We start from the raw sequence: 144,179 nt of genomic DNA on the forward strand, positions 1-144,179 counted from the left end.
CGGTCTGGGGAATAGTTCTGTCTCCAGAGGCGCTCAAGAGATTTGCAAGAGGACTTTTTCTGCCGAAGTTCGTCGGAATACCAGGGGGCTGATGGTACCGCCCTGTAAGTTTTAATGGATTTGATGGGGGCCAGGACATCTAAGGCCTGACCAATCCAGGTGTCCAGATAGTTAATGGCTAGATCAGGGTCGGACGACGAACGTGGTTGAGTATTATTGAGGTGTTTTTGGAGCGCATCCAGGGTGATGCGGCTCCAGTTTCTGCCTGAGGATTTAGGGTTGATGATAGGTCGGATTAAACAAGGGATATCAATCTCAAATGAGATAAAGAAGTGGTCCGACCAAGTTACCGGCACAGGGGTGCCGTTCGAATGGAGGGGAGGTTAGAACAGATTAGGTCAAGAATGTGACCCGCATTGTGCGTAGGTGAGGTTATGAGTTGTACTAGATTACAGGCCGCAAGCGTAGAAATGAAATGACTGCTATGCAGGCAGGATTCATTGTCAATATGGAGATTAAAATCTCCTAAGGCGGTAAAATTGGCGTACCGAGTGCTAAACTGAATAATATAGTCCATCAGGGCCGATAAATGTGACAAATTGGAGTGGGGGGGACGGTAAATGAGTATTCCTGAACAGGAGGAGGTTGGAGAAGTTTGGATGCAAAAAGGCAGGCCCTCTATACAGTCGATTCGGTCGAACGGGGGGAAGGTAACTGCCAAGGTAGATGTAAAGATTAAAGCAACACCCCCTCCTGTTTTTCCGAAGGGTCTGTTGGCGCAGCTGATACTATAGCCATCTGGCAAAGCGAGGGAAATGGCGGGGTTTGTGGTGTCATTCAGCCACGTTTCCGTTAGGAAGAGCAAATCCCAGTTGTTATCTCGGAGGGACTGCCAGATATCAAAGGCATGTTTGGGCAACGACCTGCAATTGATAAGCGCCGATCTGAGAGTTAAGGAGGGGTAAACAACCGGGATAGAGGTCGGAATGGGAAGACAAGATCGTCGAGTTGAGGGAGTTGGGGGTGAGAAGGAGAAGTGACACACTGTGCAAACATAATTACGAGCTTGGCTATCCATGGGAGAGCAAGGGAGGGTCGCGCAAGGGAGAGGTCTTAAAACCAGCAGGTCATTCCGTGTGTATGCTACGTTGTAGGTATTGATTTATTCACCAGCAGCATTTGGCAATCCTGTCGTGTTTCAGTCAACCTTTGACCTTTCTCGAAGGTAAGCCTTGGCAATAGTGCATCTGGGTAACACTCACTTTGATGATTGCACTTATGTGATGATTTTTTGCCCCCTGGTGGACACCGCAGTGGTTTTAGGGTACTGGTGCATGCTGGTACTTATGGTTGTTTCGCCGGTCACGGTTCAAGTCCCCCAGTGGGTGTTGCCAGTGTTTATGCTGCTGTCAAGTCGGGCTTTTCATTTTCCAAATGATTTAAAGCCTCTTGCCCGCAGCGTGGCTCCTTGAGCAGTCCTATTTTCGAGGCTGCTTGGGTCCAAACCGGAATGGTGTCCAGTGGCAGCCCATTTCCCTTAGTCGTTCTCACGAGGAACACAAGTCGGTTCAAAATCGGGAAATGACGGCGCTCTTGTAGGTGGTGCGTAGCTCTGCTGCAGAACCAAGGCACTGAACATGAAGTGATTTCTCGTCAGACGGAAAGAAGGAGGGAGTCGAACACGCCACGTTGTAGGTATTGATTTATTCACCAGGAGCATTTGGACATCCTGACGCGTTTCGTAAGGATTGCCAAATGCTATATATATATATATTACCTACTGGCGGTCGCCAGTAGGTAGTTATAGTTAGGACCTATTATCCGTAGGAAATCCGCAACATTCTATTCCCAATAACTTTGGGTTGGATTGAGGAATCTTTGCAAAATTTTCCAAACTTTTGGCCAGCTCTGGTTTGCTCCTATCCTGAAAGTTTCATGGTGATTTGTCAAGTGGGGGGCTGAGAAAAAAGGGGGTCCCAAAACATGTTTTCCCCATGCAATGTCACATAGGACTAAGCATGGGCGTAAAATCCGTTCCGCTCGTGGATTTTGCGGATTTTCGGTAAGTTCGCAATCCGCGAACTCTCGCGAACTTACCAAAAATCCGTAAATCCGTGCGAAGCGGATTTTTTTGCTTGGTCGCACTTGCCAACTAGAATACTATACAATTTCGCGGGAGTAAACACTTGCGAAAACGTAGCTGCGGCGGGCAGCGACAATCTCGCAATTGCGAGATTGCAAAATTTGCAATTTCGCACAAGAAATCCACCAGCAGGCAGCATAAACCTTGAAAATTATGATTTTTATCAGAATAACTCCTCAGGTTGACATTTGCCTGCACTTTCTTTTTGCAAGGAGTCCATTTTGGGGGGGGAGGAAGGAAGTGCCCCACATTCTCCAACTTCCTGTTCCTGTCCAGCAGGCTCCTCTCAGTGCTTTCTTCATGTGCTGGTCACTTTGATTTGGATCTTGACCTGGAAGCACTCAGCAGGTGCAATAGTTCAATCTTATCATTAGTAATCATTCCTTGTAGTGCCTGGAAGGATTACTTTTTGTGGATGCTGCTGGATATTTGGATTTTTGCAAAACTGAAAGCACTCAGCAGGTGCAAAAGTTCAATCTTATCATTAGTAACCATTCCCAGTAGTGCTTCCTGAGGGGCCCCTTCAGAGTTCAATTGCCTACTTGCAACTATTTTATGACCCTGCTCTGACCCTCACAGCAGGCTCAGAGAAAGCAATTACAGATAAGGAAGCAGGTTCCAGCCAGGAAGTTCAAATTCAGTAACACATTAATCAGCCCCTAATTCATTTATGTCAGTTGAGGCAGGGCAGGTGTGCTTTTCCACCCATAATCTAGAGTGATGAACTAGAGGGTGGCATGGGTGAGCCAGAGGGTGGAATGGGTGAGCCAGAGGGTGGCAGTGGTGAAACAGAGGGTGGCAATGGTGAAACAGAGGGTGCTGTGATGAACCAGATGTAGAAACAACATGTTCGCGACCGTTGCTACCCGAAAAGTAAGTTCGCGTTTGCGAACTGGTACAAAATCCTCGCGAACTGGCAGAAATCCTTGCGAACACAAAAAAAATCCGTAAATTCGCGAGAGTTCACGGATTTTGCGGATTGCGAATCCGTAAATACGCAATTTCGCGGATTGCCAATTCGCAAAATCCGCCCATGCTTACATAGGACCTTTAGCCACAGCTACAGCTTGAACTGCTGAATGGAATGACACCAAATTTAGCAAAGAGGTAGCCCTCAGTTCAGACTTGCGCCTTTTGCTTAAATGGTGTCAATCTGTTCAGTAGTTCCTGAGAAAATTATAGTTAACATCATTTATATATCTATTGGCCCGGTGGATCTGCGGATTCTGCGCGCATTGTCATCGTACCATAACAGCACCCTTCTGATCATGCACTGAATGCTAATTGGCTTTCAAGTGGTTGTCACCATTCGAAAGCAGGAACTGTTGGCAGCCATTTTGTGCCTCAGTAGAAGTGAGGCTGAGGAAGTCAGTGGAATATGTGTGCAAAACGTAGAAAGAGGGCAGGATATCAATAATTTTACCATCTAGACCTGCTTAGGGGGTCACAGAAGGACCACCAGGGCCCACATTTTTTTTTTAAAAGACCCGGCAGTTGCGTGTAGGGTGCAGGGACTCTGCCGTAAAATAAATAACACAAAACAGAGCTTTTTTTATAATCAGCCCCTGGGGGTCTTTCAGTACCATGTAGTAATTCTTTCACTAAAGTAAAAGTTAGGCAATTAAGAATTCACCCAGTGAATTTACTTACATTAATATAATCATTCAGTCAGTAAGCATGTAGTCATGCAGTGAGCCAGGCTTTTGGGAATGGAGTGATTCAAAGTGCTATGTATTATGCATGTAGTGGTGTAATAACCTTCACATTTGTGCTTCAGGACTAAAATTCCCCACTCACTATACATACCATGGGTCTCCAACCAGTAGCTATGGAGCTACTGGTAGCTCACCAGCACCCTGAAAGTAGCCGGTGACCTACACTCAGTAGCCAAACCAAGCCAATCTCAGAGATTCTATGTATATTAAAGAAGGTAGCACTGCTCATTTCACTACCCTTAAGAGTTACAGACAGCCAAACCAATGGCAGGGCCTGTTTATAACACTCAAACACACACTGTGGTGGCGTATAAATAAATAAATTAGGGATGTATAGAGCACACTACTCGCCTGTGAGGGTTTCCAGGCGCTGGGGGAGTATGTGGGAGGGATTTGTGCAGCTTTGGTCATTCAAAAAGCCAGGTCTTATGGCTCTTCCAGAATGCTTTCAGTGTGGGGCTTCATTTGATTCTGAGATGCAGTTCATTCCAGGTCTTGGCCATGAAGTAGGAGAAGGGTGTGCCTCCTGTCTGGTTCTGTGGATACAGAGTATTTCAGCCAAGGTCTGGTCAGCAGAGTGGAGTTTTCTTTTGGGGTTGTAGAACGAGATTGAGGTATTGGAGTCCGTTGTTGTGGAGGGCTTTATAGGTATGTGTGAGCAGCTTGAAGGTCACTCTTTTTTTGACGGGGAGCAACTGGAGTGCTTGTTTATGCTGAGTAATGTGGTCTTTTTGTGGGATGCTGAGGATGAGCCTGGCTACAGTGTTCTGGACAGTCTGAAGTTTGTGGAGTAGGGATTTGTTGATTCCGGCATAGAGGGCGTTGCCGTAGTCCAGCCTGCTGGTGATGAGTGCATGGGTGACAGTCTTCCTTGATTCGGGAGTGGGTCCATTTGAAGGTCTTGTTGAGTATGTAGAGGTTGTTGAAGCAAGTGGAAGCTGCAGCGTTGGCCGATGGGTCTGTCACATGAAAAATGTGTATCCACTTTAAATTTAAGTTGGGGAGACTTACTGCTGTGGTAATATCATTTGTGGCACACTACATGTGATGCTTTGAATAATACTTGATTAGAAACATTTAATATTGATAAACGTTTTCCTAGCATTCTGCTGATAACTTCATCTGGAATGTTTTGGTGGTTACTACTGATAATTGTGCTTAGGGTGGTCATATTGTAATGTTGACACATACCCCCAGGACAACCCCCACACTTTACAAACACCACTACACTACCCGAACCCCTAAAACACTACCCCCAGCATGAACCTCTACACTACATAAATACCACTGCACTACCCTAAACTCTAAAACAGTACCCCCTACAGTAGACAAACACCACTACACTATCCTAAACCCTAAGACACTACCCCCAGCACGACCCCCTATACTACATAAACACCACTGTACTACCCTAAACCCTAAATCTACCACCAACACGACCCCCTACTCTACACAAAGACCAATGCACTACCTTAAACCCTAAATCTATACCCAGCACAACCCGTTCATTACACAAACACCACTACAGTACCCTAAACCCTAACACACTACCCCCACCACTTATACAAACAGTAGATGTACTCATATAAATAGTAACTCATAGTTAGTGTTATAAAATTACTATTACAAGTATACAGTTATCCATACAGTTACCCACGCAATCACTGAGTCATATGTATACTTCTTTATATACAACAAATGTCACATACACTGCCTTCTATTTTTGTACTTTGTTGCACATGTACCATTGAGAGCTATATTTGCTCATCACCACACCCATAAAGTTATTAAAGCACCCAAACAATTGTTATAACATGTAGTGTAAACGTAATATACTTACTGAATCAACTATTCACACATGTTTCGGCAGTCAGACACCCCCCACCGAACCACAAACACATTCACTCTCCTATTCAAATACTCAGTTAACTAATGAATGAGTAATATAGACTTTCACGTAGCTAGTAACCAACTGGTGCAGCAGATATTCATACAGTTTAGTCACCATCCAATATATTTAGTGAAACACTATAAATTACTCGAATAAACAATAAATCACACTGCTACTAAATCCTTTATCCAGATTTCTTTATATCCACTCATTCTTCAATGCAGATTGCTATATATAATACATATTTAAATAACAAACCAAACTACATTCACTGGATAATGTCATCAGTGATGTCATTTAAGATGTCATCAGTGATGTCACTGACCATGTCATGAACGATGTAATATGTGACATCATCACCAGTGGATTGCGGGCGCGAGAGTTACAGTTAGTACAACTAACTATAACAGAGAAATTTCAATGGTTTTGTATGAGTGAAATGTCCAGCTAACTATAACACCTCTGAAACCTATGTTTTTTCTGTGAATTTCTAAGGTTTCTTAAATGCTAATTCCTAACTATAACCTGCTTCAAACCTATGTTTTTTTAGTGAAAAAAATACATATTACCTACTGGCGGTCGCCAGTAGGTATATATAGTTAGGATTTTTTCCCTATGGGATTTTTGAAAATTCTATGTCTAATAACTTTGGCGTTTGTGGACCGAATTGGCTGAAATTTTCAGGAAAATGGAACATTTTGTTTCTGAGCAGCCCCTGAAAATTTGGGGGGGTTCGTCAAGGGGGGGCCGAGAAAAAAGGGGGGTCCCAAAACGTGTTTTTCCAATGTTAATTTCCATAGGGCGGTTGGCCTCACTTTTAGCCCGAACGTCTGAATGGATTTGCACGAAACTTGGCAAAATTGTAGGGACTGTTAGCCCGATGTGCCTTTGCTAGGTCTCAATATATGTGCTCCAGTGGATTTTGAGAAATTAACGTTCAAAAAAAGATATATATCTGTAAGCGCGCTCTGGGCAGCGCTCCGGTTCGCGTACTTGACGCGTAACGGAACTTCGCGAAGCGAAGCTGATTGGCTCTCCGGTGTCTGTCAACATTCTAAACAGTCCGGAGCGGCCGCCATCTTGTCTCTCGGTAGGATCGAGAGACAAGAGGAGGCCAAAACAAAGGGGGATAGATCCTCCCTGACCCCCTAGGTTTGATGTGGAGGCTTTAAAAGGGCCCCGCAGGGCAAAAAAAAAAAAAACTTTTTTTTTTTGCGTGGGGAGCGCCCGGTTCGCGAACCGGGAAGCGTTCTGGGGAGCGTACTATAAGGAAAAAAGAATGATAGACTTTTCAAATACTGTATGTTAATTGATTGTTGGTTTTGTTGATTATTTTTTAATTTCTTTATTTTTTAAGCAATTATTTATTATTGTGATTGTGTTTCAAAATGTAATAAACTTTCTAACATTTCACTGTCTGAAATGTCATTATTTTCATTGAACATAGTTTGTAATCTCTGAGGGTGTAAAATGTCCTCATTTTGAAGGAGGTCATCTACTGCTTGCACACATTGCAGTAGTTCTTGGTCCCAAGTTTCATCCATAAATTCTATATAATTGGGATCAATTATTTCTTGGCTGCTCTCTTGCAGGACAATTTGAAATGAAACTTTGTGTTCGCCTTCCATTTTGCCTGAAATTTGGATAAAAAAAATATATATTAGTAGAGATAGGGCACTGTTGGGATTAATTTTAGATAGGCAGTTTTTATCAGTGAATTTATCTTTGGGCAGTGTATAGTATCAGAGTGGAAGTAGGAATATAAAAAAGTGTATGTGATTTAACGTAAGTAATTTCATAATTATACAAGAGAAACCTAACTCCATCCATAACTATAACAGAGAAGTCTATCTAAATCTATAACTACTACAGAGGGATAGTATATAACTATCAGAAAAAGTTTACCATATTAACTTATAGTGCACAATATACTTCAGTTTTAAAAATAACAACTTACCTTTACAAAGAAGTTGAAGTGATTAGTGAAAATCCAATTGAAATGTACAACAAGAAGTAGTAGTCAAAATGGCTGTGTTTCCTTCTCTTCCTTTATATATATTCAGGTATATAACCAATCAAATGTCAGGTAATAAAAGTAGAAAATGAAAGTAACATTTTCATTGGTTGTCAATTCCAACACTTCAGATGTGTTTTGAGAAGTAATTTACCTCACGGTATTTAGAGAGGTCTACAGGCTAAATGGCTAAATGGAATTTCAATCAAATTTGTGAAAATGATAGGGATTGGTATGTAGTATGAGCTAATCTATATTTAGTGAGAGTGTCTCCAGTCGTTTTTCTGTAAATTACTTTCCCACCTTTTTTGATGGTGCGCTTCCCAGAGAGCGACCCGGTACGCGAACTGGCGAGCGCCCCGGTACGCGAACCTGAAGCGTTACGGGAGTCCACCATTTTGTGTTTCGGTTGACTTAAGATACAAGATGGAGGGCAAATAATGTTCAGAATGGGTAGAAGGGGGCATGGTAGACTTATCTTGACCCCCTAGGTTTTCTGAGGGTGGCTGAGGAGGCTTATATGTGCGAAAAAAAACATTTTTTTTTAAAAGTTCGTGAGGTTAGCTTCCGGTTCGCGTACCGGGTAGCGCCCCGGGGAGCGTACTTTGTTGAAAATTAGTGAAAAAAGTTAGAGAAAAATAATAATTGTGAGTGATCAGACGTAGGGTAGCTCTGAGAAGAGCTTTTGGGTTTATGGTACATTTAGGTACTTATAAGTAGGTACCAATGCACAGTCTTAAATTCAGAATGAAAATTCTGTTGCCCTCATCTGAGAAGTGAACTCCATCTCCTCTGTAGATATCTTGCATGTAGTAACGCAAGTTATTGTTGTACATGGAGCCCATTCCATGGTCTCTCATGTAAGCTGAAACAGATTTGTTTACATGCTTCCTCGACTTCTCAATTTGTGGACAAAATTGGTTTGACCACCTCCATTTCTGTCTTTGGCATATATTTGAATATACCAAGGCAGTTTGAGGAAAAAGTGCCATCAATTGCTCAAAGGTGTCCTTTAAAAGCATTTCCAGACCTACCCCAGTCAAAGTACCCAAATCATTACCTCCACAGTGCACAATTAACAGATCGGGTTTTGGCAAATGCATAAAGGTTTTCACCAATGGTATCAATTGGTGACATTTTAATCCTCTGTGGCCAAACCACTTAATTTCCACATCTTGTAAATTGAGGTTAGGTAAATTTCTGTTCTCAGCATACCTCTGAGCCCAATAGATGTAACTATGTCCAACAATCCAGACAGAAAACATGGTGAGAGAAGGTTCTGCTGCAGTCAGATGAAGTGTGGCAATGAAATGGCAGTTGAAAAAATAAGAGTTTAAAATGAAAAAAACTGTGGAGTTTCTGTGTTAATGAAGCAGTAACAGTGATTGGTGGATTTTGATTGCTGAAAACAGAAAGTTAGGGTGCATGGATGAGTTATTTGAAAGATGTATTTTGAGTGGTCAAGAAAAAATCATTAAATGAAAGATTGCACTGGATATGCAGGTGCACTGAGAGTTCAGAGTTCAATTGAAACATTGTTGTGTGAACTTGCAAACACCAGAGGTCTTCCAAGAGGTGGTTGCTATGCAAAAAAGGCCGAGAGGGCAGAGGGGGGAAGGGTTTTGATTTGAAAAAAGTGAGGGAAGAGTTTTGATTGGGTGACATGAGAGATATGTGTGAAGAATTACAGCATTTCTGTGCTTTTGATAGCTGCAGACTCTGGAGTGCATACCTTTTGCTCTGCTGAAGACAAATTGGTGTGTTTCTGAGACTGTTTTGAAACTCATAAAGTATTTGCTAAGGTGAGAAAAGATTTATTTAATTTAGATAGAGAATAGTGTGCTTTAAGGAGAAAATTATGAAGAAAGTTGTGTTTTTCAAATGTTGCTTTGTCTCAAGTGTTTTACAAATAGATTTTGTTTCTTTGAGAAATTGTAATTGGAGAAAATGTGAAGTATTAGTACTGACAGGGTGTTTTTTTGCATAGGAGCTGTGGAGTGTTTTCAAATTATGACTTGAAAATCGTTTTTGAGGAAAAGGAATGGTTTTAAAATTTATGACAAGGACATAATGGTGTATGCTTCTTTATAAGGCATTTGAGTGTCGCTGATGTTATTTTTCCCATTTTAATGTAAGACCTTTCCCTGTGGAGCAAATTGCTTGTAAATATGCTCCCACCTGTGCATGGCAAATTTAGATTTTGAATGTTTGCGTTACATAGCCATGTTAAAAGTGACCCAAACATGCTGCAAAGGCAATCAAAAAACGCTTTCATGTGTCTTAAGGACATTTTAAGTCATTTCCCCATGTGCAGTGTTTTCAAATTATGACTTGAAAATCGTTTTTGGGGAAAAGGAATGGTTTTAAAATTTATGACAAGGACATAATGGTGTATGCTTCTTTATAAGGCATTTCAGTGTCTCTGATGTTATTTTTCCCATATTAAATTAAAAGACTTTTCCCCGTGGAGCAAATTCCTTGTAAATATGCTCCCACCTGTGCATGGTAAATTTAGATTTTGATTGTTTGAGTTACATAGCCATGTTAAAAGTGACCCAAAAAAGTTGCAAAGGCTTTAAAAAAACACTTTCATGTGTCTTAAGGACATTTTAAGTCATTTCCCCGTGGGCAGTGTTTTCAAATTATGACTTGAAAATCGTTTTTGAGGTAAAGGAATGTTTTTAAAATTTATGTGCGCCATATGCCCCCAAATTTCTTTTTCAGGGGTGCAGCAGGGTGTTCTTGAGACACCCCTGCACCCTTGGAAAAATTCCTAATTTGCGATGAGCTAATTGCTAATCGCAAATTGCACCTTCATTCCTATGGGCCTCCTGGCCCATGGAAATGAATGGGTAATTTGCAATTAGCAATTTGCTCATCGCAAATTAGGAATGGTAAAGAATCGCTATTTATTCCTTAAAATTCGCTATTTAGGAAATGCAAAATAGTTTGATGATACATATGGCGGTTCATCTCTAACAAGATAAGAAGCTTAGGGATAGATTTATGATGACTGGCGCAATGAGGTGGACATCACTTACTTCATTGGTAGGCCTTTACATGTATTATCTCCTCTGTATTCTTCAACAAGCGTAACTTTGATCTGCAACCCTGAGTAGGCCTCACCTTAAACAAACCTCTGGATAGGCCACACCTTATCATCATCCTGAATTAATCATTTAAAATGCTAGGGACAGATTTATGATAGGTGTATGCCGCTTTTGCGCCACTGTGCGTCACTTTTGTGATGCAGCGGCGGTGCAAAAGATTTGCTATGAGGCGACAAAATTACAAATTGATGCATTTAGGCAGATGTGTCATGCTGTAAAAAAAACGTGCCACATGAAACCGATGCAGCAGTGATGCAAAAGATGCACCATGTTGCAAGACAGGCCTCACTTGGGGCCATATGTATCAAGCTAATTAGCATTCGCAAAGGCCGAAATTCTGCGAATTTCGGCCTTTGCGAATGCTAATTAGACAAATGGTATGTATCAAACAAGTTTGATGCAAAATAAGGAATAGCAAAATTTGCTATTCCTTATTTTGCGATTGCACTTAAGGATTTGCAAATTTTGCGATTCCTTAAATGCAATGTATCAAACAAAAAATATGCAAAAAATGCCATTAAGGATTTGCAAATTACCACCAACTTCTAGTTGGTGGTAATTTGCAAATTCTTTTCAAAAAGCTTTTTTTCCAAAAAACAAAAGGTGCCATATGACGCCCATACATGCCCTTAGGGCATGTATGTGCGCCATATGCCCCCAAATTTCTTTTTCAGGGGTGCAGCAGGGTGTTCTTGAGACACCCCTGCACCCTTGGAAAAATTCCTAATTTGCGATGAGCTAATTGCTAATCGCAAATTGCACCTTCATTCCTATGGGCCTCCTGGCCCATGGAAATGAATGGGTAATTTGCAATTAGCAATTTGCTCATCGCAAATTAGGAATGGTAAAGAATCGCTATTTATTCCTTAAAATTCGCTATTTAGGAAATGCAAAATAGTTTGATGATACATATGGCGGTTCATCTCTAACAAGATAAGAAGCTTAGGGATAGATTTATGATGACTGGCGCAATGAAGTGGACATCACTTACTTCATTGGTAGGCCTTTACATGTATTATCTCCTCTGTATTCTTCAACAAGCGTAACTTTGATCTGCAACCCTGAGTAGGCCTCACCTTAAACAAACCTCTGGATAGGCCACACCTTATCGTCATCCTGAATTAATCATTTAAAATGCTAGGGACAGATTTATGATAGGTGTATGCCTCTTTTGCGCCACTGTGCGTCACTTTTGTGATGCAGCAGCGGTGCAAAAGATTTGCTATGAGGCGACAAAATTACAAATTGATGCATTTAGGCAGATGTGTCATGCTGTAAATAAACCGTGCCACATGAAACCGATGCAGCAGTGATGCAAAAGATGCACCATGTTGCAAGACAGGCCTCATTTGGGGCAATATGTATCAAGCTAATTAGCATTCGCAAAGGCAGAAATTCTGCGAATTTCAGCCTTTGCGAATGCTAATTAGACAAATGGTATGTATCAAACAAGTTTGATGCAAAATAAGGAATAGCAAAATCTGCTATTCCTTATTTTGCGATTGCACTTAAGGATTTGCAAATTTTGCGATTCCTTAAATGCAATGTATCAAACAAAAAATATGCAAAAAATGCCATTAAGGATTTGCAAATTACCACCAACTTCTAGTTGGTGGTAATTTGCAAATTCTTTTCAAAAAGCTTTTTTTCCAAAAAACAAAAGGTGCCATATGACGCCCATACATGCCCTTAGGGCATGTATGTGCGCCATATGCCCCCAAATATCTTTTTCAGGAGTGCAGCAGGGTGTTCTTGAGACACCCCTGCACCCTTGGAAAAATTCCTAATTTGCGATGAGCTAATTGCTAATCGCAAATTGCACCTTCATTCCTATGGGCCTCCTGGCCCATGGAAATGAATGGGTAATTTGCAATTAGCAATTTGCTCATCGCAAATTAGGAATGGTAAAGAATCGCTATTTATTCCTTAAAATTCGCTATTTAGGAAATGCAAAATAGTTTGATGATACATATGGCGGTTCATCTCTAACAAGATAAGAAGCTTAGGGATAGATTTATGATGACTGGCGCATCACCAGGGATGTGCCAGTCATCCTGCGCCGCTGTTCCGCCACCCATGGTGTGCTGCATTTACAATGCGGCGCACCATGGGGCAAAAACGGCACAGATGCGTGACGCATCTGTGCCGTAAAGGTGGCGCATTGCTGGAGTTGTATCGCAAGTGCGATGCAGCTCCAGCAAGGCTCAGGGGTGCCCCATCTCCACAATGCTGCGTCAAGACCTATGCCTGCTTCAAGCAGGCGCAGGGTTTTGACGCAGCTTTGTCCTATCTGATTGTAAATGCGGCACACCATGGGTGGCAGAGCAGCGGTGCACGTTAACTGGTGCATCCCTGGGGATGTGCGTAGTTAACATAAATCTGCCCCTTTACATTTAAGTATGTGCAGGGGACACAGAGTCGGTGAGGCTTATCCAAGGTTAAGAAGAGATGAGTCCTGTTCACTGAAAAATTGGACATAGGCTTCACCTCCTCAGCATCGCTGGACATGGCTAAATAATAGCTGCAAAATGTTACTCTTGTTAAACAATTTTACTATTATAATCTCTGAGATTTGTCTCTTACTCTGCAACATCTCATTGTTGTTATCTTTCTTTAAAGATAAAGACAACATCAACATGAGCGACAATCAGCAATCAGTTGATTTCGACCTCATCATTGAACTCGTAATTGAAACATCAGTGGATGTTGATCCCTTGGATGATTTAAATCCTGAGGATGAAGAAGAACGTGATGAGGATGCAGATTTGTCAGAATTGTATGACATAGGATGGGAAGCTGACGTGCTTGAGCCTATGGAACTATAAACATTTATTTTAAAAATTTATAATAAATGAAAAGTAAAAATGTAAACCGTTTCATTTAAAAATAAAGACACCTTCAAAAACAGGTTATGTGTAGTGTCTTCAATAAAATATTAAAATATGCTCATAAAATTAGATCAGATTCACATATAAAACAGCACAGGTAAAATGAATATAAATTCCATTTCTTTTCTGCTATTTCTGTATTCTAAATTTGCCAAGCACTAAAAAATCTTCTATGTAAAAATGTCAAGTAGTGTGTTAAGTTTTTGATGACTGTTATTGATTTACTGTTGGGTAATAGTGGTTAATAACATTTTTTATTATATTTTACCACAGATTCAACTGCAGATCATTTCAAGATTTCAGCATGCCAACCAAAGAAAGACTGAGAAAGGCTGCAAAACGTCAAAGACAGCAGGTCAATGAAAAAAAGCAGCAGTCCTCTAACAAAAAGATTTGTCAAGTCACCAAGAAAGCACCGGGTAAGAGTACAAAAACATTCATAAGAAATATCTGTAGTAAAAAAAATATTACTACAGAAAATGTTTCAGTCCAGAAAAAGAGAAGCAATTCAAACGGAAAGGAAAGGCCAATGAAAAATGTTACTGCTAGAGCAAGAGTTTAGGGACATTCGTAAACGAATGTTCCGCAACAGGATAATTGGCAATTTGTTAAAAAATATTAAGAAAGGTCAACAGAAAGTGGTTTTTTATAAGAGAAAAAAAATAGTTGAGAAAGTTATTGATCAGGCATTTGAAATTAAACGTAAGTTATTTATTTTGATAATCAATAGAATTAGGAAGCTAAACAAGGCAATTTATGATTTCAAAAGAAATAGTAGATGGAAGAGAATAGTTAATCGTAGTAATTTTTGTGAAGTTTTTTCTGGAGAATGGATGCATAGTTCAAGCTGTGAGGCATTTTTTAATGAGGAGAGTTATTTCCAGGATAATGATTTGGTGCATGCAGTTGACACCAGTGGTCGAGCTTATGAAGTGAAAGATGGTTGTCCAGTTGAAAAAGAAAAACTTGTGACAACAGAGATAGAAGAGGTGTTAGGTAATGAGGTTTTAGGAAGACGTCCTAAGGGTCCTGTGTACACCTGGAAGTGTAGTAGTATTTGCAGTGTGCGACAGGATTCCATCAATTTGCTTTGTGATTTTGTACGGTCATTTAATAAGAAAAGTTTGAAGCAGAAAATGAAGTTGTTGCAAGAATTAGATCCTTGCAGAGTGAGAGAAGTGACAGGTTTGCATGGTCATTCACTGGCTTGTCTTTCCAGGAGAGTATGCCAGAGTGTTTTTCATCATTTCAGGATGCTAGCAGTGCATCATAATAAAGTGAGGAAATTAGTTAGAATGTTGTATTATGCTAAGAGTCCAGCAATTATGCTTAAACAATTATGCGCTGCTCTTTTGCATGGTTCTGAAATAGATGTGAAGAATATATGTGAAGAAATTGAGTTTTGTTACTTTGGAAGTAAAGAGGAGAATGTTGAAATTGACCAAGAAGAAGAGGGTAATGTGGAAGATAGTGTACAGGTTTCCAGTACAGATAATTTCCAGAGGGAAATTGCGACGTTTGAGGTGAAATCAAGTGAGAGGCCAAATTTCACTTGTGTGTGTTGTCGACGCACTTATTATAAGAATCAGACTAAGTTAGTGGATTTATATGCAAAAAGTGAAAGGGAAAATATTAGTGAATGGAAGGATTTCACAACATACTTGATGGTAGAAAATTGTTTTGATTTGGGATTGGATCAACGTGTGTGTACTTATTGTTGTAACAAATTAAATCAAAACCAGATGCCTGCTAGAGCAGTTCATAATAATCTGGAATTGGTTGAGATTCCTTCTGAATTGAAGGATTTAAATACTTATGAATCTATTTTGATTCAAAGTATCCATCCCTTTCAGGCTATTGTAAGAATGGAGCCAAAGACAGGGAAATTGCCTCCATCAGATTTACAGAGAGAATTAAAGGGAAGAGTTGTTTATTTGCCTCTAGATTTGAAGAAAAACATTAACACAATTGGAGTAGAAAAAGTGGAAGAGGAACCTCTGGTTATCTTAGTTAATGGGGTTCCGACAAAGAATAAGAAAATATGGCAAGATTTAGTGGATGTTAGGAAAGTTAAAAAGGCAACATTGTATTTGAAAAAAAATAATAAATACTATAAGAATGTATATGTTGCAGAAGAGGAAGTAAGTGAGGAAGAGGATAGCGATTTGTGTGCTGGTCAAATTGAGAAAGTAGAACACTGTACTAGTGAAGAAATATATGAACATTATAGTGTTCATCCTTTGCATTCCAAGGAAGTCATGGGGAATGCTATTGAGTTGTTTCAAATGAAACAAGCCAAAGGGAGTCCCATTAGTGTTTGGGAGGAAAGTTTGGAAGCTCGGTGTTTCCCACAGCTTTTTCCAACAGGTCAGGGAGGAAGATATGATGAGCGACCTCATCAAATTCCTGCTTCTGAATACCGGACTTTGCGATTGTATGCAGGAGATGCTAGGTTTCGACAATGCATTCCCTATTTGTTTCATCTCCTGTTTGAAAGCGATCTGTCTGGACTGTCATATGCAGTGAACCACATCTTGAAAAGTGGTATACACATGCAAAACATCTCGGCAAGTGACTTTATGGATAAAGTCAATGTCCAAGACAGTATTTTGGATTCTCACCTGATTAATCTCATGGCGTGTCAGCGTGGTACTAATGAGTACTGGTACCGTCGTCATGGTGATTTAAAATGTATGCTGAGGAACTTAGGAACTCCCACATGGTTCCTCACTCTGAGCTGTGCCGAGTATGGCTGGGAAGACTTACTTGAATTTCTACGAGAGGCAAATGGAAACATCGAAAACATCGAATTCAAGACACCCGGAGAACTGTGCTCTTTGGATCCAGTCAATGTATGCAGGTACTTCAATCATAGATTTGAAGCTATGATGTCTTTCATCATGAATAAGAAGAATCCACCTCTTGGAGAGGTGTTGGATTTCTTCTGGAGAAAGGAGTACCAAGCAAGAGGTGCTCCTCATATACATATGCTGCTGTGGATCAAGGATGCACCTAAATTTGGAACGGATCCAGAAGACTCAGTGATGAGTTTCATAGAACAGTATTCTACGTGTGCTGTTCCAAACGCAAAGGAGAAGAAAAGCCTAAGAGAAAAAGTTCTACGTTTCCAAAGCCATCGATGTGGAAAGTACTGTCGTCGTAAATTCCGAAACAAGGACAAGTTCTACACCAAATGTCGTTTCGGCTTTCCACGACAGGTGATTTCTAAAGGAAGAGTAAACAGTTTGATGTCTTCGCTGCGACATAATGTGATGAAGAAATCACCTAAAAACACATACAATTTGAAGAGGAACGAAGAGTCCAAGTACATCAACGACTACAACCCGGTCATTTTGTCCATGTGGAATGCTAACATGGATATACAGTTTGTGGCTGATAACTGTATGGCTGTGGCTCGGTATGTGACATCTTACATCACCAAAAAAGAGAAGACAGAATTGAAGGATATGTGGGAGGACATTTCCCATGAAAAGAGCCTCAGTAAGAAGTTGTACAGTTTCAGTCTGAAGATGTTGTCGCACCGAGAAATCGGAGCATACGAATGTTCTGACCGGTTGTCTTCAGCAAGTCTCGATGCCAAGTCCAGGAGTATCGTTTGGGCGAGTCTTGGTCTTGCTGCAACGCGTAATCGAGTTCTGAAACCTGTGCGGGAAATTGAATATTTGGCGAAAAAGGAGCCAAACAGTACCGACATTTTGAAGACCAACATGTTGGATACATATTATCCAAATCGAAGCAGTCACCTCGAGAATGTTTGTCTGTATGAGGTTCTTCAAAATTACATATTCAAGAGGAACATCAAAGAAGATACTGAGAAAGGAGTGTATGCTGTAATAGGAAGTGAGGGATGTCTGGTCAAGCAAAGACAATGCCACTTGGTAAACCATCGAAAATTGAGTGGCGAATCTCCTGAAAAAAAGGAGTTTTTCTATTTAGCACTTTTGCAACTTTTCAAGCCTTGGCGTGCAGAAGAGGAACTGCTTGGAGATTTCCTCTGTTACGAAGACTCTTTCAATGCTGCCAAGGAGACCATAGAATGTCCTGCTTTTCCCAAATATGTAGAAATGTTGAATGCGGAAATTGAGCAGGAAGCAACGATTGCAGCCGAGATTGCCAGAGACAGTTCTCAGGACAGTCAGAGTTCTGCTTCATTGAGTCAGGATCCACTAGGAGGACCTGTTATCGAAAATGAAGCTGCCACTGCTATGAATGAAGTGGAAAGAGCCATGGCACATGCTCAGGAGGATGCGGTTAACTTAGAAGAGTTGGAAAGACAACTCAACGTTGAGCAGAGGAAAATATATGACGAAGTTACCATGCAAATTGATCATGGATTAAGTCATGAGAAGAAAGAGTGCTCATGTACGTCGTTGAAGCCTGTCCGACTGTACGTGAGTGGAGAAGCGGGAACTGGAAAAAGTTTCCTTATTAAAGCAATTTCATGTTATTTGCAGGAAAGGACAGAGTCATCGCTGTCTTGTGTTGTGTCCGCTCCAACTGGACTGGCAGCACATAACATTAAAGGGATTACTTTACATCGTTTACTGATGCTGCCAGTGGAGCATGACAACAAATTACAATATCACAAGCTATCTGGAGATGCTTGTTGTGAAGTTTCAAGAATCTTGAGGAAAATGAAACTTCTTATCATTGACGAAGTAAGCATGGTTTCCAATGTCATGCTTGCCTTTGTGCATTTGAGAATGCAAGAAGTTCTCAAAACAGAGTATGATGTGTTATTTGGTGGCAAACACATCATTTTTTTCGGAGATCTTCTGCAGCTGACACCAGTGAAAGGGCAACCTGTGTTCAAAATGCTCACGCATGAAGATACCAGGAAGTGCCTAGGGAGCATTGGCAACGTCAATATATGGTTAAACTTCAATTATGCTGAACTGCATGAAAATATGCGTCAGGCGAAGGATGAAGTTTACAAGACTATTCTACAAGATGTTAGAATTGGAAAAGTGACCGAGCATGGGAAAGAAGCTTTACATGCACGATTACTGTCAAATTTATATCCAGAACAAGATGTTGTGCCTGAGAATATTTTTCAGAAAATTACTGAGAAGAAATCTGGAATATGTTTGATGTCAACTCTTGCAGAATGTGCCAAATTCAACAACAAAGTGTTGCATTTAGAAAAGCAAGAGATTGTGAAACTGGAAGCTATTGACAGAGTAGAGCATATGGGATCAACAAATATTTTGTCTGAGAATTTGAAAACAAAATTGGATTCATTAGAGAAGACTATATCTAAAACTGCAGGTTTTGAAAAGACTCTGAATGTGTGCTTGAACTGCCGTATAATTTTAAGAAGGAATTTACATGTTGAAAGAGGTCTGGTAAATGGATCAATGGGTAATGTTGTTGATTTTGTAAAATACAGAAATAGAGATGGAATTGAATTTTTAAAAATTAAATTTGATGGCATTGAGGAAGTACAGCTAATTGGTCGTTGTTCTGCTAGATTTTTGCTTGTAAAAGACTTATATGTTCGCCGTAAACAGTTTCCTGTTTGCTTGGCATATGCGGTGACAATCCATAAATCGCAAGGTTTAAGTGTAGACAGTGCATTGGTGAATATTGGCAGTTCTGTGTTCAAGGAGGGTATGGCATATGTGGCATTGTCACGAGTTAGAACTTTATCGGGATTGTACTTGATTGAGTGTGATGTCACAAACATTTGTGCGGATCTAGATTGTGTTAAGGAATACAATAGGTTAAGAAGAGAGTATGCGCCACATTTGCCTCAATATCCTTTGTTTGAGAAACGTGTGGTAGGCCGGAAACGAAGAAATGTGACCAATACTGGGGAGGTTGTAGCAAAAAGACAAAAAGTCGATGAACCTGAAATTATAAGCAGAAACAAAAAGGATTCTGTTGAAGATGTTGTTGGTTTTCAATTTGAAAACAGTTCTGGTGTCAACTGCTATGCTAATGTAGTGGTTAATGTTTTGTTTTCTCTAGAAAATGTAAAAGAAGAGATTGTGGTCAATTCTGATCAAAGATTTTGCAGTTTGTTAAATTCTGTGTTAGAGAAATGTAGCACTGATAGAACAAAAATAGAAAGTGTGTCTGAAATTTGAAATCTGTTAGACAGATGTTCAGGCCAAACACAATTCTCTCAAAATATCCAGCAAGATTGTCAGGAGTTTTTAATGTATATGCTTGATGTATTGCATGCTGAAGGTGTAGATGTAGATCACCTGTTTGGGCTTTCTTATCAATGGCAGCATGACTGTGAGAACTGTAGGGTATCAAGTACTACTAGTGTAGACTCAGAAAGATTTATATATTTAACTTTGCCAGACAGTAAATCAGTCTCTTTTAATAAACTAGTAAAAGCAGCTGATCACAACATGGAGTGTAGCCAATGTAAATCTGAAATGATGTCCACATTATTTATACAAACATATGGCCAGTATGTTATTTTAATGTTCCAACGATGTAGGCCTGATGGAACAAAATTGACAACTTTAATTAAAAATGTTGTGGCTTCACAGTTGTCAATATCAGGAAGGACTTTTGTAACTGCAGCAATTATATATCATGACGGTCCTTCAATAACATCAGGACATTACACAGCTTATTTAAAGTCTAGAAATGGCTGGTCATTCTGCAATGATTCTGTTTTAATTTTCAAAAACAAATTGCCGTATGACCTTAAAAACTCTTGCCTGGTGTTTTTAAAACCAAAATTTTAGGGAAAGAATCTCGGGATGTGCTCTGAGGAATTTCAAGAAGTTCTAATGGCTCCTACATGATTTGGCCTTGAGGATAAGTGTAGTACAGAGACATAACTTCTTACCATAACAGTGGACGTCATGGAGAAATAACTGCACTTTGAATGAATTCAGAAAAACTGTTTCTTTTTATAAGCAAATTGAAGCAGCCAATCAAAACATGGAGTAGAGGGAATGTAAGTCTGCAATGCTGTCTACTGTTTTATATTGCTTTGTGATTAAAAGTGATGTAGAGAATTAAATAATTGTAGTAGTCATAGAGATAGTGTAAGTCTGCTTCATAGTAAGCAGTATCAGTGTCATAGGAAATGTAGAACATGACTGAGCAAGAAGGGGAAGATCTTACTAATCCAGGATTGTGAAAATGATCTTCAACATTTTAATTGTGAAAGTTGCGGAAATACAACATGACGGGATTGGCTTACAAGAATTCTAAGAGTTATAAATGGCTCTGACATGATTTGGCCTTGTGGAAACGTGTGGTAGAGAGCAAGAAGTCATTTATTGTATGTAACATGTTTTTCAAAACGATGGAGGTTTTCTTTCAGAAAGTGGCGGTCTGAAAGTAATAACAGCACAACAGAGTGTAAGCTGTTCATAGGACATCCTTTGACGTCATGGAAAGTAAGTTAACTTTAAGGAGTTCGGAATTCTGATTTGTTATGTTGTATGGTTTTTTTAAACACAATCATTTTGATTGTGTTTTTTTTCCCCGCTGTTATATGATGAATACCTTCAAGTCACTGTTTTTAGTGAAATTTGATACATTCTGAGAACAGCAAAAATAAACCATTTAACATGTATAATTAATTCTGTACTGTTTGCATTTATGATGTACATTTAGAACTGTGTAGGAGGCATGGAGAAGGAGAGGCTTCTGTAAGTGTCAAAGTTGTTGCATACAGTGCTCATATTCTACGTAGTCTTTCATATGATAGACTACATTTCCACAATGAGATACCTAAGCAAAGGAAACACAGGTGATATGATTGTGGAATGAGCAAAAAAAATTGCACGTTTTTCAATTATATTACCTGTGTTTCCTAACATTACACATCACATTGTGTAGATGAGGTTTAGGCCTGTTCCTGGAGACAGAGGAGGTCTGACATTTGTTCAAGAGTGCAGTGGACATGACTCACTTCGTTGCTAGGCCTCCACATGTATTATCTCCTCTGTATTCTTCAACAAACCTAAATTCCATCTGCAACCCTGAGTAGGACTTACCTGAAACAAATCTGTGGATAGGTTACACCTTATTGGCATCTTGAAACAATCATTTAAAATGTTAGGGTCAGATTTATGGTGGCCAGCGCCTCTTTTGCTCCATTGTGGGTCACTTTTGTGTAAAAGATGCACCATGTTGCAAGATAGGTTTCAGTTCATCTCCAGCAAGATACCATCAGTTTAAAATGTATATAATTAGCACTGTGTAGGGGGCATGCAGAAGCTGAAGCTTTAGTAAGTGTCAAAGTTGTTGCATGCTGAGCTGCACTTCTGGTTACTGTTTAATATGCTGCACTACATCTGCACTATGAGATACCTAAGCCTAGGCAACACAGGTGATGTGATTGTGAAATGAGGAAAAGAAACTCCACATTTTTCAATTACATCACCTGTGTTTCCTAAGTTTACGAATGACATTGTGCAGATGAAGTTTAGGTCTGTCCACGGACACAAAAGAGGTCTGGCCTTTGTTCAAGAGTGAAGTGGACATGACTTACTTCATTGGTAGGCCTTCACATGTATTATCTCCTCTGTATTCTTCAACAAGCATAAATTTGATATGCAATCCTGAGTAGGCCTCACCTTAAACAAACCTCTGGAGAGGCCACACCTTATCGTCATCCTGAATCAATCATTTCAAATGTTAGGGACAGATTTATGATAGGTGTATGCCTCTTTTGCGCCACTGTGCGTCACTTTTGTGATGCAGCGGCGGTGCAAAAGATTTGCTATGAGGCGACAAAATTACAAATTGATGCATCTAGGCAGATGTGTCATGCTGTAAAAAACCCGTGCCACATGAAACCGATGCAGCAGTGATGCAAAAGATGCACCATGTTGCAAGACAGGCCTGACTTCATCTCCAACAAGATAAGAAGCTAAGTCTTCTGTAAATGTCAAAATTGTTGTATATACTGCTCAACTTCTATGTACTCTTTGATAGGCTAGACTCCATCTGCATTATGAGATACCTAACCAAAGGCAACACAGGTGATGTGATTGTGAAATGAGGAAAAGAAACTCCACATTTTTCAATTACATCACCTGTGTTTCCTAAGTTTACGAATGACATTGTGCAGATGAAGTTTAGGTCTGTCCACGGACACAGAAGAGGTCTGGCCTTTGTTCAAGAGTGAAGTGGACATGACTTACTTCATTGGTAGGCCTTCACATGTATTATGTCCTCTGTTCTCTTCAACAACTCGAAATTTCATTTGGAACCCTGAGTAGGCCTCACCTCAAACAAACCTCTGGATAGGACACATCTTATTGGCATCCTGAAACAATCATTTAAAATGTTAGTGTCTTGCGACACTTTTGTGAGACAACAGCAGTGCAAAAGATGCACCATGTTTTAAGATAGGCCTCACTTCATCTGCATCAAGATACTGTTAGTTTAAAATGTATATCTTTAGGACTGTGTAGGGGGCCTGGAGAAGCATATGGCCGGGATGCCCGCCACCCCCTCCCAACACATATCCCCAAGGATGGGAAGTCGGACAATAGTTGAACTTTTGGAAGACGGGAGGGAGTCACCCTCCCGGCCGTATTTATTAAAATATAAAACAAATTTAAAACATTAAATAAAAGTTTCATCATTATGCATTATGTACAATTTGTCATTTTATTACATTTCGATGCAGTCATGTACCTTTGGCTAACATCCTGAAAATGCATATACTCTAATTCAAATTGTACATCCTAGCATTAAGGGCCAACGGCAAGGTCCTAACCGGTGTCAGATCCCTACTACCAAACTCCCGCCCTCACTGTGTGAGCGGCGCATGCGCAGAGGGCTCTACCCTCATTGCCAACTGTAACTTCCCTTGTCGTGGTGGGGGCCCCCTTTCTACTCGACGCCATCTTAAGGGTCGTCCGAGTTCCCGTATGAGGTCTCTGTAGGAAGGACAGCGTGGACTCTCCCCCCCAACCCCACACTCTCTATCCGCCGTCGCGGATATCCGGCCCCCGGGAAATTAGTAAGGAGGGGCATATAACCGCCTCCCCCCCCTGGGAGGGGCCCATGGCCATCTCCCCCTAGGCGCCCCATCGTTAGTGGGTGCCGCCTCCCCGTGGAAGGGGCCAATGGCCGTCTTACCCCGGGCGCTCCCATCCATTGTGGGTGGCGCCCCACTCTAGGGACCTTGAAATTACTGCTCACCGATCATGACCTCACCGCCCGACAAATAAATACGACAGTTGTTTTACCTATGAAAAGAAAAAATGTTTACATCATCTTACTGTTAACACTGAACTTTCCTGCAAGAAGACATTTCTCTAATGCAAACCAAATCTTTATTCTCAAAGTTCCTTCATTCACTGTACCAAGGAAAAAAGGCCTAAACTTTCATCACTCAGAAAAACTTTATTTTCCTCCAAACATTTGCTATCAGGGGCTGGTGGGTGGGTCAACATTGCTGCTTGTTCCGTCGAGGGCTCACGAGCAACGAGTGGGTGCAGCCTTCCGATCCGAGGAACAAGAGGACGATCTTCTGGATTCCCGCTCCTTTATCCTTCTGCGGGAGGGCGTGTACCCGTCCCCGATACGCCTACTGGGCGTGGTCTTCCATCGAGGTGTCTAGGACAACCCCTCTTGGGCGGGGGAAGGCGCGCCCCGGCTACGCCGCTTTGGGCATACCAGCCGGGCTAAGCCCCCCCCGCCAAAACTGGTATCCCGGGGGGTTCGGGGCACCCATCCATACGTTCGGGGGGACCGAGCGGTCGCCCCTTTCCATATGGCCGGGATGCCCGCCACCCCCTCCCAACACATATCCCCAAGGATGGGAAGTCGGACAATAGTTGAACTTTTGGAAGACGGGAGGGAGTCACCCTCCCGGCCGTATTTATTAAAATATGAAACAAATTTAAAACATTAAATAAAAGTTTCATCATTATGCATTATGTACAATTTGTCATTTTATTACATTTCGATGCAGTCATGTACCTTTGGCTAACATCCTGAAAATGCATATACTCTAATTCAAATTGTACATCCTAGCATTAAGGGCCAACGGCAAGGTCCTAACCGGTGTCAGATCCCTACTACCAAACTCCCGCCCTCACTGTGTGAGCGGCACATGCGCAGAGGGCTCTACCCTCATTGCCAACTGTAACTTCCCTTGTCGTGGTGGGGGCCCCCTTTCTACTCGACTCCATCTTAAGGGTCGTCCGAGTTCCCGTATGAGGTCTCTGTAGGAAGGACAGCGTGGGCTCTCCCCCCCAACCCCACACTCTCTATCCGCCGTCGCGGATATCCGGCCCCCGGGAAATTAGTAAGGAGGGGCATATAACCGCCTCCCCCCCCTGGGAGGGGCCCATGGCCATCTCCCCCTAGGCGCCCCATCGTTAGTGGGTGCCACTGCCGCCTCCCCGTGGAAGGGGCCAATGGCCGTCTTCCCCCGGGCGCTCCCATCCATTGTGGGTGGCGCCCCACTCTAGGGACCTTGAAATTACTGCTCACCGATCATGACCTTACCGCCACAGACCGGATAGTTGACCGACGATCCGGTCCCCCCCAACTCCTCCTATAGGTCATGCTTCCTCAAACCTCTTAGCCATGCAACAAAGTCTCCTATGAGTAAATCATTCCCTTCTCTGGACAGGTGAACCCCATCGTTCAGGTACATATGGTCACCCCGGATACACCCATGAGGAATGACATGCAACTGTGCAGAACGGAACAATCTACCAATCTTATTATTGACCCGTTTAACCGAATGGTTCAGAGCTGACACCGAAAGGCCCCCCTGCCACCTCCTTCTAGGAATCATGTGGGACCAGGCAATCGTGCACCCCGGGACTCTTTTAGCCAACCAGCTAACAGCCGACAAGACTCGGTCAAGTAACACTCGTCTACCCAGTGTCACCAAGTCGTTGCCTCCCAGGTGTACTATGACTACAGATGGCGCTGACCTATGCCGCCCTAAAAGTCCCTCGAAAAATGACTCAAATTTGTCAAAAACGAGCCCACCTTTCCCATGGAAGGCCACTCTGAACCCGTATTCCCCAGGTGCGTGAATCGCGTCACCTTCCTTGAATACGTCACCGGCGCGCCTCACGTATGAGTGGCTCACGACCCATACCATCCTCTCTCCAGTCGGTGACCTCTGACCGCTGGTCTCTTGATGCAGGGTCGACCTCCAATTCCGCCCTGCGTGGCAGGTTCGCGAAACTGCAAAGTAAACAAAAGACAGAAAACGTGAGTGCATGTCAATTGATCACTTACAACATGTGCAAGCGCACATACCTCTTGAAGCAATTCGAGGACCAACGGCCCAATTGTTTCACTTCCTCAGCACTCTGACCCCTGGCTGTAGCCTCAGTAGCAGCCCCTATCCTAAAGGAGTGGGTCCCAAAATTGCACGGGTCCATGCCCGCGTCAGCGATTGCCAGTGCTAGCACCCTCTGAAACTGAAATCTCGTCAGTGGGGTGCCATCCTTGTGTCGGAGCAAACTCCCCCCCCATGCGGCCGCTCTCAGCGCCAAATAGTCTTCCACACCCTTCAATGGGCAAACGGGGGACCCACGTCTGCGCTGTACGACAACACTATCTCCCATAGCCCCCTGGTCAGTCTTGGACCTGGCTATCGTGATTACCATTGAATCACCCCTTATTTGGATGTGATCCCTGCACAAGCCTCCCTCCATATCTCTCTTGTTCCTTGCGACAAGTTCGCTCACCCTCATGGCCCCATGGAATGCCAATGTGAACGCTGCCCGGAACAGAACTGCTTCGTAATGGGAGGAACACGTCTCATCCAGCTTTGCTAAAAGCAGAGACAGTCTGTCTAAGCCAATCGGGTGCCTCGTATCTTTCTTGCAACCCTCAAGGCGCTGCCAGCCGCGAAGGGCTTTCTTCACCAAAAAAGAACCTGTAGCGTCTTTTATGCCGTGTACCTGGGCCATGAAGGAAATGGCCGCCCTATGCCTACCGGCCGTTGCCACTGATCGGCCCTCCCTGTGTAGTGCAACCAGGTACCCCAGGAAGGATTCCTCCTGACCCCAATTCGGACTCCCCGTGGGACCTAAATATGTGCAATAGGAACGAAACGCTCCTTCGTATGCTTTCCTTGTCCTGGGGGCTAGACTCGCTGCCACGAGGTCTTGTAATCCGAGGCACCGATTAGCCACATTGCTTCTGGGAATGGTGCTGCCTCTAGGTCTGCTGTGGGCAGATAACCCCTGAATGCCTGTATATGTGAATGAGAGAGTGCATCAGCCGCATGATTCAGTACACCTGGCACATGTTTCGCCCTGAACAGTACATTCAATCTCATGCAAAGCAGCACAATCTCTTTCAACAATCTCAAGATCATTTTGCAGCGTGCTGCCTGTTGGTTAATGCAATCAACAACAGTCATATTGTCGGACCAAAAAACCACTGAGCGGCCCCTGAAGTCATCAGCCCATGTCATCAGAGCAACCCAGATGGGGAATAACTCGAGGAACCCAATGTTACCTGTGAGACCGTTGGAGTGCCACCATGTTGGCCATGTTTGTGCCGACCATCGATCACCTAAGATGGCGCCAAAACCCACGCTCCCTGCCGAGTCGGTCCATAGACCTAATTCCTCCGAAGACTCTGGCGGGGAGCTCCAGACGACTCGACCGTTGAAGTCCGCCAGAAATGCCAACCAAATACGCATATCCTGGCGAACCTCTCCAGACAGTCTCGTACGGTGGTAAGCCTCTTTGAGACCACCCATAGCTTGCGCGATAGAGCGCGAAAACGGGCGGGCCATAGGAATCACCCTTAAGGCAAAATTAAGCTGACCCACTGTTTGTTGTAACTGGTGCAGGGTCACTTTCTCCCCACCAAGGCATTGCATCAAGGAAGCCTGGAACTTGATCACTTTGTCTACTGGTAGTCGGAAACACCCCTCCACAGAATCGAGCTCAATTCCCAGAAACTCCAGTGAAGTAGATGGTCCGACCGTCTTACCTGGTGCCAATGGGACACCAAATTCATTCATGAGGATGCAGAAATCATACAGCGCCTGTGCGCAGTTCGTATCACCGGCTGCCCCCAAAAACAGAAAGTCATCCAGATAATGCATAACATGTCTATGCCCTGTAGCCTCGGTAAATGCCCATTCCAAAAAACAGCTAAACATCTCAAAATATGCACATGAAATGGAGCAACCCATGGGCATGCATTTATCCATGTAATAACTTCCCTGAAATGCAAAACCTAGCAGGCGCTGATCCTGCGGGTGCACCGGAAGCAACCGGAATGCTGATTCGATATCACATTTCGCCATCAGCGCCCCAGGGCCTAGGTGGTTCAACATGGCCAAGGCATCGTCGAACGATGCATATCGTACTGCACAAGCTTCTGGGTCAATGGCATCATTCACCGAGGAACCCTTGGGAGCAGAAAGATTATGTATGAGTCTAAACTCCCCTGGGTCCTTCTTCGGGACAACCCCTAACGGGGAACATATGACTCGGCCACCGGCGGGCAGGAAAAGGGGCCAGCCACTCGTCCTAAACTGACCTCTTTTGCTATTCTCTTTTCTGCCACGCCTGGGTTGTGCCGTACCGATAACAGGTTTCTACAAAAGGAGTTCCCCCGAAATTCCCCCGCCGGGATGTGGAAGCCATGTAAGAATCCCTTCCTCAACACCCCAGCGGATACATGATCAGGGTATTTGTTTAACCACGGAATCATAACCATGAGATCAACGGGTGTAGGCAATCGGTTACAAAGGTCCACATCACTCCTGCTTAGGTCCACCTTTTCCTCCCGTCCAGCCATTCTTCAATCTACATGCAGTTTCCATGTGTGAGGAATTCCCACAGCCGGCACACACATGCTTAAACTTGCATGTCCCCTGCGGTCTGTTACAATTGCCTCGATTGAAGCCCCAACAGACCCCTCCTTTTCCGCCATTCCCGCCAACTCTAGGCTGATAGCCCCCACCTGTGCCTGCTCGAAAGGGCACCCCGGGTTTTTGGCGGACCACTCCGGACCCGCTCCCGCCTGGCGAGGACGTACCTGTCGCCCCTGGCAGGAGTTGCTTGTGCCATGACACCGAGTCCAAACAATCCCAAGACAAAGAAGCATCATATTCTTTTGCTTTACGGAACTTCATGTCATAGCCTTTCCATTCCTCCCCCTCATACATTGAATAAAAATCCATAATGCGATTCTGATAGCAAACCAACTCAGTCATAAACTCAGGTTTACGTTCCCCCATAACTGCGGTAAATATAGAGAAGGCCTTAACCCAGTTCGTCACTGTCTCTTCCACCCTGAACTCGGCCATCTTGGCGCGCCAGACACTAGGGTGCCACAAATCTTTCTGCGTTTTAGCATACTCCATCTCACGATGGTCCGTTAACAATGAAAACATGTTGACATACTTGTCTCCCCATATTAACTCCTTCGTGGCCAAGGGAATGTGCTGTGCAACCTTTTCCCGCCTTGAGGGTATCGAGCCCTCCCCCACCATCGGCAATGCGAGCTTACCCGGATCGGCTGTTGTTGCCGCCATCTTTTCTTGACCAGCTGCTGGTACTCCCGGCGCCACCTGTGGGGGAACAAGAGGAACACTCGCCTTCGCGACATCTCTCGATTGCCGCAACTGCTTTATTAACACTCTGGCTTCTTCGGCCGGATCTCCCGGGGTCGCCGTGCCCCCCACCTTTGTTTTGAGCCATGCCGTCAACTGTGCGGCCAATTCTGGGGGTATTTCATCGTCCTCGACGGAGGTGATCACCACCGGGATAGGCTGGCCTACATCTGGGTTCTGAACCGGGTTATCGACCGGTACGAGGGGGGCGATGAGAGGGAGCTCTGGGACTGGGACCCCCCCCGAAACCGCCCTTTCCTTGACCCGCTTCCCTCTTCCCCCGGGGACTATTCCCGGCAAAGCCGGGCCTATAACCTTTTTCGGCTGACCTGGGTCGTTCAATGCGGCCAATTGCTTCTTTACCTCCGCTAAACCTCTCCCGAGCGATTGGACTTGTCCGAGCTTTCGGTCCATACAAGCCATCCGATTTGACAACAGGCGTAACATCCTCTCTGTCTCGGAGCCCTTTCCTGCTTTCTTGCTAGGCATGGTTTCGAGTCTTCCGCCCTAGGTCGATTCACGAGGTCCTGAAATCTGTGGGCCCTCGAAACTGAAAGAGAAAAAGCAAGATTACCACATTCAAAATTGCTGCTTGTTCCGTCGAGGGCTCTCGAGCAACGAGTGGGTGCAGCCTTCCGATCCGAGGAACAAGAGGACGATCTTCTGGATTCCCGCTCCTTTATCCTTCTGCGGGAGGGCGTGTACCCGTCTCCGATACGCCTACTGGGCGTGGTCTTCCATCGAGGTGTCTAGGACAACCCCTCTTGGGCGGGGGAAGGCGCGCCCCGGCTACGCCGCTTTGGGCATCCCAGCCGGGCTAAGCCCCCCCCGCCAAAACTGGTTTCCCGGGGGGTTCGGGGCACCCATCCATACGTTCGGGGGGACCGAGCGGTCGCCCCTTTCCAGAAGCTTCTTTAAGTGTCAAAGTTGTTGAAAAACTGTTTGTCCTTCAATCTTTTCCCTTGTCTTTTCTAATTTTTAAATACATGTTTTAATATTTTTCAAATGTTTGTTCTCTCTTTCACAGATTGAAAGTATAAAAACAAAAAGTGAGTAAGTTAACGACAATTATAAGGTAAATGTTTTGTACTCTTTTCGTTACATTTCTATCACATTCACCTACTAGTAGTTCGACAGCTTCATTTCTTTAACCCTCAGTTTCCTGCCTTTGCTACTTCCCTCATTCCTTTCTCTATTACCTACTTACTCTACTCCTTCCACTCCTTATCTCAGTCCCTCTCTTCTCATAGTTCCTCACTCTTGTTCACTCACTCCGTCTCTATTACTCTTAGTGTCTTTGACTGATCACTCTTTCACTACTTGTTCATTATGCTTTTTCTGTGTAGTTGAAGCACACTAAGGGGCATATTATGAACACAGCCAATAAAATTATTGCTGTTTTTATTGGCAGAAAACTGTTGCAAAAGTGGTTTTAGCGGCAGTTTTCCGCCGCAAAAGCGGCTTTAGCGACACATTTCTGCCGATAAAAGCTGCAAAACTTTTATTGCCTATGTTGATGATATGGCTCTATGTTATTTACATTTCTTTGCTGTTTCAATTAATCTTTTTCTGTTATTTTTTCTTTTCTGTTTTCTGTTTTTTCTCTCTGTTATTCCACATGTTTTAATCTGATTTTGAACATTCACTCACATTCTCCAAGAAACTCTTCTTTGTTATTGTTCTACTCTCTTTTTTTTCTTTCACTTCCTTATCTATTTTGTTTTTCACAATTATACCCTCTTCCATCTTTTCTTCGGTAAATAGATCTATTAAACAGTATCTCTGGTTTACTCCCTATAGATGTCTTTCTTTTAACATTACTCTCTGTTTACTTCCCTTATACTTACTCTTCTTTTTTTTTTTTTTTGGTTCGCTCCCGGTTCGCGAACCGGGAAGCGAACGGGGAAGCGAACTAAAAGAAATAGAGCTTGCCAGAGTGCTAAACATTCTAGCAATTTTTTTTTGAAAGGGGAGGTAGTTCTGAAAATAACTTTTTTTTAAATGTTTTTGTTGTTTTATATATTTTTTTATTTTTTGAACATTTTTTGTTTTTTTTGTATTTTTTGAACAGTTTTATGTTTTTTTTTGTTTTTGATGGAGGGGAAACAACAAAAAACAGGCATTGAAAAGGGCTCAACAGGAGCAAAAAAAAAAATTACTGTCTGGGGCGGTTAGGGCAATTGTGATTTACATAAGCTAGGTTGATTAACGTAATGCTCATGTTACCACATGACAGCAATGCACCGCAATACAAACAGGTAAATTTGATATGAGCAAAGTTCTCCTGAATGTTTGGCACGGTTTCCCGTGCCTCTGCTCCTGTCAACGATATCTGTGATGTTGACCTGGCCACAGGAGTTGTTGTTGGGTTATCCTGCATGTCACGTATCTCTGCCTGGCTGTAGTTCAATGGATGCCACCTGTTCATGTGACGATGAATTGTATAGTTACCGAAGCTATACTTTTTATCAGTGCCTCTAGATAACCGGTCTTTACAAATGAGGCAGGTGACATACCTAGCATTTACTTTCTTCTGCCCTCGAGGGAGTGAAAAAAACTGCCTAATAAAACTGGCTTTCCGATGGGAAACCCGGGGCACCTCTTGTAAGAACTGTGGTCCTTCTGTCTCCTCTTCCTCTAGTTCATCCTCTTCCTCCTCTGTGTTGCTGATGAACTGGGGAGGTGGTCCTCTCTTCCCATGAGGAGGTGGAGGTGGTGGTGGGGGTGCACCAGCTGAAGCAACTAATGAAGCCATTGCTCAACTCTCAAAAAAGGTCTTCCTCTCACAAAGATGAAAGTCAGAGTGAGGAAAGAAGGAGGGGTTTTCATCATTTGGGAAAAATAATAGTTCTAAACCAATAAAAAATAGTTATTTTTAGGTCACCTGACCTAGCCTTACATCATTATGAAACCAAAAGTGAAATGAACCAATGAAAAGTTTTATTAACAAGTCACATGACCTCTTACGCTTAAGTTACGCGCTGCGGAACGCGCCCCAGATCGCTTCCGGGTCGCTGCGCTTCGCGCCTCGGTTCGCGCTCCGGAGCACTTCTGGGTGCGCTAACGCGGCGCGTCATAAGACGCATTACGCGGCAACGCGATACGTCGCACTTTCGCGACGCGCCGCGGATCGCTTCCGGGGAGCTGCGCTTCGCGTCTCAGTTCGCGTACCGGAGCACTTCCGGGTGCGCTAACGCGGCGCGTCATAAGACGCATTACGCGACAACGTGATACGTCGCGCTTCCGCGACGCGTCACGATGTTGATTTCTAACGCGGCAGTTGCGCAAACGGAACGTTTACCGGTTCGCGGACTGGGTCGCGGCATCAAGATGAGCTAACGGGAAGCTTCCCGGTTCGCGAACCGGGAGCGAACAAAAAAATATATAAATTTTTTTTTTTATTAATAAACATATAAAATATTTTTGGGGATTTAAAGAAGAATACATTTTACAGCTACAGATATTAGCTTTTAAAAAAAACAATGAAATTCACTGAAAAAACCATAGGTTATAGACCATATATAGTTAGGAATTAGCATTTACAAAACCTTGAAAATTCACTGAAAAAACCATAGGTTATAGACCATATATAGTTAGGAATTAGCATTTAAAAAACCTTATTTTACTCACACAAAACCATTGAAATTCCATATATAGTTAGTTGTACTAACTATATATCGCGCACCCACAATCCACTGCTGATCATGTCACATATTACATCATTCATGACATGGTCAGTGACATCACTGATGACATCACTGATGACATCTCAAATGACATCACTGATGACATCACTGATGACATCTCAAATGACATCACTGATGACATCACTTATGACATCTCAAATGACATCACTGATGACATCTCAAATGACATCACTGATGACATCACTGATGACATCTCATTTGACATTACTGATCACATCACTGATGACATCATTCATGTGATAATACGATGAACCTCTTCAGACTCTAATATAACCTTAGATACACTCAGTGTAAACAGACACTCATAGACTGTCACTCATCCATGGAGTTACTCAGACACTTAGTCAGTCATGCAAAGAATCAATCACACCTCCATTTCCTCAACTATACAGTTATACACACCTTACTTATTCAAACATATACTAAAACATATTTACTCACTTATACAATCCTGGATACAAGTTCACAATGATCCATACAGCCACTCACACATTCACTGGCTCTTATGCACAGTTATTTATATATGTCAACTCTCACATGTACTGTATTTTACATATGTACTTACTTTGACATGTAGCACTGAGATATCCATTCACTCACCAATACACTCATGCACACAGTCAACCGCCCATACAGCTGTTTCCACATGCACTTTTGAACCCATACATCTAGTCAATCAACTGCTCACACATCTATGCAGAGAGTCATACACCTCCCAGCCACCCAAACACACACTCAGTCTCCCATACAAATGCTTGGGCAACCAATCAATAACCCATATAGTTAATCATATAGCTACTGATCAACACATGCAGCAGTTTACAGAACAACAGACATAATGATGCACAAATTAAGACAGTTTAGTCACTAACCCATGCACTCAGTGAGACACATTTAATCAGTCACTCATACAGTCAGTCATGCCCCTACTAAATCCTTCATCAAGACACTTATACATCCACTCATTCTTCAATATGTAAGACATATTTTAACTTTACAGAATTATACAGTCACTGGATGTAGTCATCAGTGATGTCATCAGTGATGTCATTTGAGATGTCATCAGTGATGTCATCAGTGATGTCATTTGAGATGTCATCAGTGATGTCATCAGTGATGTCACTGACCATGTCATGAATGATGTAATATGTGACATGATCAGCAGTGGATTGCGGGTGCGCGATATATAGTTAGTACAACTAACTATATATATGGAATTTCAATGGTTTTGTGTGAGTAAAATAAGGTTTTTTAAATGCTAATTCCTAACTATATATGGTCTATAACCTATGGATTTTTCAGTGAATATATTACCTACTGGCGGTCGCCAGTAGGTATATATAGTTAGGATTTTTTCCCTATGGGATTTTTGAAAATTCTATGTCTAATAACTTTGGCGTTTGTGGACGGAATTGGCTGAAATTTTCTGGAAAATGGAACATTTTGTTTCTGAGCAGCCCCTGGAAATTTGGGGAGGTTTTGTCAAGGGGGGGCCGAGAAAAAAGGGGGGTCCCAAAACGTGTTTTCCCCATGCAATTTTCCATAGGGCGGTTGGCCTCACTTTTAGCCCGAACGGCTGAATGGATTTGCATGAAACTTGGCAAAATTGTAGGGACTGGTAGCCCGATGTGCCTTTTGTAGGTCTCAATATATGTGCTCCAGTGGATTTTGAGAAATTAACGTTTAAAAAAAGATATATATCTGTAAGCGCGCTCCAGGCAGCGCTCCGGTCCGCGGACCTTAAGCGTACCGGAACTTCGCGTAGCGAAGCTGATTGGCTCTCCAGTGTCTGTCAACATTCTAAACAGTCCGGAGCGGCCGCCATCTTGTCTCTCGGTAGGATTGAGAGACAAGAGGAGGCCAAAACAAAGGGGGAAATAACCATAAGGGGGCATAGTAGATCCTCCCTGACCCCCTAGGTTTAATGTGGAGGCTTTAAAAGGGCCCCGCGGGGCAAAAAAAAAATAATATTTTTTTTGTTTTTTTGCGTGGGTAGCGCCCGGTCCGCGAACCGGGAAGCGTTCTAGGCAGCGTACTACAATGAAAAATGAATGATAGACTTTTCAAATGCTGTATGTTAATTGATTGTTGGTTTTGTTGATTATTTTTTATTTTCTTCATTTTTTAAGCATTTTTTTTATTGTGATTGTGTTTCATAATTTATTAAACTTTCTAACATTTCATTGTCAGAAATTTCATAATTATCATTGAATATACATTGTAGTCTCTGAGGGTGTAAAATGTCCTCATTTTCAAGGAGGTTATCTACTGCTTGTACACATTGCAGTAGTTCTTTGTCTAAAGTTTCATCGAAAAATTCAATATCATTTTCATCAATGATTTCTTGGCTGCTCTCTTCCAGGACAATTTGAAATTCAACTTTCTGTTCGCCTTCCATTTTGCCTGAAATTTAGATTAAAAAAATATATATTAGTAGAGATAGGGCACTGTTGGGATTAATTTTAGATAGGCAGTTTTTATCAGTGAATTTATCTTTGGGCAGTGTATAGTATCAGAGTGGAAGTAGGAATATAAAAAAGTGTATGTGATTTAACGTAAGTAAATTCATAATTATACAAGAGAAGCCTAACTCCATCCATAACTATAACAGAGAAGTCTATCTAAATCTATAACTACTACAGAGGGATAGTATATAACTATCAGAAAAAGTTTACCATATTAACTTATAGTGCACAATATACTTCAGTTTTAAAAATAAAAAGTTACCTTTAGAAAGAAGTTGAAGGAATTAGTGAAAATCCTATTGAAATGTACACCAAGAAGTAGTAGTCAAAATGGCTGTGTTTTCTTCTCTTCCTTTATATATATTCAGGTATATAACCAATGAAATGTCAGGTAAAAAAAGTAGAAAATGAAAGTAACATATTAATTGGTTGTCAATTCCAACACTTCAGATGTGTTTTGTGAAGTAATTTACCTCACGGTATTTAGAGAGGTCTACAGGCTAAATGGCTAAATGGAATTCCAATCAAATTTGTGAAAATGGTAGGGATTGGTATGTAGTATGAGCTAATCTATATTTGGTGAAATTGTCTCCAGTGGCTTTTCTGTGAACTACTTTCCCACCTTTTTTGATGGTGCGCTTCCCAGGGAGCGACCCGGTACGCGAACCGTTGAGCGCCCCGGTTCGCGAACCTTAAGCGTTACGGGAGTCCACCATTTTGTGTTTCGGTCGAATTAAGATACAAAATGGAGGGCAAATAATGTTCAGAATGGGTAGAAGGGGGCACGGTAGACTTATCTTGACCCCCTAGGTTTTGTGAGGGTGGCTGAGGAGGCTTATATGTGCGAAAAAAAAACATTTTTTTAAAAAATTTCGCGAGGTTAGCTCCCGGTTCGCGTACCGGGTAGCGTCCCAGGGAGCGTACTTTGTTGAAAATTAGTGAAAAAAGTTAGAGGAAAAATAACAATTGTGAGTGATCAGATGTAGGGTACCTCTGAGAAGAGCTTTTGGGTTTATGGTACATTTAGGTACTTATAAGTAGGTACCAATGCACATTCTTAAATTCAGAGTGAAAATTCTGTTGCCCTCATCTGAGAAGTGAACTCCATCTCCTCTGTAGATATCTTGCATGTAGTAACGCAAGTTATTGTTGTACAGGGAGCCCATTCCATGGTCTCTCATGTAAGCTGAAACAGATTTGTTTACATGCTTCCTCGACTTCTCAATTTGTGGACAAAATTGGTTTGACCACCTCCATTTCTGTCTTTGGCATATATTTGAATATACCAAGGCAGTCTGAGGAAAAAGTGCCATTAATTGCTCAAAGGTGTCCTTTAAAAGCATTTCCAGACCTACACCAGTCAAAGTGCCCAAGTCATTACCTCCACAGTGCACAATTAACAGGTCAGGTTTGGGCAAATGCATAAAGGTTTTCACCAATGGTATCAATTGGTGACATTTTAATCCTCTGTGGCCAAACCACTTAATTTCCACATCTTGTAAATTGAGGTTAGGTAAATTCCTGTTTTCAGTGTACCTTTGAGCCCAGTGAATATAACTATGTCCAACAATCCAGACAGAAAACATGGTGAGAGGAGGTTCTCCTGCAGTCAGATGAAGTGTGGCAATGAAATGGCAGTTGAAAAAATGAGAGTTTAAAATGAAAAAAACTGTGGAGTTTCTGTGTTCATGAAGCAGTAACAGTGATTGGTGGATTTTGATTGCTGAAAACAGAAAGTTAGGGTGCACGGATGAGTTATTTGAAAGATGTATTTTGAATGGTCAATAAAAAATCATTAAATGAAAGAATGCACTGGATATGCAGGTGCACTGAGAGTTCAGAGTTCAATTGCAACATTGTTGTGTGAACTTGCAAACACCAGAAGTCTTCCAAGAGGTGGTTGCCATGCAGAAAAGGCAGAAAGGGCAGAGGGGGGAAGGGTTTTCATTTGAAAAAAAGTGAGGGAAGAGTTTTGATTGGGTGACATGAGAGATATGTGTGAAGAATTACAGCATTTCTGTGCTTTTGATAGCTGCAGACTCTGGAGTGCATACCTTTTGCTCTGCTGAAGACAAATTGGTGTGTTTCTGAGACTGTTTTCAAACTCAAAGTATTTGCTAAGGTGAGAAAATATTTCTTTAATTTAGATAGAGAATAGTGTGCTTTAAGGAGAAAATTATGAATTATGTGGCGCAAATTGCTTGTAAATATGCTCCCACCTGTGCATGGAAAATTTAGATTTTGAATGTTTGTGTTACATAGCCATGTTAAAAGTGATACAAACATGCTGCAAAGGCAATTAAAAAACGCTTTTATGTGTCTTAAGGACATTTTAAGTAATTTTCCCATGTGCAGTGTTTTGAAATTATGATTTGAAAATCGTTTTTGGGGAAAAGGAATTGTTTTTAAATTTATGACAAGGACATAATGGTGTATGCTTCTTTATAAGGCAATTGGCTGTCCCTGATGTTATTTTTCCCATTTTAATGTAAGACCTTTCTCTGTGGCGAAATTGCTTGTAAATATGCTCCCACCTGTGCATGGCAAATTTAGATTTTAAATGTTCGTGTTACATAGCCATGTTAAAAGTGACCCAACCATGCTGGAAAGGCAATAAAAAAACACTTTCATGTGTCTTAAGGACATTTTAAGTAATTTCCCTGTGGGAAGTGTTTTCAAATTATGAATTGAAAATCGTTTTTGAGGTAAAGGAATGTTGTTAAAATTTATGTGTGCCGTATGCCCCCAAATTTCTTTTTCAGGGGTGCAGCAGGGTGTTATTGAGACACCCCTGCACCTTTGGAAAAATTCCTAATTTGCGATGAGCTAATTGCTAATCGCAAATTGCATCTTCTTTCATATGGGCATCCTGGCGCATGGAAATGAATGGGTAATTTGCAATTAGCAATTTGCTCATCGCAAATTTGGAATGGTAAAGAATCGCTATTTATTCCTTAAAATTCGCTATTTTGGAAATGCAAAATAGTTATATGATACATATGGCGGTTGATGTCTAACAAGATAAGAAGCTTAGGGATACATTTATGATGACTGGCGCAATGAAGTGGACATCACTTACTTCATTGGTAGAGCTTTACATGTATTATGTCCTCTGTATTCTTCATCAAGCGTAACTTTAATCTGCAATCCTGAGTAGGCCTCACCTTAAACAAACCTCTGGATAGGCCACATCTTATCGTCATCCTGAATTAATCATTTAAAATGCTAGGGACAGATTTATGATAGGTGTATGCCTCTTTTGCGCCACTTACAAAACACTGTCCATGGGGAAATGACTTAAAATGTCCTTAAGACACATGAATGTGTTTTTTTAAAGCGTTTGCAATTTTTTTGGGTCACTTTTAACATGGCTATGTGACTCAAACAGTCAAAATCTAAGTTCACCATGCACAGGTGGGAGCATATTTACAAGGAATGTGCTCCATGGGGAAAGGTCTTATAATGTAATATGGGAAAAATGACATCAGAGACACTGAAATGCCTTATAGAGAAGCATACACCATTATGTCCTTGTCATAAATTTGCAAACCATTACTTTTCCCCAAAAACGATTTTCAAATCATAATTTGAAAACACTGCACATGTGGAAATGACTTAAAATGTCCTTAATTCAAAATTTGCTATTCCTTATTTTGCGATTGCACTGAAGGATTTGCAAATTTTGCGATTCCTTAAATGCAATGTATCAAACAAAAAATATGTAAAAAATGACATTAAGGATTTGGAAACTACCACCAACTTCTAGTTTGTGGTAATTTGCGAATTCTTTTCAAAAAGCATTTTTTTCCAAAAAACAAAAGGTGCCATATGACGCCAATACATGTCCTTAGGGCATGTATGTGTGCCATATGCCCCCAATTTTCTTTTTCAGGGGTGCAGCAGGGTGTTCTTGAGATACCCCTGCACCCTTGAAAAAATTCCTATTTTGTGATGAGGTAATTGCTAATCGCAAATTGCAACCTTCATTCCTATGAGCCTCCTAGCCCATGGAAATGAATGGGTAATTTGCAATTAGCAATTTGCTCATTGCAAATTAGGAATGGTAAAGAATTGCTATTTATTCCTTAAAATTCGCTATTTAGGAAATGCAAAATAGTTTGATGGTACATATGGTGGTTCATCTGCAACAAGATAAGAAGCTTAGGGATACATTTATGATGACTGGCAAAATAAAGTGCAAATCACTTACTTCATTGGTAGGCCTTTACATGTATTATCTCTTCTGTATTCTTCATCAAGCGTAACTTTAATCTGCAATCCTGAGTAGGCCTCACCTTAAACAAACCTCTGGATAGGCCACACCTTATCGTCATCCTGGATTAATCATTTAAAATGCTAGGGACAGATTTATGATAGGTGTATGCCTCTTTTGCGCCACTGTGCGTCACTTTTATGATGCAGCGGCGGTGCAAAAGATTTGCTATGAGGCGACAAAATTACAAATTGATGCATTTAGGCAGATATGTCATGGTGTAAAAAAAACGTACCACATGAAACCGATGCAGCAGTGATGCAAAAGATGCACCATGTTGCAAGACAGGCCTCACTTGGGGCCATATGTATCAAGCTAATTAGCATTCGCAAAGATCAAAATTCTGCGAATTTCGGCCTTTGCGAATGCTAATTAGACAAATGGTATGTATCAAACAAGTTTGATGCAAAATAAGGAATAGCAAAATTTGCTATTCCTTATTTTGCGATTGCACTGAAGGATTTGCAAATTTTGCGATTACTTAAATGCAATGTATCAAACAAAAAATATGTAAAAAAATGACATTAATGATTTGGAAACTACCACCAACTTCTAGTTGGTGGTAATTTGTGAATTCTTTTCAAAAAGCTTTTTTTCCAAAAAACAAAAGTTGCCATATGACGCCCATACATGCCCTTAGGGCATGTATGTGCGCCATATGCCCCCAAATTTCTTTTTCAGGGGGTGCAGCAGGGTGTTCTTGAGACACCCCTGCACCCTTGGAAAAATTCCTATTTTGTGATGAGCTAATTGCTAATCGCAAATTGCACCTTCATTCCTATGAGCCTCCTAGCCCATGGAAATGAATGGGTAATTTGCAATTAGCAAATTGCTCATTGCAAATTAGGAATGGTAAAGAATTGCTATTTATTCCTTAAAATTCGCTATTTAGGAAATGCAAAATAGTTTGATGGTACATATGGTGGTTCATCTGTAACAAGATAAGAAGCTTAGGGATACATTTATGATGACTGGCGAAATAAAGTGCAAATCACTTACTTCATTGGTAGGCCTTTACATGTATTATCTCCTCTGTATTCTTCATCAAGCGTAACTTTAATCTGCAATCCTGAGTAGGCCTCACCTTAAACAAACCTTTGGGTAGGCCACACCTTATCGTCATCCTGGATTAATCATTTAAAATGCTAGGGACAGATTTATGATAGGTGTATGCCTCTTTTGCGCCACTGTGCGTCACTTTTATGATGCAGCGGCGGTTCAAAAGATTTGCTATGAGGCGACAAAATTACAAATTGATGCATTTAGGCAGATATGTCATGGTGTAAAAAAAACGTACCACATGAAACCAATGCAGCAGTGATGCAAAAGATGCACCATGTTGCAAGACAGGCCTCACTTGGGGCCATATGTATCAAGCTAATTAGCATTCGCAAAGATCAAAATTCTGCGAATTTCGGCCTTTGCGAATGTTAATTAGACAAATGGTATGTATCAAACAAGTTTGATGCAAAATAAGGAGTAGCAAAATTTGCTATTCCTTATTTTGCGATTGCACTGAAGGATTTGCAAATTTTGCGATTACTTAAATGCAATGTATCAAACAAAAAATATGTAAAAAATGACATTAAGGATTTGGAAACTATTGTGGTAAATTGGTGGTAATTTGTGAATTCTTTTCAAAAAGCTTTTTTTCAAAAAAACAAAAGGTCCCATATGACGCCAACACATGCCCTTAGGGCATGTATGTGTGCCATATGCCCCCAAATTTCTTTTTCAGGGGTGCAGCAGGGTGTTCTTGAGACACCCCTGCACCCTTGGAAAAATTCCTAATTTGTGATGAGCAAATTGCTAATCGCAAATTAAACCTTCATTCCTATGAGGCTCCTAGCCCATGGAAATGAATGGGTAACTTGCAATTAGCAATTTGCTCATTGCAAATTAGGAATGGTAAAGAATTGCTATTTATTCCTTAAAATTCGCTATTTAGGAAATGCAAAATAGTTTGATGGTACATATGGCGGTTCATCTGTAACAAGATAAGAAGCTTAGGGATAGATTTATGATGACTGGTGCATCACCAGGGATGTGTCAGTCATCCTGCGCCGCTGTTCCGCCACCCATGGTGTGCTGCATTTACAATGCGGGGCATCATGGGGCAAAAATGGCACAGATGCGTGATGTATCTGTGCTGTAAAGGTAGTGATTGCTGGAGTTGTATCGCAAGTGCGATGCAGCTCAAGCAAGGCTCAGGGGTGCCCCATCTCCACAATGTTGCGTCAAGACCTATGCCTGCTTAAAGCAGGCGCAGGGTTTTGACGCAGCTTTCTCCTATCTGATTGTAAATACGGCACACCATGGGTGGCAGAGCAGCGGTGCACGTTAACTGGTGCATGCCTGGGGATGTGCCATTTAACATAAATCTGCCCCTTTACATTTAAGTATGTGCAGGACACACAGAGTCGGTGAGGCTTATCCAAGGTTAAGAAGAGATGAGTCCTGTTCACTGAAAAATTAGACATAGTCTTCACCTGATCAGCATTGCTGGACATGGCTAAATAATAGCTGCAAAATATTACTCTTGTTAAACAATTTTACTATTATAATCTCTGAGATTTGTCTCTTACTCTGCAACATCTCATTGTTGTTATCTTTCTTTAAAGATAAAGACAACATCAACATGAGCGACAATCTGCAATCAGTTGATTTTGACCTCATCATGGAACTTGTAATTGAAACATCAGTGGATGTTGATCCATTGGATGATTTAAATCCTGAGGATGAAGAAGAGCGTGATGAGGATGCAGATTTGTCCGAATTATATGACATAGGGTGGGAAGCTGACCTGCTTGAGCCTATGGAAATATAAACATTTATTTTTAAAATGTATAATAATAAAAAGTAAAAATGTAAACCGTTTAATTTAAAAATAAAGACACCTTCAAAAACAGGTTATGTGTAGTGTCTTCAATAAAATATTAAAATATGCTCATAAAATTAGATCAGATTCACATATAAAATAGCACAGGTAACATAAATATAAATGTCATTTCTTTTCTGCTATTTCTGTATTGTAAATTTGCCAAGGACTAAAAAATCTTCTATTTAAAATGTCAAGTAGTGTGTTAAGTTTTTGATCACTGTTATTGATTTACTGTTTGGTAATAATGGTTAATAACATTTTTTATTATATTTTACCACAGATTCAACTGCAGATCATTTCAAGATTTCACCATGCCAACAATAGAAAGACAGAGAAAGGCTGCAAAACGTCAAAGACAGCAGGTGAAACAAAATAAGCAGCAGTCCTCTAACAAAAAGATTTGTCAAGTCACGAAGAAAGCACCGGGTAAGAGCACAAAATATTTCATAAGAAATATGTGTAATAAAAAAAATATTACTACAGAAAATGTTTCAGTCCATAAAAAGAGAAGCAAATCAAATGGAAAGGAAAGGCCAATCAAAAATGTTACTGCTAGAGCAAGAGATAACTCTGTGCATGATAGTAGAAGGAAACAACAGTTTAGGGACATTCGTAAACGAATGTTCCGCAACAGGATAATTGGCAATTTGTTAAAAAATATTAAGAAAGGTCAACAGAAACTGGTTTTTTATAAGAGAAAAAAAAAAGTTGAGAAAGTTATTGATCAGGCATTTGAAATTAAACGTAAGTTATTTATTTTGATAATCAATAGAATTAGGAAGCTAAACAAGGCAATTTATGATTTCAAAAGAAATAGTAGATGGAAGAGAATAGTTAATCGTAGTAATTTTTGTGAAGTTTTTTCTGGAGAATGGATGCATAGTTCAAGCTGTGAGGCATTTTTTAACGAGGAGAGTTATTTCCAGGATAATGATTTGGTGCATGCAGTTGACACCAGTGGTCGTGCTTATGAAGTGAAAGATGGTTGTCCAGTTGAAAAAGAAAAACTTGTGACAACAGAGACAGAAGAGGTGTTAGGTAATGAGGTTTTAGGAAGACGTGCTAAGGGTCCTGTGTACACCTGGAAGTGTAGTAGTATTTGTAGTGTGCGACAGGATTCCATCAATTTGCTTTGTGATTTTGTACGGTCATTTAATAAGAAAAGTTTGAAGCAGAGAATAAGGTTGTTGCAAGAATTAGATCCTTGCAGAGTGAGAGAAGTGACAGGTTTGCATGGTCATTCACTGGCTTGTCTTTCCAGGAGAGTATGCCAGAGTGTTTTTCATCATTTCAGGATGCTAGCAGTGCATCATAATAAAGTGAGGAAATTAGTTAGAATGTTGTATTATGCTAAGAGTCCAGCAATTATGCTTAAACAATTATGCGCTGCTCTTTTGCATGGTTCTGAAATAGATGTGAAGAACATATGTGAAGAAATTGAGTTTTGTTACTTTGGAAGTAAAGAGGAGAATGTTGAAATTGACCCAGAAGAAGAGGGTAATGTGGAAGATAGTGTACAGGTTTCCAGTACAGATAATTTCCAGAGGGAAATTGCGACGTTTCAGGTGAAATCAAGTGAGAGGCCTAATTTCACTTGTGTGTGTTGTCGACGCACTTATTATAAGAATCAGACTAAGTTAGTGGATTTATATGCAAAAAGTGAAAGGGAAAATAATAGTGAATGGAAGGATTTTGCAACATACTTGATGGTAGAAAATTGTTTTGGTTTGGGATTCGATCAACGTGTGTGTACTTATTGTTGTTGCAAATTAAATCAAAACCAGATGCCTGCTAGAGCAGTTCATAATAATCTGGAATTGGTTGAGATTCCTTCTGAATTGAAGGATTTAAATACTTATGAATCTATTTTGATTCAAAGTATCCATCCCTTTCAGGCTATTGTAAGAATGGAGCCAAAGACAGGGAAATTGCCTCCATCAGATTTACAGAGAGGATTAAAGGGAAGAGTTGTTTATTTGCCTCTAGATTTGAAGAAAAACATTAACACAATTGGAGTAGAAAAAGTGGAAGAGGAACCTCTGGTTATCTTAGTTAATGGGGTTCCGACAAAGAATAAGAAAATATGGCAAGATTTAGTAGATGTTAGGAAAGTTAAAAAGGCAACATTGTATTTTAAAAAAAATAATAAATACTATAAGAATGTATATGTTGCAGAAGAGGAAGTAAGTGAGGAAGAGGATAGCGATTTGTGTGCTGGTCAAATTGAGAAAGTAGAACCCTCTACTAGTGAAGAAATATATGAACATTATAGTGTTCATCCTTTGCATTCCAAGGAAGTCATGGGGAATGCTATTGAGTTGTTTCAAATGAAACAAGCCAAAGGGAGTCCCATTAGTGTTTGGGAGGAAAGTTTGGAAGCTCGGTGTTTCCCACAGCTTTTTCCAACAGGTCAGGGAGGAAGATATGATGAGCGACCTCATCAAATTCCTGCTTCTGAATACCGGACTTTGCGATTGTATGCAGGAGATGCTAGGTTTCGACAATGCATTCCCTATTTGTTTCATCTCCTGTTTGAAAGCGATCTGTCTGGACTGTCATATGCAGTGAACCACATCTTGAAAAGTGGTATACACATGCAAAACATCTCGGCAAGTGACTTTATGGATAAAGTCAATGTCCAAGACAGTATTTTGGATTCTCACCTGATTAATCTCATGGCGTGTCAGCGTGGTACTAATGAGTACTGGTACCGTCGTCATGGTGATTTAAAATGTATGCTGAGGAACTTAGGTACTCCCACATGGTTCCTCACTCTGAGCTGTGCCGAGTATGGCTGGGAAGACTTACTTGAATTTCTACGAGAGGCAAATGCTAACGTAGATAACATCGAATTCAAGACACCCGGAGAACTGTGCTCTTTGGATCCAGTCAATGTATGTAGGTACTTCAATCATAGATTTGAAGCTATGATGTCTTTCATCATGAATAAGAAGAATCCACCTCTTGGAGAGGTGTTGGATTTCTTCTGGAGAAAGGAGTACCAAGCAAGAGGTGCTCCTCATATACATATGTTGCTGTGGATCAAGGATGCACCTAAATTTGGAACGGATCCAGAAGACTCAGTGATGAGTTTCATCCAACAGTATTCTACGTGTGCTGTTCCAAACGCAAAGGAGAAGAAAAGCCTAAGAGAAAAAGTTCTGCGTTTCCAAAGCCATCGATGTGGAAAGTACTGCCGTCGTAAATTCCGAAACAAGGACAAGTTCTACACCAAATGTCGTTCCGGCTTTCCACGACCAGTGATTTCTAAAGGAAGAGTAAACAGTTTGATGTCTTCGCTGCGACATAATGTCATGAAGAAATCACCTAAAAACACATACAATTTGAAGAGGAACGAAGAGTCCAAGTACATCAACGACTACAACCCGGTGATTTTGTCCATGTGGAATGCTAACATGGATATACAGTTTGTGGCTGATAACTGTATGGCTGTGGCTCGGTATGTGACGTCTTACATCACCAAAAAAGAGAAGACAGAATTGAAGGATATGTGGGAGGACATTTCCCATGAAAAGAGCCTCAGCAAGAAGTTGTACAGTTTCAGTCTGAAGATGTTGTCGCATCGAGAAATTGGAGCTTACGAATGCTCTGACCGGTTGTCTTCAGCAAGTCTCTATGCCAAGTCCAGGAGTATCGTTTGGGCGAGTCTTGGTCTTGCTGCAACGCGTAATCGAGTTCTGAAACCTGTGCGGGAAATTGAGTATTTGGCGGAAAAGGAGCCAAACAGTACCGACATTTTGAAGACCAACATGTTGGATACATATTATCCAAATAGAAGCAGTCACCTCGACAATGTTTGTCTGTATGAGGTTCTTCAAAATTACATATTCAAGAGGAACATCAAAGAAGATACTGAGAAAGGAGTGTATGCTGTAATAGGAAGTGAGGGATGTCTGGTCAAGCAAAGAAAATGCCACTTGGTAAACCATCGAAAATTGAGTGGCGAATCTCCTGAAAAAAAGGAGTTTTTCTATTTAGCACTTTTGCAACTTTTCAAGCCTTGGCGTGCAGAAGAGGAACTGCTTGGAGATTTCCTCTGTTACGAAGACTCTTTCAATGCCGCCAAGGAGACCATAGAATGTCCTGCTTTTCCCAAATATGTAGAAATGTTGAATGCGGAAATTGAGCAGGAAGCAACGATTGCAGCCGAGATTGCCAGAGACAGTTCTCAGGACAGTCAGAGTTCTGCTTCATTGAGTCAGGATCCACTAGGAGGACCTGTTATCGAAAATGAAGCTGCCACTGCCATGAATGAAGTGGAAAGAGCCATGGCACATGCTCAGGAGGATGCGGTTAACTTAGAAGAGTTGGAAAAACAACTCAACGTTGAGCAGAAGAAAATATATGACGAAGTTACCATGCAAATTGATCATGGATTAAGTCATGACAAGAAAGAGTGCTCATGTACGTCGTTGAAGCCTGTCTGACTGTACGTGAGTGGAGAAGCGGGAACTGGAAAAAGTTTCCTCATTAAAGCAATTTCATGCTATTTGCAGGAAAGGACAGAGTCATCGCTGTCTTGTGTTGTCACCGCTCCAACTGGACTGGCAGCACATAACATTAAAGGGATTACTTTACATCGTTTACTGATGCTGCCAGTGGAGCATGACAACAAATTACAATATCACAAGCTATCTGGAGATGCTTGTTTTGAAGTTTCAAGAATCTTGAGGAAAATGAAACTTCTTATCATTGACGAAGTAAGCATGGTTTCCAATGTCATGCTTGCCTTTGTGCATTTGAGAATGCAAGAAGTTCTCAAAACAGAGTATGATGTGTTATTTGGTGGCAAACACATCATTGTTTTCGGAGATCTTCTGCAGCTGACACCAGTGAAAGGGCAACCTGTGTTCAAAATGCTCACGCATGAAGATACCAGGAAGTGCCTAGGCAGCATTGGCAACGTCAATATATGGTTAAACTTCAATTATGCTGAACTGCATGAAAATATGCGTCAGGCGAAGGATGAAGTTTACAAGACTATTCTACAAGATGTTAGAATTGGAAAAGTGACCGAGCATGGGAAAGAAGCTTTACATGCACGATTACTATCAAATTTATATCCAGAACAATATGTTGTGCCTGAGAATATTTTTCAGAAAATTACTGATAAGAAATCTGGAATATGTTTGATGCCAACTCTTGCAGAATGTGCCAAATTCAACAACAAAATGTTGCATTTAGAAAAGCAAGAGATTGTGAAACTGGAAGCTATTGACAGAGTAGAGCATATGGGATCAACAATTATTTTGTCTGAGAATCTGAAAACAAAATTGGATTCATTAGAGAAGAGTATATCTAAAACTGCAGGTTTTGAAAAGACTCTGAATGTGTGCTTGAACTGCCGTATAATTTTAAGAAGGAATTTACATGTTGAAAGAGGTCTGGTAAATGGATCAATGGGTAATGTTGTTGATTTTGTAAAATACAGAAATAGAGATGGAATAGAATTTTTAAAAATTAAATTTGATGGCATTGAGGAAGTACAGCTAATTGGTCGTTGCTCTGCTAGATTTTTGCTTGTAAAAGACTTATATGTTCGCCGTAAGCAGTTTCCTGTTTGCTTGGCATATGCGGTGACAATCCATAAATCGCAAGGTTTAAGTGTAGACTGTGCATTGGTGAATATTGGCAGTTCTGTGTTCAAGGAGGGTATGGCATATGTGGCATTGTCACGAGTTAGAACTTTATCGGGATTGTACTTGATTGAGTGTGATGTCACAAACATTTGTGCGGATCTAGATTGTGTTAAGGAATACAATAGGTTAAGAAGAGAGTATGCGCCACATTGGCCTCAGTATCCTTTGTTTGAGAAACGTGTGGTAGGCCGGAAACGAAGAAATGTGACCAATACTGGGGAGGTTGTAGCAAAAAGACGAAAAGTCGATGAACCTAAAATTACAAGCAGAAACAAAAAGGATTCTGTTGAAGATGTTGTTGGTTTTCAATTTGAAAACAGTTCTGGTGTCAACTGCTATGCTAATGTAGTGGTTAATGTTTTGTTTTCTCTAGAAAATGTAAAAGAAGAGATTGTGGTCAATTCTGATCAAAGATTTTGCGGTTTGTTAAATTCTGTGTTAGAGAAATGTAGCACTGATAGAAGAAACATAGAAAGTGTGTCTGAAATTCGAAATCTGTTAGACAGATGTTCAGGCCAAACACAATTCTCTCAAAATATTCAGCAAGATTGTCAGGAGTTTTTAATGTATATGCTTGATGTATTGCATGCTGAAGGTGTAGATGTAGATCAGCTGTTTGGGCTTTCTTATCAATGGCAGCATGACTGCGAGAACTGTATGGTATCAAGTACTATTAGTGTAGACTCAGAAAGATTTATATATTTAACTTTGCCAGACAGTAAATCAGTCTCCTTTAATAAGCTAGTAAAAGCAGCTGATCACAACATGGAGTGTAGCCAATGTAAATCTGAAATGATGTCCACATTATTTATACGAACATATGGCCAGTATGTCATTTTAATGTTCCAACGATGTAGGCCTGATGGAACAAAATTGACAACTTTAATTAAAAATTTTGTAGCTTCGCAGTTGTCAATATCAGGAAGGACTTTTGTAACTGCAGCAATTATATATCATGACGGCCCTTCAATAACATCAGGACATTACACAGCTTATTTAAAGTCTAGAAATGGCTGGTCATTCTGCAACGATTCTGTTTTAATTTTCAAAAAACAATTGCCGTATGACCTTAAAAACTCTTACCTGGTGTTTTTAAAACCAAAATTTTAGGGAAATAATCTTGGGATGTGCTCTGTGGAATTTCAAGAAGTTCTAATGGCTCCTACACAATTTGGCCTTGAGGATAAGTGTAGTTCAGAGACATAACTTCTAACCATAAGACTGGACGTCATGGAGAAATAAGTGCACTTTGAATGAGTTCAGAAAAACTATTTCTTTTTATAAGCTAATTGAAGCAGCCAATCAAAACATAGAGTAGAGGGAATGTAAGTCTGCAACGCTGTCTACTGTTTTACATTGCTTTGTGATTGAAAGTGATGTAGAGAATTAAATAATTGTAGTAGTCATAGAGTTAGTGTAAGTCTGCTTCATAGTAAGCAGTATCAGTGTAATAGGAAATGTAGAACATGACTGAGCAAGAAGGGGAAGATATTACTATTCCAGGATTGTGAAAATGATCTTCAACATTTTAATTCTGAAAGTTGCGGAAATGCCAAATGACGGGATTGGCTTACAAGAAATCCAAGAATTATAAATGGGTCTGACAAGATTTGGCCTTGTGGAAACTTGTGGTAGAGAGCAAGAAGTCATTTATTGCATGTAACATGTTTTTAAAAACGATGGAGATTTTCTTTCAGAAAGTGGCGGGCTGAAAGTAATAACAGCACAAAAGAGTGTAAGCTGTTCATAGGACATCCTTTGACGTCATGGAAAGTAAGTTAACTTTAAGGAGTTCTGAATTCTGATTTCTTATGTTGTATGGGTTTTTTAAACACAATCATTTTGATTGAGTTTTTTTTCCCCGCTGTTATATGATGAATACCTTCAAGTCACTGTTTTTAGTGAATTTTGATACATTCTGAGAACAGCAAAAATAAACCATTTAACATGTATAATTAATTCTGTACTGTTTGCATTTATGATGTATATGTAGAACTGTGTAGGAGGCATGGAGAAGGTGAGGCTTCTGTAAGTGTCAAAGTTGTTGCATGCAGTGCTGCACTTCTGCGTATTCTTTCATATGCTAGACTACATCTGCACAATGAGATACCTAAGCAAAGGAAACACAAGTGATGTGATTGTGAAATGAGCAAAATAAATTGCACGTATTTCAATTACATCACCTGTGTTTCCTATCATTACGAATCACATTGTGCAGATCAAGTTTAGGTCTGTCCAGGGAAACATAGGAGGTTTGGACTTTGTTCAAGAGTGCAGTGGACATGACTCACTTCATTGGTAGACCTTCACATGTATTATGTCCTCTATTCTCTTCAACAACTCGAAATTTCATCTGCAACCCTGAGTAGGCCTCACCTCAAACAAACCTCTGGATAGGACACATCTTATTGGCATCCTGAAGCAATTATTTAAAATTTTAGTGTCTTGCGACACTTTTCTGAGACAACAGCAATGCAAAAGATGCACCATGTTTTAAGATAGGCCTCACTTCATCTGCATCAAGATACTGTTAGTTTAAAATGTATATCTTTAGGACTGTGTAGGGGGCCTGGAGAAGCAGAAGCTTCTGTAAGTGTCAAAGTTGTTGAAAAACTGTTTGTCCTTCAATCTTTTCCCTTGTCTTTTGTAATTTTTAAATACATGTTTTAATATTTTTGAAATGTTTGTTCTCTCTTTCACAGATTGAAAGTATAAAAACAAAAAGTGAGTAATTTAACGACAATTATAAGGTAAATGCTTTGTACTCTTTTCGTTACATTTCTATCACATTCACCTACTATTAGTTCCACTGCTTCATTTCTTTAACCCTCAGTTTCCTGCCTTTGCTACTTCCCTCATTCCTTTCTCTATTACCTACTTACTCAACTCCTTCCACTCTTTTTCTCAGTCCCTCTCTTCTCATAGTTCCTCACTCTTGTTCACTCACTCCGTCTCTATTACTCTTAGTGTCTTTGACTGATCACTCTATCACTACTTGTTCATAATGCTTTCTCTGTGTAGTTGAAGCACACTAAGGGGCATATTATGAACACAGCCAATAAAATTATTGCTCTTTTTATTGGCAGAAAACTGGTGCAAAAGTGGTTTTAGCGGCAGTTTTCTGCCGCAAAAGCAGCTTTAGCGACACATTTCTGCCAATAAAAGCTGCAAAACTTTTATTGCCTATGTTGATGATATGGCTCTATGTTACTTACATTTCTTTGCTGTTTCAATTAATCTTTTTCTGTTATTTTTTGTTTTCTGTTTTCTATTTTTTCTCTCTGTTATTCCTCATGTTTTAATCTTATTTTGAACATTCACTCACATTCTCCAAGAAACTCTTCTTTGTTAATGTTATACTCTCTTTTTTTTTCTTTCACTTCGTTATCTATTTTGTTTTTAACATTTATACCCTCTTCCGTCTTTTCTTCGGTAAATAGATCTATTAAACAGTATCTCTTCTTTACTCCCTATAGCTGTCTTTCTTTTAACATCACTCTCTGTTTACTTTCCTTATACTTACTCTTTTTTTTTTTTTTTTTTTTTTTTTGGTTAGCTCCCGGTCCGCGTACCGGGAAGCTAACCCGGGAGCGAACCAAAAGAAATAGAGCTTGCCAGAGTGCTAAACATTCTAGCAATTTTTTTTGAAAGGGAAGGTAGTTCTGAAAAGAACTTTTTTTAAAATATTTTTGTTGTTTTATATTTTTTTTTTATTTTTTGAACATTTTTTGTTTTTGTTTGTATTTTTTGAACGATTTTATATTTTTTTTGTTTTTTTTGGGGGGGGCTAAACAACAAAAAACAGGCGTTGAAAAGGGCTCAACAGGAGCAAAAAAATAATTACTGGGGGCGGTTAGGGCAATCATGGTGTTCATACGCCAGGTTGAGTGCATTGATGCTCATGTTGCCACACGCTAACAACGCACGACAGTGCATACAAGAGTGTATCATGTGGCCAAAATTTTCTTGTATATTTGGCACAGTTTCCCGTGCCTCTTCTGGTGTTAATGAAATTGGTATTCTTGGTCTGGCCACAGGAGTTGATCTTGGATTGTCCTGCATATCCCTTATTTCCGCCCGGCTGTAATTTAGTGGATGCTTCCTTGTCATGTGCCTGTGCATTGTGTGATTTCCATAACTATATTTCTTGTCCGTCCCTCTTGATAATTGTTCTTTGCATATGAGGCAGGTGACATACCTCACATTGACTTTTTTTTGGCCACGAGGGATCGAATAAAACTGCCAGATGAAACTGGCTTTCTTTCTGGAAACCCGGGGCACCTCTTCTAAGAACTGTGGTTCTTCTCCCTCCTCATCCATTTCTTCATCTTCCTCCTCAGTGTTGGTAATGACCTGGGGAGGTGGTCCTCTCTTCCCATGAGGAGGTGGAGGTGGTGGTGGGGGTGCACCAGCTGAAGCTACCAATGAAGCCATTTCTCATATAGTAGTAAAGGTCTTCCTCTCACAATGATGAAAGTCAGAGTGAGGAAAGAAGGAGGGGTTTTCATCATTTGGGAAAAACAATACTTCTCAACCAATGAAAAGTGTTATTTTTAGGTCACCTGACCTAGCCTTACATCATTATGAAACCAAAAGTGAAATGAACCAATGAAAAGTGTTATTAACAAGTCACATGACCTGTTATGCTTACGTTACGCGCTCCGGTCCGCGCCCCGGATAGCTTCCGGGTCGCTGCGCTTCGCGCCTCGGTCTGCGCCCCGGGGCACTTCCGGGTGCGCTAACGCGGTACGTCACAAGACGCATTACGCGGCAACGCGATACGTCGCGCTTTCGCGACGCGCCGCGGCTCGCTTCCGGGGAGCTGCGTTTCGCGCCTCGGTCCGCGCCCCGGGGCACTTCCGGGTGCGCTAACGCAGTACGTCATAAGACGCATTACGCGGCAACGCGATACCGTCACTATGTTGATATCTTACCGGTTCGCGGACCGGGTCGCGGCATCAATTTGAGCTAACGGAAAGCTTCCCGGTTCGCGGACCGGGAGCGAAACAAAAAAAATATTAAAAAAAAATTATTAATAAATATATAAAATATATTTTTGGATTTAAAGAAGAATACATTTTACAGCTATAGATATTAGCTTTTAAAAAACCAATGATATTCACTGAAAAAACCATAGGTTATAGACCATATATAGTTAGGAATTAGCATTTACAAAACCTTGAAAATTCACTGAAAAAACCATAGGTTATAGACCATATATAGTTAGGAATTAGCATTTAAAAAACCTTATTTTACTCACACAAAACCATTGAAATTCCATATATAGTTAGTTGTACTAACTATATATCGCGCACCCGCAATCCACTGCTGATCATGTCACATATTACATCATTCATGACATGGTCAGTGACATCACTGATGACATCACTGATGACATCTCAAATGACATCACTGATGACATCACTGATGACATCTCATTTGACATTACTGATCACATCACTGATGACATCATTCATGTGATAATACGATGAACCTCTTCAGACTCTAATATAACATTAGATACACTCAGTGTAAGCACAGACTCACAGATTGTCACTCATCCATGAAGTTACACACACACCTAGTCAGTCATGCAAACAATCAATCACACCTCCATTTTCCCAACTATACAGTTATACACACCTTACTTATTCAAACCTATACTAAAACATATTTACTCTCTTATACAATCCTGGATACAAGTTCACAATGATGCATACAGCCACTCACACATTCACTGGCTCTTATGCACAGTTATTTATATATGTCAAGTCTCACATGTACTGTGTTTTACATATGTACTTACTTTGACATGTAGCACTGAGATATCCATTCACTCACCAATACACTGATGCACACAGTCAACCGCCCATACAGCTGTTTCCACATGCACTTTTGAACCCATACATCTAGTGAATCAACTGCTCACACATCTATGCACAGAGTCATACACCTCCCAGCCACCCACAGATACACTCAGTCTCCCATACAAATACTTGGGCAACCAATCAATAACCCATATAGTTACTCATATAGCTACTGAACAACACATGCAGCAGTTTTCAGAACAACAGACATAATGATGCACAAATTAAGACAGTTTAGTCACTAACCCATGCATTCAGTGAGACACATTTAATCACTCACTCATACAGTCAGTCATGCACCTACTAAATCCTTCATCCAGACACTTATACATCCACTCAAGACATATTTTAACTTTACAGAAAAATACAGTCACTGGATGTTGTCATCAGTGATGTCATCAGTGATGTCATTTGAGATGTCATCAGTGATGTCATTTGAGATGTCATCAGTGATGTCATCAGTGATGTCACTGACCATGTCATGAATGATGTAATATGTGACATGATCAGCAGTGGATTGCGGGTGCGCGATATATAGTTAGTACAACTAACTATATATGGAATTTCAATGGTTTTGTGTGAGTAAAATAAGGTTTTTTAAATGCTAATTCCTAACTATATATGGTCTATAACCTATGGTTTTTTCAGTGAATATATATATATATATTACCTACTTATATTTAAATATTTAAACATTACTCACTAATATTTATTTTTCAGAAAGACACACATTCACTGGATGGTGTCATCAGTGATGTCATGAGTGATGTCACTGACCATGTCATGAGTGATGTAATATGTGACGTCATCAGCAGTGCATTGCACGCGCAAGTTATAGTGAGTCCAACTAACTATAACGTGGGAATTTCAATGGTTTTATGCAAGTAAAATTTCCAGCTAACTATAACTGGTGTAAAACCTATGGTTTTTTCAGTGAATATAGATACATATATTACCTACTGGCAGTCGCCAGTAGGTAGTTATAGTTAGGATTGATTTCCATAGGGAAATCGCAACATTCTATTTGGGATAACTCTGGCGCCGGTTGAGGAATCAGCCTGAATCTTTCAGCAACTTTGCCTCGCGGCTCTGCGCTCCTTCCCTGAAAGTTTGGGGGGGGATTCGTCAAGCGGGGGCCGAGATAAAAGGGGGGTCCCAAAACATGTTTTCCCCATGTTAATTTCCATAGGGCGGTCTGTCGCACTTTTAGCTCGAACGGCTGAATGGATTTTCACCAAACTTGGCAAAATTGTAGGGACTGGTCGCCCGATGTGCCTTTGCTATGCCTCAAGATATGTGCTCCAGAGGATTTTGAGTAATTTAGGTTCCCAAAAATTTATATATTTGTAAGCGCGCCCCGGTGCGCTTACCGGGGAGCGCTCCGGGCGAGCCACGCGACCTGCGCACGGGAAGCTGATTGGCTCTCGGGTGTCTGTAAACATTCGAAACAGTCCGCAGCGGCCGCCATCTTGTGTCTCGATAGGATCGAGACACAAGAGGTGGCAAAAAACAAAGGGGGAAATGACCAAAAGGGGGCAGGGTACACCCCCCCTGACCCCCTAGGTTTGATGTGGGGGCCATAAAAGGGTCCCTCGGGTAAAAAAAAATGTAAATTTTTTTTCGATTTTCGCGGGGGGAGCGCGCACCGGGGAGCGTACTTTGATGAAAAATAGTGAAAATAATAGTGTAAAATAATCATTTTGAGTGATTAAAGGTAGGGTAGCTCTGAAAAGAGCTTTTGGTTTCTGTGGCTGTTTTAGGTACCTACAAGTACGTCCCACACACACCCACACGCACACAACCCCACACCCCCACACCCACACACTCCCCACACACACCTCACACACGCACACCTCCACCCACACCCAAACACCCCACACCCCCACACCGACACCTTACTCATCCACACCCACAACCACACATCCCACACACCCAGACACACACACACCTCACCCCCCAACACACGCACACACAGATACCCCACAGACACACCTCACACATCCCACACACCTCCCCCCACACACACACGCACACCTCACAGACACATCCACACATCCCACACATACACACACATCCTATACACATACTCCCCACACCCACACACACCCCACACACACCTCACACACCCACACTTCCACCTACACCGAAAAACCCCACACACCCACACCCACACACACACTTGACACACCCACATCCCCACCCACACCCACATACCCCACACAGATATACACCTCATCCCCCCAGACACACACACACACACATACACACCTCACAGACACACCCCGCACATCCCCCACACACACCTCCCCCACCCCCACTAATGGTTAAAACTCAGTGAAACACTAAAATAATAATTTAAAGTGCTTAGAGGTAGGGTATCTCTGAATGGAGTTGTTGTGTTGTGTGGGTGATTTAAGTACCAACATGTAGGTACCAATGCAGAGTCTTAAATTCAATGTACACCGTTTACTCTGTAGATAATTTGCATGTTGTTATAGAAGTTATTGTGGAATATGGAATCCATACCATAGTCTGTCAGGAAAACATAAAGAACATGGAGGCAGGAGATGAAAAAGAGATGTCAAATACACATTTGAGATAATATAGTGGGAGAAAGGAAGTATCTATGAGCAAAATTACTATGTAAAACAAAAAAGTTGCACAGTATACTATAAGTTTGACTTTACATTATAATCAATTTGGTAGTAGTTTAAGATTTACATATAAAAATGAATAATGTCTCAAACAATTTTAGAATTATTAAATATAAATTTATTTTTGAGATTCATTTTCAAAATTTGATAGAACGTCTAACATTTGACTGTCCGAAATGTCCTCTTTTTGAGTGAACATAACTTCCAACATTTGACTGTCAGAAACGTCCTCATATTGAATTAACAAATCCACAGATTCTACACATTGTAGAAGTTCATGGTCCCGTGATTCATCCATGAATTCCAAGTGATTGGGTTCAATGATTTCCTCATTGTTCATCTCTAGGACAATTTCAAAGGAAACGTTCTGTTCTCCTTCCATTTTTGTGCTGAAATTTGCATAAAAAAAATCAGTAGAAATATGGCACTGTTGGGTTTAAGTTCAGACAGGTAGTTTTGATTTTTTAACAGTGAAGTTAACTTTGGGCAATGTATGGTAACAGGCAGGAAGTAGAAATATAAAAAAGTGCGTGTGAAGAAACGTAAGTAAATTCATAATTATAGCAGAGAAGCCTAAGTCAATCCATAAATATAACAGAGGAGCCTATCTCTATCTATAACTATAGCAGAGGGACAGTAAATAACTATCAGAAAACGTTTTTAAAAAATAACTTAAAGTGCCCCTTACAAATTATCAACTTACTTTACAGAGAGGTGAAGAAGACAAAATGCGAAAATGCTTTCAAAATGTACCTCAGGTAGTTGTAGTCAAAATGGCCGTGTTTCCCTCTCATTTTTCATTTATATTCATGTACATAACCAATCAAATGTCAGAAAAAAAAAATAGAAAATGAAAGTAACATTTTAATTAGTTGTCAATTCTAACACTTCAGATGTGTTTTTGTGAAGTAATTTACCTCAGGGTATTTAGAGAGGTCTACAGGCTAAATGGCTCAATGGAATTCCATCGAATTTGGGAAAATGGTAGGGATTGGTATGTAGTATGAGCTATTCTATATTTGGTGAAAGTGTCTCCAGTGGTTTTTATGTAAATTAACTTTTAACATTTTTTTAGAGACGCTCCCCGGTGCGCGCCCCGGTACGCCTACCGGCAGCGCTACGGGAGTCCTCCATTTTGTGTTTCGGTAGATTTAAGACAGAAAATGGAGGACAAACAACGTTGGGAATGGGTATAAGGGGGCATCGTAGGCACTCCTTGACCCTCTAGGTTTTCTGAGGGGGTCTTAGGAGGCCCAAATAGGCAAACAAAAAAAAAAAAATTGCGGGGGAGCGCCGGGAAGTGTACCGGGGAGCGTACTATGGTGAAAAATAGTGAAAAAAGTTAGAAAAAGATAATCATTTGGAGTGATCAGAGATAGGGTAGCCCTGAAAAGGGCTTTTGGGTTCTGTGGCTGATTTAGGTACCTACAAGTAGGTACCAATGCACAGTCTTAAATTCAGGAGGAATATTCTATTCCCCTCATCTGAAAAGTGCACACCATCTTCCCTGTAGATATCTTGCATGTTGTAACGCAAGTTATTATTGTATATTGAACCCATTCCATAGTCTCTCATGTATGCAGAAAAAGATTTATTCACATGTTTCCGTGCTTTCTCAAATTGTGGACAAAATTGATTGGACCACTTCCATTTCTGTCTTTGGCATAGATTGGAATATACCAAGGCAGTTTGAGGAAAAAGTGCCATCAATTGATCAAAGGTGTCCTTTATAAGCATTTCCAGACCTACCCCAGTCAAAGTGCCCAAGTCATTTCCTCCACAGTGCACAATTAAAAGGTCAGGGTGTGGCAAATGCAAAAAGGTTTTCACCAATGGTATCAATTGGTGACATTTCAATCCTCTCTGGCCAATCCATTTAATCTTCACATTTGGTAAGTCAAGGTTGTGAAAATTTCTGGTAGCTGCATACCTTTGAGCCCAGTGGATATAGCTATGTCCAATAATCCAGACAGAATACATGGTGAGAGGAGATTCTGATGCAGTCAGATGAAGTGTGGAAAAGAAATGGCAGTTGGAACAATAGGAGTTTGCAAAAAAAAAACTGTGGAGTTTCAGTGCTCTTGAATCACAAGCAATGATTGGTAGAATGAGATAGTTGAAAACTGAAAGTTAGGGTGCATGGTTGTGTTCTGTGTAAGAAGTAATAATGGTTAAAAAAAAGTCATTTAAAGAAACCTTGCACCAGAAAAGCTGGTGTATTCGCAGGTCAAACATCCTTGATGAGGTGATTTGCAACATTGTAGAATAAACTTTTAACCCTGGGAGCTCAGTGACGAGGGAGTTGCTATGGTAACAGGTAGAACGGCTGAGGGGGGGAAGGGTGTTGGTTTGAAAATACAGAGGGAAGAGATTTGATTGGTTACCATGAGCAATATGTGTGTAGAATTAGAGGTTTTCTGTGCCTTTATGGTTTGCAATGTCTGGAGAACATACATTTTGCTCTGCTAAAGAAATATTGGTGTGTGTATCTGACACTGTTCTGAATCTCCTAAAATATTTGTAAAGGTGAGTTATGATTCATTTAATATACATAGAGACTTGTATACTCTATGGAGAAGATTTGGAAGCAAATTGTGTTTTTTTAATGTTGCTTTGTGTCATGCTTTTTGATAATGCTTGGTAAAAAGTTTTTACTGCATAGAGTAATTGTATTTTGTAAAATTGTGAAGTTTTAGTCGTGACATGGAATGCTTCTACATAGGACCTGTGCTGTGTTTTGTAAATGTGATGTCAAAAACAATTTTGGGAAAAATAAATGGTTTTTACATTTTTTAAAAGGAATAAAGAATGTGTGCATGTTTAATAGAAATACATTTGACTCTTTACAATGATGTTACCTGTGTTAACTCAGTGTAGGAAGCATATTGAGTTTGTTTGCATAGAGGAATTGTATTTTGTAAAATTTTGAAGCTCCATGTGAAAGCTTTTGCCTCAATCTTATCCCTGTTGTGAGGCAGATGTTTGTAAATAGGATCTGTGCTATTTTGGGGAAAATGAATGGTTTTTACATTTTTGAGTATAATGTGGCACAAAGGTTTAAAAAGTGACGCATCTACCTACATGCGTCACTTTTTAAATATGGGGAAAAAAGGTACATGTTTGGGCTTTCCTGGGAAGCCTAGGTGGTGAGGCTTGTATCTAAGAGTGCAGTGGACTAGGCTTCATGAAGTATATACCTGTCTGCATTCCTAGACGCAGGTGTCAATTTGACTCTTTACAATGATGTTACCTGTGTTTTAAATCAGTGTAGGAAGCATATTGAGTTTGTTTGCATAGAGGAATTGTATTTTGTAAAATTGTGAAGCTCCATGTGAAAGCGTTTGCCTCATATTCAAAAATGTAAAAACCATTAATTTTCTCCAAAATCGTTTTTGACATCACATTTAGGAAACACAGCACAGATCCTATTTACAATCATCTGCCTCACAGCAGGGATAAGACTGAGACAAAATCTTGCACCTGCCTCACAACAGGAATAAGACTGAGGCAAACGCTTTCACATGGAGCTTCACAATTTTACAAAATACAATTCTATATAACTATATAACTCAATACCTTCTCGGGAAGCATAGGTGGTGAAGCCTGTGTATAAGAGTGCAGTGGACTTAGACATAGGTCTCATCTTCTTTGTACTTGTGGACAGAGCTGTCTTCCACTATACTCTTCAATACAGGCCTCACCTTTTGTGCACCCCTGGAGAATCTTCACCTGATCTGTAACCCTGTATAGATTGTTTGCTTTTTGTCATTGCTTTGTTGTTTGATAATAGTGGTCTATAATGTGCTGTTTTTTTATTTAACACGGATTGAAATACACATTTGAAGAGTAAGCAAACATGCCCACTAGGGAAAGGAAAAGAAAAGGATGTAACCGCCAAAAATCAAAAACAGCAATGGAATTACAGCACCCTTCCACAACAAATACTTCAAAAAACAGGATCCAAGCTCCTGGTAAGACAACTAAGTCTTTCTTTCATAACATATGTACTTTAAAAAAAAAATGGACAGCATGTAGAAAAAGAGGATGACAGAGTAAATTTGAAAAGGAAGGAGAGAACCTCAAAGAATCCTACAACTGGAGCAGGAGAGAATAATATGTATAGGAATAGAAGGCAGAATCAGTTTAGAGACATTCGTAAACGAATGTTTCGCAATAGGGTGGTTTTAAAATTGTTAAAAAACATTAGGAAAGGTAAACAGAGAGCTGCTTTTTATAAGAAAAAGAAAAGTGTTAGAGAAGGTTGTTGATCAGGCTTTTGAAGTTAAGAAAAAATTATTTATTTTAATAATCAATAGAATTAGGACACTTAACAAGTAAAGTTTTTTCGGGAGAATGGATGCACAGTTCAAGTTGTGAGCCATTTTTTAATGAGGAGAGTTACTTCCAGGATAATGATTTAGTGCATGCAGTTGACACCAGTGGTCGACCGTATGAAGTGAAAGACGGTTGTCCGATTGAAAAAGAGAAACTTGTGCCTAGAGAACTAGAAGAGGTGTTAACTGATGAAGTTTTAGGGAGACGTACTAAGGGTCCAGTGTACACTTGGAAGTGTAGTAGTATTTGTAGTGTGCGACAGGAATCAATTGATTTGTTTTGTAATTTCTTACGTACATATAGTAAGAAAAGTATAAAGCAGAAAGTGAAGTTGTTGCAAGACTTAGATCCTTGCAGAGTGAGAGGAATCACAGGTTTGCAAGGCCATTCACTGGCTTGTCTTTCTAGAAAAGTCTGTCAGAGTGTTTTTCATCATTTTAGGATGTTAGCAGTGCATCATACCAAAATGAGGAAATTAGTGAGAATGTTGTATTATGCAAAAAGTCCCGCACTTAAGCTTAAACAATTAAACAGTGCTCTTTTGCATGGAACTGAATTAGATGTGAAGAAGATTTGTGAAGAAATTGAGATTTGTTATTTTCGTGAAAAAGAGGACAGTGTAGAAATTGAGACAGCAATTGAAGGTAATGTGGAAGACAATGTACAGATTTTAAATACAGAAAAGTTTGAGAAGGAAATTACCAGGTTTAAGGTGAAATCAAGTGAAAGGCCGAATTTTACTTGTGTGTGTTGTCGACGGACTCATTATAAGATTCAGACTAGGTTAGTTGATTTATATGCAAAAAGTGAAAAGATGGATAATTATGAGTGGAAAGATTTAGCAACTTATTTGTGGGTGGAGAATTGTGTTGATTTGAGTTCTGATCAGCGTATTTGTAAATATTGTTATGATAAATTAAATCGAAACAGAATGCCTGCTAGAGCTGTTCATAATAATCTGGAGTTGGTAGACATTCCCCGTGAATTGATGGATTTAAATACATATGAGTCTATTTTGATTCAATGTGTCCATCCTTTTCAGGCAATTGTTCGCAAGGAGCCTAAGATAGGGAAATTGCCTCCTACAGATTTGCAGAGAGGATTAAAGGGAAGAGTTGTTTATTTGCCCCTAGATTTGAAAAAAAATATTGATACAATTGGTATAGAAAAAGTAGAAGAGGAACCTTTAGTTATTCTAGTTAATAGGGTTCCAACAAAGAGTAAAAAAATCTGGCAAGATTTAGTGGATGTTAGGAAAGTCAAAAAGGCAACGTTGTATTTAGTCAAAAACAATGAGTACTACAAAGATGTATGTGTTGCAGCAGAGGAAACAGCTGCAGATGAAGACAGTGATTGTTCAGGCGGCCAAATTGAAAAAGTTGATGTGTCTAGAAGTGAAGAAATATATGATCATTTTACTGTTCATCCTTTGCATGCCAAAGAAGTAATGGGGAATGCAATTGAATTGTTTCAAATGAAAACAGCAAAAGGAAGTCCCATTAGTGTATGGGAAGAAAGTTTGGAAGCTCGTTGTTTTTACAGCTATTTCCAACAGGTCGAGGTGGACGATATGACGATCGACCATTTCAAATTCCTGCATCTGAATATCGAACTGTAAAATTATATGCTGAAGATGCAAGGTTTCGTCAATGCATTCCCTATTTGTTTCATCTACTGTATGAAAGTGACTTGTCTGGGCTTTCTTATGCAGTAAACCATATTCTGAAAAGTGGAGCACATCTGCAAAATGTTTCGGCGAGGGACTTTATGGAGAAAGTGAATCTGCAAGATAATATTTTAGAATCTCATCTAATCAATCTCATAGCATGTCAGCGTGGTACAAATGAGTATTGGTACCATCGCCATGGGGAATTGAAATGTATGCTAAGAAACTTAGGAACTCCTACATGGTTCCTCACTCTTAGCTGTGCCGAGTATGCATGGGAGGACTTACTTCAATTTCTACGAGAGGCCAATGCTAATATACAAAATATAGAATTCAAAACACCTGGAGAACTGTGTTCTTTGGATCCAGTGAATGTATGCAGATATTTCAATCATAGATTTGAAGCTATGATGTCTTTTATTACCAACAAAAAAAATCCTCCCCTTGTAGAGGTTTTGGATTTCTTTTGGAGAAAGGAGTATCAAGCGAGAGGTGCTCCTCACATACATATGTTATTATGGATTAAAGATGCACCCAAATTTGGAACAGATTCAGATGAGACAGTGATGAGCTTCATTGAAAAGTATTCAACATGTGCTGTTCCGAAAACTACAGAAGAAAACAATTTAAGGCAACAAGTTTTACGCTTTCAATCCCATCGTTGTGGAAAGTACTGTCGTCAAAAATTCAGAAACAAGGACAAGTTCTATACAAAATGTCGTTTCGCTTTTCCACGACCAGTGATTTCTAAAGGAAGAGTAAATAATTTAATGTCTTCTCTGCGACATACTGTGACGAGAAAATCACCAAAAAATACATACAATTTAAAAAGAAACGAAGAGTCCAAGTACATCAATGACTACAACCCAGTGATTTTGTCCATGTGGAATGCTAACATGGATATTCAATTCGTTGCTGACAACTCTATTGCTGTAGCTCGATATGTGACGTCTTACATCACAAAAAAAGAAAAGACAGAACTGAAGGAAATGTGGGAGGACATTTCACATGAAAAGAGCCTAAGCAAGAAATTGTACAGTTACAGTCTGAAGATGTTGTCGCATCGAGAAATTGGAGCATATGAATGTTCTGATCGATTGTCGTCAGCAAGTCTCTATGCCAAATCTAGAACCATCATTTGGGTGAGTCTAGGTCTTGCTGCAACACGAAATCGAGTTTTGAAATCTGTACAAGAGATAGAGTATTTGGCGGAGAAAGAACCAGAAAGTACAGATATTTTGAAGACAAACATGTTGGATACATACTATCCAAATAGAAGTCCTCACCTTGAGAACGTTTGTCTCTATGAAGTTCTGCAAAGATATATTTATAAGAGGAACATCAGAGAAGATATCAATAATGGAATATATGGAATCATTGGATGTGAAGGATGTCTAGTGAAACAGAAAAAAGGTCATTTGATTAATCATCGAAAATTGAGTTGTGAAAATCCAAACAAAAGAGAATTTTACTATTTGGCTCTTTTGCAACTCTTTAAACCATGGCGAGAAGAAGAGGAACTACTTGGAGATTTTCTCTGTTATGAAGACTCTTTTAATGCTACGAAGGATACAATAGAATGTCCTGTTTTTCCAAATTAGCTGCAAATGTTGAATGAAGAAATAGAGCAAGAATCAACAATTGCTGCAGAGATTGCGAGAGATAGTTCTCAAGGCAGTCAGAGTTCTGCTTCATTGAGTCAGGATCCACTAGGAGGACCAATTAACCAAAATGAAGCTGCCACTGCCATGGATGAAGTGGAAAGAGCTATGGAGCAAGCTCAAGAGGATGTAATTAATTCAGAAGATTTGGTGAAACAATTAAACCTTGAGCAGAAACTGATATATGACGAAGTCATAGAACAGGTTGAACATGGATTGAGTCATGAGAAGAAAGAGTGCTCATGTACATCATTTAAGACTGTCCAACTGTATGTGAGTGGGGAAGCGGGAACTGGAAAAAGTTTTCTGATTAAAGCAATTGCATCTTATCTGCAGAAAAGGACTGAATCACCGCTGTCTTGTGTTGTTACCGCTCCAACTGGGCTGGCAGCACATAATATTAAAGAGATTGCTTTACATCGTTTACTGATGCTGCCAGTGGAGCATGATAACAAATTGCAATATCACTAGCTATCTGGAGATGCGTGTTCCGAAGTTTCGAGAGTCCTGAAGAAAATGAAACTTCTTATCATTGATGAAGTAAGCATGGTGTCAAATATAATGCTTGCTTTTGTGCATTTGAGATTTCAAGAAATTCTTAGAACAGACTATGATGTTTTATTTGGAGGAAAACATATTATTGTTTTTGGAGATCTTCTGCAGTTGACTCCAGTGAAAGGACAACCTGTGTTCAAAATGCTCACACATGAAGATACCAGGAAGTGCCTAGGAAGCATTGGAAACGTTAATATATGGTTAAACTTCAAATATGCAGAACTGCTTCAAAATATGCGGTAGGCAAAGGATGAAGATTATAAAAATATTTTACAAGATGTAAGAGTAGGAAAAATAAGTCAGCAAGGGAATGAAGCTTTACATGGACGGTTAATTTCTAATTTGTACCCAAATGAAAACATTCTTCCAGAGAATATTTTTAAGAAAATTAATGAGAAGAAATCTGCCATATGTTTGATGCCTACTCAGCAACAAAATGCTGAAGTTAGAAAATGAAGAGATAGTGAAACTGGAAGCTATAGATAAAATAGAGCATATGAGAGCAACAATTATTTTGTCAGAAAATTTGAAATCAAAATTGGATTCATTAGAGAAGACTATATCTAAAACTGCTGGTTTTGAAAAGACTCTCAATGTGTGTTTAAATTGTCGTATCATTTTGAGAAGGAATTTAAATGTTGAAAGAGGTTTGGTAAATGGAGCAATGGGTCATGTTGTTGGTTTTGTGAATTACAAAAATAGAGATGGAATTGAAATTTTAAAAATTATTTTGATGGCATTGATGAAATAGAACAAATTTGTCATTGTTCAGCTACATTTTTGCTCGTGAAAGAGTTATATGTTCGCCGAAAACAGTTTCCTATTTGTTTGGCATATGCGGTGACAATTCATAAGTCTCAAGGGTTATGTGTAGATAGCGCTTTGGTGAACATTGGAAGTTCTGTGTTTAAAGAGGGTATGGCATATGTGGCATTATCAAGAGTCAGAACTTTATCAGGATTGTACTTGATTGAGTGTGATGAAACAAAGATTTGTTCAGATCTACATTGTGTTAAAGAATACAATAGGTTAAGAAGAGAGTATGCTCCACATTTGCCTCAATATCCTCTGATTGAAAAACGTGTGGTAGGCTGAAAAAGAAGAAATGAGAGTAATTGCAGTGAGGTAGTAGCAAAAAGACAAAAAGTAGATGAAACTGTAATTGTAAGCAGAAGGAAAAACATTTCTGTTGAGGATGTTGTTGGATTTCAGTTTGAAAACAGTTCTGGTGTCAACTGCTATGCTAATGTAGTAGTTAATGTTGTTTTTTTTCTTCAAAATTTACAAAAACAGATTGTCGAAAATCGAGAACAAACATTGTGCTGTTTATTGAATTCTGTGTTAGAGAAATGTAGTAGTGTTAGAGCAAAAATAGAAAGTGTTTCAGAAATTAGGAATCTTGTAGACATATGTTCAGGTTAAAATCAATTTTCACAGAATATTCAGCAGGATTGTCAGGAATTTTTAATGTATATGTTTGATGTATTGCAAGATGAAGGAGTAGATATAAAAAATCTTTTTAGCCTTTCTTATCAATGGCAACATGACTGTGATAACTGTGCTTCATCAAGTACTACTAGAATAGACTCTGAAAGATTTATATATTTGACTTTACCAGACTGCAAATCAGTGCCTTTTAATAATCTAGTTAAAGCAGCGGATCACAATATGGTGTGTACCCAATGTAACTCTGCAATGCTGTCCACATTATTTCTACAAAATTATGGTCTCTATGTCATTTTAATGTTCCAACGATGTAGACCTGATGGAACTAAATTGTCAACTTCTATTAAAAATTTTGTGGCTTCTCAGTTATCGATATCAGGAAGAACCTTTGCAACTGTAGCTATTATTTTTCATGACGGTCCTTCTACAACATCAGGGCATTACACATGCTATTTAAAAACTTCTAAAGGTTGGACCCAATGTAACGACACTCATTTGACTTCCAAACAACGTTTGCCTTATGGCTTTATAAATTCATACCTAGTGTTTTTACAGCCAAAATTTAGGTAAAGGTATTTGGCCTATGAAGACGGGAGGAGTACTGATATATACTCATACATCCGACACTATTTGGCCAAAAGGAAAGGTGCAGGAATGAGTAAAGAGTCATGACTGAAAAAAAGGAGTATATGAAAATATTGAAAATATTTCAGATGTTCTTGGAGTTTTTCTTCTAGAAAGTCGATGAAATTGATTTTTTACTGAACAGCAAAGTACTTTGCAACGAGAAAAGGACCTCCATGATATACTATTTGGCCTCAAGGAAAAGTAAGTCAATCAAACATTAGTGTACATATATCATTTGTTAGTATCTAAGGTTTTTTTTAAAACACAATCTTTTAGATTGTGTTTTTTTTTCCCGCTGTGATAAGATGAATAATTTGAACTCACTGTTTTAAGTGAAATTCAATATATTCTGAGAACAGCAAAAATAAACTATGTAACATGTTGTACATGTTATTCTATACTTTGGATTGTGTAAATTAAATTGTATTCCCATTCTCTGACACTCAGTTTCCTTTTTCCATCCTCTTTCAGCTCTTTTAACTCACTTATAATGTTTTTCTCTCACTCTCTGTAACCCCCGTTCCCTTACTCCACTTCTTTGACAACCCCTCATTTTCATTTCAACTGTCTGCATCACCTCTCTCCCTTGCATATCTTTTCAGCTTTCAGTCTCTCTGCTTTACTTCCCTTTTCCGTATTTTCCTCCTTTGCTCTTTTAGTAATTCCTGTTTACTCACTCAGCACTATTATCGCACTCTATCACTATAAATCACCCAATCTCCCTCGCTTATCTTTGTTTGCTCCTTACTTTTGACCTTTTCTATCTATTTTTCGTTCACTACTTCTATGTCCTCAGTGCCTTACTCTCCTTGTGTAATGTTCACTTGTGTTTATCTACCTTCTATCATTTCTTTTACAACAACTTCACTGCTCCTCTCTCATCGTTCTTCATCCCATTTCTTTTACTCTGGTTCCATTACTATCTCTCATTTCCTATCTTTCACACTGTTATGATTTTTAACCTCTTCATTTGTATCTTTTAATTTAAAATACATATTTTACTAATTATAACTTATTTTTTCTGCTCTCTTTCACAGATATAAAGTGTACTAAGAAAATGTAATTAAAGTTACATTTATTATATGGTAAGTGTGACTAAAAAAATATAGTTTGTCATCACCCTTTGCTTTAAGCTCACTAATATTTTCTCAACCAACCTCACTCCTGTTTCTTTACTCTGCTTCCCTCACTTATTCTTATTCTCCATGTTTACTCCAATTTCCCTATTTCCCCTCTCATATTCAACTTCTTTCAGTCCCAATTCTTTACTTCACTTACCCTCTGTTCTCTTCCTTTGCTTCTTTACTCATTCTGTTTTTCTTAATTATTTACCTTACTCCTACACACACACCTCATCCCCGTCCCAACACATACACACACCTCTGACATACACCACACACACACATCACACACACACCTCATACACAGAAAAAAATCCCCCCACACACACACTTCACATACACACACACAGTCCATTCAGGTACTGTTACCTTTATTTTCTCTGTCCTTTGTGTTTGTCACTCCCCATCTCTTATCCTAATTCAATTTTTCACTGTCTTTCACCCCTCTTTACTTATACTAACTGGTCTTTTCTTACCCTCCCTCACCGTTATTCATTTATCCCAGTTATGCCACTACCGTTCATTCTCAATTTTTTTCTGTCCTATCGTTTTCTTTCAACACCCACTCACATTCTCCCACTATCTCTGGTTTAGTGTTCTTCCTCTCTCTTCCCTTCTTTCGCTCCTTTAGTGATTTTACTTTTCTCATTTTCACCCTATTACACATTGTCTGTTTTTAACTATGTAGTAAACAATCCCTTTGTGTTTCTCCCTCTAGCTCTCTTTCTCTTAACATTACTCTCTTTGTGTTCTTCCCTCATGCTAACTTCTTCATTAAATTTTTTTATCCTTTTTTTTTTTGGTGCGCTCCCCGGTGCGCGCCCCGGTGCAAGTACCGGTACGCGTACCCTGCAGAAAAAAGATTGACACAGATTCTTTAAAAATATAGGTTTATTTTTATAAAGTAAAGGTAGTTCTAAAAAGAACTGTTTTTTTCTTCTTTTTGTTGTTTTATATTTTTTTTAAGTTTTTTTGAACTTTTTATACTTTTTTTGGCTTTTCTGAACACTTTTATATTTTTTTTGTATTTTTTTATGGGGAGAAACAAAAAACAGGGAATTGTAATTGGCTCAACTGGAGCATGAAAAAAAATCAGGAAAAATTCGGGTTTTTTTGGACACTTATGGTTATCACCAGAAACCATAATAAGTTCAATGCTTTGCTCACCATAAGCAAGTAACTTGTAACAATATTTGCATAAAAGTTTGTAATCATTAAACTTTGGTTGGATAGTAGCCAATGTGTCTCTTACCCCCAAACCCGATGGAGTGGGTTGTTTTGATGTTGAGCCTCTAGCCGATGATGGGGGTAGTTTACTGCAGAGGTCCCTTAACTCTGCATTAGAGTAGTTGTTTGGATGCCAACGCATCATGTGGCGAATCATCGTATGATTCCCGAAGGAATACTTTTTGTTAGGGTTCCCCCTGGATAGCTGATCACCACAAATTAAGCAAGTCACCTGTGCTGCATTGACTTTTTTAAAACCCCTTGGGAGTTTGTAGAACTGCCATACAAAGTGCTCTTTGGGTTTGTAGGGCTGTTTATCTTCTGGCAGGAACTCCCTTGTCTGTGCCTCCTCTTCCTCATCCTCCTCCTCTTCCTGTTCACCACCAATATAATCTTCTGGTGGTCTTTTAGATGGTGGTGGTGGTGGTGGTGGGCCAGATGCTCCAGCTGCTGATACTACTTTAGCCATTTTCTGAGATAGAACTCGAAACAGGTCTTCCTCAGTCAAAGGACAAAGTCACAGTAAGGAAAAAAGGAGGAGGCTTTCATCATTTGGAAAACAAAAGTGTTCGGGACCAATGAAAAGTGTTATTTTCAAGTCACATGATCCAAGCTTTCATCATTTGGAAACCAAAACTGATCTGCACCAATAAAAAGTGTTATTTTCAGATCACATGACCCGATGCGCTTACGCTACGCGCCCCGGGGCACGTCGCGTAAGCGCGTCATGACGTTGCGCGATCGTATGCGATCGCGTGATTCCGGGTGCGCTTACGCAGTGCGTCATATGATGCATCACGCGACTACGCCAAACGTCATGATGTTGTTTTCGTTGGCGGGAATAGCGCTCTCGGGACGCTCCCCGGTACGCGCTCCGGGGCGCGTACCAGGGCAAACAATAAAAAAAAATAATAATATTTACACTATTTAAAATTTGTTATAAAAATTATTACTTTCTTACCTATAGATATTTGCTATTAAAAAACCTATGAAATTCACTGAAAAAACCATAGGTTTCACCCCAGTTATAGTTAGGAATTAGCATTTAAAAAACCTATTAAATTCACTGAAAAAACCATAGGTTTTACACCAGTTATAGTTAGCTGGAAATTTTACTCGCATAAAACCATTGAAATTCCCACGTTATAGTTAGTTGGATTCACTATAACTTGCGCGTGCAATGCACTGCTGATGACGTCACATATTACATCACTCATGACATCACTCGTGACACCATCCTTGTGACAGAGTGACAGACCTCCTTTCACTGTAATGTAACCCTTGAAACACATATTCAAAAATAGAAACTAAATTTTTTTTTAAAAATGGAGATACCCATACCAGTTACAACAACCAATTCAATAATTCCACCATCTATATATACATCCACTCATTCACCAACAGTTCTATATAGTCACTCATACATATACTCACTCATCATATGTAGTGATACACCTATACATCCTGTTACACACTGACAGGCATCCAAAAGTTACTCACACACATACTCACACATGCAAATAAACTATTGAACATCCATTCATTAGCATATACAGCTATACACACACTACCACTTTACTTCTAAGGAAACTTACACATACGTACTCTCTTAAACAATCACTTATAGAAACACATACTAATTTAAACAGGAACTCTTAGAATCCCTCACTCTCACATATACTCACTTATATACATCAATATTCACATATACTAGATTAAAACATATGTAGTTACTGATAAAGACACTAGTGAGACAGTCATTCACTCACTAACACACACAAATACACACTCATCCACCCATACAGTCCTGCACATATGCTGTCTTCAAAACACATACAAAGAGAGAGTCAGTCATTCATGCATCTATGTGCTAAGTAACACCCCCACCAAACATATAGACACTCATATTGATATTAAAAAAAATCTAATAACCCATATACACACACATGTAGCTACTCACCAACCCATGCAGCCACTTATACACAAAGTGAAACATTAATACATATATTTAAATATTTAAACATTACTCACTAATATTTATTTTTCAGAAAGACACACATTCACTGGATGGTGTCATCAGTGATGTCATGAGTGATGTCACTGACCATGTCATGAGTGATGTAATATGTGACGTCATCAGCAGTGCATTGCACGCGCAAGTTATAGTGAGTCCAACTAACTATAACGTGGGAATTTCAATGGTTTTATGCAAGTAAAATTTCCAGCTAACTATAACTGGTGTAAAACCTATGGTTTTTTCAGTGAATATGGATACATATATTACCTAGTGGCAGTCGCCAGTAGGTAGTTATAGTTAGGATTGATTTCCATAGGGAAATCGCAACATTCTATTGGGAATAACTTTGGCGCCGGTTGAGGAATCTTCCCGAATTGTTCAGCAACTTTGCCTCGCGGCGCTCCGCTCCTTTCCTGAAAATTTGGGGGGGATTCCTCAAGCGGGGGCCGAGATAAAAGGGGGGTCCCAAAACGTGTTTTCCCTATGTTAATTTCCATAGGGCGGTCGGTCGCACTTTTAGCTCGAAGGGCTGAATGGATTTTCAACAAACTTGGCAAAATTGTAGGGACTGGTAGCCCGATGTGCCTTTGCTATGTCTCAAGATATGTGCTCCAGTGGATTTTGAGTAATTTAGGTTAAAAAAAATATATATATCTATGGGCGCACCCCGGTACACGCACCGGGGAGCGCACCGGGCGCGCTACGCGACTTGCGCACGGAAAGCTGATTGGCTCTCGGGTGTCTGTAAACATTCGAAACAGTCCTGAGTGGCCGCCATCTTGTGTCTCGGTAGGATCGAGACACAAGAGGTGGTAAAAATAAAGGGGGAAATGACCAAAAGGGGGCAGGGTAGACCCCCCCTGACCACCTAGGTTTGATGTGGGGGCCATAAAAGGGTCCCGCGGTTGGAAAAAAATATATATTTTTTTCAATTTTCGCGGGGGGAGCGCCCGGTACGCGCACCGGGGAGCGTACCGGAGAGCGTACCATGGGGAAAAATAGTGAAAATAATAGTGTAAAATAATCATTTTGAGTGATTACAGGTAGGGTAGCTCTGAAAAGAGCTTTTGGGTTCAGTGGCTGTTTTAGGTACCTACAAGTATATCCCACACACACCCACACGCACACAACCCCACACCCGCATACTCCCCACACACACTTCACACACGCACACCTCAACCCGCACCCAAACACCCCACAACCCCACACCAACACCTTACACATCCACACCCACACCCACACATCCCACACACCCACACTCACACACACACCTCACCCCCCCAACACACACACAGACACACCCCACTCATCCCACACACACACCTCCCCCCCACACACACACACACAGACCTCGCAGACACACTCACACATCCCACACATACACACACATCCTACACACATACCCCCCACACCCACACATACCCCACACACAGCTCACACACCCACACCTCCACCTACACCCAAACACCCCACACACCCACAGCCACACACACACCTTACACACCCACATCCCCCCCACACATGGGGAAAACTCAGTGAAACAGTAAAATGATAATTTAAAGTGCTTAGAGGTAGGGTAGGTTTGAATTGAATTGTTGTGTTGTGTGGGTGATTTAAGTACCAACATGTAGGTACCAATGTAGAGTTTTAAATTCAATGTACACCTTTTTTATGTAGATATCTAGCATGTTGTTAGAGAAGTTATTGTGGTATATGGAATGCATACCATAGTCTGTCAGGAAAGCAGAAACAGATCCTTTTCCCTATTTCCCCTCTCATATTCAACTTCTTTCAGTCCCTATTCTTTACTTCACTTACCCTCTGTTCCCTTCCTTTGCTTCTTCACTCATTCTGCTTTTCTTAATTATTTACCTCACTCCTACATACATACCTCATCCCTCTCCCAACACATACACTCACCTTTGACATACACCCCACATACACACCCCAGACACACCTCATACATACACACACCTCCCCCACATACACTACTCTCACACACATTCCATACACACACATACATCCCACACACATACCCCCCACACCCATACACCTCTCACACATATCTCACACACCCTCACCTCCACTCACACTGAAATACCCCACACACCCACACCCATAGACACACCTTACACACCCAGACCCCGACCTACACCCACTGACTCCCTATAAGTCACACATACTGCATTACTTACCTTTCTTTGCTGTGTCACTCAGACCCATTCTGACAGTCTTTCCTTTACTGTCTCTGTCCTTTCTTTTTATCACTCCCCATGTGTTATCCTAATTCAATTTTTCACCCTCTTTCACCCCTCTTTACTTATACTCACTGCTCTTTCCTTACCCTCTCTCACCGTTCTTCATTTATCCTGGATCCGTCACTACTCTTCATTCCCCATTTTTTACTGTTCTTTATTTGTCTTTCAACACCCATTCACATTCTCTCACTATGTCTACTTTAGTCTTCTTCCTCTCTCTTCCCTTCTTTCGCTTCCTTATTCATTTTCCTTTTCTCACTTTCACCCTATTACACCTTTTCTGTTTTTTACTATGTGATAAACAATCCCTCTGTGTTTCTCCCTCGAGCTCTCTTTCTCTTAACATTACTCTCTTTGTGTTCTTCCCTCATGCTAACTCCTTCATAAAAAAAAAATCTTTTTTTTTGGGGTACGCGTCCCGGTGCGCATACCCTGAGGAAAAAAAATTGACAGAGATTCTTTAAAAATATAGGTTTATTTTTATAAAGTAAAGGTAGTTCTAAAAAGAACTGTTTTTTTCCTTCTTTTTGTTGTTTTATATTTTTTTATGTCTTTTTGAACATTTTGTACTTTTTTTGGCTTTTCTGAACACTTTTATATATTTTTTTATTTTTTATGGGGAGAAACAAAAAACAGGGAATTGTAAATGGCTCAACTGGAGCATAAAAAAAAACAGGAAAAATTAGTTTTTTTTTGTACACTTGTGGTTATCACCAGCAACCATAATAAGTTTGATGCTTTGCTCACCGTAGCAAAGTGTCTTATTACAAAATTTGCATAAAATTTTGTAATTGCCAAACTTAGGTTGGATAGTATCCAATGTGTCTCTTGCCCCCGAACCCGATGGAGTGGGTTGTTTTGATGTTGAGAGTCTAGACGTTGATGGGGGTAGTTTACTGCAGAGGTCCCTTAACTCTGCATTAGCATAATTATTTGGATGCCAACGCATCATGTGGCGAATCATGGTGTGATCCCCGAAGGAATACTTTTTGTTAGGGTTCCCCCTAGACAATTCAGCACCACAAATCAAGCAAGTTACCTTTGCCGCGTTGACTTTCTTAAAATCCCTTGGGATTTTATAGAACTCCCATACAAAGTGTTCTTTCGGTTTGTAGGGCTGTTTATCTTCAGGCAAGTACTGCCTTCTTTGTGCCTCCTCTTCATCATCCTCCTCCTCTTCCTCTTGACCACCAAGGTAATCTTCTCGTGGTCTTTTAGATGGTGGTGGTGGTGGTGGTGGTGGGGCAGATGCTCCAGCTGTTGCTGCTACTGTAGCCATGTTATTCAAGTAAAGAGTACAGATAGAACTCCAAACTGGTCTTCCTCAGTCAAAAGACAAAGTCAGAATAAAGAAAAAAGGTGGGGCTTTCATTATTTGGAAAACAAAACTGTTCTGAACCAATGAAAAGTGTTATTTTCAAGTCACATGATCCAGGCTTTAATCCTTTGGAAACCAAAACTGATTTGCACCAATGAAAAGTGTTATTTTCAGATCACATGACCCGATGCGCTTACGCTACGCGCCCCGGGGCGCGTCGCGTAAGCGCGTCGAGACGTTGCGCGATCGTATGCGAACGCGTGCTTCCGGGTGCGCTTACGCAGTGCGTCATATGACGCATCACGCGACTACGCGAAACGTCACGATGTTGTTTTCGTTCGCGGGAATAGCGCTAACGGGACGCTCCCCGGTACGCGCCGCGGGGCGCGCCGTAACATTGCGCTTACTTGTGCGTTCACCGGTACACGCCCCGGGAGCGCTCCGGGCAAAAAATATAAACATTTTTTTTGTTTTTTTTTTAAATAAAAAAAATTACATATTTATATTTATACAATATAAAATTCGTTATAGAAAATATTACTTTTCATATCTATAGAGATTTGCTATTACAAAACCATTGAAACTCACTGAAAAAAAACATAGGTTTCACATCAGTTATAGTTAGGAATTAACATTAAAAAAACCTATTAAATTCACTGAAAAAACCATAGGTTTCACACCAGTTATAGTTAGCTGGAAATTTTACTCGCATAAAACCATTGAAATTCCCACGTTATAGTTAGTTGGACTCACTATAACTTGTGCGTGCAATGCACTGCTGATGACATCACATATTACATCACTCATGACATGGTCATATATGAATATATATATATTCACTGAATAAACCATAGGTTATAGACCATATATAGTTAGGAATTAGCATTTACAAAACCTTGAAAATTCACTGAAAAAACCATAGGTTATAGACCATATATAGTTAGGAATTAGCATTTAAAAAACCTTATTTTACTCACACAAAACCATTGAAATTCCATATATAGTTAGTTGCACTAACTATATATCGCGCACCCGCAATCCACTGCTGATCATGTCACATATTACATCATTCATGACATGGTCAGTGACATCACTGATGACATCACTGATGACATCTCAAATGACATCACTGATGACATCACTGATGACAACATCCAGTGACTATGTTTCTGTAAAGTTAAAATATGTCTTACATATTGAAGAATGAGTGGATGTATAAGTGTCTGGATGAAGGATTTAGTAGGTGCATGCCTGACTGTATGAGTGAGTGATTAAATGTGTCTCACTGAGTGCATGGGTTAGTGACTAAACTGTCTTAATTTGTGCATCATTATGTCTGTTGTTCTGTAAACTGCTGCATGTGTTGATCAGTAGCTATATGAGTAACTATATGGGTTATTGATTGGTTGCCCAAGTATTTGTATGGGAGACTGAGTGTGTGTGTGGGTGGCTGGGAGGTGTATGACTCTGTGCATAGATGTGTGAGCAGTTGATTCACTAGATGTATGGGTTCAAAAGTGCATGTGGAAACAGCTGTATGGGCGGTTGACTGTGTGCATGAGTGTATTGGTGAGTGAATGGATATCTCAGTGCTGCATGTCAAAGTAAGTACATATGTAAAACACAGTACATGTGAGAGTTGACATATATAAATAACTGTGCATAAGAGCCAGTGAATGTGTGAGTGGCTGTATGGATCACTGTGAACTTGTATCAGGGATTGTATAATAGAGTAAATATGTGTTAGTATATGTTTGAATAAGTAAGGTGTGTATAAATGTATAGTTGAGGAAATGGAGGTGTGATTGATTCTTTGCATGACTGACTAGGTGTGTGAGTAACTCCATGGATGAGTGACAGTCTGTGAGTGTCTGTTTACACTGAGTGTATCTAAGGTTATATTAGAGTCTGAAGAGGTTCATCGTATTATCACATGAATGATGTCATCAGTGATGTGATCAGTAATGTCAAATGAGATGTCATCAGTGATGTCATCAGTGATGTCATTTGAGATGTCATCAATGATGTCATCAGTGATGTCATTTGAGATGTCATCAGTGATGTCATCAGTGATGTCATTTGAGATGTCATCAGTGATGTCATCAGTGATGTCACTGACCATGTCATGAATGATGTAATATGTGACATGATCAGCAGTGGATTGCGGGTGCGCGATATATAGTTAGTGCAACTAACTATATATGGAATTTCAATGGTTTTGTGTGAGTAAAATAAGGTTTTTTAAATGCTAATTCCTAACTATATATGGTCTATAACCTATGGTTTTTTCAGTGAATTTTCAAGGTTTTGTAAATGCTAATTCCTAACTATATATGGTCTATAACCTATGTTTTTTTCAGTGAATTTCAATGGTTTTTTAATAGCAAATATCATAAGCTGTCGAATGTCAAGTACGTGGTAAGTGAAAACATTTTTGTGTTTATGCACACTGATCTGCTTTGAATGGTGCCCCCCCCCCCTCATTTCTATTAGGAGTACTCTCTCTTTGCAGATAGTGAAAGGTAGTTAACGCAGGCCTTTGCCCCCGTTGTAATCCGTCGTGCCTGCTTCTCTCTCCATTTGATTGATTGTTATCCAAGTATTTACTGTTTTAGAATTAGTTCTCTTTGGTTCATTCTCTATTTACAAACAAACACAGAGTCGCAATACTCTGTTTAGTCTTTGCAGATAACGAAAAATCGTGTAAAAAAAAAGAAAAGGAATCGAGTAAAATCAGTAGGCCACTAATGGGATCTCTTTTTGACCTCGCTAAAATAGAAACATTAGGAACAACCCCTCATGACAAATACAAAACTAGTGAGATGAACTGAACTCCACACAATGATGGCTGCAAAACAGCTCGGCTCCGCCACCCACCCCGCCCAAAATAACGATAAAGAGCGGCTGCCATGATTGGTTGCGGAATGGCCACAACGGAGCTACGAAATGGTGCTGCTCTCATGCTAACCCCAGCTTCAGTCTGAAACATCCAGAAACACTGTAGACTACCAATTCGATCAGTTCCGGTAGCGCCCCAATGTAACCCGGTAGAGAAGAACTAGCCCTCCCCTCTTTGACTGATGGTTCTTGTTGCCTGTCCCTTCTGTTGTCATTTAACAGAACTATTTAGCCTGCTGAAAGGGGTTGTGTTTCGACCGCTGGTTGGTGGAGACATTTTGACTATATTCTGGACCTGCGTTGTCGCGTAATGCGTCATATGACGCGCCGCGTTAGCGCATCCGGAAGTCATCCGGGGCGCGCAGCGCGTAACGTAAGCATAACAAGTCATGTGACTTGTTAATAAAACTTTTCATTGGTTCATTTTACTTTTCTTATTGTAATGATGAAAGGCTTGGTCATATCACCTAAAAATTACGCTTTTAATTACTTCCGAACATTATTTTTTCTTAAATATATGTTATAATGTTCCAGGCTAATGTACTTTCCCGGAAATTTTACAACTGTCCTGCAAGTAAAATATATTCTTTTTTCGAGAAAAAGAGCGTTTCTTCGTCCCATGACGGAGCCGTTGAGCAAAAGAGGGTCGACCTGCTGTCTTAGTCGCCGATACGCCTGAATATGAGATTCTTATCGATCACTTTATGTTGCAGGAATAGAAAACACAACAGCCCTTGACCATTTATCTTTACTGCGTTCCTTCGTATTATACCTTTTACCCTTCATGTAATTGGTCTGCTTTATTTCACTTGCCTTTTAATGATTCTAAAACAGTGACTATTATTAAAAACTTTACCAATGTATATACTACTACCATGTTTTCTTTTAAAAACCTTTATTGTGAAAATTTCATTATACAAATACGAGCCTATAACCACGTGGGCCTGCCACGGAGCAAACTGTAATCGTATATGATGAATAGACATTTACACTGTAGAGGAACGTAACGGGCGGGCCATTAGGTTGCAAGAACTAAGGTGTCTAACAGTTACGGAATCGGTGGACGTACATTTTATAATTAAAATACGACAGGGCCAGTTACAATAAAATTATCTAGATATACATTTGCGGGCAAGTACCATGGGTGACGTTAATTCGAATTTTCAACAGTACAGTAATCAATAACACATCAGAACTTAATATCAATAGGGATGTCGAAATATTCAATCAATTCTCGTCCCCGCCCGCCATGTGCTTCAAAACTGCATACGTATCTCGTGATTTCAAGGTTCTGCAACCAGTACACAACAAGGAGTTATGAGTCCCATTTATTCCGGCGCCATTTTGGGCGAGGACGGGCAGGTCCAGGATATAGTCAAAATGTCTCTACCAACCATCGACTATGATGATGTTCATATGCTGTATTTATTAGAGTAACACTCATCTGTCCACATGAAATTAATTTACCACAATCTAAACATGTCATTTTAATCTTTCCAAAGTTCTTCTAAATATTTGGGACCGTTTCCCTTGCCTCTGAAGCTCTCAGTGCCACTTCTTTGATGAATGTACTAGCAGGTCAGGGGTTCTCCTCCAAATCTCTCTTTTATGCAGCACTATAATTAATTGGTGCCACCTCTCCATATGACGATGCATGGTATAGTTACCACAACTATATTTTTTTTCGGTTCCTCTGGAGAGTTCATCGTGGCAGATGAAGCGTGTAACGTACCGGGCATTTACCTTTTTTTGCATGTACAGGAAAGGAAAAAAAAATCGAGCGTCCGAGTTGTAAGGTGTCCCAGGGCCATTTTAGTGGACCAGGCCCAAATCCAAAGAACAGGCCGCCATTTTGAGAGTCCTCTTGCAGCCGCCTGTCGCTGTAGCATCAAGAGCAGCCGAAACTCAGCTGAATGGCAACTGAAACGGTAAAGGGGCGCCCCACTACATTTCAGCATTGTAGGATGACCACACCAGTACAGCAACTTGCTAGACATCACCTCGGTGCCATCCGGATCTCGGCGCCCCACTGCAGATGAAGTGCCTCTCAACTATGAAACCACCACGGTGACATCCGGATCTTGGCGCGTTGTGCTGCCTTCGGCCTATTCGCACATCGGTCCGCTACTGACGCCATCTCACAGGCTAATGGGGCGACCCACGCCGAGTTTCAGCATTGTAGGATGACCACACCAGTACAGCAACTTGCTGGACATCACCTCGGTGCCATCCGAATCTTGGCATCTCAACGCCTAGTGGTATCTTCCATACAGAAAATATTGTTGCGCTGCCTTTGGCCCCATTCGCACATCAGTCCGCAACTTAGACATCACCTCGGTGCCATCCGGATCTTGGCATCTCAGCGCCTTGTGGTGTCAGTCAGAAAATATTGCTGCGCTGCCTTTGGCCCCATTCGCACATCAGTCCGCTACTGACACCATCTCACAGGCCAATAGGGCGCCCCACGCCGACTTTTACCATTGTACGATGGCCACACCAGTGGCACAACTTGCTAGACATCACCTCGGTGCCATCCGAATCTTGGCATCCCAACGCCTAGTGGTATCTTCCATACAGAAAATCTTGTTACGTTACCTTTGGCCCCATTCGCACATCGGTCCGCAACTTAGACATCACCTCGGTGCCATCCGGATCTTGGCATCTCAGCGCCTTGTGGTGTATTCTCTTCAGAAAATATTGTTGCGCTGCCTTTGGCCCCATTCGCACATCGGTCCGCAACTTAGACATCACCTCGGTGCCATCCGGATCTTGGCATCTCAGTGCCTTGTGGTATCTTCTACTCCGAAAATATTGTAGAAAATATTGTTGCGCTGCCTTTGGCCCCATTCACACATCAGTCCACTACTGACACCATCTCACAGGCCAACAGGGCGCCCCACGCCGACTTTTACCATTGTACGATGGCCACACCAGTGCCACAACTTGCTAGACACCACCTCGGTGCCATCCGGATCTTGGCATCTCAGCGCCTTGTGGTGTCTTCAAATCAGAAAATATTGTTGCGCTGCCTTTGGCCCCATTCGCACATCGGTCCGCTACTGACGCCATCTCACAGGCCAACGGGGCGCCCCACGCCGACTTTCAACATTGTAGGATGGCCACAGAAGTGCGACAACTTACTAGACACCACCTCGGTGCCATCCGTATCTTGGCGCGTTGTGCTGCCTTCGGCCTATTCGCACATCGGTCCGCTACTGACGCAAACTCACAGGCCAACGGGGCGCCCCACGCCGACTTTCAGCATTGTAGGATGGCCACACCAGTGCGGCAACTTGCTACACACCACCTCGGTGCCATCCGGATCTTGGCATCTCAGCGCCTAGTGGTGTCTTCTATTCCGAAAATATTGTTGCGCTGCCTTCGGCCCCATTCACACATCGGTCCGCTACTGACGCCATCTCACAGGCCAACGGGGCGCCCCATGCCGACTTTCAGCATTGTAGGATGGCCACACCAGTGCGGCAACTTACTAGACACCACCTCGGTGCCATCCGGATCTTGGCGCGTTGTGCTGCCTTCGGCCTATTCGCACATCGGTCCGCTACTGACGCAAACTCACAGGCCAACGGGGCGCCCCACGCCGACTTTCAGCATTGTTGGATGGCCACACCAGTGCGGCAACTTACTAGACACCACCTCGGTGCCATCTGGATCTTGGCGCGTTGTGCTGCCTTCGGCCTATTCGCACATCGGTCCGCTACTGGCGCAAACTCACAGGCCAACGGGGCGCCCCACGCCGACTTTCAGCATTGTAGGATGGCCACACCAGTGCACCTTACTAGACACCACCTCGGTGCCATCCGGATATTGGCGCGTAGTGAAGCTGCAGCAGCTGCAAATAAGCTTCAGACAGTGTTACAACCGCTGCTCAGAACTCTCAACTATGACACCACCTCGGTGCCATCCGGATCTTGGCGCGTTGTATTGCCTTCGGCCTATTCGCACATCGGTCCGCTACTGACGCCGCCTCACGTGCCAACGTATTTTCTCCGCATTTTATACCCTATGCCGCATAACAGGTCATGTGACTTGTTTATAAAACTTTTCATTGGTTCATTTTACTTTTGGTTTCCTAATGATGGAAGGCTTGAACATGTGACCCAAAAACAACACTTTTCATTGGATGAAAACTTTTTTTTTTTCCCAAACGATGAAAGCCCCACCTTGTTTCTGGATGTTTCAGACTGAAGCTGGCGTCAGCATGAGAGCACCACCATCTCGTAGCTCAGTCGTGGTCATTCCGCGAGCAATCATGGCAGCCGCTCCCCACCAGAAGCCTGCAGGAGTCGGAGCCCCCAAAACTTTTGATGAATTCTCAAGGCGGAGGGGACGCTTTCGAGAATGGGGTCCAAGACCTAGCAGACAAGCGTCGGATTTCCAAGGTGTCCCAGGGCCATTTCAGTGGACCAGGCCCAAAAAGGAAACAGCCTGCCGCCATTTTGAGAGTCCTGTGACAGCCGCCTATCGCTGCACCGCAAGAGTGGGCGCAACTCAGCTGAATTGCGGCTTTTGACACAGTGGACCAAAAACAGATCGGAATGGCAACTGAAACGGTAAAGGGGCGCCCCACTACAACAGATGACACTCCACCTGGAGAGGCCCGTTCACGCCGCCTCCCCCGGGGCGCCCCACGCCGTTATTTGGAGCAGCATTGTAGGATACCAAAACCAGTGCGGCAACTTACTGGACATCACCTTGGTGCCATCGTTCTGCTGCCTTGGAACTATTCACGCAACAGTTTGCTACTGATGACCCACCCCCCGCGACGCCCCATGCCGTTATTTGCTGGGTGGCAACTTACTAGACATCACTTTCGTGTCATCTAGATTTCAGCGCGTTCTGCTGCCTTGGAACTATTCGCACAACAGTTTGCTACTGATGACCCACCCCCCGCGACGCCCCACGCCGGAAATCTGGACGTTGTGCTGCGTTGGGACTATTCGCACAGCCGACCGCTACTTCGTTGTTTTTCCCTAAAAATGTTTATATGTTATTACTATTTTTGTTTTCTTGTATATATTCATAAAAGTTTTATAATCTTACTACTTTGTCGGAGTGCTATATATTTTTAATGTGACACATAATTGTAAAAACTTTGATGTACAAAGAGTCATCCCTGGAATCTTCCGCTTCAGGCTCGGTCCCCTCCCCAATCACAATACAGGATGGTTTTCAGATAATAGCAACGCTTCTGCTGTGACGGATCTCATCAAGTGTGGGCCTTGATCTACTATAACTCCTTTGAAGAGGGGTGATTCTTTACAGCTGTGGCCATAAACTACATCTGCAGGGCTAGCTGATACCCTAGGACCAGCCTGGACAATCGGACACAGAGGAAAAGGAGTGTCAGAGGGTGCGGTAGTGAATAGGGCGAAAGGGAGGTGTCGGGCGGGCACAGGGTGTGATTCTCAGGGAAGAGCAGCGCAGATGGGGGGAGGTTTATTACCCATGCATAAGACAGAGAGCGGGGGTGACCACTGCCTGGGGGAGATGCTTGCGAGGGTGGGGAGCCATGCTAAGGATCGACAGCGTGCACAGAGTGGGTCTGGTCAAGGCATCTAAAATGGCTGCCGTGCACGACAAAAGTGTGGCATTTGAAAAAAGACAAGATGGCGCAGACAATGTTTTTCAACACTTCCTGATTTCCTTCGAATCGAACGTTAACAGACGTTGGGGCATATTACCAAAGTTAAGCGATATTTATCCCTAACGATGCTTAGCAACGATTTTTTTACCGTCAGAAATTATCGCAGATAAACCTTGCTATTATCAAGGTTTATCGCAAATACGATAAAAAACGACCGCAATGCATTAATATCGCTGAAAACTCAGCGATATTCATGCATTACCGAGCTAATGCTCTTAGCCATGTTATCCACCTCCCATTGGATAACATGGCTAAGAACTGCTCAGGGCAGGTGGTAGCTTTTGGAGATATTCGCGCTTATCTCGAATATTTCCAAAAGTTGATAATAGGAGATAGCGATGTTAGCGACTGTTTCCAGTCGCTAACATCTTGGCATGCCCACTTTGCATGTCATTAGTGATAAATATCACTCACATGCAAAGTGGGGCCCAAGATGGTCGCTATCTTCTACTAGCCGTCGCGCAACAGCTAGGTAATACACATATAATTTTATCTCCGCGAAGCGGAGCGCTGTTACAGATATATATCTTGTTTTTGAACGTTAATTTCTCAAAATGCACTGAAGCACATATATTGAGACCTAGCAAAGGCACATCGGGCTACCAGTCCCTACAATTTTGCCAAGTTTCGTACAAATCCATTCAGCTGTTCGATCCTACCGAGAGACAAGATGGCGGCCGCTACGGACTGTTTGGAATGTTTACAAACACCGGAGAGCCAATCAGCTTTGCTTCGCAAAGCTCCGTAACGCGAAAAGTACGCGAAGCGGTGCGCTGTTACAGATATATATCTTTTTTTGAACGTTAATTTCTCAAAATCCACTGGAGCACATATATTGGGATCTAGCAAAGGCACATCGGGCTACCAGTCCCTACAATTTTGCCAAGTTTCGTGCAAATCCATTCAGCTGTTCGATTATTAGTATTTTTATTGTTTTTTGCCCCGCGGGGCCCTTTTAAAACCTCCACATCAAACCTAAACGGTCAGGGAGGATCTACTATGCCCCCTTATGGTCATTTGCCCCTTCGGTTTGGCCTCCGCTTGTCTCTCGATCCTACCGAGAGACAAGATGGCGGCCGCTACGGACTGTTTGGAATGTTTACAGACGCCGGAGAACCAATCAGCTTCGCTTCACAAAGCTCCGTTGCGCGAAAAGTACGCGTCCTGGAGCGCTGCCCGGTCCGCTGTTACAGATATATATCTTTTTTTAAACGTTAATTTCTCAAAATCCACTGTAGCACATATATTGAGACCTACAAAAGGCACATCGGGCTACCAGTCCCTACAATTTTGCCAAGTTTCGTGCAAATCCATTCAGCCGTTCGGGCTAAAAGTGAGGCCAACCGCCCTATGGAAAACTCAATGTTAAAAACACGTTTTGGGACCCCCCTTTTTTCTCGGCCCCCCCTTGACGAACCCCCCCCAAATTTTCAAGGGCTACTCAGAAACAAAATGTGCCATTTTCCTGAAAATTTCAGCCAATTCCGTCCACAAACGCCAAAGTTATTAGACATAGAATTTTCAAAAATCCCATAGAGAAAAAATCCTAACTATATATACCTACTGATAAACATTCCAAACAGTCCGTAGCGGCCGCCATCTTGTCTCTCGGTAGGATCGAGAGAGAAGAGGAGGCCAAAGCGAAGGGGCAAATGACCATAAGGGGGCATAGTAGATCCTCGCTGACCCCCTAGGTTTGATGTGGAGGTTTTAAAAGGGCCCCGCGGGGCAGAAAAAAAAAATAATAATAATAATCGAACGGCTGAATGGATTTGCACGAAACTTGGTAAAATATTAGGGACTGGTAGCCCGATGTGCCTTTGCTAGGTCTCAATATATGTGCTCCAGTGGATTTTGAGAAATTAACGTTCAAAAAAAGATATATATCTGTAATAGCGCTCCGCTTCGTGTACTTTTCGCGTTACGGAGGTTTGCGAAGCTGATTGGTTCTTCGGCGTCTGTAAACATTCCAAACAGTCCGTAGCGGCCGCCATCTTGTCTCTCGGTAGGATCGAGAGACAAGAGGAGGCCAAAGCGAAGGGGCAAATGACCATAAGGGGGCATAGTAGATCGTCCCTGACCCCCTAGGTTTGATGTGGAGGCTTTGAAAGGGTCTCGCAGGGCAAAAAAAAAATATACCGTTTTTTTAGTTTTTTTGCGTGGAGTGCGCCCGGTTCGCGAACCGGGAAGCGTTCTAGGGAGCGTACTTTCTTGAAAATTAGTGAAAAAAGTTAGAGTAAAATAATAATTGTGAGTGATCAGATGTAGGGTAGCTCTGAGAAGAGCTTTTGGGTTTATGGTACATTTAGGTACTTATAAGTAGGTACCAATGCACAGTCTTAAATTCAGAGTGAAAATTATGTTGCCCTCATCTGAGAAGTGAACTCCATCTCCTCTGTAGATATCTTGCATGTAGTAACGCAAGTTATTGTTGTACAGGGAGCCCATTCCATGGTCTCTCATGTAAGCTGAAACACATTTGTTTACATGCTTCCTAGATTTCTCAATTTGTGGACAAAATTGGCTCGACCACCTCCATTTTTGTCTTTGGCATATATTTGAATATACCAAGGCAGTCTGAGGAAAAAGTGCCATCAATTGCTCAAAGGTGTCCTTTAAAAGCATTTCCAGACCTACCCCAGTCAAAGTGCCCAAATCATTACCTCCACAGTGCACAATTAACAGGTCAGGTTTTGGCAAATGCATAAAGGTTTTCACCAATGGTATCAATTGGTGACATTTTAATCCTCTCTGGCCAAACCACTTAATTTCCACATCTTGTAAATTGAGGTTAGGTAAATTCCTGTTTTCAGCGTACCTTTGAGCCCAATAGATATAACTATGTCCAACAATCCAGACAGAAAACATGGCGAGAGAAGGTTCTGCTGCAGTCAGATGAAGTGTGGCAATGAAATGGCAGTTGAAAAAATGAGAGTGTAAAATGAAAAAAACTGAGGAGTTTCTGTGTTAATGAAGCAGTAAGAGTGATTGGTGGATTTTGATTGCTGAAAACAGAAAGTTAGTGTGCATGGATGAGTTCGTTGAAAGATGTATTTTGAGTGGCGAAGAAAAAATCATTAAATGAAAGAATGCTCTGGATATGCAGGTGCACTGAGAGTTCAGAGTTCAATTGCAACATTGTTGTGTGAACTTGGAAACACCAGAGGTTTTGCAAGAGGTGGTTACTATGCAGAAAAAGCAGAGAGGGGGCAGGGTTTTGCTTTGAAAAAAAGTGAGGGAAGAGTTTTGATTGGTGTGACATGAGAGATATGTGTGAGGAATTACAGCATTTCTGTGCTTTTGATAGCTGCAGACTCTGGAGTGCATACCTTTTGCTCTGCTGAAGACAAATTGGTGTGTTTCTGAGACTGTTTTGAAACTCAAAGTATGAATATATAAAAAAAAAGAAAATCGTTTTTGAGGTAAAGGAATGTTTTCAAAATTTATGTGCGCCATATGCCCCCAAATTTCTTTTTCGGGGGTGCAGCAGGGTGTTCTTGAGACACCCCTGCACCCTCGGAAAAATTCGTAATTTGCGATGAGGTAATTGCTAATCTCAAATTGCACCTTCATTCCTATGGGCCTCCTGCTGCATGGAAATGAATGGGTAATTTGTAATTAGCAAATAGGTCATCGCAAACTAGGAATGGTAAAGAATCGCTATTTATTCCTTAAAGTTCGCTATTTAGGAAATGCAAAAAACTTTGATGATACATATGGCGGTTCATCTCTAACAAGATAAGAAGCATAGGGATAGATTTATGATGACTGGCGCATCACCAGGGATGTGTTAGTCATTCTGTGCCGCTGTTCCGTCACCTATGGTGTGCTGCATTTACAATGCGGCGCATCATGGGGCAAAAACAGCACAGATGCGTGACGTATCTGTGCCGTAAAGGTGGCGCATTGCTGGAGTTGTATCGCAAGTGTGATGAAGCTCCAGCAAGGCTCAGGGGTGCCCCTGTCGCAGGGTTTCTGTTCTCACACAGAACTGTGGACAGAGGATTGGAACCTCGGCGAATTAAAGTGTCCCAGAACTCACCTTAGTAATCAAAACCCCTTAGCAAGCTAGGTACAGTGTCACATTGGATATAACAAACTCTCAATGTTTAGACAATCCAGAATATGAACTTATAGTACCTCAGGATACGTGGAACTCATGAACAGTCGGTCGGTATATATTTCTTAGAAACCAGAACATGGAGTTAAGAAGAACACATGTGTATTTGAAATGTTTATTTACTAATGCCGTCTTCTCAGGCGTAGTATGTTAGATAATACAAGTACACATATTATCAGTAGCAAAATTACCAGCATAGTTACTAGTACATAAAAAGCGAATGGTGACAGTATGTTAACATGCTGTAAATGAATAAGAGTTAGCAACACTTATAAGCAGCCGCAGGCCGTGGAGGTTGTTACGGTGGGGCAGGGAGGCGGGGAGGGGGAGGGGCAGGGTGGAGAGGGCTCCACCCTGCCCCTCCCCCTCCCCGCCTCCCTGCCCCACCGTAACTCCCTCCACGGCCCGCGGCTGCTTATATCTCACCCTCCCTAATACACATAATATATTATTTGCTAAGAAGGTCTCTTTGTGTTGGTTTAGGGCGTGCCCATACTTTAGTGTCTTAGATTTGAAGGAATCACATCAGCATACACCAGCTCTCTCTTCATGTGAACCGCATCAACTGTTGTGTATGTGTGTTCGGCAAAGCAATATAAAACCCGCCTCATGCCCAGAATTGGCAGAAGTTGCACTTATGTTATGAGTATGAAGTCGTGGAGATCAGACCTCATAACAATTCTGTATCGTGTTGTTCTTGAAACTTCAGCACTCGCTGTACAGATATAGTTTAACAAGCAAAGCAGATAGTAGAGCAAGAACATATTATTCTCATGTAAACCACGATGAACTACTAGGTTGAAAGCTAAAGCAACAACTAAGTGTCGTGTGCAGAAGTTGCAAAAAAGGAAAAATGGCGTTTAAACCGGTAATGAGCCCATGCTAACTTAACACGGTGTAAAGATATCCAGGACCTAGATGACACCTCCCCATGATCCGGAAACGAACTGAATAAGATAATAGAAGTGCCATCTCATGAGAGCAGATTGCAAGTTTATATGTGGACGGTCCGCAAGGTAAAGCATTAAAAACTAGGAAAATTTAATGCTAAAGAAAAATAAAACAGCCAAGTACTTTATCGAGTCTTAAGCCAATAGGCAAGCTAAATAATAAAAACTTGACAAATAAGTCAATGAATTGTCAATGAAATGCTAGTACTCAGCATATCAAACATGAAAAAGGTCTATGACATAACTGTGTATGCAAAATAAGCTGCAACAGCCTCCAATAGGAAGTCACCGTCTTCATCCGAAAAGAGTTCAGCCATCCAATTTAAAAGCGGAAAAGAACATACGTGCTCTCCCAGCACCGGACCCTCTATCACCATCAGAGGACAGCTCGGTGGGTTTTCAAGAAAGCTCTGTTCCAAGAAAGACTGTGTTGCCGCCAGTAAATTCCAGGGACCAATTAGTCCATGCATCAATGCCACAGCCATAATCCTTTCGCCAGGACAAACCAACTCGTGAGTAATGATAGGAGTCATCAGCTGATTAAAGTCGACGACAGGAGAAACCGGTCCGCAGAGACACAAATCAATGGCCCAATCGAAATCACAGGTCAGGCAGTGAAATACAGGCTGGACACAGGTGAAGTAGGAGAATCGAAAAGATAATCCATATGCCGTGCTTATTATCGCCAACGGCATTGTGCCATAATATTCTAGCATGCGATTGCGGAACAGTGTCAGCAGCTGCAGGGCGGGAGCTTGCACAGGAGGGACATCCATATTTAAAAATGTAAAAAAGCACAAGAGCGTCCGCTGGTAATGCAAGTAAAAATGGGAATCCACGAAGCAGAGTGGAAAAAATAGAATGAAAGAAAGCAGGGATGACTCCAAAGATTTTCTCAAATGAAGTCACGAGACCACTGGTAACAACTTTAAAAAAGTGCGCCAGGGCCTTTGTGGAGGACGCGTTAAAGATAGTCCGAACCATCTTGCTGAAATGGAAAGGCAAATCTGTATTGAAAAGGGTCTGCACCTCTGTACGGGTGTTCGCTATGTGAAGCACGAAAGTTTCACGGGCCGAACTCAAGGCCACCTCTCTCTGAGACAAAAGAGCTCTTATTCTTGCCATGCCGTTGAAATATGCTCCCAAGGTTGGTATTTGTGGCGAGATTGAAAACTCCCTATGTTCATGTGTGGGAGGAAATAGAACATTTCTGCAGCAAATAACCCGTTCACTTACTGTTACGATAAAAGGAATACTTTTAATTAACCCAGAACAATCTTCATTATTGAGCATCAAATAACTACCATTTTCCAAGAACTTGAACGTGGGGATGATAGCAGGAACTGGCGTGCCTTGCAACACGCAAGCCATATTTGGTCGGTGTTTGTTGCATGAACCGTGTAACTGTATGTGCCTACACATTAGTGAATGATGTGGCGTCTCAGTGCATTCCTCTCCATTCAGATAAACTTCTTGATCATCTTTGAAACATCTGTATGTGTATGGAAGCGACCAGACCTCATGAAGAAAAGCACTACCTAAAGGTTCATAACGACCTATTGGTATATATTTCATACAATTTGAAAACTTATATAAAGCAAAAGGCAGCGTTATTAAACCGTGGATAAGGCACGTTGCCAAAAAACCCGCAATCCTCTGCTGATGATGTCACTGAGCATGTCATGAATGATGTAATATGTGACATCATCAGCAGTGGATTACGGGTAATAGTATCTCTAGTTTACTCCCTTATAGCTGTCTTTCTTTTAACATAAGTGTCTGTTTCCTTCCCTTATACTTACTGTTCTTTTTTTAAAAAAAAATTTTTGGTTCACTTCCGGTTCGCGTACCGGCGAGCGAACTGGGAAGCGAACTACGAGAAATAGAGGTTGGCACAGTTCCAAATATTGTACCAATTTTTTAATAACGGGGAGGTAGTTCTGAAAAGAACTGTTTTTTTTATTGTTTTTGTTGTTTTATATTTTTTTTATTATTTTTCTGAAATTTTTTTTACTTTTTTTGAATTTTTCTGAACAGTTTTATATTTTTTGGGGTTTTTCTTGGAGGGGGCAATGAAAACGATTCATTGTAAAGGGCTCAACAGGAGCAACAAAACAAAAAAAAAGTATTTATTATTTTGGGCGTTTCGTACAAACTTGCATATGATAGTCAATAGCTCTGTTGATCAGAGTGATGCTTCTTTCTCCGTAGCAAATGAATCCATCGCAATGTACGCAGACGTGTTTTACTTCACCAAATCTCATTTGTATATTTGGCACTATCTCCCTGCCCTCTGGTTCCGTTACTTCCGGTACAACAGATCTTCTGGCCATAATAGGGAGATTATCTAGGTCGTTCCGAAACTGTGCAGCACTGTAGTTGTTAGGATGCCACCTAGTCATATGGCGATGCATTGTGTAGTTTCTGAAACTGTATTTTTTCTCGGTCCCTCTGGACAGTCTATCTTGACATATAAGGCAAGTTACGTATCTTGCATTTACTTTTTTCTGACCTTTGGGAATTTTAAAAAATTGCCAAATGAAGTTTTCTTTCCGGTGAGACGTCCTGGGCTCCTCAGGCAAAAACTGCCTCTCTTCGTGCTCGTCGTCCTGTTCCTCTTCTTCCTCTTCTTGTTGAATTATAACTTGAGCAGGTGGTCCACTCTTCCTTGGATGTGGTGGAGGTGGTGGGGAAGCACCAGCTGAAGCTACTAAAGAAGCCATTGCTCACTGGTAACAAAGGGTCTTTCTCTCACAAAGATGAAAGTCAGAGTGAGGAAAGAAGGAGGGATTTTCATCATTTGGGAAAAACAAGAGTTCTCAACCAATGAAAAGTGTTCATTTTATATTATATGACCTAGTCTTACATCATTAGGAAACCAAAAGTGAAATGAACCAATGAAAAGTGTTATTACCAAGTCACATGACCTGCTGTGTTTACGTTAAGCGCTTTGCAGGGCCTCCCGGTTTGCTTCCAGAAACCTGCGCTTTGCGACTCGCTTCGCGTACCAGTTCGCTAACGTAGCACGTCATATGACGTATCACGCGACAACGTGAAACGTCATGCGGACGGGAGGCGTCACGATGTTGTTTTCTAACGCGGCAGTTGCGGTAAAGAAACGTTTACCGGCTCGCGGTCTATTTCGCGGCATCAAGGTCAGCTAACGGGAAGCTTCCCGATTCGCGAAGCGGGAACGAAGAAAAAAAAATATTAAAAAAAAAAAATATTCATAAACATATAAAATATATTTTTGGATTTAAAGAAGAATACATTTTACAGCTACAGATATTAGCTGTTAAAAAACCAATGAAATTCACTGAAAAAACCATAGGTTATAGACCATATATAGTTAGGAATTAGCATTTACAAAACCTTGAAAATTCACTGAAAAAACCATAGGTTATAGACCATATATAGTTAGGAATTAGCATTTACAAAACCTTATTTTACTCACACAAAACCATTGAAATTCCATATATAGTTAGTTGCACTAACTATATATCGCGCACCCGCAATCCACTGCTGATGATGTCACATATTACATCATTCATGACATGGTCAGTGACATCACTGATGACATCACTGATGACATCTCAAATGACCCAAAACGTGTTTTTAACATTGAGTTTTCCATAGGGCGGTTAGCCTCACTTTTAGCCCGAACGGCTGAATGGATTTGCACGAAACTTGGCAAAATTGTAGGGACTGGTAGCCCGATGTGCCTTTTGTAGGTCTTAATATATGTGCTGCAGTGGATTTTGAGAAATTAACGGTCAAAAAAAGATATATATCTGTAAGCGCGGACCAGGCAGCGCCCCGGTACGCGTACTTTTCGCGTAACGGAACTTCGCGTAGCGAAGCTGATTGGCTCTCCGGTGTCTGTCAACATTCTAAACAGTCCGGAGCGGCCGCCATCTTGTCTCTCGGTAGGATCGAGAGACAAGAGGAGGCCAAAACAAAGGGGGAAATAACTATAAGGGGTTATAGTAGATCCTCATATAGTTAGGATTTTTTCCCTATGGGATTTTTGAAAATTCTATGTCTAATAACTTTGGCGTTTGTGGACGGAATTGGCTGAAATTTTCAGGAAAATGGAACATTTTGTTTCTGAGCAGCCCCTGGAAATTTGGGGGGAGTTGGTCCAGGGGGGGCCGAGAAAAAAGGGGGGTCCCAAAACGTGTTTTTAACATTGAGTTTTCCATAGGGCGGTTAGCCTCACTTTTAGCCCGAACGGCTGAATGGATTTGCACGAAACTTGGCAAAATTGTAGGGACTGGTAGCCCGATGTGCCTTTTGTAGGTCCTAATATATGTGCTGCAGTGGATTTTGAGAAATTAACGGTCAAAAAAAGATATATATCTGTAAGCGCGGACCAGGCAGCGCCCCGGTACGCGTACTTTTCGCGTAAGATTGGCTCTCCGGTGTCTGTCAACATTCTAAACAGTCCGGAGCGGCCGCCATCTTGTCTCTCGGTAGGATCGAGAGACAAGAGGAGGCCAAAACAAAGGGGGAAATAACTATAAGGGGTTATAGTAGATCCTCGCTGACCCACTAGGTTTAATGTGGAGGTTTTAAAGAGGTCCCGCGGGGCAAAAAAAAAAAAGTTTTTTTTTGTTTTTTTTTGTGGTTAGCGCCCGGTACGCGAACCGGGAAGCGTTCTGGGGAGCGTACTACAATGAAAAATGAATGATAGACTTTTCAAATGCTGTATGTTAATTGATTGTTGGTTTTGTTGATTATTTTTTATTTTTTTTTATTTTTTAAGCATTTTTTATTGTGTTTCATAATTTATTAAACTTTCTAACATTTCATTGTCAGAAATTTCATTATTATCATGGAATATACATTGTAGTCTCTGAGGTTGTAAAATGTCCTCATTTGCAAGGAGGTTATCTACTGCTTGTACACATTGCAGTAGTTCTTGGTCCCAAGTTTCATCCATAAATTCAATCTCATTTGGATCAATGATTTCTGTGTTGGACTCTGGAAGGACAATTTCAAATGAAATTTTTTGTTCACTTTCCATTTTCCCTGAAATTTGCATAAAAAAAATATATATTAGTAGAGGTAGGGCACTGTTGGGATTAATTTTAGATAGGCAGTTTTTAACAGTGAATTTATCTTTGGGCAGTGTATAGTATCAGAGTGGAAGTAGGAATATAAAAAAGTGTATCTAAATTTATAAGTACTACAGAGGGATAGTATATAACTAACAGAAAAAGTTTGCCATATTAACTTAAAGTGCACAATATACTTCAGTTTTAAAAATAACAACTTACCTTTAAAAAGAAGTTGAAGTTATTAATGAAAATCCTATTGAAATGTACACCAGGAAGTAGAAGTCAAAATGGCTGTGTTTCCTTGTCTTCCTTTATATATATTCGGGTACATAACCAATCAAATGTCAGGTAAAAAAAGTAGAAAATGAAAGTAACATTTTAATTGGTTGTCAATTCCAACACTTCAGATGTGTTTTGTGAAGTAATTTACCTCACGGTATTTAGAGAGGTCTACAGGCTAAATGGCTAAATGGAATTCCAATCAAATTTGTGAAAATGGTAGGGATTGGTATGTAGTATGAGCTAATGTATATTTGGTGAAATTGTCTCAAGTGGCTTTTGTGTGAACTACTTTCCCACCTTTTTTGATGGTGCGCTTCCCAGGAAGCGACCCGGTACGCGAACCGGTGAGTGCCCCGGTACGCGAACCTTAAGCGTAACGGGAGTCCACCATTTTGTGTTTCGGTCGAATTATGATACAAGATGGAGGGCAAATAATGTTCAGAATAGGTAGAAGGGGGCACGGTAGACTTATCTTGACCCCCTAGGTTTTGTGAGGGTGGCTGAGGAGGCCCATATGTGCGAAAAAAAAACATTTTTTTTAAAAATTTCGCGAGGTTAGCTCCCGGTACGCGTACCGGGTAGCGCCCCAGGGAGTGTACTTTGTTGAAAATTAGTGAAAAAAGTTAGAGTAAAATAATAATTGTGAGTGATTAGATGTAGGGTAGCTCTGAGAAGAGCTTTTGGGTTTATGGTACATTTAGGTACTTATAAGTAGGTACCAATGCACATTCTTAAATTCAGAGTGAAAATTCTGTTGCCCTCATCTGAGAAGTGAACTCCATCTCCTCTGTAGATATCTTGCATGTAGTAACGCAAGTTATTGTTGTACAGGGAGCCCATTCCATGGTCTCTCATGTAAGCTGAAACAGATTTGTTTACATGCTTCCTCGACTTCTCAATTTGTGGACAAAATTGGTTTGACCACCTCCATTTCTGTCTTTGGCATATATTTGAATATACCAAGGCAGTCTGAGGAAAAAGTGCCATTAATTGCTCAAAGGTGTCCTTTAAAAGCATTTCCAGACCTACACCAGTCAAAGTGCCCAAGTCATTACCTCCACAGTGCACAATTAACAGGTCAGGTTTTGGCAAATGCATAAAGGTTTTCACCAATGGTATCAATTGGTGACATTTTAATCCTCTGTGGCCAAACCACTTAATTTCCACATCTTGTAAATTGAGGTTAGGTAAATTCCTGCTTTCAACGTACCTTTGAGCCCAGTGAATATAACTATGACCAACAATCCAGACAGAAAACATGGTGAGAGAAGGTTCTCCTGCAGTCAGATGAAGTGTGGCAATGAAATGGCAGTTGAAAAAATGAGAGTTTGAAATGAAAAAAACTATGGAGTTTCTGTGTTCATGAAGCAGTAACAGTGATTGGTGGATTTTGATTGATGAAAACAGAAAGTTAGGGTGTACAGATGTGTTGTTTGAGAGATGTATTTTGAGTGGTCAATAAAAAATCATTAAATGAAAGAAAGCACTGGATATGCAGGAGTTCAGAGTTCAATTGCAACATTGTTGTGTGAACTTGCAAACACCAGAGTTTCTCCAAGAGGTGGTTGCTATGGAAAATAGGCAGAAATGGCAGAGGGGGGAAGGGTTTTCATTTGAAAAAAAGTGAGGGAAGAGTTTTGATTGGGTGACATGAGAAATATGTGTGAAGAATTACAGCATTTCTGTGCTTTTGATAGCTGCAGACTCTGGAGTGCATACCTTTTGCTCTGCTGAAGACAAATTGGTGTGTTTCTTAGACTGTTTTCAAACTCAAAGTATTTGCTAAGGTGAGAAAATATTTCTTTATTTTAGATAGAGAATAGTGTGCTTTAAGGAGAAAATTATGATTTATGTGGCGCAAATTGCTTGTAAATATGCTCTCACATGTGCATGGAAAAATTTGATTTTGAATGTTAGTGTTATATAGCCATGTTAAAAGTGACCCAACCATGCTGGAAAGTCAATCAAAAAATGATTTCATGTGTTTTAATGACATTTTAAGTCATTTTCTCATGTGCAGTGTTTAGAAATTATGATTTGAAAATCGTTTTTGTGGAAAAGGAATTGTTTTTAAATTCATGACAAGGATATAATGGTGTATGGTTCTTTATAAGGCAATTGACTGTCCCTGATGTTATTTTTCTCATTTTAGTGTAAGACCTTTCTCTGTGGCGCAAATTGCTTGTAAATATGCTCTCACATGTGCATGGAAAATTTAGATTTTGAATGTTTGTGTTAAATAGCCATGTTAAAAGTGACCCAACCATGCTGGGAAGGCAATCAAAAAACGCTTTCATGTGTTTTAATGACATTTTAAGTCATTTTCCCATGTGCAGTGTTTAGAAATTATGATTTGAAAATCGTTTTTGGGGAAAAGGAATTGTTTATAAAATCATGACAAGGACATAATGGTGTATGGTTCTTTATAAGGCAATTGACTGTCCCTGATGTTATTTTTCTCATTTTAGTGTAAGACCTTTCTCTGTGGCGCAAATTGTGTGTAAATATGCTCTCACATGTGCATGGAAAATTTTAATTTTGAATGTTTGTGTTACATAGCCATGTTAAAAGTGACCCAACCATGCAGGAAAGCCAATCAAAAAACGCTTTCATGTGTTTCAATGACATTTCAAGTCATTTTCTCATGTGCAGTGTTTAGAAATTATGATTTGAAAATCGTTTTTGGGAAAAAGGAATTGTTTTTAAATTCATGAGAAGGACATAATGGTGTATGGTTCTTTATAAGGCAATTGACTGTCCCTGATGTTATTTCTCCCATTTTAATGTAAGACCTTTCTCTGTGGCGCAAATTGCTTGTAAATATGCTCCCACCTGTGCATGGAAAATTTTGATTTTGAATGTTTGTGTTACATAGCCATGTTAAAAGTGACCCTACCATGCAGGAAAGCCAATCAAAAAACGCTTTTATGTGTCTTAAGGACAATTTAAGTAATTTTCCCATGTGTAGTGTTTTGAAGTTATGATTTGAAAATCGTTGTTGAGGTAAAGGAATGTTGTTAAAATTTATGTGCGCCATATGCCCCCAAATTTCTTTTTTAGGGTTGCAGCAGGGTGTTCTTGAGACACCCCTGCACCTTTGGAATAAATTCCTAATTTGTGATGAGCAAATTGTTAATCGCAAATTGCACCTTCATTTATATGAGCCTCCTAGCTCATGGAAATGAATGGGTAATTTGCAATTAGCAATTTTCTCATCGCAAATTTGGAATGGTAAAGAATCGCTATTTATTCCTTAAAATTCGCTTTTTTGGAAATGCAAAATAGTTATATGATACATATGGCGGTTGATGTCTAACAAGATAAGAAGCTTAGGGATACATTTATGATGACTGGCGCAATGAAGTAGAAATCACTTACTTCATTGGTAGGCCTTTACATGAATTATCTCCTCTGTATTCTTCATCAAGCGTAACTTTAATCTGCAATCCTGAGTAGGCCTCACCTTAAACAAACCTCTGGATAGGCCACATCCTATTGTCATCCTGAATTAATCATTTAAAATGCTAGGGACAGATTTATGATAGGTGTATACCTCTTTTGTGCCACTTAGAAAACATTGTCCATGGGGAAATGACTTAAAATGTCCTTAAGACACATGAATGTGTTATTTTAAAACGTTTGCAATTTTTTTGGGTCACTTTCAACATGGCTATGTGACTGAAACAGTCAAAATCTAAATTTGCAATGCACAGGTGGGAGCATATTTACAAGGAATGTGCTTCATGGGGAAAGGTCTTATAATGTAATATGGGAAAAATGACATTAGAGACACTGAAATGCCTTATAGAGAAGCATACACCATTATGTCCTTGTCATAAATTTGCAAACCATTACTTTTCCCCAAAAACGATTTTCAAATTATATTTTGAAAACACTGCACATGTGGAAATTACTTAAAATGTCAATAATTCAAAATTTGCGATTCCTTAAATGCAATGTATCAAAAAAAAAATATGTAAAAAATGATATTAAGGATTTGGAAACTACCACCAACTTCTAGTTTGTGGTAATTTGCGAATTTTTTTCAAAAAGCATTTTTTTCAAAAAATAAAAAGGTCCCATATGACGCCCATACATGCCATTAGGGCATGTAGGTGTGCCATGTGCTCTCACATTTCTTTTTCAGGGGTGCAGCAGGGTGTTCTTGAGATACCCCTGCACGCTTGAAAAAAATCCTATTTTGTGATGAGCTAATTGCTAATCACAAATTGCAACCTTAATTCCTATGAGCCTCCTAGCCCATGGAAATGAATGGGTAATTTGCAATTAGCAATTTGCTCATTGCAAATTAGGAATAGTAAAGAATTGCTATTTATTCCTTAAAATTTGCTATTTAGGAAATGGAAAATAGTTTGATGGTACATATGGTGGTTCATCTGTAACAAGATAAGAAGCTTACGGATACATTTATGATGACTGGTGCAATAAAGTGCACATTACTTACTTCATTGGTAGTCCTTTATATGTATTATCTCCTCTGTATTCTTCATCAAGCGTAACTTTGATCTGCAATCCTGAGTAGGCCTCACCTTAAACAAACCTCTGGATAGGACACACTTTATTGTCATCCTGGATTAATCATTTAAAATGCTAGGGATAGATTTATGATAGGTGTATGCCTTTTTTCTGCCACTGTGCGTCACTTTTATGATGCAGCGGTGGTGCAAAATATTTGCTATGAGGTGACAACATTAAAAATTGATGCATTTAGGCAGATATGTCATGGTGTAAAAAAAAAACGTACCACATAAAACCCAATCAGCAGTAATGCAAAAGATGCACCATGTCGCAAGACAGGCCTCACTTGGGGCCATATGTATCAAGCTAATTAGCATTTGCAAAGATCAAAATTCTATGAATTTCGGCCTTTGCGAATGTTAATTAGACAAATGGTATGTATCAAACAACTTTGATGCAAAATAAGGAGTAGCAAAATTTGCTATTCCTTATTTTGCGATTGCACTGAAGCATTTGTAAATTTTGTGACTACTTAAATGCAATGTATCAAACAAAAACTATGTAAAAAATGACATTAAGGATTTGGAAACTATTGTGGTAAATTAGTGGTAATTTGTGAATTCTTTTCAAAAAGCTTTTTTTCAAAAAAACAAAAGGTGCCATATGACGCCAACACATGCCCTTAGGGCATGTATGTGTGCCATATGCCCCCAAATTTGTTTTTCAGGGGTGCAGCAGGTGTTCTTGAGACACCCCTGCACCCTTGGAAAAATTCCTACTTTGTGATGAGCAAATTGCTAATCGCAAATTAAACCTTCATTCATATTAGCCTCCTAGGCCATGGAAATGAATGGGTAACTTGCAATTAGCAATTTGCTCATCGCAAATTAGGAATGGTAAAGAATCGCTATTTATTCCTTAAAATTCGCTATTTAGAAAATGTAAAATATTTTGATGATACATATGGCAGTTCATCTGTAACAAGATAAGAAGCTTAGGGATAGATTTATGATGACTGGCGCATCACCAGGGATGTGACAGTCATCCTGCGCCACTGTTCCGCCACCCATGTTGTGCTGCATTTACAATGTGGTGCAGCATGGGGCAAAAACGGCACAGATGCGTGACGCTTCTGTGCCGTAAAGGTGGTGCATTGCTGGAGTTGTATCGCAAGTGCGATGCAGCTCCAGCAAGGCTCAGGGGTGCCCCATCTCCACAATGCTGCGTCAAGACCTATGCCAGCTTCAATCAGGCGCAGGGTTTTGACGCAGCTTTCTCCTATCTGATTGTAAATGCGGCACACCATGGGTGGTAAAGCAGTGGTGCACATTAACTGGTGCATGCCTGGGGATGTGCCATTTAATATAAATCTGCACTTTAACATTTGAGTATGTGCAGGGGACACAGAGTCGTTGAGGCTTATCCAAGGTTAAGAAGAGATGAGTCCTGTTCAGTGAAAAATTAGACATAGGCTTCACCTGCTCAGCATTGCTGGACATGGCTAAATAATAGCTGCAAAATGTTAATCTTGTTAAACAATTTTACTATTATAATCCCTGAGATTTGTTTCTTACTCTGCAACATCTCATTGTTGTTATCTTTCTTTAAAGATAAAGACAACATCAACATGAGCGACAATCAGCAATCAGTTGATTTTGACCTCATCATTGAACTCGTAATTGAAACATCAGTGGATGTTGATCCCTTGGATGATTTAAATCCTGAGGATGAAGAAGAGCGTGATGAGGATGCAGATTTGTCCGAATTATATGATATAGGATGGGAAGCTGACCTGCTTGAGCCTTTGGAATTATAAACATTTATTTTTAAAATTTATAATCAATAAAAAGTAAAAAGGTAAACCGTTTAATTTAAAAATAAAGACACCTTCAAAAACAGGTTATGTGTAGTGTCTTCAATAAAATATTAAAATATGCTCATAAAATTAGATCAGATTCACATATAAAATAGCATAGGTAACATAAATATAAATGTCATTTCTTTTCTGGTATTTCTGTATTGTAAAATTGGCAATGACTAAAAAATCTTCAAATTAAAATGTCAAGTAGTGTGTTATGTTTTTGATCACTATTACTGATTTACTGTTTGATAATAATGTTTATTAACATTTTTTATTATATTTTTCCTCAGATTCAACTGCAGATCATTTCAAGATTTTAATATGCCTACAATACAAAGACAGATAAAGGCTGCAAAACGTCAAAGACAGCAGGAGAAAAAAAAAATGCAGCAGTCCTCTAACAAAAAGATTTCTCAAGCCACGAAGAAAGCACCGGGTAAGAAATATTTGTAATAAAAAAAATATTACTACAGAAAATGTTTCAGTCCATAACACGAGGAGTAAATCAAATGGAAAGAAAAGGACAATGGAAAATGTTACTGCTAGAGCAAGAGATAAATCTGTGCATGATAGTAGAAGGAAACAACAGTTTAGGGAGATTCGTAAACGAATGTTCCGCAACAGGATAATTGGCAATTTGTTAAAAAATATTAAGAAAGGTCAACAGAAACTAGTTTTTTATAAGAGAAAAAAAAAAGTTGAGAAAGTTATTGATCAGGCATTTGAAATTAAACGTAAGTTATTTATTTTGATAATCAATAGAATTAGGAAGCTAAACAAGGCAATTTTTGATTTCAAAGAAATAGTAGATGGAAGAGAATAGTTAATCGTAGTAATTTTTGTGAAGTTTTTTCTGGAGAATGGATGCATAGTTCAAGCTGTGAGGCATTTTTTAATGAAGAGAGTTATTTCCAGGATAATGATTTGGTGCATGCAGTTGACATCAGTGGTCGTGCTTATGAAGTGAAAGATGGTTGTCCAGTTGAAAAAGAAAAACTTGTGACAACAGAGGCAGAAGAGTTGTTAGGTAATGAGGTTTTAGGAAGACGTGCTAAGGGTCCTGTGTACACCTGGAAGTGTAGTAGTATTTGCAGTGTGCGACAGGATTCCATCAATTTGCTTTGTGATTTTGTACGGTCATTTAACAAAAAAAGTTTGAAGCAGAAAATGAGGTTGTTGCAAGAATTAGATCCTTGCAGAGTAAGAGAAGTGACAGGTTTGCATGGTCATTCACTGGCTTGTCTTTCCAGGAGAGTATGCCAGAGTGTTTTTCATCATTTCAGGATGCTAGCAGTGCATCATAACAAAGTGAGGAAATTAGTTAGAATGTTGTATTATGCTAAGAGTCCAGCAATTATGCTGAAACAATTATGCGCTGCTCTTTTGCATGGTTCTGAAATAGATGTGAAGAATATATGTGAAGAAATTGAGTTTTGTTACTTTGGAAGTAAAGAGGAGAATGTTGAAATTGAGCAAGAAGTAGAGGGTCATTTGGAAGATAGTGTACATGTTTCCAGTATAGATAATTTCCAGAGGGAAATTGCGACGTTTGACATGAAATCAAGTGAGAGGCCTAATTTCACTTGTGTGTGTTGTAGACGCACTTATTATAAGAATCAGACTAAGTTAGTGGATTTATATGCAAAAAGTGAAAGGGAAAATAATAGTGAATGGAAGGATTTTGCAACATACTTGATGGTAGAAAATTGTTTTGATTTGGGATTGGATCAACGTGTGTGTACTTATTGTTGTAACAAATTAAAACAAAACCAGATGCCTGCTAGAGCAGTTCATAATAATCTGGAATTGGTTGAGATTCCTTCTGAATTGAAGGACTTAAATACTTATGAATCTATTTTGATTCAAAGTATCCATCCCTTTCAGGCTATTGTAAGAATGGAGCCAAAGACAGGGAAATTGCCTCCATCAGATTTACAGAGAGGATTAAAGGGAAGAGTTGTTTATTTGCCTCTAGATTTGAAGAAAAACATTAACACAATTGGAGTAGAAAAAGTGGAAGAGGAACCTCTGGTTATCTTAGTTAATGGGGTTCCGACAAAGAATAAGAAAATATGGCAAGATTTAGTAGATGTTAGGAAAGTTAAAAAGGCAACATTGTATTTGAAAAAAAATAATAAATACTATAAGAATGTATATGTTGCAGAAGAGGAAGTAAGTGAGGAAGAGGATAGCGATTTGTGTGCTGGTCAAATTGAGAAAGTAGAACCCTCTACTAGTGAGGAAATATATGAACATTATAGTGTTCATCCTTTGCATTCCAAGGAAGTCATGGGGAATGCTATTGAGTTGTTTCAAATGAAACAAGCCAAAGGGAGTCCCATTAGTGTTTGGGAGGAAAGTTTGGAAGCTCGGTGTTTCCCACAGCTTTTTCCAACAGGTCAGGGAGGAAGATATGATGAGCGACCTCATCAAATTCCTGCTTCTGAATACCGGACTTTGCGATTGTATGCAGGAGATGCTAGGTTTCGACAATGCATTCCTTATTTGTTTCATCTCCTGTTTGAAAGCGATCTGTCTGGACTGTCATATGCAGTGAACCACATCTTGAAAAGTGGTATACACATGCAAAACATCTCGGCAAGTGATTTTATGGATAAAGTGAATGTCCAAGATAGTATTTTGGATTCTCACCTGATTAATCTCATGGCGTGTCAGCGTGGTACTAATGAGTACTGGTACCGTCGTCATGGTGATTTAAAATGTATGCTGAGGAACTTAGGTACTCCCACATGGTTCCTCACTCTGAGTTGTGCCGAGTATGGCTGGGAAGACTTACTTCAATTTCTACGAGAGGCAAATGCTAACGTAGATAACATCGAATTCAAGACACCCGGAGAACTGTGCTCTTTGGATCCAGTCAATGTATGTAGGTACTTCAATCATAGATTTGAAGCTATGATGTCTTTCATCATGAATAAGAAGAATCCACCTCTTGGAGAGGTGTTGGATTTCTTCTGGAGAAAGGAGTACCAAGCAAGAGGTGCTCCTCATATACATATGTTGTTGTGGATCAAGGATGCACCTAAATTTGGAACGGATCCAGAAGACTCAGTGATGAGTTTCATCCAACAGTATTCTACGTGTGCTGTTCCAAACGCAAAGGAGAAGAAAAGCCTAAGAGAAAAAGTTCTGCGTTTCCAAAGCCATCGATGTGGAAAGTACTGCCGTCGTAAATTCCGAAACAAAGACAAGTTCTACACCAAATGTCGTTTCGGCTTTCCACGACCGGTGATTTCTAAAGGAAGAGTAAACAGTTTGATGTCTTCGCTGCGACATAATGTGATGAAGAAATCACCTAAAAACACATACAATTTGAAGAGGAATGAAGAGTCCAAGTACATCAACGACTACAACCCGGTGATTTTGTCCATGTGGAATGCTAACATGGATATACAGTTTGTGGCTGATAACTGTATGGCTGTGGCTCGGTATGTGACGTCTTACATCACCAAAAAAGAGAAGACAGAATTGAAGGATATGTGGGAGGACATTTCCCATGAAAAGAGCCTCAGCAAGAAGTTGTACAGTTTCAGTCTGAAGATGTTGTCGCATCGAGAAATCGGAGCGTACGAATGTTCTGACCGGTTGTCTTCAGCAAGTCTCTATGCCAAGTCCAGGAGTATCGTTTGGGCGAGTCTTGGTCTTGCTGCAACGCGTAATCGAGTTCTCAAACCTGTGCGGGAAATTGAGTATTTGGCGGAAAAGGAGCCAAACAGTACCGACATTTTGAAGACAAACATGTTGGATACATATTTTCCAAATCGAAGCAGTCACCTAGAGAATGTTTGTCTGTATGAGGTTCTGCAAAATTACATATTCAAGAGGAACATCAAAGAAGATACTGAGAAAGGAGTGTATGCTGTAATAGGAAGTGAGGGATGTCTGGTCAAGCAAAGAAAATGCCACTTGATAAACCATCGAAAATTGAGTGGCGAATCTCCTGAAAAAAAGGAGTTTTTCTATTTAGCACTTTTGCAACTTTTCAAGCCTTGGCGTGCAGAAGAGGAACTGCTTGGAGATTTCCTCTGTTACGAAGACTCTTTCAATGCCGCCAAGGAGACCATAGAATGTCCTGCTTTTCCCAAATATGTAGAAATGTTGAATGCGGAAATTGAGCAGGAAGCAACGATTGCAGCCGAGATTGCCAGAGACAGTTCTCAGGACAGTCAGAGTTCTGCTTCATTGAGTCAGGATCCACTAGGAGGACCTCTTATTGAAAATGAAGCTGCCACTGCTATGAATGAAGTGGAAAGAGCCATGGCACATGCTCAAGAGGATGCGGTTAACTTAGAAGAGTTGGAAAGGCAACTCAACGTTGAGCAGAGGAAAATATATGACGAAGTTACCATGCAAATTGATCATGGATTAAGTCATGATAAGAAAGAGTGCTCATGTACGTCGTTGAAGCCTGTCCGACTGTACGTGAGTGGAGAAGCGGGAACTGGAAAAAGTTTCCTCATTAAAGCAATTTCATGCTATTTGCAGGAAAGGACAGAGTCATCGCTGTCTTGTGTTGTCACTGCTCCAACTGGACTGGCAGCACATAATATTAAAGGGATTACTTTACATCGTTTACTGATGCTGCCAGTGGAGCATGACAACAAATTAGAATATCACAAGCTATCTGGAGATGCTTGTTTTGAAGTTTCAAGAATCTTGAGGAAAATGAAACTTCTTATCATTGACGAAGTAAGCATGGTTTCCAATGTCATGCTTGCCTTTGTGCATTTGAGGATGCAAGAAGTTCTCAAAACAGAGTATGATGTGTTATTTGGTGGCAAACACATCATTGTTTTCGGAGATCTTCTGCAGCTGACACCAGTGAAAGGGCAACCTGTGTTCAAAATGCTCACGCATGAAGATACCAGGAAGTGCCTAGGCAGCATTGGCAACGTCAATATATGGTTAAACTTCAATTATGCTGAACTGCATGAAAATATGCGTCAGGCGAAGGATGAAGTTTACAAGACTATTCTACAAGATGTTAGAATTGGAAAAGTGACTGAGCATGGGAAAGAAGTTTTAAATGCACGATTACTGTCAAATTTATATCCAGAACAAGATGTTGTGCCTGAGAATATTTTTCAGAAAATTACTGAAAAGAAATCTGGAATATGTTTGATGCCAACTCTTGCAGAATGTGCCAAATTTAACAACAAAATGTTGCATTTAGAAAAGCAAGAGATTGTGAAACTGGAAGCTATTGATAGAGTAGATCAACAATTATTTTGTCTGAGAATCTGAAAACTAAATTGGATTCATTAGAGAAGAGTATATCTAAAACTGCAGGTTTTGAAAAGACTCTGAATGTGTGCTTGAACTGCCATATAATTTTAAGAAGGAATTTACATGTTGAAAGAGGTCTGGTAAATGGATCAATGGGTAATGTTGTTGATTTTGTGAAATACAGAAATAGAGATGGAATTGAATTTTTAAAAATTAAATTTGATGGCATTGAGGAAGTACAGCTAATTGCTCGTTGTTCTGCTAGATTTTTGCTTGTAAAAGACTTATATGTTTGCCGTAAACAGTTCCCTGTTTGCTTGGCATATGCGGTGACAATCCATAAATCGCAAGGTTTAAGTGTAGACAGTGCATTGGTGAATATTGGCAGTTCTGTGTTCAAGGAGGGTATGGCATATGTGGCATTGTCACGAGTTAGAACTTTATCGGGATTGTACTTGATTGAGTGTGATGTCAGAAACATTTGTGCAGATCTAGATTGTGTTAAGGAATACAATAGATTAAGAAGAGAGTATGCGCCACATTTGCCTCAGTTTCCTTTGTTTGAGAAACGTCTGGTAGGCCGGAAACGAAGAAATGAGAACAATACTGGGGAGGTTGTAGCAAAAAGACAAAAAGTGAATGAACCTAAAATTACAAGCAGAAACAAAGAGGATTCTGTTGAAGATGTTGTTGGTTTTCAGTTTGAAAACAGTTCTGGTGTCAACTGCTATGCTAATGTAGTAATTAATGTTTTGTTTTCTCTAAAAAATGTAAAAGAAGAGATTGTGGTCAATTCTGATCAAAGATTTTGCAGTTTGTTAAATTCTGTGTTAGAGAAATGTACCACTGATAGAAGAAACATAGAAAGTGTGTCTGAAATTAGAAATCTGTTAGATAGATGTTCAGGCCAAACACAATTCTCTCAAAATATTCAGCAAGATTGTCAGGAGTTTTTAATGTATATGCTTGATGTATTACATGCTGAAGGTGTAGATGTAGATCAGCTGTTTGGGCTTTCTTATCAATGGCAGCATGACTGCGAGAACTGTATGGTATCAAGTACTACTAGTGTAGACTCAGAAAGATTTATATATTTAACTTTGCCAGACAGTAAATCAGTCTCCTTTAATAAGCTAGTAAAAGCTGCTAATCACAACATGGAGTGTAGCCAATGTAAATCTGAAATGATGTCCACATTATTTATACGAACATATGGCCAGTACGTCATTTTAATGTTCCAACGATGTAGGCCTGATGGAACAAAATTGACAACTTTAATAAAAATTTTTGTAGCTTCGCAGTTGTCAATATCAGAAAGGACTTTTGTAACTACAGCAATTATATATCATGACGGCCCTTCAATAACATCAGGACATTACACAGCTTATTTAAAGTCTAGAAATGGCTGGTCATTCTGCAATGATTCTGTTTTAATTTTCAAAAAAAAATTGCCGTATGACCTTAAAAACTCTTACCTGGTGTTTTTAAAACCAAAATTTTAGGGAAATAATCTCGGGATGTGCTCTGTGGAATTTCAAGAAGTTCTAATGGCTCCTACACAATTTGGCCTTGAGGATAAGTGTAGTTCAGAGACATAACTTCTAATCATAGGACTGGACATCATGGAGATATATGTGCACTTTGAATGAGTTCAGAAAAACTGTTTCTTTTCATAAGCTAATTGAAGCAGCCAATCAAAACATGGAGTAGAGGGAATGTAAGTCTGCAATGCTGTCTACTGTTTTACATTGCTTTTTGATTAAAAGTGATGTAGAGAATTAAATAATTGTAGTACTCATAGAGGTAGTGTAAGTCTGCTTCATATTAAGCAGTATCAGTGTCATAGGAAATGTAGAACATGACTGAGCAAGAAGGGGAAGATATTACTATTCCAGGATTGTGAAAATGATCTTCAACATTTTAATTGTGAAAGTTGCGGAAATGCCAAATGATGGGATTGGCTTACAAGAAATCCAAGAGTTATAAATATCTCTGACTAGATTTGGCCTTGTGGAAAATAGTGGTAGAGAGCAAGAAGTCATTTATTGCATGTAACATGTTTTTGAAAACGATGGAGGTTTTCTTTCAGAAAGTGGCGGGCTGAAAGTAATAACAGCACAAAAGAGTGTAAGCTGTTCATAGGACATCCTTGGACGTCATGGAAAGTAAGTTAACTTTAAGGAGTTCTGAATTTTAATTTCTGATGTTGTATGGGTTTTTTAAACACAATCATTTTGATTGTGTTTTTTTTTCCCCGCTGTTACATGATGAATACCTTCAAGTCACTGTTTTTAGTGAATTTTGATACATTCTGAGAACAGCAAAAATAAACCATTTAACATGTATAATTAATTCTGTACTGTTTGCATTTATGATGTATATGTAGAACTGTGTAGGAGGCATGGAGAAGGTGAGTTTTCTGTAAGTGTTAAATTTATTGCATGCAGTGCTGCACTTCTACGTATTCTTTCATATGCTGGACTACATCTGCACAATGAGATACCTAAGCAAAGGAAACACAAGTGATGTGATTGTGAAATGAGCAAAATAAATTGCACATATTTCAATTACATCACCTGTGTTTCCTATCATTATGAATCACATTGTGCAGATCAAGTTTAGGTCTGTCCAGGGAAACATAGGAGGTTTCTACTTTGTTGAAGAGTGCAGTGGACATGACTCACTTCATTGGTAGACTTTCACAGATATTATGTCCTCTGTACACTTCAACAAGTGTAAATCTCATCTTGAACTCTGAGTAGGCCTCACCTCAAACAAATCTCTGGATAGGAGACATGTTATTGGCATCCTGAAGCGACACTTTTCTGAAACAAGAGCAATGCAAAAGATGCACCATGTTTTAAGATAGGCCTCACTTCATCTGCATCAAGATACTGTTAGTTTAAAATGTATATCTTTAGGATTGTGTAGAGGACCTGGAGAAGCAGAAGCTTCTGTCAGTGTCAAAGTTGTTGAAAAACTATTTGTCCTTCAATATTTTCCCTTGTCTTTTGTAATTTTTAAATACATGTTTTAATATTTTTCAAATGTTGGTTCTCTCTTTCACAGATTGAAAGTATAAAAATAAAATGTGATTAATTTAACGGCAATTACAAGGTAAATAGTTGTACTCTTTTCGTTACATTTCTATCACATTCACCTACTATTAGATCCACTGCTTCACTTCTTTAATCCTCAGTTTCCTGCCTTTGCTACTTTCCTCATTCCTTTCTCTATTACCTACTTACTCAACTCCTTCCACTCTTTTTCTCAGTCCCTCTGTTCTCATAGTTCCTCAGTCTTGTTCACTCACTCCATCTCTATTACTCTTAGTGTCTGTGAATTACTTTCCCACCTTTTTTTTTGGACCGCTTCCCGGGAAGTTGCCCGGTTCGCAAACCAGCAGCGTTATGGGAGTCCACCATTTTGTGTTTCGGTCGAATCAAGATACAAGATGGAGGGCAAATAATGTTCAGAATGGGTAGAAGGGGGCACGGTAGATGTATCTTGACCCCCTTGGTTTTCTGAGGGTGGCTGAGGAGGACCATAGTTCTTCACTCTTGTTCACTCTCTCTGTTTCTATTAATGTCACTGTTTATGACTGATCATAAAATTTTTTTAAAAAAAAGAACAGTAACTATAAGGGAAGGAAACAGACAGTTATGTTAAAAGAAAGACAGCTATAGGGAGTAAACTAAGGATACTGTTACCTACAATCCACTGCTGTTGATGTTACTGACCATGTCATGAATGATGTAATATGTGACATCATCAGCAGTGGATTGTAGGTAACAGTATCTCTTGTTTACTCCCTAACGCTGTCTTTCTTTTCACATAACTGTCTGTTTGCTTACCTTATACTTACTGTTCTTTTTTTTAAAAAATATTTTTTTTGGTTAGCTTCCGGTACGCGTACCGGGTAGCGCTCCGGGAGCGAACTAAGAGAAATAGAGGTTGGCAGAGTTCCAAATATTCTACCAATTTTTTTATAATGGGGAGTTAGTTCTGAAAAGAACTTTTTTTTTTTATGTTTTTGTTGTTTTATATTTTTTTTAGTATTTTTTGAACATTTTTTTACTTTTTTTGTATTTTCTGAACGTTTTTAAAAAATTTTTGGTTTTTTTTGGGGGGGGGGAAACAAAAACGATCCATTGTAAAGGGCTCAACAGGAGCAACAAAAAAAAAGAATTTATTTTTTGGGGCGTCTCGGACAAACATTAACATGATTTTGAATAGCTCGTAAAATCAAACTGATGCTACTTTCCCTGTAGCAGATGAAAGCACCACATTCCACGCACACTTGCTTTACGTGCCCAAACAACATTTGGATGTTTGCGATCATCTCCCTCGCCTCTGGTCCCGACACCTCTGGGACAACCGATCTTCTTGCCATTGGGAGGGGATTTTGTTGTTCGTCACGTAGCTGGGCAGCACTATAATTATTTGGGTGCCACCTACTCATATGCCGATGCATAGTGTGATTGCCGTAACTGTATTTTTTATCAGTTCCCCTTGACAATCTATCACCGCATATACGGCAAAATACGTAGCGTGCATTCACTTTTTTTTGCCCCTCAGGAATTCTATAGAATTGCCAGATGTAATTCTCCTTTCGATTGTACCTCCTGGGCTCCTCTGGCAAAAACTCAGGCTCTTCCTCCTCTTCCTCCTCTTCCTGTTCTTCCTCTTCTTGCAAAATTACTTCTGCAGGTGGTCCTCTCTTTCTTGGATTTGGTGGAGGTGGTGGGTTAGCACCAGCTGAAGCTACTAATGAAGCCATCTCAAAGTCTAAATAAAGGGTCTTTCTCTCACCAAGATGAAAGTCAGAGTGAGGAAAGAAGGAGGGGTTTTCATCATTTGGGAAAAACAAAAGTTCTAAACCAATGAAAAGTGTTCATTTTAGATCACATGACCTAGTATTACATCATTAGGAAACCAAAAGTGAAATGAACCAATGAAAAGTGTTATTACCGAGTCACATGACCTGCTGTGTTTACGTTACGCGACCGGCGCCGCGCCGCCGATCGCTTCCGGTTCGCGTACCGCTACGCTTCCGGGTACGCGAACGTAGCACGTAATATGACGTATTACGCGAGAACGCGAAACGTCATGCTGACGCGAAGCGTCACGATGTTGTTTTGTAACGCGAGAGGTGCGCAAAAGGAACGTTTACCGGTTCGCGTACCGGGTCGCGCCTCCGGATTGAGCTAACGGGAAGCTAACCGGTACGCGTACCGGGAGCGAAACAAAAAAAAATAAAAAAAAAATTGTATTAAAAACATGTAAAAAATATTTTTCTATTTAAAGAATAATACATTGTAAAGGTTTTGATATTAGCTATTAAAAAACCAATGAAATTCACTGAAAAAACCATAGGTTATAGACCATATATAGTTAGGAATTAGCATTTACAAAACCTTGAAAATTCACTGAAAAAACCATAGGTTATAGACCATATATAGTTAGGGATTAGCATTTAAAAAACCTTATTTTACTCACACAAAACTATTGAAATTCCATATATAGTTAGTTGTACTAACTATTTATCACGCACCCGCAATCCACTGCTGATGATGTCACATATTACATCATTCATGACATGGTCAGTGACATCACTGATGACATCACTGATGACATCTCAAATGACATCACTGATGACATCACTGATGACATCTCAAATGACATCACTGATGACATCACTGATGACATCTCAAATGACATTACTGATGACATCACTGATAAAATCATTTATGTGATAATACGATGAACCTCTTCAGACTCTAATATAACCTTAGATACACTCAGTGTAAACACAGACTCACAGATTGTCACTCATCCATGAAGTTACACACACACCTAGACAGTCATGCAAACAATCAATCACACCTCCATTTCCTTAACTATACAGTTAAACACACCTTACTTATTCAAACATATACTAAGACATATTTACTCACTTATACAATCCTGGATACAAGTTCACAATGATCCATACAGCCACTCACACATTCACTGGCTCTTATGCACAGTTATTTATATATGTCAACTCTCACATGTATTGTATTTTACATATGTACTTAATTTGACATGTAGCACTGAGATATCTATTCACTCACCAATACAGTCATGCACACAGTCAACCGCCCATACAGCTGTTTCCAACATGCACTTTTGAACCCATACATCTATGCACAGAGTCATACACTTCCCAGCCACCCACACACACACTCAGTCTCCCATACAAATGCTTGGGCAACCAATCAATAACCCATATAGTTACTCATATAGCTACTGATCAACACATGCAGCAGTTTACAGAACAACAGACATAATGATGCACAAATTAAGACAGTTTAGTCACTAACCCATGCACTCAGTGAGACACATTTAATCACTCACTCATACATTCAGTCATGCACCTACTAAATCCTTCGTCCAGACACTTATACATCGACTCATTCATAAATATGTAAGACATATTTTAACTTTACAGAAAAATACAGTCACTGGATTTTGTCATCAGTGATGTCATCAGTGATGTCATTTGAGATGTCATCAGTGATGTCATCAGTGATGTCATTTGAGATGTCATCAGTGATGTCATCAGTGATGTCACTGACCATGTCATGAATGATGTAATATGTGACATCATCAGCAGTGGATTGCGGGTGCGTGATATATAGTTAGTACAACTAACTATATATGGAATTTCAATGGTTTTGTGTGAGTAAAATAAGGTTTTTTAAATGCTAATCCCTAACTATATATGGTCTATAACCTATAGTTTTTTCAGTGAATATATATATATATATATATATATATACACACATATATGTGTGTGTGTGTATTTAAATGTTTGAAGTTAGTGGTAATGTTTTTTTGGATTGTAATGTATTATTTAAGGTATAAAATGTATTGGGGTGAATGGTGTTTATTGTGCTGATTTAATATATTTATATATAATTTAACAATGTGTATGAAATCTTTTAGGCTTATTTCCAATTATTATTTTATGTAGAAGGTGATTTAAAAAAATTATAAAAAATTATTTAATTTTTTGGGCGATAATATTGTAGTCAATATTCTGTAAATTGATGTTTGATGTATTATATGTTTGTTAAAGGTAACAATATTTTTGTGTCTGATACTTCTGTTTTTGTTGTAGGATAATATTGATATATGTTTTTTTGAATTTGTGGTATTAGTAGAAGGCCTGGGTGGTAAAGTCTGTTCCGCTCGCGGAATTTGGGTAATTTCACGTTCCGAGGCTTCACGGAATAGCAAACAATTCTGCGATTTGCGGCTTCGCAACATTTTTTGCTTGTTCGCTATTTCAAAAAGCGTGTTTGCAAGATATTTCTCCGCGAACACGCAACCAGCGTTCGCGAACAGGCAAAAAGCATCGCGAACTGGCAGAATGAGCAATTCCGCGTGTTCGCAGAACTTTTGCATGTTCACGGAGATTTTTTACCGTTTCGCAGAGCTTTGAGCTAGAAAAAGCATTCGAGACTGTACGATGGGGCTTGCTATGGCCCTGGGAGCTCAGTGTTCCCGCTATATAGAGACATTTTCTTAAAATCCGTGGGCTAGGGGGTACTCAGGTATAGAAATCTTTTCTCAATTTCCAATTTACCATAGCATCTCACAAGGCTGCCCCCTCTCAGTGCTACTTTCCACTATAGTGATTGAAAAACTGTCAGCAGTGGCTAGGGCAGTGTGAGGGGACAAGGGTATTACGCTATGGGACGATAACAATAAAACATCCTTAAATGCCAACAACAACTTGTTCATCTCAGTCTGCTAATTTCCTTCATCTGGTTTTGAGCTGCTCTAACTTACAGGTTTCATGGTTAAATATTATTATCACACACTTAAGAGAGACCTTGAGTAAGGACATTGAGGTGACACCTGAACATTGCTTACTCAGTGGGTTCCAAAGGCCACTGCCCTAAAAAGCTGGTACCAAACTATTGGAACTTGCACTGGCATTAGCAAGGAAACTGGTTGTCAGGGCTATTAAATTTAAATAGGGCCCGACCTACATGATATGGAAAGCTGAGGTCAACTACTGGGCGCTGTCTGAGGCAGAAGTGCTCCTAAGAGAAGAAGCAAGTGGAATACAAAGGTGGATTTTCTCCGATTTTTAGAGAGAGGTGCTCCAAATCGTCCTGGTTCCCCCTAGCCAAGCTGGTACCATAGGCACTCCTCCATTGATTCCATGTACCATGCCCTGATGAGTGGAGTGCATCCCATCAAGATTGATAACCCTGCAGAATCCCTGCTGGACCCGCCAGAGGAAGACATGGCTGAACCTTCCTACCTCAGCATATACACTGCACAATTGAAGATACCACCTTGTAAGAAATAATAGACATGGGCCAGTGTATGTAACTGTTCTGTTAAACATGTTGTTTATTCATCTTAAGGAACATTAACCCCTTGAATCCTAGGTTTATGTACAACCTCGATACATGTATGTAAGATATGAACAGTGGAAATATACTGTACAAATGATATAGTATTATTAATAAAAATAAATAGGTTTAATAAAAAGCACACCTTAGGAATAATCTAGATCCATAGACGCAATGAATCTTTGTGTAGACTTGAGCACATTTGTAGGGAAGGTCTTGATTATATCAACTTGCAATTTACAGCATACCAAGTCCGTCCTCTCATTATACCCAAACCAATATGAAACAAATGCCAGTTAATGTTTATGAACCATAAATAAAAATCAAATAAGCTATTCAAACTGAAGAGAAGTAAAAACAAACTACTTAATTTAAAGAATGAGACAGAAAGAAGAAAGTATACACATTCCACTCTCAGCCAAGGAAAAAACTTTGTAGATCCCTCAGGGATATCAGAATTTGAAGTCCTAACCATAGCAAGGAACTCCTAAGCTGAAACAAATCCCTACAAGCAGCCATCAGGAGAGCGATATGTGTATTAGAAGTAGAACTCCAACGATGGAAGCAGCAAAACAATAGTAATATAATAGACAGGGAATAATAGGAAAAGCCCAAGTGGGAGAAAAGGATTTTTTTTTATTTGTTTATTCAACTTTATTCAGCCTCAAGAGTATCCATAAAAGTTCAAACATGCACAATAAAACACATAATATACGTGCAGCAAAACATATAAATATTTAAAACAATTCATAAAAACACACAGTTAAATTCCAAGCCATTGCAGCCATGCGTGAGACGATACAGCACAGTTATAAAAATCAAACCTATTCAGAATTCATAGAAATACGAGCTTGCATGGCTGGTCTAAAAAAAAACACCTATGTGGGCAATTGTTTCTTATTCATTGAGTTGAAGCAGCATACTAAATGCTATCCTTAAGTCTGAGATTTGGAGCCTTTTTATTAGAGGGATGAAAATGTGCTTAGTGTGCATAGAATAAAAGCCACACAAGAATAAGAAGTGCCTTGCAGATAGGCCTGAGCGCCCATCACACAGGCATGGTAAAGAGTCGAGATTTGCTTAAAAGCCAGAAGGGAAGAATAGCAAATAGTTAATGGTACCAGCCCTAAAATAGAAGAGTAAGCTATGCTCCCAGCGACCCAATAGTTAACTAAGGTATCCTGCAATTTGGCTGGCTGTTTTAATATTCAAGCATACTGCCAAGCTCAATTTCCTAGTCTCTGTAGCCATTCTTTTGTCACAGAAATGTTTATACAAGGCTTGCTGTAACTGCTTTTTACTAATAGTGCTGTTACACTCAGGGCTTTTAAAAACATGCTGATAACCAATCTTTCACAAAGATTCTACCCCTGCAAGCCATGGGACATCCAAACGCTTATCACAAGTAAGGCAGTCCATGATAATAACTTATTTTTCCACACTGCTAACCATAACAAGGGTGGGTAGGCTCTAATGTAGTCTTCTATTGTAGTGTAGTTCCTATTATCCCAATAGGCTCTGCGCATTGGAATAATACCTTCAATAGTATAGGCCTAGACCAGACGTTAACTAGGTCTACTACTGTCGATATTAGACTTAAAGTTTTGGGTTTGCCAGCTAGCTCAGAGTTCACTAGAAACTTTCTCGAATGTTCAGGAAGGAATTAACTTCCCTGATTAGACAAGAAGGGATTTAGTTTCTGACAACCATAGAACATGACAACTTTGCTCTCCCCTAATCAAGAGTGTATCTCGAGAGTCGTGTGAACAAAAGGCAATTTATTTTACTCAGTCAGTACGTGCATTCTTAGTCTCATCAGATTGTAGAGAAAAGGAAGAGACGGGCGTGTTCAATAAAAGATGTTATTTATTGATCAGTCTCTTTTCTCGTACAAGAGAAATGGATCGATATTATTGCAATACTTATCGTTAAGTAAAGTGCATACATTAAAAGCAGAAGTATAAAATAATACTGTAAAAACATTGATATGGTTTCTAAGCCATATGAAGGTTTAAAATGAATAAAATATATTACATACACATATACATTTGACTAAACGTACTCAACTGGTGTTTCTAGATACGCCTACCCCGTGTACCTGACCTGAGCCTAATACGTGGGCGGGAATAGAAAGTTACAGTTTAAGTTAAGTTTGTTTTTGCCAAGTGACTGACTAAAGAATTCTCTGTAAGGGGTTATTCAGTTCTGTACCTGGAAGTTAGGATGAATGAGGGATGGTATCTCTCTCTCTGCTCTCGATATTCCAGGCTGCCTGCGAGGGCTACCCGGAAACGCCGGTGCTGGATTTCTCGGCAGGAGAAAGCAGCGCGTCTCGTTCTCAGCGCGTCAGGAAGGCGGGGCTGTGCCAGCGGGGTCTGCTCTGCTCTGGGCTTCTACAAGTATGGCTGCTCCGTCTCGTCACCACCGCGTGTGTTTGCATAGGGCAATATCGGTAATATTTATACCTTTAAGGTGCCGAGATTGACGTAAGGATGGACATAGATACGTCAATAAGGATGTCATCCGACCAGGTCGTTAGCACATTCTTTTGCTGAAGTTCTTGGCGAAATCAAAACAATGGCCGCAGGGGTTTTTCCCACGTTGTCATAGGTTTGATTTGTTATGAGAACTCCGTATGCCTTATCAGGGGCTGGAGGAATATCGCTTGTCTAATTAGATCGCAAGCGTTATGACCTAATCAGATAACACGTTCCTGTGCCGTAGTGTGGCTTCGTCAGATAACGGTATCTGCATCATGGGGGTTTGCTGCCTCATGGGCTGACTGCTAGTTAACTTGTTGGTTTCTTAACCAGAATAGGGTCAGGAATAGGGGGATCGATTCAGAACCTATAGGAATACATCACACCCACTCCACGCTAACTATGGTCATATTTACTAATCTATGCATAGTAAAACATAGTACAATATATTTATAGAGTATTGTGTATACCTTACCACCCCAAAATACATATATGCATTTTGAAATTTTCAAATATACGGAAGAAATGCAGTCATATGTATAGTATGCACTCAAGCTGTAGAATAATGCTAAAGTAATAACGCATTTGTATACATTAATGCTATTTGGTATATGAGATTTACACATGAAATGGCTCTTAATACAGAAAAAAGTTCGAGACCACTTCATCACAGAATATAATACAATGAACATACCAGCGGGCAGCTAATGTCTATAGGCTGTCTAAAAATAGAAATCTTAGTTCTCTAGGAATAGTCTCTTACTTTAAGCAGAAGATAAGTGACCCGAAAAATTGTAAAAAATAATTTGGGGCTGCTGAAAAAATTGCTGTCCGTGAACTGGAGGGAAAGCTGTTCATGTGACTTTGTTATTAAAGTTGAAGGCCAAATTCAGGGAACGCCGTGTACGAGTTTGTTCAAAAGTCCCTATTTCTGTTCTGGTGAGAACATCATATCATTTAGGCTTTCGAAAAAGTTGTCAACAGCTTCCTGGGAGAGTTCCATTAACTCGGAAATAGGTGTAACCATGCATTCATGTGCATGATTGTCTCCATTGACATTCTGATTTGGATTGCTGACAGAAGGTTGTACCTGATCGATGCTGCTTTCATCTTGTACTTCACTACCCCTTAATCGTAGTGGTGAAGCTTCCACGAATGCCGTCATCAGGATTGGTAGCCTTTGAGGGCAGCACAAAGCATGAGCCTTGATCGGACTCAACAATGTTTCTGCATCCATTGGCGCATCCGATTGTAGCGTCAGACAGGTGTCTAACACGCATTCTTCTCCGCATAGCAGGCACCTTAATACAGGTAAAACACATCGTTGCCACATAGGTCGAAAGGATAGAAACCAAGTCATGTTCAGGTCTCTAAGCCGGGATAGTCCCAAGATTTTTGATATCCGGTCCCGGTATCCAATGGCTAGGATCGTTTCTTCCCTTGTCGCAGGTGTTTTGTCTGTGACATGGTTTGCCATAACGAAAAATAAGGACTAGGAATAGGATTCCTGCAATCAGTCCTAAAATGAGGGGGAGTCCGCCAAAAATCGAATGGACGAAGTCTGGAAAAATACCCAGTATGGCTTTGAATGGTGTTAATGCCATCGAAAATACTGTCTTAAATACTTGTGAGACCCCACTGGTATCAGAAATATTTAAGATTTCATTCAGGATTTCTGCGAAATGTATGGGGGAATTAGTTGATAACAATGAATGTATCTCTGCAGTCGTCCTTGCGACTTGTAGATCATATGTTTCTTTTGATGACGTGAGCCTGGTCGGCGTCTGAAGAAGCACTGTTTTCATTCTGCTTAAAGTATCTATTCGAATAGAAGTAATTTTCAAGTTGGGCCATGCCCTTGCCTCCCTGTCTGGAAAGGAGCTGGGGAACAATGAGTGTCCACAGCACTTGACCTTCGCAGTCGTAGTTACGAGATAAGGAGTCCCGGGCATAAGACTACAACATCTGCGATCTACAATTAGAATGTAACTCCCATTATAGAGTCTTTGAAAGAATGGTTCTATCTCTGTTGCAGGTGCGCCTTGCTGGTGACATGAAAGGTTATTTGAGTTCCCTTCACAGGCTTTATGCAAACTAATTCCGTTACACAGAAGTGTACCGCTTAGTGACATTGCACACTTATTGCCACTAAGAAACACTTTCTGTCCTTTATTACTGACACATGCATGTGAATAGGGCAGGTCCCATGTTGTTTTAATGTACCCCTTTCCCAATTTCTCGTACATGCCAGCCTGTATATATTTTTGGCAGTATTGAAACCTGAAGGTTGAAATTGGAATATTTATTATCCCATGTATTATCCATTCACTGACAGGTCGTTCTGACATTGTCACTGGTAATCTCTCAAGTTTCTCAATGCTCAGGATTGTATAATCAGCTCCCTTTTGCGCCATACTGATTTGTCTATCAGTAAGGTTAAAGATATAGAATAGTGACGTTGTGTTGATTAAACGCCAAGGCACATAGCCTGAACGCAGATTTTGTAACGTCCAGCCAAGCTGTACAATAGAACGCAATTGGGACTGACCGTGTTGTAATAACAGTAAGTCTTGCGATAATATGTCGATTGCTGAAGACACAATGCTGTCCAAAGAAAAAATTCTGGAGGACAGAGTCATTAACCCATTGTCCACTACAGAAAGTGATTTTTCCAAATTAATACGGTCAATTTCCCGTATCCTCTCTGCTGTTTCAATTTGAGTAACCTTCCAGGCCTCATTGTATGCTGCATATACAGAGGCTGCTATGAAACGCTTTTGACGCTGTTTGCGTGGTCCCATACTGAAATCACGCAAGTCAGCACCATCAGTAAGTAAAGTTAGGTGTTGCTTAATTTCTGCCAGTGTGGAAGTTTGTAGCCATTGAAGGCATAATTTGCCCACACTGTAGGTGGTTATTATCCCTGGGTGATGTCTTTGAGGATATCTAGGGTCTGGCCTGGTCATTTTGAACCCCTGTGTTTTGTTCAGGAATCTGTCTTGACAGTTATTAGTATCTGTGGGCCAGATCAACCACTGTTTCCAATCTGGATGTGTTCTGTTTTGGTTTAATACATACTTTACGTCTATCTCTTCTTCTGTAGAACTATTGCTGTTCATTGTTGGTTTTGGAATAGACGGTTTATTTAAGTCTTTGATTTTGGCTAGGCCAAGACAGGTGGTTTGTTGAACAGTGTCATTTAAAAATATAATTTGTTCTGGGATCATGCAGGCTCTAAACAAAGATTCTATACCCTGTACTTGCCATTCTTTTGTACCCCAAACACTTTTCAATTCAACATTTTTGTCCCAATAATCAAAACCAAAAGTATTCATTTGTTCAAAGAATGAGTCTGAATATATCAATTTCGTGTTGGTTATCATGGTCTTCATCCCTGTCTTATTTGACAATTTGAAATAAAATGTTTCAGCATTACTTATGTTAAAACCTGAAAAATATGAATATTTGTCGTAAACGGTTCTTGAGCTTCCTTTTGGAGGGGTTGCACAATGTTCCCATTGATTATAATTTAAAACATTTCTAGGTTGTGCAGATCTATGTAGAAAATGATTACCATAGTGGTTATAACAGTACATACTATCATAATTTGTAGAACCCTGCAAATAATCATGTTTGGTAAATTTAGCAGACATTACTAAGTCAGACATCATATTATTAATGCTTTCGAAGTCCCAATCATCAGCAAATGAGCTCGGTTTTACAAAGTCACTCAATGAGATCTTAATTTGGTGTGGATATTTCAGGATTTCGACCGGACCATAAATTTCATAGTCAGTGTTATCCCATGCTACCCCACCCGGTATAGGATTGGCTGTGAAGTTGGCTGAAGAAAGTTCTCTTTTCTCGACGTGTGAAGATGTGTGTGGTTTGAGGATCAAGTTGATTTTCTGACTTGCTGTGTCCATTTTAGCATATTTTCCCTCAATGAAGCGTCCCAAAGTTAGTACCATGATGAGCCAAAGTATGAGGATAAATGCACCAAAACCCACCTAAAATTCAAGCCATGGAGAAACCAGATATGTTTCTTTCAGTTGTTTCAAAAGTTCTTTAGCTTTATCTTTAAAGGTATTTGATGATGGCTGTGTCTTTGATTCACTGAAGCCTTCAGAGGAATCATCGAAGTTTATGAAGTAGCCGGATGCAGTTCTGTCAATTGTTCCAATTGGTTCAGGATCACTGTTTCTTGCATTTGCACTTGGTACTTCATTATAGATTGGTGTGTCTCTGCTAAATGTTTTTATTTGGGTTTTCAGAGGTCTAAGTTCCATTGCATTGTTGCATAGTCCTTGTTGTTCTTTTGTAGGCGTTTCGAAAGTAATAAGCCTCTTAGTTAGGACCTCTGTACTGGTAGCAAACCTTGGTGTTCTGCTACTTATTGGGAGTCCACTTGGCCTACTATTTGTTATCGGCCACATGATTGTGGTTTTACCAGGTCGATAGATACAACTCGGTTCTCCTTTTTACCAGCAAGCGGCGGTAGTACAACTGATCTTGTCCCGTTGACAGACAAGACAGGAACTGCTTTTCTGTAAGAAGGCCCAAATTCCTTCTTTACCGCGATCTTTTCTCTGACCAGATCCCCGAGTTTTGGAATCCAGACAGGTCTTGCTGGGACAGGTGGTGGTTCTTCAGTGGTTGTTGGCTGTTGTTTCAACTTTATGTTGCTCAGGTCTTTTCTTGTTTTGTTTAAGTCCTGCAAAATAGCCAAACGGTCTTTGATGTCAAAGCTTTTTTCTTTTACCACTGAAGTCTGACTATCAAGGTCAGAGATCAACATCCTAGTTCCAAATAATAATTCGTACGGACTGAATCCCTTCAGAGAATTTCTTGGCAAGTTATTTAGACTACGTTGGACACTTACTAGATGTTTGACCCACCCAGCTCCCGAACCTAATACCTTTGCCGTTATAGATTGCTTTATGTCACGGTTTTTCTTTCAACAATTCCGTTCCCCTCAGGGTGAAATGGACAAGAGTACTGCAATGTCACGCCCATGCTGACCATGGCCTCCTTATAAGCTCTAGAGCTAAAAGCAGGACCGTGGTCCGAATGCAGCATGCCAATCGCGTATGTGCCGATAAAGACTCGCAAATCTTTTATAACAGTTCTGGCGTCAGCCGTTCGCTGGGGCCACATCCATATGAATCTCGTACATGAGTCCACTGCAACCAAGATATATTTATAGTTACCATCCCTTTGTAAGGGACCACAGTGGTCTAGGTAAACACAGGCTAATGGTTTATCCGAGATTAGAAGGGGCGTCTGCGCTGGACGTCTCACCGTTGATACTTTCATTCTTTGACATATTTCATATTCTAGAACATAGTTCCTTGTTTGTTTTCTCATTTGTGGCCACCAGTATCTCTGTTTTAATAATGATACTGTGGCTGAGACGCCAGCATGTATAGAAGCAAGCCCTTCGTGTGCCGCTAATATTAGTCCTAACCTATGTTCCATGTTTGGAATTGCCCTATCTCCCACTCCAGGGATTCGAGCAAAAGGAACATTGTTTGCATCAGTTATGTATGAATATTTTACTGGAAAGCCTTTCGGGAGTGTTTCTATCGAATCCTTTTCTGAAGCGCTGACAGCTTGTAATATTTCGCTGTCTATTTTTGTTTTTGACCGGGTGATGGCAGCTATGGAAGCCGTTTGCACAGCTGCCTTCGCGGCCTCATCAGCCAATGAATTCCCTGCAACGTGAACGCCATCACGTTGATGACTCAGCGTATGTATCACGTGAGTCTTTGGTAGTTCTTTTTGTAAAAGAACTACTTGTTCCCAGAGCATTTTATGCTTGATTGTGCCACCTTTCGCATCCTTGAAACCATTCTGAAGCCAGATCTGCAAGTATTCATTGTAAGACTGAACGCAATAATACGAATCGCACACTATGAGTGTGGGGAATTCTCGATCGGTATTTTCAAGCGCCATCTTGAACGCCAGTAGTTCAGCTCGCTGAGCTGTACAATCTCCTAGAGATTGTTTTTTAGTGATTGCTGGTTTAAATTTTCCTTCGTGCCAGCGACCTTTAACGATCGCACACGCAGCACTGTAAGCTTGCTTACCCCCCACTGCGGGTTGTGCTGATCCGTCTGTATATATTATACAGCCGTAGTGTTCTAGAGGCAGAATTTCGGTCGGCTGAGGACATTCAAATTCATATTGGAGAAATTCTTGTGTTTTTAAGTAAGGATCAAATTCGTACGCCACGTCTGTTGCAGCAAGAGAATTAGCCCATTGTATCCATCTCGGATGGAGAGCTTTAGCATTTGGAATGCTTGCTTTTGTTACAGCCTCTAGGGCTGGTATCGGTGTCACGATTATTATTCGTTTACCTTGTGCCAGGGCTCGTTCTTTTGCTATAGCTGTCTGTGTTGCGGTAAGAATTTTTTCCGTTGGGCTAAATTTCATTTCAGCCTTAGTGTACAAGTGTGATTTGAATGCAATTGGTACCTTTTCTCCCTCATTAGAGGTCAGGTATGTGAATCCGCATCTCCCTGGGATGACTCGGATCACAAGATTGCGTGTGTTATCACGTGTTTCTAATTTTGTTTTAATTAGCATGTCTGTTTGTAAGGATCTCAATATTTCTGTGTGTATTTGAGTCCAATTATATCTTTTAAAATCTGGTTTTATTAGATCATAAAGGGGTTTGACCCTTTCTGCGTAATTTGCAATATATGTTCTTCCAAAATTTAGGAAGCCTAGAATTGACTGTAGGTTTTTTAGTGTTCTAGGTGCTTGGAGTACGGCACATTTTTCTAGAAAATTGTCAGCCAGGCTTTTGCCTTCACTTGATAATTCATATCCTAAGAACAGGACTGTCAGATGGGCAATTCTGTATTTTTTAAAGTTGAATTTGTAACCCTCTGCTGCGAACCCAAGTATTATGGTGTTCACTCTCTTCAAGTGAGTCTCCAAGTCATCATCTGTTAAGTATATGTCGTCGACATATGATAATGCTTCGTCGTCATATATTTGTAGTAATTCTGTTACTCTCGCTGAGAATACTCCCGGGCTGTTCTTGTACCCCTGGGCTAACCGACAGAATTGTTTTTGAGTGCCATTTATTGAGAACGCAGACAAATATCTGCTCTCTGGTGCTATGTTTTGACAAAAGAATCCATTAGAGATGTCTAAGGTTGTTTTGTATTTTTTGCGCACTATGTTATTCATTAGTGCAGCACTATGTGAGTTTTGCACTGCAAAGTTTTGCAACATGAGTTAAGGTGTCGGTAATCCAAAACTAGACGGTATGAATTGTCTGGTTTGGAGACCGGAAACAAAGGGTTGTTCATTTGTGAGGTGCAAGTTTCAATCACCCCCTGGTATTCTAGCTGATCTAGAATTTCTTTTACCTGTTTTTTTTGCTTCTTGCTTAATTGGGTACTGCCTTTGTGCAGTAGGTTGTGATTTTAACTGGATTTTGTGAGGAGGAGAGTCCTCATCCCATCCTACGTGATTTTTATATAAAGCAGGAGCTAGAGCTACTGCCCACTTTCTAGCAAGTGTGTATTTTTTATGAATTGGGATGTGGTTTGAGAAGGCAGGCATAATTACTTCTTCGCCATGAGGGCACTCCCTGACAAATTCTGGTGGCCAGTCTTTTTCAGCTAGAAGGATGTCATAGCCCTTGGAGAGATTATCCCAAAATAGTCCCCTTATTTTTCTAGTCTTATCTCCCTCTATACGTAATGTTATTTCGTATATTTTGTGAGGTTTGCTAACTCTGGTGTCTGCAGTTTCCACTTGAAGATATTCATTCGTGTCCACTGTCTCCAGATGATTCATAAGGACTTTGCGAGCTATGCTCATTTCTGCTGCGCTGTCTAGCATTGTCTGAGCCCATTCTCCGTTTTTCAGTTGTGTCCTCAGTATTCTCGGCATTGTTAACTACCTTGATACTGGCTACCTTCTTTTTTGGAAATTGTAATTTCTTTTTTAGCTGAGCAGGTTCCTTGTCTTTGGACTTGGCGTGCTCTTCTCTTTGTTCTGATCGTCCTCTTCTTTCCGATTTCTGCGAGGAAGTCTGAAAAGATTGAGAGGGACGTGTATCAATGTCTTGATATCTATCAGGCTTTTTTATATTATCCCTATTTCTAAGGTTATATCTTTTCCCAGAGGGGTCACTCTGGGGTGACCTGTGTCTTTGGTTCGGAGATTTTTCTCTTCGCCTAGGAGACCTGCCTCTGGACTGGAATTTCTTTTTTTTAGGATTGGATTGTTTGTTTCCATCCCAGCTCTTTTTCTGTGATGTTGAATTATTATTAAAAAATATTTTTTCAGGACTTTCAATCAGTTGTGGTTTTACTGGTATTCCACCTAAACTATCTCTACCTACTTCCTCATAGGATTTTTCTATGATTCTGGCAATTTCAGCTGGTTGGCCTGCTATATCTGTCTCCTTTAACCTCTGGCGGATCGCCACGTTTGCTGCTTCTCCCTTTATGTTGGCTAATAATATAGCTGAGACCTGCTTGAAGTCTTTTAGTAATTTCATACAAAGAGGTTAAGCGGGTTCTGGACCATATTCGTCTTGAATTTGTTTTAGCACATCTGGTATTACGGAAATGGATGGAACACCGTGCGTTTTTGTGTAAATGGAAGCAAAGACTGTACCCCAAGTGTCACAGTCCTCAATGTGTGGTGCGATTCCCATTGGAAGACAGATAGTCAGAATCCTGTGTTTTTCTAACGGGGTGGTGTCAGGAAACACCGCCTCTATTTGGGTTATTTTCTGTGCCAACCAGAATGGTATTTGTTCCCGTTTAGCTGGTACTTTACCTAGGCAGGACTGTATGTTCTGTGGTGTAATTTTATTTGTGTTCCCCTGGTGAGGGGTCAGCTGTGGAATTTTAATTGCTGGCTGAATTGTAGAAGTCCGCATCACATATTGGACTAATTGTCTATGTATTTTTATTAATTGTTTTAGCTGTGTTAAAAGGTTTGCTGCAGACATCCCGTCGATGTCTGGATGTGGTGTGTATCCGGCTAGGACCGGCCACGTTGCTCCTGGTCTACCTAAGGGACCGAGCCTGGTGATGTGATTATTATGTTTTAGGGCGCCATCAAATAAGAGCAGGTGCTCTTGAAATTTGAGTGGTACTTCCACCTCCTCGAAAGGAGTGTACGTTTCAGGAGGTTCCTCTATTTTGTAATAGTGGAAGTACTTTGTTACAGCATTTGCCGCAGGAAAATTTATCCATGAATAGTATACCTCTGTCTGCCGATATTCGTGTGCCTCAATTACGAATATGACTGTACCACCTCTAGGTGTCAGTCCATTTTCTATAAGTTTTAAAGTTATAGATTTCCTTTTAATGACCGGGATGAGTATTATATCCGGGTCTGCGTCTTGCAGTGCAGTATCAGCTGCTGCGAGTTCAGTTGCTAATCTAACTGCCTCTCTTTCATCATCACTGTCTACCATTTTACCGACAGGATGGTTACTTTGTTGGTTTGCAGATCAGGTTTCTTATGGAAACAAAGATTAGATGCACAATATTTTGGAACGGTTTATCCTTCAACGTTGACTAAACCAAGTACCATACATAGGAGTTTCCTCCTACGATGTTTGGCGGATATTACCTTTCACCCACTCCAGACGTCTTTGGAGTATTATGGGAAAAAGGGGTCTGAGTGAGAAAGCACGACTGAGTTACTTTAAATGTCTTACGTTAGTTTTATCGCCCTTTCCAAACGCGTTGGGCGCCATGTAGTGTAGTTCCTATTATCCCAATAGGCTCTGCGCATTGGAATAATACCTTCAATAGTATAGGCCTAGACCAGACGTTAACTAGGTCTACTACTGTCGATATTAGACTTAAAGTTTTGGGTTTGCCAGCTAGCTCAGAGTTCACTAGAAACTTTCTCAAATGTTCAGGAAGGAATTAACTTCCCTGATTAGACAAGAAGGGATTTAGTTTCTGACAACCATAGAACATGACAACTTTGCTCTCCCCTAATCAAGAGTGTATCTCGAGAGTCGTGTGAACAAAAGGCAATTTATTTTACTCAGTCAGTACGTGCATTCTTAGTCTCATCAGATTGTAGAGAAAAGGAAGAGATGGGCGTGTTCAATAAAAGATGTTATTTATTGATCAGTCTCTTTTCTCGTACAAGAGAAATGGATCGATATTATTGCAATACTTATCGTTAAGTAAAGTGCATACATTAAAAGCAGAAGTATAAAATAATACTGTAAAAACATTGATATGGTTTCTAAGCCATATGAAGGTTTAAAATGAATAAAATATATTACATACACATATACATTTGACTAAACGTACTCAACTGGTGTTTCTAGATACGCCTACCCCGTGTACCTGACCTGAGCCTAATACGTGGGCGGGAATAAAAAGTTACAGTTTAAGTTAAGTTTGTTTTTGCCAAGTGACTGACTAAAGAATTTTCTGTGAGGGGTTATTCAGTTCTGTACCTTGAAGTTAGGATGAATGAGGGATGGTATCTCTCTCTCTGCTCTCGATATTCCAGGCTGCCTGCGAGGGCTACCCGGAAACGCCGGTGCTGGATTTCTCGGCAGGAGAAAGCAGCGCGTCTCGTTCTCAGCGCGTCAGGAAGGCGGGGCTGTGCCAGCGGGGTCTGCTCTGCTCTGGGCTTCGGCAAGTATGGCTGCTCCGTCTCGTCACCACCGCGTGTGTTTGCATAGGGCAATATCGGTAATATTTATACCTTTAAGGTGCCGAGATTGACGTAAGGATGGACATAGATACGTCAATAAGGATGTCATACGACCAGGTCGTTAGCACATTCTTTTGCTGAAGTTCTTGGCGAAATCAAAACAATGGCCGCAGGGGTTTTTCCCAGGTTGTCATAGGTTTGATTTGTTATGAGAACTCCGTATGCCTTATCAGGGGCTGGAGGAATATCACTTGTCTAATTAGATCGCAAGCGTTATGACCTAATCAGATAACACGTTCCTGTGCCGTAGTGTGGCTTCGTCAGATAACGGTATCTGCATCATGGGGGTTTGCTGCCTCATGGGCTGACTGCTAGTTAACTTGTTGGTTTGTTAACCAGAATAGGGTCAGGAATAGGGGGATCGATTCAGAACCTATAGGAATACATCACACTATACATGATACATGTGGTACAAATAAAATGTAAACAAGATATGGGGGCCATTACCTATTTTCTTCAACCTGGATAGGGTTACAATTTGAGATACCCCATAACTTTGCCCCATATGTTGCCATTGGAATACATTGTATTTAAAAAATGTGGAAGTTGGGCATAAGGGCTCCCCCCCTCTTGGTTTGCATGCGGTAGCCTGAATAATGAGCTGATAGCCTTGGACAATTTATTCCTACAGTGGGCAATATGCACTGTCTATGATCCAATAGCAGCAATAGCAGCAAAGACTAAACCCAAGTATGAGAAAGCTCTAGTACATTTTAAGCTATCTTTTCCAACAACAAGAGTGTACAAATTGTGCTGTCTAGGACCACAGGCCATAATGTAGTATTTTGTAAAATTAATGCATAGGTCTACCAAGGCCATAAAATCCACAAATCCTTGTAGAAGAAGAAACAGAGCTCTTGGTGTACGTGACATCAACACAGAGTCATCAGCATACAGCAGGGAAAGTAAAAAAGAGCCTTCCATTATTGGAACACCTGGAGTGATGATTAATAAAAACCGGAGGCCTCAAGGAGAAGGGGAGCCATCTAGGGACCCCCAATCTCGCTTCCATGTCAGAAAGCCTGGCATGGAGAGCCTGTGGGAAAGTGATCATCGTCATTTCAATGGCGGAAACCGATCAAGCCCATCGGAATCCAGCTGGAATGACCAGCTGGTTTCAATTCCGACCGGTTAGATTGTAATTAGGTGGTAGGAATTGAAACCAATGATCTCGGTCAAAAAGCTTCTCAGATCGGAGACTTTCTGACTTAGGTCGTAATAGGCCCCTTAATGTTTATTCTAAGTCTGGCCTTCATGTTCTGTGCAAATAAGCTAAAATGTGCACCAGTGCTTCTTCCATCCCACGTGCTAAAAGGTTTGACCACAGCTTTGAGCGGCTAACACCATCAAAGGCTGAAAGTCAAATCCATGAACGCCATGTATTGAGGGGACTGTTGGTCTACAGTATATTTCCCGATAATCAGAATAAGATTCAAGCACTTTTCAACTGTGCTGACTCTATCCATATTGACAAGGGGCCAGCATAGACTTCTCCCCTGCCCACTCCTTGGTTCTGTTATATAGGACCCTTCCCATAATTTTTATGTGTTGTCAGTTAAAAAAAATGGGTCTATAGCAGCCTGTTTGCGAGCAGTCAACCTTTTTAAAAATGGGAACAATCATGGAGGTTGAACATGTCAAACAGTTAAAAACATTCAATAATAGCTGTGCCCAGAATTCAAGGTTGTTCTTAATATGACATATTAGTACTCCCAAATATCTGGCCTATGGCATTTTCAACCTCACTCAAGATTAACAGCACTACCTCGCTGAAAGGAGCCATGGGGGGTTCACTTTCTGCTGGTATAGCAGCATAAATATTACTGAAGTGCACCTCCCAAGCTTCGCTTGTGATATTAATGATAAAGAAAAGGAATAAACATCCAAGGAACCCCTTATCTTTTTCCAGCATCAGGCTGATTGTGTATCACCAGTTATGGTTGTCAATGTATTGTAAAGATCAAATATCAGTTCCTCCTACTGCTCAGTGAAGGCATAAAACAGTTGCATATTATGAAACCAAACAATTTAGGATTAATTATCAAAAGAATAAGTATACACGTGTTAACTCCACTTAACCCAGGCACAAAGATTTGTCAGATTTGTCAGGTGGTCCAGTTGAGGCCAGAGATCTGGTTCCCTTTTTGGTCATTTTGGTGACTGCGCATGTAAAAAAAAAGGTTCACAACATAGTATCATCGGATTATCCCTTAATGTCTTATTTCGTATATTGTTGGCTATGTTTCCATTTGACACTTCTCATGTGGTCCCAGGATTGTCATTTCAATTCTCTCACTTTCACCCAAGCTTTCCATTCTCTGGATTTATTGCATCTTTCAGATTCAGGACAATTTACAGGTTTCCATTTATTTTTCGCCAACACTTGCTAGTCCGTGTAGGTGAAGATCACCTCAGAAAGGAATCCCCATTGATGTGCGATGTTTACATTTCTAAGAGATTTTGGCCTTTTTGAATTCTTCACATTTCATCAGCATTTAGTGCTAAATACCCCAGTAGATGGTAATTGCATTCTTCTTGAAATGAAGGCTGTCACAAAACCCTTGCCGTTTACCACCTACATCAAGTAGGTGGTAAGCCCCTCGCAAACTGAGAAGTGGTCCCCAGCGGACCCCTTCCCCTTTGTGACTGGCAGCGACAATATCTTATAAGAGCAGGAAGTGGTCCCATGGAAAAATTTAACAGAAACATTTCATTTTCTTTTTTTAAATGCATGCCGTTTTGCTGGGTAGGGCTGCATTTAAGAAAAAAAAACTGATTTATTTAAAAAGTGTCACCGACATTGTGGTCTGCTGACCCCAGCAGGCCCCATCCGTGTGAAAGCTGGCCTTTGCTAATGAGGTCACACCTTGCGACCTGCCTCATGAATATTAATGAGACAGTTTGTTTGCGACCCCATTGGGAATCGCAAACAGTGTCTGTTTTGTGAGTCGCAAATTGCGATTCACGAAATGACGCAACTTGCGACTCACAAAATGGAAGGGTCTTACATCAGGCCCCTAATGTCCAAAGGCACAGCTTTTTTTGTTTTTCTAATATCTTTGGTGTCATTTGGCGAATCTTCACAAACTTTTCAAAAGTAGTTTGTCACCCACTTCAGCTGCTGTCATTGAAGATTTGGGTTAACCTATCAAGCAGGGGCTGAGAAAAAGGGGGGCACCAAAATACGTTTTACTCATGCAATTTCCCATAGGGATTTTAGACGTGACTACGTCCTGAACCACTGGACGTAATTACACCAAATTTGTCAGAAAGCCAGATTTTGTTCCGGAAATAGTACATTGTAATTTGATGTATATCAGTTCAATAGTTTTGGAGTTAATAGAGATTACATATTTATGTATATCAAGAGACTTGGTTCCACTGTAGTGGATCTGTGCATCCCTGCAGCAACAGCAATGCTGTGATTGGCTGGCTGCAACCTGAGGGGAAAGTTGTAACTGCCATTTTATGCATTGGGACATAGTTCCCAGGGGGTAAATAAAGTACAAATAGGATATAAGGGGATAGAGGTGTCCTGACCCCACAAGACTGATAGAGCTACCCTTCATTGGCAAGCAATTGAGAAAAATGTTTCTAATGGCACATGAGGATCCACTCACACACACTCTCCAAATCCCACACGACTCACACACCCACTACACAGATCCATGCATTCACTGACAGACCCACTCACAGGACTCAAACACACTTACAGTCACTGATACATCTACTCACAGACACAGAGAACCACTCACAATCTCACTCACAGAACCACACAGGCAGTCACACACCCATTGAGACACTCACACACCACTGCCATGTAATTCTGTAACATATCCACAGATTCAGATCCCAATTATGTATTTATTTAAAACCCGTATTAAGCGCGCTGTCACCATTGCAGGCATCCTGGCGCTGACTAACTCATAGAGAGGCGGGAAAGACCAAGAGGAATGTGAGCTTTCAGGCAGTGGCCATGGGAAATAACCAGGTTTTAATCCTTCTCCTAAACGGGAGAAGTTCCGTAATTTACCTAATCTCGGCCGGGAGCGTATTCCAGAGTTTGGCAGCTGCCACCTCGAAGGATCTGCCTCCGGCTCTGACTTTCCTAAATCTGGGTACCACTACCAGCTTGGCCTCAGAAGATCGAAGCTGCCTAGTTGGAATGTACCAGGCAAATTTCGAATGTAAGGAGGCCGGGCCAGTTCCATGGAGAGCCCTAAAGACTATGCAAAGGGCCTTGAATTGTATCCTCTGTCTCACCGGCAACCAATGCAATTTGGCCAGAGAGGACGGCCCGTGTGATCTTCTCGGAAACCCCAAGGCCAGCTTAGCAGCCGCTGATTGAACCCTTTGGAACCTATCCAGCAGGAACCCAGGGGATCCTAGCAAAAGGGCATTACAATAGTCCAACCTGCTGAGGATGGTACACCTTACAACTTGGGCACGTGCATAAGTTGGTAAAAGAGGCAGGACTTTCCTCAAGGAGCGAAGAATGGCAAAACAGCAGGCAGTCATCTTTTGTACATGCGTCTCCATACTGAGCCTTTGATCCAACATGACCCCTAGATTACGGACTGATTCCACCGGCCGTACTTTGGTCCCTGTTACCGGGGGCAAAAAGTTGTCTGGGAATGGCCGGGAAATTTTAGATCCGGCGCTAAAGAGCACCTCTGTCTTCCCGGCGTTAAACTGGAGGGAGTTGTCCTTTAGCCACCGAGACGTATCACGCAGACAGTTGTGGAGAACCTCTACAGATGTAGAATCCTCTCCTTCCAAGGAGAGGATCATCTGCGTGTCGTCAGCATAGTTAACAATTCTGATATTAAAGCTTTTGATAAGTGAAATCAGAGGTCTGAGGTACAGACTAAAGAGAATTGGGCTAATTGCTGAGCCCTGAGGAACCCCCTGCGATATCAGAGTAAAAGCTGACTGAAAAGGTGGCATGGACACCGCCTGCTGCCTATCCTGCAGGAATGATTGGAACCATTGCAGCCCCCTACCTCTCACTCCCGCCTCAAACAGCCGCCTCAGCAGGATCTTATGATTCACCGTATCAAAGGCGGCAGACATATCTAGCAGGATCAGGAACGCTGCCTGCCTTCTGTCTGCACGCCTCTGAAGCTCGTCCATAGCGGTGATTAGGGCTGTTTAGGTTCCGTGAGCAGGCCGGAAGCCGAATTGATCAACGTCTAGTAATTGGTGACATTCCAGATGGTTGGAAAGAGTGTTACTAACCAAACGCTCAACAATCTTGGCTGGAAAAGGCAGCAGGGAGATGGGTGTATAGTTTTTTGAGCAATCCGGATCTAAAGAGGGCTTTTTTAGCAGAGGAGATACTAAACGCCCGTTTCCATTGAGCTGGGACAATACCGGTCACTAAAGATTGGGTACATATTGGGTGGATTAAGGGAAGTAGTTCTTCCTCATATTCCTTCCAAATTTTATGAGGCACAGGGACTAAAGGAGAACCAGAAGAGATCCCTCTGGCTAGCTTCCTAAAGGCCTCGTACGTAAGAGGTGGGAACTCAAGTAAGAATTCTTTCGGACCCAAGGCTGACTCAACCGTCCGGTCCACTAGAGACCCAGGTCTTAAGTCAGAGGGAGGAAAAAATTCCGGAGAGACTTCCAAATCCCTGATGATGTGTTCAATTTTTTCCTTAAAAAATACAGCAAGGTTCTCGCAAAGTTCTTGGGACGGGACGACAGCGTTCTTAGAACACTCAGGGTTAGTAACACTATTCAGAATATTAAAAAAACTCCTGGAACTATTGGTGGAGTTACAAATCAGAGATGAATAATATTCTGCCTTGGATATCTTGATCAGGTTCTTATATTCTAGAAGCTTATTTTTCCACACCTCTTTAAAGATTTCCTTATAGTCACGTCTCCACCTTCTCTCGGCTTGTTTACATCCCCGCTTCACGTTTTTTAGAGTGTCATTAAACCAGGGAGCAGAGTCATTACCCTTGCAGCTACGTGTTTTTTGAGGAGCGTGAGCATCAAGGACGGCTGTGATTCCAGTGCAAAGTGAGGCATAATTTTCCTCTACTTGCTTTTCCTCATTAAAGAGCTGCTCCACATGGAACACCTTACCAAGGGAATGCAAACGTGCAAGAGCCCTCCAGTCTCTGCACCTAAATTCCCTAGACGTCACAGGAGCCTTGTGAAGGCCACCATTTATGTGTATAAAAAATGTAACAAGTGAGTGGTCTGTCCACTCCAGAGGTAAGGTTTCCCCCATAACCACCGAATGAGGAGTTGCGAAAACCAGATCTAAAAGGTGTCCCGCCCTATGGGTTGCCCCCATAACCAACTGGGAAAGGCCGAAGCTTTCGCAGGATTGGAGTATATTACAAAGACCCGAATCAAGGGCACCATTGCGCCAAAGATTAAAGTCACCAAGAATAATCAACTTGCGATGGGAAAATGCAATATTCGTCAGGGTGGCTAGTAGCGCCTGTTGTTGCTGAAGGCTAAACGCCCCTGGCGGGCGATAGCATACTACCCCGGTGACAGTGGTCCCGGAGTGGGCCTGGATTGATAGGCCTAGAAGCTTAATGCCCTCAGTCGGGTCTAGAACGAACACCTTAATGCTAAAAAATGCATTAAAAATAACTCCAATCCCCCCTTCTCTCCCACTAGACCTAGGAGTATGTAGAAATTTAAACCCAGGAGGACACGCAAAGCCTGGGTCAACCAAACAATCAGGACGAGTCCATGTTTCCGTCATGAAGAGGATGTCTAATTCATGAGTTTCAATCAAAAGCTGGATCTCTGTACTATGCTTAGGCAGGGACCTCACATTCAGAAGCCCACATTTTAAGAGATCATCACTCAGAAAGTCGGCTCGTGGAAGGGCCGTGTGCAACAGTGTAACAGTTCCTTTATCTGCATAGTGCTTACCAAGTTGTGAAAGCGTCTCTCTCGAATAGGGAGGGCCAGATGGTAGCTGACCAAAATCTGTAGGGCCGAAACAGGCAGCGTAACTGGCGCAAGGCGCTACCTTGGCACGGACGGGCGCAGACGGGCTTGCCTTAGGCGCGCCCGCTGCGCCCGCCCGCTGCGTGGACAAGATGACATCGTCCTTATATCCGGTGTTAAGGAGGGCGGGATGCGGCCATCAACTGGACCGCAACCCTTTCCTCCTTCCAGTATGGCGGCTATCCGCCCACTCTCCTACAGCGTCAGCAAGTAGTCTGCTGCGCTGGGAGAAGAGAAGCGATCGGCAGTGAGGCAGGTAAAGTTTTAAAAACAATGTCAAATAACTGAATTTAACCAAAGTTTCACAAATGCACACAATTAAAAACACGACACAAGCCTCCGGCTTCCGCCTCAGAGGTGAGCAAGTCTAAGACAGCGCGATTCGCGCTAAGCGGCGTTTAAATGCCTAAGGAGGGCGGGATGCGGCCATCAACTGGACCGCAACCCTTTCCTCCTTCCAGTATGGCGGCTATGCGCCCACTCTCCTACAGCGTCAGCAAGTAGTCTGCTGCGCTGGGAGAAGAGAAGCGATCGGGTGTGAGGAAGGTAAAGTTTTAAAAACAATGTGTCAAATAACTGAATTTAACCAAAGTTTCACAAATGCACACAATTAAAAACACGACACAAGCCTCTGGCTTCCGCCTCAGAGGTGAGCAAGTCTAAGACAAAACAAATACATTCATCCACAGTCATTCACACATTCATGTGCCCAGAGAATGGCTGGCTGCCATTTTGTATATCCGTACACAGGTCCAGATGAAATCAAGTAGAAATCGGATAGCGGTTTCCTGACCCCAATGAACTGATGGAGGGACCCCTCACAGGCAAGATATTGTGGTATATTTTGGGGGGCACACGAGGATCTACTCACACCTTCTCTCACATACCCACACAATAACTCACACAGCCAGTGACACAACCATATACTCACACACACACACACACACTCATATAGTCACTCACACACCAACAAAGTCACTTACATACCCAGTTACACCCCATTACAGCCAAACCACTTACACACCCATTCACACACCCATACAGCCCCTCGCACATCACTCATACACCCACCCATCACACATTCTCTCACACCCTCACACAACCACTCACACACCCATGCAGTCACTCACAGACCCTCTCACACACTCATTCATCACTGATATATCTACTCTTAGACCCAGAGAATCACTCACACACCCACTCACAGAAGAACTCACAAGCCCAATCACATGGTCATGTATGCTGCATCTGTGGTGTTGGCCAGAGAGACTGGCCTGTGGTTAGGCCCTGCAGCTAAAGCCTCAGCACGTACGGACAATGGCCTTGCACAGCATGGGTTCGGCTGCTTGCATAGGATTGACCGGGAATGGATTAACATGTGGTAATTAAATATTACTTTATGTTAAAAGAAACCTAGGAATTCACTGAAAAAGCAAGGGTTACAGGCACATTATAGTTAGAGAATATCTTTAAAAATGTAGAAATTCACTGAAAAAATCAAAGATTACAGGGACATTATAATTAGGAAAAAGAATTAAAAGATTAGAAATTCACTAAAAAGAAAAGGCTAAAGAGATGTCATAGTTAGGTACAGATTTTACACACACGCACAAAACCATGAAAATTTGGCGATTATAGTTATTTATCTCAAGTAACTATAACTTGTGCCCTAAGATAACTACATTATGCCCTTGCCATGCACTGTTTATTACCCCACATATTACATCTCTCATAACATCTTCTAAGACATTATTGATAATATCACTGCAAGTGAAAGTATTGATGAGAAAACTGTGCATGGCGGGGGTGCGATTTATAGTTACCCTCAGGGCAGATATATTTTTGGGGTGATGTAGACCGGGAATGTAGTTTTGTATTCAGAAGACAGACCCAATCAAATAAATTATGAATGATAATATTGATCACTATTGCATATTTTCTATTTTTGCTTATTTTATTTATTTTAGGATTGTGTAAGCATTAATTGTTTGACGTGAACTACTGTGGCGAAGCTCTCTCAATGCCTCGGGTGCTGCATGTGTCCCTCGTGTCTTTTTGTGTAGGCATCTCTAAGCTACTGGCCGATGATCAGCTACATGTTGCAAGAACACTGATGCCCTCCATCCCAATAAGCCTGTGTGTAGCAGCTTGCAAGGCGCAGACAAAGTCTTATGTGCACATGTGACATTAGTGTTCTCAATATTTAGGCTCTTTGTGCTACACCTGTTCACATTGTAGAGAAACATCTGTAAAATATTACGCACTTTATGTGATTGTGTTTACTTTTTTAGGGGACTCCATTGGCCACAAGAAAGCATCAGCATGCAACCATCAGTGATAAGAAGGGAAACGGGACCCATGTGAAACCATGGCCAATCTCTGTCCTATACACAGTGTGATTTCACCTTGGTAGTATATTCATGCGTACTACGGATATGTATGTTAGTAAGTATTTTAATTTACATTTTAATGTATTGATGCTTGGAAAAACAAAGCAATGCAACCTACCTTTATTATCGATATGCTGCCTATCATGTCGACAAAAACCTCACCATTGCCAGTGGATGAAAATGTGTAAAATTTAGGTCACCTTATGTACCGTACCCTAAATTATCCATATAAAAGGGCTTGAATGAAATAAAGTATAGAATCACTCGAAAACGAATGTGTTCTTTGTAGTCATCACATTTTATCTTGATATTCAGTCAAAATTCGCATATAAAACGACATTATAAGTTATGCTACAAACAAAATTGTAACTACACTTCTTAAAAGAGATTCATCACCAGGCAAATGAAGAAGAATATTTCAGTGCATCTTGTATCACCCTCCCCTTTTCAACTTATCCTGGAGACTAAAAGAAAATATTACTAATATTTGTAAAACCTAGAAGAGTGTGTTTTATAGAAACCTTGATGCATAGTGCATTCTGGTCGTATGTAGTAATTGTATAGACTCATGTAAATGGAGCTTTATACAGTGCATATTTTCCTCTTTGAATTAATAACCATGAAACGTGTGACCTTAAGTAAATAATGACTCACAAAACGTTAAACTTTAAAACGTTCTAGTTATTTTGTACTTTGTTGTAAATTCTGCCAGTGGCCGGTTCAGAACGTCTTTACCCAGAGCATACTTCAATCATACGTAGGATGAACAACTAAGGGCTAAACACTACGCAACGAGAAAGCAAAGTGGACCAGCCAGATCTATGTAAATGCCCCCGGAACAGAAAGGCCCTGACCTCCTTTCTGCAGCTAGATGACCTTCAAACGCTTCTATGGAGCTGCCCAGAGCGTCCTATAAAATAGGGCCATGAACATCTAATGAGCTGTCCCTGAAGCACCGAGGTCGGTTGCACGGAGGCACCAGACGTTGATGAGATGTGCCCTGTGTACACGAATCTAGTATATATGATAGACATTTGAGCAATATTTGCATGTGAAGTCACCTATTTCTCATATCTAATGGTAAAAGGTAAGCTGCTATCAACATCTACGCATGACATTTCTGACAGCGGGCACTGCAAGGTAGCAAATAGTAAGAAGCTTAATTAATGTAAACACCCTTCTAATTAAAGACCACCTCTTCATCCTGTTTGTAACACGTTAAACCAAAGAAAGAGATATGGAAGTTTTAATTGGAATAATGGAAGCCTGAAGTCCCTCACTAAAAACCTCTGATTCCCTTATTACAGTAAAATTGTTATCATTAAAAAGGTTTTCCATCTAAATATGCTCTAAAAATAATCGTGAATACAGAAATATCGTGGACAAAAACATCAAGGTAAATATACCGCTTTGAGATTTACTATTTCACATTGTGGAAATGTAAAATATTGTTTACTTTAATATAATTTTGAAGTGTGTTGTTTTATTTTACTATATTATTTGTTTCATGTAATTTGTTTACGTTTTTGTGATATGTATTTGTAATTATACTTGAAAAACATTATAACATAATATTCTGTTTATTAGGTGAGTCAGTGGATAGTGTTTATTAATGATACATTGATACATTTAAATTATATTTGATAAAAATGATCATTATTTAACATTTGTTCTTGTTAAATTGTTCATAGGTTTATTAAAATTATACAACAACATTTCTGGTTGTAGAGCTTATTAGAGATGTAAAATAATGTATTCTTAATTAAGTTTTATCTTAAATATGTATACATTTTGAATGCTAATAATTGCTAATGGTTTGTTTACATTGTTGGAAGGTGGTTTATTAGTAGGTGCAGGTAGGTAACTACAGCTAGTAATAACACCACAATCTCAAATAAGGTCCAGTCAAGCCTCTACAAGTTAATCCTTGCTCAACCCTTGGTATCTTGGCTGACTAGCAATCAGGCTTAATTTAGGAGTCGGTGTGTAAAACATTTAGGGCCCGATAATGATGTTGGTCGTGTTGCCTCCGACCAACATCATCGGGAATTCAGGACCGACTGACATCCATTCAGCGATCCCCACTGCATAATTACGATGCAACCGCACATGGTACGGTCACATACTCCAATTTCCCTATGGGAGATTGTGCTGCCACCGTAAACCGGCCGTACCACAAGCTCCCATAGAGAAATGGGAGTTTGTGCAAATCCCTGCATGGTGCCTGCCACACAATGCAGGGATTTATAGTGGGGCACCATAGGTGCCCCCTCGGCCTCCGCTAGGAGCGCCCCCAAAGTCACTTTCCGACATGGAAAGTCTGTTGGAAACTGACATTGTAATCCCGATGGGGAAACGCCATCCTATAGAGATTATGTGCCGATTCTGACTGGCCAATGGGCTTCTTGAGCCCGTCAGAATCCAGCCGGAATCACACGACCAGTTTCACTTTTGACCGCCTACATTGAAATTAGGTGGTCGAAAGTGAAACTGTACTTCATACTCTCACACCTAGATGTGAACCAATCTCCTATGAGTAGTTAGTAGTTTATCTAGGTCCTGATAAAATGCCACAATCTTTAAGACCACATAGGGAATGAAACATGTTGACTGCTATCCTCACTTAAATGCTTGACGAGTATTAGAATCTCCCTATACAAGCAGCAATGTTTTTTAATCATGACATGGAACCTGCCAATTAAAGTTAGTTCAGATGGGTCCCATAGTTATGTTTAAACTCATGCTTCATACACACTGCTCACACTTTTATATACACCAAACACCCTAAACACACCTGCTTCATCCACGGCCAGGAATACAGGCTAAAAGATCTCCGGCAAAGAGCCCCCTGCGGGGCCCATTAGGCATAGCAGCACAGGCCCAACAAGAAGCTGCCCTATGATGTAGCATGACACCCTTGGGGTATTTGAGGGTCCTTGCTCCTTATAGGAGCTATTCCACCCTGTTTCTCTCTCCTGTTTAGTAACAGCACACCTAATTATTTACAGTTCAAATCTTGAGGCTTGTGTGCTGGACCTTTATCGCCCCTGATTCCCCCTTTCTTGATGTGATACCTTCTAGAGTTAAACAATTTCTCTGTGCCTTGCTGGACCTCCTCTTATGAGGGTTCTCCTGTACCCTACAATTGCGAGAGGTCACGTACATCTCTTATAAAATCTTCTTCTTTCTCTTGCTACAGTCATTTCTATAATCTGATTTACATAAAATGGATTCTAATACATTTTTGCACCAAATGTAATAACTGTTTGTTGGTTTGTTTAATTTCGTACTTTAGATTCTGCTTTTATTCTTCATATCTACAAAAACACTATATATTTCATATAAAGAAGGAAGACCACAATGATTTCAGAGGTTTAGAAGATTTGTGGAAAGAAAAATGTTGTAACTATGACTTGAAGTGAATAAAAATACACTCTACTGTACTCTGCAAAGGCATTTCAGGCCCACTCTGAAATATATGACCTTATAAAGGAACTCAGCTTTTCATCAAAAAACATCTCAGTGATTTGTAATTTCTTTTTAATGTATTGCAGGGGGTATTTTATTCCACATATAATCATTTAAATGATTTACAAATACAGAGAGAGGTAAGTAGAAAGTAGAAGTCACGTAACAAAGTACATGTTTAAGTACCTTTAGCAGACATATCTCACCAAAGATATGCTGTCTAAAATCTACTCAAGAATACCTTAAGATTACCATAGATGCTGGGTGGACAATGCAGACTGTTACAATATGATGTAGGGATGTGACCATATTAAGCAATATTGGGGCGAAATATTCAAACAGACTAGATAATGAACCGAAAAATGACTATAACTTACCCACAGACTTTGTCTAGTGGGACTCATGTATAAGACGAGATACAGTAGGCAAACATGTAGAATAATTAAATTAACACTAGAGATTGCTGAAAGAAACATCATGTGAATGTGCAGTCTAATAGTCCTAGCCCCATGCTATAACTCCGTAAAACAATTGCTGTCCAGAGATTTTCATATTTGATTTGTGTTTTTGTATGGTTAGAGAAGTAATTTAACTTAGGTAGATATTGCTAATTTCTGGATGAATTTTTCTGATTGACATTTTAAAAACCGGTAGATGTGTTGTAGGGAAAATCTCCAGACAACATATTTTTATGAAGACATAACAGTGGGCTAGGATTACAAAGCAACTTCTGAAATTAATGCATGGGTTTGTGGTTTTTGTAAATGGTCCACTGTAGAGGTCATTGTCCTGAGTGTGTGACTTTTTGCCCCTATTTTGACTACTAGATGCTGGTTTTCTGACTCTGATTGCACCCTTGGCTTTGCTAACCGTGCCTATGACAGGTGCTCTGATACCCGTAGGGCACAGGGTCAAGACTGATTTGCATATGGCTGGGTCTAAACTGGGGTGGCCTGGTGAGTAAAAGAACAATGGATATAACCCAGATCTCTTGACTGGGGGTGAATTTATGATTTATTCAGCATTCCGTCCATCATTTGTTTGCATAGCACTGATTCCCATTGTAGCACAAAGGATCCATGGACTAACATGGGATTGCTTTATTAAAGTCTAACTCTTGAAAGAAAGGAGCTAAAAATATACTTGAAAGTATCAAAATTATAGAACCTACTTTCCTATAAGCCAAAATCCAGCATTCCAGTAGCCCTGCTCTTATTGGTCAGGATCTACCAGGCTGAGCCAAAGTGTCTTAACGAGGTATGAAGTGACCTGACTAGAGACAAAGGGTTTCCTATGGGAGGAGAACTGCAAGTTGGAGAGCAAAAGGCAGGATGGGGGTGGAGTAGCCAAACTAGTCTTCAATAGAGGGAATGACAGTTTAGGACAGCACTGACTCACCCCACACACTGCACCCCTAGCCAGACATCAGAGGGGCTGTGTTGGACCTGGCCCTTTTAGGCAGGTTCACCCCGAAACTTTTTGCTTTATCCTAGCCTGTTTCTGGAACCTGGTGTTAGTGATTTTAGGTCTTGGCGCACTTTTTCACTGTGGTACAGTGTAAAGTGCGTGAGCTCTCTGTGTATGTGTGGTGAGAGACCTGCCCTCCCATAGGAATGAATGGGGAATATGTATGCCCATGGTAGTTCCTGATGTGTGGGGAGTGCAGGGTCGAGTTTGGTATGTGCGAACTCGTGAGATTGAATGCTGCACAATGGTATATGCGGCATGATTGTGTCTAGTGGAGAAGTGCCACTTCTAGAAGTTGGCATATTTGTGTAATTTGTGCCTGGCGTGTGATTGGCTGGTGAGCCTGGCCAGAGTGCCTGGGCCTGCTTGTGGATTGACTGTCTGGTTTGAGGGTGACAGGGGCTGGGGAGCCCCAGGAGGTTGTCTGAGTCAGCCTGTGGATGAAAGGCTGCATCTGCTGCCAGGGAAGTGGGAGGAGATGGCACCTAGGAGTGAATAGGGCTGTGCCTGCCTACCACAATGCTGGCTCCACCTCCTGCTGGGCGACTGTCGCCACTGCCCCTCACCCAGAAAGGAGTTCCCTATAACCAGTTCTAGCTGGTTCTCACACTGCCTGCACCCTTTAGACAAAGGATTTTATAGTATAAAAAGGGGCTGTGTCCCCTTCTAAAATGTTCTTGTTTCTAACTTGAATCCTGCCAGGGGCGTGCTGCTGCTTAGGCCCAGGGGAATCCCTGGGCCCTGCCCAGCCCCTGGATGCCTGGAGGACTTCTGGGGGACCCCTCTGCCTTGCCTGGGCTGATGGGGGGGACTTTGCTTTGCCCCTTGGAATCTCTGGGACCTTTGGCAGCATGGAGAAGCTGCATTTCCCTTCAGAGAACTTGTTCTTGCTTTTGCCAGGGCTTATTATAGCCTAAAAGCGCCTGGAAGCGCTTTGGTTGCTGTTCTAGCGCTAGGAGCGGTGTGGATTGGCCTTTAGCGCTTGGGAGCGCTTTATGTACGAGTGCCGTTGCCCACCCGGCACCTTCATTTAATTATTTTAATTGATGGGTGCCACCCCATTTATTTACTGGTCTAACGGGTGCTCACCCCGTTTCTACTTTTAATTTTGCAACCAAGGGTGCCCACCCCTCGTTGTTACCCTTTAAAATCACCGCGCTGGCCCGGAGATCGATACCGAGGCGCTGCGCCTGCCCCCCTGCCAAGGGCTGCGCTGCTATTGGCGGCCCTCAGCACAGGAAGCCAGGCAGGTCCTGTGGTGACGTGGGCGGGCCTGAGAAAGGCAACTTCCGCTTCCCCCTGCCCGGGGGAACCATGTGGTTCGTTGCCGGTCTCCATGCGATGGAGGGAGACCGGAGATATGCCAAGTGAAGCGGAGGCTGGCGTGAGCTTTCGTGGGGCTCCCATGTGGAAGGGGGAGCCCCGCAGTGATTGCGGCGATGTGGCAGCGGTATAGGCAGGCGGGGCTCCGGTGTCGGGGAGAGCCCCGCGCTGCCCAAAGGAGAGTCCCGCAGCACGGAGAGGAGCAGAGCAGCGGATTCCCCCGAGGAAGCAGCCCGGTGAGTACCCCGGGCTGGGGGGAGCTCAGAGCACCAGAGCGGGACCGGAGCAATGAGAGGACTCCCCCCCCACCCAACCCCCCACCCCACCCCCAGCGGAAGCCGGTGAGTCAAAGCCGGCTGGGGAGGAGAGGGAGTGAGGAGGCAGAGCCAGAGCCTTCACCCTGAGCGGCCCCACTTGATAGCGGGCCGCTCCCACGGTTGTGGGGCATTTGTTCTTTTAAGTCCCCCAGAGCAGGGGGCTCCACCGAAGGCCCCAGCCTCTGTTAGAGAGCCCCGAGAGGCTCGAGGCGCCCCACGTGTTCCTGGGTCCCCCGTGAGGGACCCCACCACCAGTAAGGCTGCTTCCTGGTTTAGCGAGCCCAGAGAACTCGAGGGGGCATTTCTTTGTATAGAGCCCTGAGAAGCTCCATGAGGGCACAGGTCGGTGCCTGTGTAGGCACAGCGTCTGGGAGCATGTTTGTTTAGAGAGCCCCACGGTGGCACAGTTGTTTCAGAGCCTGAGGGCTCCATGGAGCATATTTGTTTTAGAGCCTGAGTGGCTCCAACATTTGAATATGTGCAGTTTCAGAGCCTGTGTGGCGCCAACGTTCTGTGCAGTGTTGTGGCAGAGCCTGTGTGGCTCCAACAGTTGGCGCAGTTCTGTTCTAGGGTCAGTGAGGAACCTGTTGCAGTTTGATGATTCTCAGCTGCCCAGCAATAAGTGGGCAGCTGCACCGTTTAGGTCTTGTGATGTTCCCAGGTGCCCAGCAAGTAGTGGGCACCTGCACCGTTTAGGTTTTGCGCCAGTGGCGCACCCCTGACTGGCGCTGCATGGCAGCCCGCCCTGACATTCTGGACACAGGGCTCTATAGTCCCTTTATGAGATGGGGGCTGGTATGTGATTTTATTTAGGCGCAATGTGATTATCTATGTGATAGTATTTGCCTAATGTGAGTTTTGCGCAATGTGATGTGATGCTAGGAAATGTAATGCATTTAATATGTTTACGCACCCTGATCTTACACCTCTGAATGTTTTTGGGCATCATGTGTTTTTGCGCTATTGAGTTATGGTCTGG

Source organism: Lissotriton helveticus, chromosome 2_1, assembly GCF_964261635.1.
Source record: "Lissotriton helveticus chromosome 2_1, aLisHel1.1, whole genome shotgun sequence".
In the NCBI taxonomy this organism is placed as follows: domain Eukaryota; kingdom Metazoa; phylum Chordata; class Amphibia; order Caudata; family Salamandridae; genus Lissotriton; species Lissotriton helveticus.